The sequence below is a fragment of the Salminus brasiliensis genome, chromosome 12 (assembly GCF_030463535.1).
Source record: "Salminus brasiliensis chromosome 12, fSalBra1.hap2, whole genome shotgun sequence".
NCBI lineage: Eukaryota > Metazoa > Chordata > Actinopteri > Characiformes > Bryconidae > Salminus > Salminus brasiliensis.
Genome location: NC_132889.1, coordinates 25,296,736 through 25,438,016, shown reverse-complemented (window position 1 = coordinate 25,438,016; position 141,281 = coordinate 25,296,736). Strand labels below are relative to the sequence as shown.

The window sequence follows — 141,281 nt, the reverse complement described above, 5'->3', positions numbered from 1 at the left end:
ACAGGTCTAGATCTATTGATGAATCTACTGCTGATGTATCTTAACTGCTACAGATTTTTCTCAGATACATACAGGTAAAACACTGAAGCATTACTTTATTATTAAATAGGCCTGTTAAATTTGATCTGACGATTTGCTTTCATCATTAGCAGAAGACAATGGCCTACATTCTGACTAGACCTAGAACTAGAATGGAGAACAAGAATGACTATATTCTCACAAACATGTAATGCTTCATAAGTGAATATTAAAACACAAAAACAAGCATTATTATGATCAGGAGTATCAACGTCAAGTACTTTCTGACACAGAAGTATAAAGTTCCAACCATAAAAGTGCTGGAGGGGTGTTTGAACTGTGTGTTTGGACTTGAACAAGGCCTGTTTGGGTGAGTGTGTATCTATGTGTGTGTTCTCAGGTTAAAGGGCTCTGGACCTCTGGCACCTGTAAGGTTCAGGTGGATTACCAGGATTACTCTAGAGCTGTCATGTCAGTTAGAGTTTCAGCAGAATGTCCACTAAGCCCTTTATCTCCCCTGTATGAGAGAGAGAGAGAGAGAGAGAGAGAGAGAGAGAAAGAAAGAGTGAGAGTAAGTATGTAAGTGGGGATGTCCCCTAACCTGGTGTTTGCATTGTGTATTTTTAAATGAATTATTTATGCTTATTGTTTGCAGAAAAAAAAGCTGAGAAATTCACAGAAATTCACAGATGTGTTTACACTTGTACAACTTCAGGTTCAGGTCTATTTTTGTTCACCATGGTACAAACAAGGTACAGTAAATGCACCATCAAAGGTGCAACATGATCCTTAGGGTCCAATTGTGTACTTTAAAGGTACACTGTCGTACCCTTCCCAAGAGAAACATGCATGTTTGTACCTTTTTATAACTGAACTGTTTTTAGAATAGAAAAATAAAATATATAGCATAGAGTCACACTGAGTGTATACATGTAATTCAACGTATCTATCTATTTATATCTATATATATTAAAACCCTACAATTTCAGTTATGGTTATGTGCCCTAATTAAAGACACTAAAGATGTACCCTTAAGGGAACCCTCCAGTGATGGTTTGCTACCTTTTACTCAGGGTGTATAAATAGAAGAAAAGATATTTATGCAGTAATACACGGGAGTGAGTGTCAATATCCATGGTATAGCATGACCTTAAGTGCATTATTCCTGATGTCTGTTAAATTTTCAGTCAATGAAGATACCACACCTGATTAACAAGGAAGCCTAAGACAAAAATCTTGTAAGCAAGCGCTGCTGCATTTAAAGGTAAATGCTGAGAGCTATACAGTTCTCTGTTCTCCATCATATGGGTTATTTTTGGTTGTTGTTAATGTTTGCTCAACAAGATCTCATAACATTTGTACATACAATATAAATGAAGAAATACATATTTTACGACAGACACGAAGCTCCTGACCACTGGTGGTGCTGTTATGCCAACTACACACAACCCAGCTTGCTATGTATTCGGCAGAACAGCATTTTGCTTTTCTCCATGATGGAGCTTCTTGAAAAGGAAATAACGGATTAAAAATCCTGCAAAAACGGAGAGAATTCCATATTCTACTGTGGTTAGGGTTAGGCTTAGTGTCAGGGTTTGGTCATGTTTAGGTTGGGATGTAGGTTATGCATTTTTACTGGTTGCTTTGTAATATTCTCTGTTGAAATCGAATGATTTCTGTGTGTCTGTGTCATGTCTGTTTGGCTGGTTTGACTAGCTAAACAATGCTTTTCCTGAGATGGAAGGTGAAGAACAGACAACTGCATTGTAACCTGCATTACTTCTCTGCTTCCAGCTCAAGAGCTTTTTGGTAACTGGTTTCAGGTGATCTAAGCTGGTCCTTAATGGTCAAGATGGTTAGAAACATGCCCTATGCTGGTAGGCAAGCTGGATGAGCAGTTTAGCTCTTGACCAGCAGAGCATATGTTTACATTTGAGGTTGATGGTTTAGTTGGTTGATCAAGCTTGATCAAGGTGGTTGACCAGTTTGAACTTACTAATACTACTCAACTACACTTGGAAAGTGTGCTGGTTTGTGTGTGTGTCTTTGTTAGAGACTTCCAGTCTAATGATGTCAATTTATTTTGCTGTTGATTATCAGATACAGCAATTGACAGTAAAATGCCCATATGACAAAACATAACACCAGGATTAATTTTTCTAGTTCAGAAAGTTCTTTTAGGCTTGGAGTCCCACGGCTCAGTCGCACTGTGCCGACTGAAGCTTGACCACATGACTTCAGTAGTCTATCGCCACTTATGCTGTGTTTGAGTGCTCATCGGAGAGTTATATATACCAGCTGCTTGACTAGTAAATACAATTTCACTCCATTCGGGTGCTTGTTGTAAGATCTGCCCATTAAGCATGAAGATCCGTAGGATACCCCAAAACAACAACATGTAGTCATCCATAAACAGTGCGAAACAAACTAATATAAGTCAGCTAAAGACAGTGAATTTAAAAACATACGGATAAGTAAACCGTAAACTCGTATATCGTCTAGAGTTTCCCTCTTGTAAATACGACTTCACTGGCTGTTGGTATAAGGGGTACTTCCCAGTTTCCGACTCCATTTAAATACAGTACTATCAAATGCTTCTCAGCCATCATATCATAAGTTCATAATTAACTGCAGCATAATATGTTCTAATCTGAATTAAAGTTAAAGAGAAAATGGTGCTTTTTCCACAAAATGTCTTCTTTTTTGTTGCTTTTGTTATTTCTCGTCACTGAAACAAACAGAAAAATCAAATATAAAAGCAGGTAACCACATAATTAACTATGCCATTAATTATGGAATTTCATTCATCCATCCAACTATGTAATTTCACAACAACAGCAGTTCCTCTGCACTTCTAAGGGTTACAATTCAAAGAGTTCTCTTGAACTCACAGGTTGGTGTGAGTTCTAATCATTGGAGAAAAAAGCCTCAACTTTTCAGTAACTTTGCTGTTGTCAGAGATGACATTAACGAAAAGCAGCAGTTGTGGTCAAGTAGTCCGTTCCAAGTGGGGCAGCAGCTCGCTCTGAGGGAAGAGACACTTTATCTGAGTACCAGAATTTCTCAACATCCTTATGAATTCCATTTGTTCTGTTATTCAGCACTGGGCACTAGTTGTCCTTCTGAAATATTATTTCGCAACTGCAGTTCAAAGGCCAAATATTGCACGTAACACTCAAGAGTTCAGAGTTTATCTTTCCGAGCTTTGCCTAACAACTCTCTGGATGCTGTCATGAGTTCATTCCCACATCCTGTGAGCTAATTAGGCGACATGTTTAGAAATGTGTCTGTGTGAAAAATACCACGTATAGCGAGCAAAGGATACAGACAGCAGAGTGGCAATATAAGTATGTAGTTAGTTATATAACAAAATGATGTGATATCTTCTACGTAGGATTGAAACTTTTCGTGGATCACTTTTGACAGTGTCTTCTTGTTTCAGTGAGTTGTGAGTGAGGAATAATGAATGTAAAATCAGAGCCAGTTTTTAAGCAACACTGTGTAGAAATTTTAACCTTTAACGTACCGTCAAAATTGGGAGAATGACGTCTCTGCCGTTGGTGCTCAAGGCCTGTAACGCTGCTACTGCCCTATGTAACTTACTGCAAAACAATGCATATAAGTCATATTTTTATAAAATCCTGTAATAATATTAATGTACATTGTCAGTCAACATGGTTCTTTTACGGTTCTGTATCTGTAAATGTAAGGGGGCGCCCAAAGCGTGATTTGCATTTAGGACAGTGGTGTAAAACTGTATAACACACCACAACTGTAGGTGGAGCCTAGTAGCAAATACTACCAGCGCTTTCACAATGCTGCTTTAAGGGAGCTTGGCCACTATTCATCACATTACACAAATACAGAAAAACGCTAGGGGGTGAATCAGAGATAATAAATATTACAGTGTTTTTTGTATGTGCACATTATTTCATTTTTTAATTTGTGATTTCCTCATTTTCTGCTATTTGTTTTCTGCTAGTTTCATGCTGGCAGATGGGATCATAAGCTGATATCACCTGTGGTCACATTTAATGTTTATTATGTCATTATGCCAGATGTTATATCCCTGTTTTGTAGGGATGTCCTGAGCTGATCCAGTGGATTGGGATCAAGGCTGATACAGGCATATTTTAATAAATCGGATATCGGCTAGTTAAAATTAGAAGAAACAGTCAATTTAATAAAAGTCTCGACTAAACTAAATCAATCAGTCCAGAATGTCTCATTATAAAAAGTGCTACTAAAAATAAAGTGATTTTACTTCAGTATTAATCAGCAGCACGTCTTAGCTAAACTGTGCAACTGTAGTACTTATGCAAACAGAAAGATCAGTAAATGCTCAGCATTAAGAGATTCAGATCAAAATAACTGGAGGGGTACATCCCTACTGTTTTGCGATATGCCCTGACTTTCCGAGTTGGGGGAATGCTGATGTTGAGAGGTACTGTAAAACGATTGTGCTTCAGCAGCTACATAGTAATATTACATGCTAACAGCTCTTTTTAAATGTTTTATTCTCATCCACACATGACAAACTGGAATATGAGTAGGCCAAGATGCTACTGTATGTTCATGGTTTCCAGGTCACACATCACTGGAGAAGCCCTAATGCTCCCATCAACAAAGCATTGTTTTCATAAAATAAATCTGTGGGGGTCCATGGCATTTATTTCCATACAGGAAGGAGCACCTGGCTGCAAAACATTTGAGAACCCCCCTTTGATATGCAATGCATCTAACTGAATATAAATGTCATTCTTAATGTGCTTCCTGTGGTCTTCATTTTGCTGCAGTAACGCAAAATTAACTTTGATGACATAGAAACTAAAGTAAACAATGAAGATTTTTTTCTATGCTGTTAGGAACTTCTGAGGAGGCCTGGAAGGCAGCATTAAGCCAACTTCATGCTAGACGCTAGACATGGCCTTGACCTTTGCTGTAAATTCTGCTCACTTGTGTGCATGTGTGGCTGCATCCAATTAGTTCACTGAAACTTTTTTTTCCCTGTCTGTTTATTTTGATTCTGCCTGATCTGTAGGTCTTGGCCTTAGTAAATACACTGGCAGAGCTTATCCACATAGGTACACCATTAAAGCAATGGTTCTGTCATGTCCTCTTTTATAGCTAAGCTTCTGTCTAGAGCCATAGTTTGTTTTGAGTGTTGTAGATTAGATATGTAAAACATATATCAACACACAGTATTAAACCTTTTTATACCATTGTGTGTAAAAAAAACAATAATGATAATTTTGCCCAAAAGCTTTATTTTGGACTCTCTAATGACCATATAAGCATCTGAATAACTCTGAAGAGATAACTAGGTGGAATTTCTTCTTAACTAGAGACTCTCTGGTTATCTTTAATGATAACTGCTACTTCTAAAGGCTAATCTCAAGTAGTTTGTTCCTCATGAGCATCTTCTTTGATTTGATTGGCACATCAAAGTAGCACAGAGACGGGAGGAACAGTAGTCAAAGCCACCTGAGGGGAGCGAGACCCCCATGCTGTAGAGTGTTTCAGAGGCCGGAAGACCATATGTGCAGATCAGGTTTGCCTGTTATGCCTCACAATGTGTTAAGACACATACACACACACACACATACACACACACACAGGCTTAAAAAAGAAACAGTCTGTGAGTTTTCAGGGGATTTAAGAGCAGTTCTGTTGACACATCAAAGAGAGCCATGGTCCTGAATATCTTCCTCCCTGGGATGTCTGTTACTGTATCCTGTTTGCTTTTGTCTTCCCTTTTTATCCCTCATCAAAATATGCTTTCTGTATTGCTTTCTAGTTTACATATGGTGTCTTTTAGCCTTTTGCTAAAAAAAAGTATAACACCACTCAGACAATAAAGATGGTATTGCTAGACATATATAGTTTCAACATATGGCATATCATTTAGCTTCCTTACTGTAAATACAAGGATAGTATTGTAGATATTGTGTTCTCCCTGATTTTATTATTGCCAATTCACAACACCCTATGAGACAATGCCACCCCAACACTGGAAGGGAGCACATGCGATGTTTGTCCAAGACACATGAAGTGCATCTCTACAATCTGCCACCAACGCAAAGTCATTATACAGCTCAATATGCTTGGAGGGGAATGCTAACTGTCAATTCTGTAAAGTTAGCTAACAGATGGCTCACCCTGGCTAGGATTGTACAGAGTGATAGGGGAGACGGAGGGCCAACTGACCCAACAAGAGAGAGTGAGGCAAGTTATGCTCTCTTGGACTTGAACTCACAATCACCCAACAATAATGCAAATAGAGCAGGAGAAAAAAATGGAGATCAAAAATGATTAAAAGACAGAGAACATTGGACTTTGAACAACCATGTAAGGTTTTTGCACACCCCAATGGTATTGCTAACAGTCCACCAACCCCAATAAGCAGTCATTTGCAGATGTTTGTTCTGTGGTCAGAAACTGATGAAGGGCTAAAGCATGCTAACTGCACACCTGCAAGCTGTACCAACAAGGTAAGCGTCCTAACACAGTGAGCAGTGAGTGTACACAGTGTGTAACCCCCCCCCCCCCAAGCAAGTCTATTGCGCCTGATACACTCCTATTAACCCAAACACACTATTTATTCAGAGCAGTGTCACAGCATTGTAAAATGTTCAGCTAACTTTCAGTGTTATCTCATCAGCTGACAAGTGATTGGATTTTCTATTGTTTTGAGGGCAAGAAAAAGGAACGAGAGCAGATCGGTAATGGAACAAAACAAGTCCATGACCTCATTAGCTGGCGCTTCGCAGAAGTGGCACAGAAAGATCCACAGGAAGAGCAGATTCCAGATTTAAAGCCCTGACACGAACAACAGGGTCATTAGCTAAGCAGAAAAGCAGATCAGCATTCTGCTCTGTGCTTTAAGACATCCTCCAAGCTCTTTCGCATGGGCTAAGAATGTTTTCAGTGTCTATAAATTCCTATAAAGGCCTGCCCAAGTCTTCTTTATCTCGCCCTGCGCGGGCCAAGCCCGGCTGGATTTCGGGGCATTATCCTTTAGCGAGAGCTTTAGCCTTTCATTCTGCCCCTGTGTCGCCACTGGCACATGCTTTGAAGCCGAAAGCTACTTAATGAGTTGAGCTTATCAGCAGTGCAGGAGGAAGCTTGTGGACAGCATCTCTGACCTCTGCTCTGGTTCTCTGTCCTCGCGGATGTTCCTCGGTCGCACAAAGACGCTAAGATAAAGCAAATAGTGATGTTCTGCTGAGCAGACAACTTTATTTTCACACTGTCGGTCTAAGTGCATAAACACTTGGTGTATCTTTGTGTATCTACTTAATTCATCAGCCAACTCCTCCAACAGGAACAAATGTATGTAATAGTAAAGTATCTTTTTTGTTTTTTCATTTTCATCTTACACTAAAGTCTCCCTAAAACCTTTCAACAGATGGTTATTTATTTACTGCTTTTGTAAAGTGACGTAAATGTGAAGAACAGTCATGAAAATTCTAGAATAAACCCGTAAATTCTCATAGAACCTTTACATAATAAAGATCATCTCATTATTAATATGCACTCTACAATCTCTCTGTTCTTGCTTTTCTCTCATTAATATAACTGACATATTTGACAGCCTTGTTTCCACTGTAAATGTTTGTTGTGTCACAGCAGTCTTGTTGAGTAAACCAAACACCTTTCCCATTGGTTCTAAGCACCATCTATAGCCCCACATACTTTTAGCTTCATTATCCAGCCATCCACTCATTTTCATCCAACCATCTAGATATTGCTGTGGCATCTCTAAGGATCTAACATTCTCCAGATGACTTTTGATGAGGTGGAAGGCAGCTCCAGATTAAAGGTCCTCAACAAGTATTAATTGATATCATAAGGAAAGCAGCATGGGCTATGTTATTTGAATTTGTACTCGAGGCAGCTCTTCAAGGCATGCACTCCAGAAGACCTCTGAATGTGTCCTGAGGTACCTGGCACCAAGACATTATCAGCAGATCCTTCAAGTTCTGTAAGTTGTGAGATGGGGCCTCCATGGATCGCATGGATCAGTAAGCCTTGGGCTCTATTGACCCTGTCAACAGTTCACCAGATTAACTTCCTTGGATCACTTTTGGTAGATCCAAACATTGCATGTTAGAAAAAAACCCACAAGAGCTGCTGTATTGGAAATGTTCTGACCTAGTCATCAAGCCATCCTAATGGTGGCTCAGATCTTTACACCTGACCATTTTTCTTGATTCCAACACATCAACTTTATTTGCTGCCTAATCTCTTGACAGGGAGCACTGTGTCAGGCTCTCATTGCCACACACTCCCCCGAGGCAATCTCAGGACTCACACAGTTTCAAATAAGGACTTCCTCCTCTTTTTCAAGATTCAGACCGGAAACCGTCAGGTTGCTCCAACCCTCTTGATTCCCTGTTGGTTTTGTGTTGGCTTTAACCTGTCTGAAGCGTTGCTTTGTGTTTGGTTTCCACTTTCTGCCCTGTCCTGTTTTTACACTCAAGTTCAGCTTGTGGCTTCTTTTGTTCTCCTTATCCCCACTGCTCAGTTGCCTTGGTTTTGCCTACCTGTTTACTTCTTGCCTCCCTGTCCTGTCCCAAGTTCCTAGCACCCTGCCCCAAGTTCCTAGCTCTGTATTCCTCCCAGTTCCGTTTTGTTATTTTTGCCCAGTCCTGCCTAAGTTGTCACGTTAAGTTTGTTTTACAGTTCTGTCCACTAGATTGTTGCTCCCCTGTGCTATCCTTTATATGTTTGTTTATATTCCATGTTTTGTGATTATAATAAAATCTTGCATCGTTCCATCTCTGCAAGTGTTTCCGGTTTACTGCCACGCCTAGCTGGCATGACACACTGCAACGAGATAGCAATGTTATTTAGTTCTCCTGCCAGTGGTTTTAATGTTATGGTTGATCAGAGTATGTCCTTTAAATATTCTTTAACTTCAAAATGGTTCAATTTAACACTAAATAGCTTCTACTACTGCTGCAATACATGGAAATATTGTTGATATGTATATATATATTATTTGTATCCTTTTAGATTCATTCATTAAATAAAATAAATCTTTATTTTAAATCATCTATTAGTGTGCATCAATGTAAGCAGTACCTCACAGAATGTATAACCTTCTGTCTATGTCTAAAATCACACACTGAGGGAGCTCTTTTTCACCAGTCAGTACTTGGTCCGCTTCATGCCTCTCTTCACTCACAACAATAGCAGTGAAACAATCCAGATGTGATCCATCTATGGACGCCGACAGCTTTGATTTCACAAGGGCGGCTGAAAACCTCTGCAGCTTCTCCAAGCCGGTGTTTTTGTACCCTTTAAGGTTGTGTATGTAAACACATTATTTAATTCAGGCATGCACATAGAATGCACATGTCTGGGCAGCTTGATCCTATTTGTTTAACATCTTCTTTTACCAAATAAGGAAAAAAAGCCAGAAATAGTATCAGACAATCAGACTAAGTCTGACCAATGTTTTTTTTTTTTTTTTTTTGAGAGATGAAAAGCATGACTCATTCTGACTATAGGAGTAGTCAAATGCTGAAGTATGATGATGTAAATAAATATATATATTCTTATATATATATATAATATATATATATATATATATATATATATATATATATATATATATATATATATTCTATATAATGACTCTTGTGGTCATTATACATTCCATGTTTTGTTTTTTTACAGCACAGAATTAGTAGTTCAAGAAGTCGATTCTTTCTGTGCCAATAATATATGCTTTCATGAAATACATGAGCGTGTGCTTTGCTGTGAAAGGAGTCAGTTATAAAGGCCAATTTCAAAGCTTATGGAGAACACTGAGAAAAGCACCCGAGTGCAGGAAACATAAAAATGTGCTGTTGAAAAGGCTTTGTTGCAAAAAGACTTCAGCAAAAAGTCTAATTTTCAAGTATCAAAGTCAAGGAGCTCAGTGCAGATCTGCGAATACATGATCATAGGTTTACACAAGTCAAACAATGTCCTGTGGAGCCTTTTCTAAACAACTGAACATTCCAAGATCATCTGGTCAAATAATTGTACATAAGTACAAGTTATTGAGAAGTGTAGCCACTGCCAAGGGCTGAAAGAAGACCCAAACTGTCACCCTCAACCTAGAAGAAATAGGTACAGATGGCCCCAGGAACCCAGAAATAATCCAGGAACGACCAAGGCACAGCCTGTCACTGCCTACAGTCAAGTGAGTTTTATATTGGCATGGACTGAGAGGCTACTGTCCAAGAAAATCTAGTCCTTTGAGCTTAATTAATGGTTGCAGATGACCATAAGGATAAGGAAAAAAAGAGTGACGTCTTATAGTCAGATGGGACAAAGATTGTTGGAGAAGTAAGGATGAGGCATTCAAGAACACTGTGCAAACCGTTAATGTCACCAGTGGTCTGTGGAGTTGGCATTTCTGCTCTTTTATTACAAAAGCTAAAATGGGCTGTGTGTCAAATGTCAAAGGAAACAATCACAGTGCATCAAGTGGTATCTAAGGTAAGACATAAATGGACCATAAACACTTGCCCACCAGCAGTAGCAATTCTTTAGTTTTAGGATGCTTGACAGTTTTAAGTTTTTGTTTTTTTTTGTCTTTTTGTCGTTTTGTCATCCTTACCGGCACAAGTTGAGCCTGTCGTCCTATTGTGCACATAACGAAGAGTGCTACCGTTGACCTGGTTGAGTTTATATAATTCTTGCATTTACATAAATGACCACCGATCATCTTGATGTACACAGCTGTTCACACTGAATATCTGTGTGATATCTTTCTGTTCTGTCAGCTAACAAATCAATCATATGATATCTGTATGGACTGAGGGGATTCCAAAACTAAAAAAAAGACCATGCAATTAAGATGTTTACACACCAAGTTAAAAGTGAATAAAACTGCTAAGAAATTATAAAGAACTGTAAGGAATTCTCAACTAAGCATTTCTAATGCCTGACATTGTAACAGGTTTCTGACATTTCTCAGGTTCCTAATGTGTGTTCCTAATTCATTCAACACACCTGTTTGTTGTTATTATTAGGTCTTCATTTGAATGTGTCTTCTCAAATCCTGTGTCTGACAAAAAAAGAGCTTAATTGTCACCAAACATAATCCAAACTAACAGGGAATATAATTATAGTAAACTATATTTTTTTCCCATCACAGATACCTGAGCTATTTTGCCCTGAAACAGGGGCGTCCATGTTGAAAAGCTAAACTGGATAAGGAAAGCCAGCAATGCAGCATGAACTTAACTCCAGAATGACAGCTGTAGTAGACAGCTAATACCTAACAATAGCCAGCTAATACCTAACCTGCCTCCAATAACTGTATCTGAAGCAATTTAACATTAAGTTGTGATCCTATTCTCTAGTATTAGCATTCATTTTGTTGTTGTGTGTCAGCAAAAGGTGGAAGCATGAATTAGGTAGGCCTACTCACTTTTTTCACAGGCCCAACCAATAAGGTATTACTGCATATAATCCTACTAGCATAACTGGGGGTAGAACTGCATTGACATTTCTCAAGAAAACATAATAGCAAATAATAACTTGGTACAAAACATTGACTTTCATTAAAATTTTGGAGATACAAATTTTTACTTGACAGTGGCAATATATATTTCAGATTCTCTTATGAACACAAACAATACACACTTTCCATTGTTCCCTTGGTTTATAGGGGCCCTAGGTCCTTTCTCATAATGCTAAAACCACCTGTTGACAAACCATTCGTATAGACTCTACTGAGAACCAGATCCTTGGTAGCCTACTGACAGAAATGCTAGACTGAAATGTCTGGCAAACATCTTTTATTTTGTCATTCAGCTGAGATTTGCAGTTTCTCATAGGACAACAAATTGCACACGCTTCCTGCATGTTCCTTAGGACATATGCTGAATGGCTAACCTGGTCATGAGAAGAGAATCGAGGGACCGCAGGGAACAATGAGCTTTCAGTTCGGCCTTGGCTATGACTCACCACCGGCTGTCATTACGGCGCAACAATATTATTTCAAAATAATCAACCTTTCAGGATAATCAAAATCTGGCATCAGATGGGAATTACAACAAGAGTCACATGGCAAACTCTGACTCCGACAATTATGTTTGATTGCATTAATTACTCGAATTCCAGCAAATTCCTCTGTGAAAATCAAGCAGAATTATGTTAGCCCCAGTTGATGAATTGCTCTGGAATCACAAGGTTGTTTTACAAATAGGTCCGGTGCTCGCTGCCCAGTAAATGCGCACGGACAAGAGCGCACTCGGACAAGAGCTGTTTTCAGAATGGTTCACTCATATACTTGTTCACTATTCACTACATAGAACTAACTAGGGATAACATTGAAAGGCCAATAGACTTTTTAGACACATACAGTACATACAATACAGTGGTGGCTCAGCGGTTAGAGCGCCGGGATATCGATAACAGGGTTGTGGGTTCGATTCCCGGGCTCGGCAAGTTGCCACTGTTGGGTCCTTGAGCAAGGCCCTTTACCCTCTCTGCTCCCCGGGCGCTGGAGTGTGTGTGTACTCACTGCCCCTAACACGTGTGTGTGTGAGTGTGTGTTCACTACCAGATGGGTTAAATGCAGAGGACACATTTCGCTGTACAGTGTACAGTGACAAATATGTGCACCTTTACCTTTTTACAGAACACACTGCCTTATAAAGGCTGAGGGGATTGCAAAATGTTTACACACCAGTTAAAAATATGAGAAGAAAACTAGTTAGGAATTGTAAGGATTTAAAGGACCTCTAATGTATTTCTAATGGCTGATATTTTGACAGATCACAGATACCTGAGCTAGTTCGCATTGAAAACTGGGATATGGAAAGACAGCAATGCAGAATGAACTTAACTCCTGAATTTGCTGGGATTTGACTACCAGACGATTGTCAGCTAGTACCTAACAGTAGTTATCTGAGGTAAAACATCGAGGTAAAATAGACCACTTATGCCACTGCCTTTTTTCAAACTGCCGATGATGCAGCATTGATAGGTATCCATCACGCTCTGAGCAAAGCATAGCTCTCAAGCTCAGATTCAACAACCATCAGTCACCTGTGCTGAACAACACCACACTAGGAGTAATATGAAAAAGAAGTGCCATCAGCCCACCCCTGAGAGAGCAAGGCCAATTGTGCTCTCTTAGACTATGGCTGCTGATGGCAAGCAGCATGACCCGGGATTCGAACCAGCAATCCTCAAATCATACTGGCAGTGCCTTGGACAAATCAGTTCTAAAGCCAAATTAGCAAAACCAATTTGTTTGATTCTAAGAGATGAAGAGAGGTTGGAAACTAGACATGTTAAAATAAATCACTACTGTTTAAGATACATGAAACCACACAAACATGTGTGAAATTACAAGGAAGAAAACATAGGATGTAGGAGTTGTCATGGTTTTATATAGAATTTTTGATCTGTAGTGTAATCTGTAGTGTCTTAATTGGTATAGAAAAAACCTTAATTGGTATAGAAGATTTATATTATTTGGAGGTTCTTTAAATTGTAAAAAGATTCTCACACATCCCTTTTACAAAAATAGTTCTTGAAAAAACTATCCATTACTTAGGGAGTCAAATGTAAACCCTTTTTGAGAACCTTTAGATTTAAGACATGCGCTTCCAAATTGACCTTCTCAATCTCTGATGTCCTAATTTTTCCCCACTCTACTTCAGTACTTAGGGATTTGCCTCCTGGCATGAAGCACCTTGACCTTGACTAAAGGTCAAGGCTATTGTACCCTTTTCATGGATGTGGCAATGGATATAAAAGCCTTATGGTTTCAGTGCCTCTGGCCATACATACCTGTTCCAGTCCAAACGTGATAAAGAAAAGTAAGCTTAAATACATACTCTAACAAAAGCATGCTAACCTTTTGTTTCATTAGACTGGATTGCATGAAGTACTGTGCGAGATGTGTACAGCTGTTGATTGATGTTTAACGTGTGTCTAAAGTCACTTAAAAATAAGCAACAACAACAAATCTCTCTGTTTATTGACATAAATCACTAGGCGAGCTGTCAGTCCCTGAAAGCTGGATAAAGGCAGAGCGTGATAAGAGGCATCCTCAAATTACAGAGCACAGTCTAGCCTAAATGGAGTTCAACCAGAGGCCGAGGGAAATAAGGTCATTCTTTAAAGCAACCTAGTCCAAACTCCAACCTGTGTCCCTAACGACGAATGTCAAGAGGAATAAAAGCTAATTATTGCTTGCATTCACTGCCCCAAGGCAGGAGGGCTTTTACTGAGTTAACTCATGTTTTGTTGCTTAGTTCTGTAATACATTTGGCATACCATACAGTTCAAGACTTGAAAACATTTAAGATACCCAACAGTGACTTTATGATTCATACAGATAGACAGATAGAGGGAAAAATGAAAAACAATCTGAGGTAGGACAACAAAATCAGTGGCCATATAATTACACTACACTCTTGAAAATACAAGTTCCTAACTGGTTCTTGGCCTAGACATCATGTTTAAGGAACTGGTACTGGAACTGGTCTTGGAATGTCATTATCTAGTTGGAACTACCATAAGAAATTAAAGTAATGGGAAAGTAAACTAAATTTACTGAATGTGTTTGATTTGAATATGTGCTTCTAGGAAAATATTGGAAAGGTTTGCTGGGCAACCTTCAAAAGAACTTTATTTGGCACCTTTATTTTAAAAATATGTATGTCATCTAGGAAACTGGCCACCCTATAGGTCAACAGAAAATCTGTCAACCTAGTAACGAGTAGCACTGTAATTTTACTTTTCTCCTTCTTTAGCATTCACAGTCGCTTTCAAAGTCAGCGATGCATCTAGTACTTCCAGAAAGCCCAGAGTGATGCTTTTGTAATTGTGTAATTGGTCCCACCCAATGAAAAGCAGAACATGCTTGTTTAATCCTTTATCAGTCCCAACCAATGCGAGGAAACCAAGGAAAATAACTGGACAGTTATTGGACAATTTTCTTTTTTGCAACCAAATCTTTAGGCCTTTTCGGAATGCTTAGAAGGATGCAAATGTCCTAATTAAAGGTCGATATATCTGACAGCAAACAACTCATTTCTATGTAAAGATGTAGTGGAGTGAAGGAGAATGCAGTCATACACCTGATGTGTGCATTGTTCTCTGCTCTTTGTTTTCATAGCCGGTCTGGACGCACATGCACATTTTATTTTGCCCTCCCCAAGAGACAAGACGGTGAGAGACATCCGATCGTTGAAAGGCATAAAAAGGGATGAGGATGATGCTCTATTACTGCTGGATTGGTGGGCAGCATTCACTTACTTTTGCTGTTTCACAGAAATAGGTCGGTATTGTTTTGCCAATATTTATGATGGATAATCACAATAATAGCATTAGCAGCAGCAATTGTAGCAGCAGTTTGATGTTCTTCAGAATCGTAAACGGCACCTTTAAAGGGTTTTCCTACAACCATAAGATGGAGCCAAGAACCTTTAATGAACCTTCATGGTAACAAATCTACAAACAAGTACAAGCAGCGCAGTCAGTCTAAATGCAATAGCTTACATGCACTTAATTCTTCATTCCAAACGAGCAGTTTGAGGTGAAGACAGTCTTGTTTGCCCAAATACCTTTAAAACACAACTATTCATCATAAGTAAATGCACAGCCTCATGTCAACAGCCCTTCTATGCACTTGATCCCATAATATCTCATGTGGTTTAGTGAATAGCTTCAGTCTAACACAACTATCCAATAGCTTAACAAAGAACATCTTTTTTTGCCCTCATGTATGTCAACACGACATTATCACGTACAGCTGAACAGCTTCCTTATGTCCTTATGTTTTCTTCACACATCTGCACGCAAACCTTTCACCCTAATGCAGATGTGCTGCAAAAAATACACACACGTGCACGGCACCAGCAGCCACACCCGTAAGCATATGACTCCCTTGGTGGGTTTGGTAGGATAGCTGTGAAGAGGTGAGTGCACTGCTGTTACACAGCGATGCTTGGCAGTGTGGGCGGGCTTTTGCCTCAGGACAGCAGCTGTCTACCCCCCCCCCCCCTCAGAATGTGCCACCACTGATGCTTCTAGGCTTCTTCTGAAAGCTTTAAAGTGGCTTTGGATGACACAGGTGTCAGAGCTAATCTCCAAAGTACGCAAATATGTGAGCACTAATGTCTTCATTTGAAAGGCTGATCTGGGTCCAATGTCAGACTTGCAGCTTCTCAAACTGCGTGTGCGGAAAAAGACCATGTCATTAAAGGCCTGTTTTCTTGAGTTGTACCTTTCCCCCGAACTCCACCTACAAGGTGGGTTCTATGTACCAAAAACACAAATTCTTTTTTTTCATTTGAACATTTTCCAAACTTTGTTTCCCTTATAACAATGGAGCTCAATTCTAGTCCTGGAGCACCACTGGTTTGGATGTTCTAGTTTTTTCCCTGCTGTAAAACACCAGTGCACTTCTTAAAGGCCTTTGAAGTCTTAAGACTTCATTAGTTGCATCAGGTGTGTTGTGAGCAGAAGTAAGTCTAAAAATAGGTGGGGTATTGCTACTCCAAGACAGAGGTTGAGAACCATTGTTTCTAATACTGTGCCTTGAAGACTGATATATGGCTGATAAGCATATAAGTGATTGGCAAAGCCCTTCACGAGTGAATTGAGGCATGCGCTGTTAAAAAGGCAGTCCAGGCTGAAATGTAAGCATCCCTTCAGCAAACGTGATGAATTGAAATCTAGCTTCTGTTGCAGCTTAGTGTCCATACATGGCACAGCGCTACCATAGAAGAACAACTTTTGGTTTCAGAAAGAAATATGTTGTAGAACAGATGGGTGTGTGCAAAGGACCTTTAAACTGGTAAAGAATCTTTACAACAGTGACTTTTTTAATCTTTAAGAGGCTGTATGTTCATACTGACAGAGTGAAATTTCTGATGGAAAATTCACTTTTTAAAAGTGGTGAGGCAGATTTTTCACGGGTTTCACAGGCCTGAAAGGGCCTTTTCACATTTCCATATATTTCGCCAGCTGATTATAAGCAGGTTTGTGCAATAGGGAGGCCATTTAGAGTGGGTAACTTTTACTATTCACTACAGAGTGTTTGCTATACACTGACTGGAGAACTGCCACAGAATGGCTAATGGCTGAATTATTTCAACACTACAACAGCTTTACGCACTATATATCACATACTATATACTATTTCTGCAATAAACACTGATTTCAAAGGCAGAGCACCTTTACCTTAACCAACATTCACCACTGCCGGCCATAGTTTGGACGTTCACGGTGCTTTTTTTCACTTTCCATGTTCCCCTTGAAAAGCCTTGTAGAGGGAAGAGTTTGGCAGGGAGCAGATGTTTACTCACTGGAGCCGGTGGCTTTGGAGGAAGACTGCGTGGCATGTCCCCTGCTGGTATGTGTGCATGGCTGTAAGTAGCTGTAGTAGCTGTTAGCAGGGTAATTCTTTCAAGACCTTCAAGTGTTGTGTGACCTCAAACAGTCCTGCACACATTCCTGAATTTCTAGCAAGCTAGCAGTGATAAAGGTAAAGTAAAATATGTTCCAAAGTGAGCTATAGCGTTGAAGATAAACACTCCAGTAATCCTAAAGTGCAAATTCTTTAATTTGCTGCCAGTTTTGCCGGTTACTGCATGGCTAATAACATTGTGTGATACCATTAGCTCACGCTGGTGTACATCTTAACTATTACTTCTCTAGTTTTACTGTAGCTGAGCTGTGAGAAATACTGACATTCACTAATGTGACCATGAAAGGTGTGATACTTGCAGAAGCTAGCTGGAGATTTGTAATTGAATCAAACAAAGTAAATTGGATTAACTATTCCTTTAACAAGTGTCAGAAACTTTATGCTTTTTGATTAGGGATCTCCATGTAACTTATTGACTTAAGTTATAATAAAGAAATAAGGAAGAAGAACTTTAATACAGTGAACCTAAACACAGTTCGAAACAGACAGTGTTCTGGTACAGGTTTTCTTTCGGCCTTTGTGTTTGCTTTGAAAGCACAAAAGTGGTATTGAATAAGTGTCTGGGGTCGTGCACAGGTTGTAATGAGGCTGGAGCCAACCTTCACAGCGTTCCTAACAGGTCTGTATCCCAAACCTGCGTTTAGTGTCTCAGAGGTGTCGAGATAGCCATCATTTTCTGCCATCAGATCCCTGTAGAAACAACCTTTCTAGTTTGGGCTTGCAGTATGCCCCTCCCAACCATGCCCTAACATTTTCATTTAGGCCTGGTGTGAGGTATCATTACAGCCCCAAGTGCAGCTTTAAAGACACAACAAGCCATTGCTTCTCAGTATCGGGCCCTAAAAGCCTTATAATCCCTGCAGGCAATTGTTCCAGGCAAAGCATAACTGTGGAGACCTGGAGACCTGTAGAAATGTGTCTATGAGGCAACAGCTGACATCCCTAGGTGGAATACAGGATAAAAGTTAATTTATAAGCTTTGGATGCAATGGCTATAAAGCTCAGGGTCTAACATTCACCAACGCACACCAGCAAACCCTAAACGCTGGGTTGGTATGCCATGTCTGTGCATCAATGTTTCTGGATGGTGTAGAATATTCGCTCCATTCGCACTGGGTGTTGAGTTTTTTCAAACTATTGGATGTTGGGAAACAGTCCACACATTCATAGATTCACTCATTGGTTCATTAACTTTAGAATCGGACTGCTTGTAAACTTGCATCCAGAAGCAGCTGGTTTTAAGTTGCATATATATATATACCGTTCTGCTGCTCATTGGGCAATCTATGGCCCTTATCTTGCTTGGCACAGTACAAGTCACAGTAATATCAGAATATTATGACCACCCTGGTTTAGAATAAACTTGGCCTGGGATGTTATAGATGACACGTGACAAGGTTTGTTGCACGTATAAACAAGCGAGCACACAAGTCAGTTGTAGTAAAATTATCATCACAGGCAAAGGACATGATTTGACTGATGTCCAAAAGTGCTTGATAATAGGGTCCCGGGCGAAGGTTGACAGCATCTCGGAAACAGCTAACTTCACTTTAGAGCTGGTGTAGTGAAGGAGTACGAAAAATGAACTTCTCGTGACATTATCTCCTTTCCAGTGGGAGTAGAGGCTGTTACTGCAGTGATGAAGGGGCCAATTCTTTAATAATACCTTTGATTTCAGAAAAAAAAAAAATTGCAGGTGTATTTTGGACATGTAGTGTTTTTTAACAATTTGTTACAGCGTCTGTGGCTTTGTGCCATGCTTTAACCATGGTAAAACCACTTGAGGCATGGCCTCGGATAGGTTATAGTTGTATGTCTAGAAAGCTACATCATAACTATTTTTTTTATTTTGTGTAAGCACATCTTCCAGTGGAAAGAGGCAATGGTGCATGGAGCTGTGAGAGCCTCTGTCACGGGCATGTCAAGGCAGGTCACTGCCAAAGTCCAGCTCAGGTATCAATGGCAGTAGAGGTCAGGGGATTACATAGGTCACGACCTTTAGGAAAACAGCTTCATTAAGCTCTGCCGAAGAGGACACCAGGAAGGACAACCAAATAAAGACATACAATACAAATGAACATAATACAGTCACTGCAGCAGGGACGCACATGTTGTGTGTATAACAGTCCCGGACCATTTACTCCTGTCAGCGAACAGTAGCCCACATCACAGGGCTAAATGAATAATAATGCTTTGCTTGCAAAGTTGATTAGTCGGGCAGAACGTTCACATTTGTAGCAGAGGAGAATCAGTATTTTCTGTGGCCTTTGACCTCTCTGGCCTCTGCATTTTTTCCTCCACGCACGACCAAAAGAGGATGATGGAGAGGCTTTCTCCAGGAAACTCAGCAGCAGGGGTCTTTTGGAAGAGTGCAGATGTCTAGGCTTCCTTCCATATTGATTTAGAGGAGTCTGGAGAGGCTCAGAAGCTGCAGGTTAGAGGGCTGGAGGTCCGCACGTGGAGTTTTAAAGCACATGGGCACTAAAAAGCTGGGCTACTGCTGGGTCGAGCTTAGTGTCTGAGCCCAAACTAATGAAAACTAATGACTGAGTCGGGTCAGAGGGCCGAGATCAAGGCTCGGAGGATCTCCTCTCCATTTCCAGCAGCCCAGATTGATGAGGCCCCCACGATAGGAGCAGAGAGGAACCATTTTTCAGTATCACTTACTCAAGAGGGCCACTGAACCCTGAGGCCTCGGTGTGCTGCCCACCTGTCGCCCCATTACACCCTTGCGGACTGCAAAGCAACCAGCCCGAGGAGCAACAGTACTTTGTTGGAAGGGTTATCTTACAAAGATTCAGTCTTTTGTTAAGTAGTTCTGTTGTAGGTGTACCTCATGAATTGCATTTTGTCAGTGTGGACACTGTGGCATCCTAGGGGCGCTTTTCCATTGGGCAGTGAGTGTGGTACAGGTACTAATTTGAATCCAGAACCATCCGCACCATGGTATGAGGGCTCTATAGCTCAGTGAGCCTCTGTGTGGGGCAACTGACTTCTTAATCATAACCATGATACATTAATGAAGTAATGATGTGCTACACACCTCTAAAACGGTGTTGTTTTAACGCTGCATAAGACGCTTTCTGATGCCAGCAGTTCATGGCTAATGTTAGCGACAGGGCTAACTGCTAATCACATTTAACACAGCCTTTATTTCATTTTGACCTAATATCAGCTAAGGAGAATGGAGCAGAACACTAAAACAAACCAAATTTTATATTTGGTTTATAATCCATGCTGCCAAATCAGGAACCCTCTCTGCTGTGACGCTCGTCTCTATTCAAACGACACACAGAAACAAATCCCAAATTAAACAGTTACTCTTTCTCCAGTGTCTGTTTTGTTTCCAGTAATGCTGAGAAATGAACAGGAACATGTATTTATTTAAACTTAATGCCAGTATTTACAGCAAGGACATATAACCGAGGCCCGGAGTCCAGCCCAGTTTGCAGAATTTACTGCTCAAACACACCGATTGAACCTGGAAATTAACAAGTGAATCAGATGTCATTGAGAAGGAGAAGTGCTGATCTTTCCAGGAACCCTCTTTCCAGGATCCCATCCCTGATTTAAAAGTACCTCACTGTTCGGTATGCTTGGTTGCTCAACGTGTGAGGGTTAACCAAAATCAGCACAGGTACTCAGGTATTGTACGGGTCACTTGGTAGTGTAAACAAAGCCAAATTAAGGGATTGCGGCTTTGAAGGCGCACCATGCTGCACCTCTCAGTGGAAAAGCGCCATTAGCGTAGGAATCACTGCAAGAGCATCAGGAGGAATTCATGTTGAACTGGCCTATTTAGATAAGAGCTTACAGGGAAAAGGGTTTAAATAAAAGCTTATCAAAAAACAACAAGGTAAAAAGCCCATTTAGAGCATACTGCCAGCCGAACCCAATCATGGATTGATCTGGAAACTCAACCCTTATTTTATTTTTCCTCTCCATTTGATTATAGGTTGATTTTATATAAAGCAAAGCAACCTTAGAGTACAAGTTATTCATGTTTTAACAGAACATTAAAGAAAAGACAGTATGAAAAGTTTTAGTATTCAGCGCGTCAACCCTCAACCCTGCCGTTCCTGCAGCTTCCATTCTTTTCAGGAAACTCGCTTTTAGTTAGAGTTTTTTTCCACATCTCCAATGGCTGGTCACTTCACGTGACTAGTATGTGGATGCTGGTAAGATTTTAACCACATGCATTTACACTGGGTTGTCATGTGTCTCTGATAAGTCATACTGAAATCTGATTGCTGTGTGGGACAGAATATGCAAATCTGTAATCTCTGTAATCTCAGCAATTACTACTGGTGTTTTGGTTGTACTGGGAGGATTTTCAGTTGTCAGGTGTGTCTTGGAGAGACGGATGTGTTCACACTGCAATAACGTGGCTGAAATGCATCTCAGACCATCTCCTGAAGAGGTTTGAGAGATAAGATTTGTATCTGGTTTAAATGCGTCTTGGGTGTGTTTACACTTACTACATCTTTATGTGGCTTGGCCTTACCCAGATATAATCCTGATACTCAAGACACATGGAGTGACCAGGTGTAAAGGGGTCCAAGTGATCCCAAAAAATATATATATACTGAATGATGCTGAGGTCTGGACTCAGCAATGGTTAGCCCACTGTTTCGCGTACACCCAGCTCCATCAGTTTTATTAGCAAATCTTCTTCTTTTTTTTGTCCATTTACTTTTTTTGGGGACCTCTTCTTGATCAGCTCCATGTCTGTTCAGACTGACAGTTTTGAATTGCCTTTTCACAGTGGAAGGATGGACAGAAACATCTGTGGGTTTTTTTTCTAATCTAAAGCGAGAGTCAGGCTATATTTTCTCTCAAAGATGAAAGCATTAAAGGCCGTTTATGCTGATGTGTCCCATTTCTAATGTTCCTTTCATTTTTAACTCTGTTCTTGGAGTCTTTCATTTTTATTTTCTTATATCTAACTTAACAGTGGTTTTGACTGAATTAAATAAATAAATGAAGGTTGGTTTCTTACCTTTGCACAATACTGCATGAATGATTTTTGTTTTTATGTCACTGTTCACCTTCTTCCTCCACCATGTAATAATTAAGGTTGTGCATCAGCGTGTGGGTGCACATGCAAGTGTGTGCATGTTAGATTTGTATGCTTGTATTATTGTACAAGTTATGTTTAATTGTCTGATCAAATGTGTGAGTCAGAATCACTCCATATGGTTCTGTCCTTCACACAGGAATCTGTCAGCACATTTTCTTCCTCACCTCCCCTCGACTGTCCACACCTCAAGTATTTTTAGGCAGCAAACCGATCGCATGTACCAAAGCCGTTTTTCAGACATTTTCCATAAAAGCCATCTATTTGTTTATTCCAAGGCTACACTGTTCTAAAATGCCCACATTAACACATAGTTCTAAAAGGGCAAGCCATGCCAGCCAATAGCACCCATCATAAAATATTTATATTCATTTACTTCTATACCAGTATAGTCTTCTGTTTCAAGTAAGCTGATTACAAGAACCAGTTTTACCCTTAAATATTTTGAATATAATTAAAATAAATTTTTAAACTCCTACTACTATTGGTACTATGGTCCGTAGCGTTGTTTAATGTAATGTAATATATTTGTTGTATTATAATATATTTATTCTTATAAATTATATTTAAATATATGATATATTTATAAATTATAAAACTTTTTTTTATTATTTTATGGTACATTTCTCACTTTAGTATTTAATTATTAAATATACCTCGTTACATGTACAAACATTGTTTCTTTTTTTTTTAAGCAAGGTGCTATTTTAAGTAAATTGTTTACCAGCATCTTACCAGCTTAACCGTAACCCGAGTTGTAACAGTAAACAGCATCATATTGCAAGAAGGCGTAAAACTTACTCGGTGAAACAGCGCCATCTGTTGGATACCTGCATTCAATACACCAGATCAGTAATTAAATGGTTAATATGTAAACAGTCATTCTGAGACTTTGTTTACATGTTAACCTAAATTGAATTGTATATAACAATGGTGAAGGGAACATGTCCACAGACCGCTTGAAGAGTTAAATGCCAGTAAAAAAGACATGTTTGGCCAGGTTTGGCCTAGAACATATGTTTTTAATTCATTCATGGCAGAGAGGTAAAAAAAAAAAGCTTGTTTTTTTTTCAGATATACCACTAATTATCATTACATATTTAGACCAATACATATATTCAGAACAAGCGAGTTGATTCGTCTGAATCCACTCGTCTGAAACCACTGTGAAGTTCTCAAATTAACCGTTTACACCGATCTCAATAACATCTCAATTATCATTATTATTATTATTGTTGTTGTTGTTGTTGTTGTTTGAATTTGTATTATTATTATTATTTCGTTTTTACAAGACATTTTTGTAATATTTGAGGTACACACTAACTAAACTAAAAAAGCAAGGCACTGTAGTTTGTTTTTATTATTTGTAAAAAAAAAAAAATATATATATACAAAAATAATTATGATTTATTTGAAAGGTGAATAAACTACAGATCTCAGATTTTTTTAATTCATTTTTTATTCATTTTGTCTAATGAATGGGTCCTTAATGAGTGTGACCACTGGGTGGCAGCGTTGTGTAAGTTTCGGCCTCACTTCGTAATTTTTCTAACATTTACACTTAGTCTGGGGTTGTTTAAAAGGCAGAAATAATTTATGCAAGTCTAAATTAGTAGTTCAAAGAGTGAAGCAGCATACCATGACACATTCACACACTCACAAAACATCCTACCTTCCGACATAAAGATGGCTCTGACAAAGATAAACTGATTCGTTGAAGCTCGCAGCGTCTTTCAGGACGTGCCTGTAAAAAAAAACACACACACACACAAAACACTACATTTCCCATAGTGCACCGGGCGCGCGGCTGCTCTTCGGCGCTGCGCTGTCACTTCGCCCAGCATCTCCTCCCGAGGAGCAGCCCAGAGGAGGAAAGAGAGCGAAAGGAAAGGCGCTGAAAAATGTGTTTGGGTTCCTCCGCGTTTTCTCTTTTGCGATGAAGGAGAAGCTGTGGGACTGGGCGGACGCCGTCATATGGGCCTTCATTCTCACAGACATGCGGGGTCTGTTTCGCCGGTGGTGTTAACGCAGGAAAATACTCAGAATATACCGATACTAAACACAGAAGATGAAGAAGCAATTCAATCGGATGCGACAGCTCGCCAACCAAACCGTTGGCAGGTAAGAGACCAGCTGAGTCGCTTTCTATTTTGTACAGGAATCGCTTCAAGTTTGAATGGGAAAGCGTGTATGTGTGTGTGTGTGTGTGAGAGAGAGAGAGAGAGAGAGAGAGAATTGGTGTGATTCCAGCGGGGTTGGGGAGAGGAGAGAAGGGGGGCGGGGGTGGACTGCTGTTAGTGATGGCGCAATGCATCCTGGAGTAGAATAGAAAATCATAGCATTGAATAAAAACGTGTATAAAGAAAATAAAACAGGCGCGTGTAGCTTTTAACAACCATGGCTAGGTCTACAACAGCCTAGCCGCGCTTCAGTGCACTGCAGCAGCGCAGCTCCCCCGGTGATTCAGTCCCTTCGGAGCTCCAGGTTCGGGCTGGGTGTTGTATGGCCGCGTACTAAAGGTGCTAACGCTGCAGGGTACTGCGCTGAGGGGAGGTCTGGTTTGCTATAACCGCGCAGAATTCAGCCGCATCGTCTCATGTGCTCGGGTGTCATTATCCTCCATCTGATGCAGACGGATGCAGTGGAGGCGACGTGAGGGGAAAAATGGAACAGGCGCAATGTTTTCATCACGCAGTCATTCTGAGGGGGGGCTGGAGGAGGAGCTGGGTGCAGTAGGTCCAGCAGCAGTATCTGTAGGCCATCAGGCATTGCGTTTGCAGGATGACGTTTCAATGAAGGTGAAGGGAAGGCTCCCATTAAGAGGATGCTGTAACTGCAGGGTCAGCTGTAAATGCCCATAAATGCACATACGGTGGTTGCATAGCTGCATATAGCATTGCAATGTTTTAAAAGGCCTGTCTTCTACATTTGTCTTGTTTCCTTCCTCTGAGATTCACTTATGACCAAAAAGTCATAGTCAGTTTTTACACAACCCCTTTATATTCCCTATAAAGAAGCAAGCAGTCTGTATTTGTACCTGGCTTTACAGATATATGTACAGTGAATACCTCTGTTCTGATTTGCTGCCCTCTTTGTGAGCCTTATTTGAACAGAAGTCCAGTCTGAAACACTCTGTTTAACTTTGAGGCGAATTTTTCTGGGTTAATGCATGCCGAAATGTGACTTAATGTTATGTAGAGTGTTACAAATGCAGTATAAATGATTAAATATTAATAAATACTATATTATTATGTTCATATAAAATATATTTTGGCTCAGTAGTTCAGTGTCACCTGCACATTTCTCTCCTATAGTTCAATAAATGCATTATAACATATCAGTTTGAAAAATCAGTCAGATCTGTCCAGATTATGCATATTATTTATATAAACTCTCAAAATTATTCCTATATCTGGGAATCCTACAAAAATGTAATTTCCATGATATAGCCACGTGATATTTAAACACATTGGTGAACCTTGAGATTGAAATTTTAGGATTGACCTCAGTTGCTTTCATTAAAATTATTATTTGTTGGGTCACATGACTGTCTTGGTTACTGAAGCACCTATAAAACATATCCTGAACATGTGATGCCAACAAACAAGAGTGAATTTCTAATAACAGTAATAACAGTGTAGTAACAAGGGGCCGATATTGTGATAACATGTCAAAAACATATTGTTTAGGCATAGTACAGTTCTTCTAGTGATGCTGTAAGATGACAGTTTGAGGTGTGTGATATGCTGCGGTTGTTGTCATGGCTCAGAGAGAGTGCCGTATGTGACCTTTAACATGCTTGATTAGTGTGTGTCCCATGCCTCCCTCACCCTGGCCCTTGTGGAAGGGAAACAGCTTGCTGTGCAGGAGGGGGGTGCATGGGCCAGGTGTGTTTTGCCCTAGGTGCTGGCATACTGGGGGATGATGACATGCAGTATTGTGGGTCATCGTTTCAAACACCCTGCACTCGTGTAGCGGGTGGTCTAATAGCAGAACGCCCCCCTCCCCCACCCCCCCCCCCCCACCCCCCCTCCTCCTGGCATCGGTGAGTTTGTGGAAACATGGCAACCCTGGTTCCTTTGACCCAGCGCCAGCTTTCTTCCAGGCATTACCCTGTATGTGTGTGTGCGTGTGTGTGTGTGTTTGTGTTTTGAGCTTGTATACCCACATTAGTATTCTCCCCCTCTCTCGGCCGTGTCCAGGGAGCAGTAGCAGTGGCCTGCTGAGGCATTCTGTCCACAGCACCACAGTAATGAGCAACAACATGTTCCCTAAACAGCGCACTGGCCATACTCATTAATAAAAAGGCCAAGGCCATGGAGGCGACACTAGCCTGCGATTAGTTTGGGAATTAGGGGCAGCACCATCCTTTTACTGCATGTTACCAGTATAGTTATGTCTATTAATAACAGCTCAAAATAGCTAGAGGTGTATCAATACACTCAGCATGCAGTATGATACTTGGGTCACAATTTAGTTCTCATGATATATTGAAGAATGTTTGAAGGATGAAGGACTGTATTAAACAGCATACCCATGAGACTAAAACCATCTGTGTCAGATTGATTAGGAAGGCTGAACTGGCAATTAATTAGCGATCATTTTTCTCAATTTCCTCATTTCCAATTCCCACCCACTATCCAGGACTATCCAGGTTGAAAACCAGCATGTGCTTCCTCTGAATTACATAAAGCCAGCCAGCCGCATCTTTTCAAATTTCTGCTAATGCAATATCATTGAACAGCTCAACACACTTTAAGGAGAACACTAACTGCCAGTTCTGTTATAGCAGTTAGTTCTTATATGGCTGCTATAGCTAGCTGTGATGGGGGAGAGGGAGAGCCTAGAGAGTGGGGTCAGTTAGGCTCTCTCGGACTCCCGGCAGCTGATGAATGTGGCATGACCTTGGATCGAACCTGCAATCAGGCGATATCAGGGCCAGCATTTAGATGGCTGTGCCACTCCGGAGTTTGGGTTTGGAGTGTTAAAAATCTTGCATACAGCAGGCAGGAGTCAGGAGTCAGGAGACTGGATGTTTAGCATTGGGGTTTTTCACATGCAGAAAATCATACATGGGCACAGCTTAGTTGATCACAGTCAGTCCAGTCTGATCCAGCCCGACCCAGTCCAGTCTGACCCAGTTCAGTCTAATCCAATCCAGTCTGGTTAGGGATATTTCAGGAAGGCCTTATATACATTGGGAATTGTGGGAGGGGAAAGGATGATGAAGAAGAGAAGTTTAAGGAGGGGTAGGAGGGGGATGAAGGTGAGGCTACTTGGAGTATCAACAGTATCTTAGGCCGAAACCATAAGAAAATAATGTTAGAAAGGGGTATATTTTCTCTCTGGAGGGAGGGTGATGTCATTGTATGTCTCAACCCACAAATACAGTATTACATTTTTATAGACTAATCACATTTTAGATTACATTGCTGAGTCATTTGTTATTTGAAAAAAGAGTAATTTGTGTAAATGATGCTTGTTAACAAACAAAATAACCAGCTAATGTTTAGCTTTTGTCTGACACTAATGTGTCTAAATTAAAATTTAGTGTCTAAACGTGGTGGAATCTTTGAATTTTTAGCCTATTCAAACTAGCTGAGGTTATAATTGGGTAAATAGCAAAGCGCTTTTGTAAGTCGCCCTGGATAAGAGCGTCTGCTAAATGTCATTCATTTTTATGCCCCAGGTGCTATGAAAGTCAAGCATCTACTTTGGAACTACATCACATTTGGCGATTGTCGGGTCCAAGCAAAATGCCCCATTATAGAGCCAGTAAAGCACAGGTTACACTCAGTGTTTTAGACTGCCCTCTGACAGATCTCGAAAGGAAATTACCTAAATTTGCTTAGTTTTTAAACTGTAATCATTTTACAGTAGTGATGGTATTTTAGACTCACAATGCACCAGAGCTGTCACGCTCTGTCATGATGTTTTGTTACACACCTAAGAGCGCAGTCACACGAGCTCTGTTCTCTGTGCTCGTGACCTTGAGGGTTTCCTTTAGCACTGTAGCGACATGATGGATTAGACATGACTCTCGTGCCACTGCTGGCTTGTGTTTCACTTAGCAGTTCCATCTTGTTTTATTTTGGCCCATTTGATTCCATTAAGAAATGGACCACTTCTGACTGATGAAATGTTAGCGGACACATTTGCTCATAATGAACGACACTTTAATCGTATTCTGGTCATTAGCCCAGTGTAGATTCCTGAGAATGCAGGTCAATTGGATTAAGCAACAGACCCACAACTGTGAAAGGAATTACAGAGTTAAAAATATCATATAGCTAATAATAAATACAACTGAACAGCCATCATTTAGCTTTATGCAGATACCATCATGCTAATTGGTGGCTGCTGGTTTCTGTTTCTTGTTAACCGCGTCAGCACAGTTGCAGCATACCGACAGATGCAAAAGGAGCTGTTCAGTCAAAAAAGCTACTGTTTCTCATTTAAAAAAAGTAAAAAAACGAATACCCAATTAGCAGTATGTTAGTGACATCAGGCTATGTAATGTCTAGCTTTTTTTTGCTACATTACTGCGACTAAAAAAGGATCGTTTAGACAAGAGAAGCTAATGCTAATAAAAATCAATAGTGATGCCCCAATCCATGTTTTACTGAATCGGGTATTGGCTATTTTGTTCTCAATCCAGTTAGTTGTCGGCTACTGTTAGCTATATTAGTTTAAGGCTACTGTTAGCTATATTATGTAGAGGCTACTGTTAGCTATATTATGTAGAGGCTACTGTTAGCTATATTAGTTTAAGGCTACTGTTAGCTATTTTAGTTAGAGGCAGCTGTTAGCTATATTAGCTGGAGGCTACTGTTAGCTATATTATGTAGAGGCTACTGTTAGCTATATTAGTTTAAGGCTACTGTTAGCTATTTTATGTAGAGGCTACTGTTAGCTATATTAGTTAGAGGCAGCTGTTAGCTATATTAGTTTAAGGCTACTGTTAGCTATTTTAGTTAGAGGCAGCTGTTAGCTATATTAGCTGGAGGCTACTGTTAGCTATATTAGTTGAAGGCTTCTATTAGCTGTATTAGTTGAAGGCTACTTTTAGCTATACTAATTGAAGGCTTCTGTTAGCTATATTAGTTGAAGGCTACTGTTAGCTATATAAGCTGGAGGCTACTGTTAGCTATATTAGTTAGAGGCTACTGTTAACTATATTAGCTGGAGGCTACTGTTAGCTATATAAGCAGGAGGCTACGGTTAGCTATATTAGTTAGAGACTACTTTTAGCTGTATTAGTTAGAGGCTACTGTTAGCTATATAAGCTGGAGGCTACTGTTAGCTATATTAGTTGAAGGCTACTGTTAGCTATATAAGCTGGAGGCTACTGTTAGCTATATTAGTTAGAGGCTACTGTTAACTATATTAGCTGGAGGCTACGGTTAGCTATATAAGCTGGAGGCTACGGTTAGCTATATTAGTTAGAGGCTACTGTTAGCTATATTAGTTGAAGGCTACTTTTAGCTATATAAGCTGGAGGCTACGGTTAGCTATATTAGTTAGAGGCTACTGTTAGCTATATTAGTTGAAGGCTACTTTTATTAGTTATATATTACTCTTTAACTAGTTTATGTTACTTTGTTAGCCACTTTAACATGTTTGTAAAAGCTTTATAACTGCACGAAATTTCCACTTAAAAAGCTAATGTTGATAATAATAACAAATATGAATAGCTATCATTTTGTGTTATGTTGAAGACATTATAGTAGTTGGAGGCTATTCTGCTTTCTGTTCACTGTTAGCAACATTTTTGTAAAAGGTTTATAATTGAGGAAAAAGGAACTGTTACATAAAAAAGCTAAGTTTGATAATAATAAACAACAAAAAAATCCATTCCATTAGCATTATGTGGACGGCATCATGCTAATTTGTAGCCACTGCAGGATATAGCTAATGTTCGTGCTAAACCTACACTTTAACAAGACTCCAAGCGGTCTAACTGTTAAATGATTGTGGTAAATGATTTTAATAATGGAATTTTAATAGACAATCTAAATATCGAAGTGGGGGAGCTGTTTGCAAATATTTGTATTTACACTTTTACCAAACACATAGCACACACACACACACACACACACACACACACACACAAGCACACACATATCGTCTTTGATTCCTCATAATCTGTAATGTACTGAACATCCTCTCCCACTGTGGAGAAAATTGCTGTCTCCTGCAGAGTGTGTGTGTGTGTCTATGAGAGAGCAAGAAAGTGTGTGTCATTTGCACTGGCTCCCTGTGACCTCATTGGATCTGTATTTGGAGGCCTCTCTCCCATTCATGTGGAACTGTGCTGAACTCGTTCCCTCAGGAAAGGGTGGCAGCGTTCCCTTCGGCCGAAGCAGAAAGTGAAGAGAGCGCTTCTAGAGGATGCCGTGCGTTTCTGGTAGTACAGTGGCGAAGTCAGCAGTTCAAGCTGGGAAACATGTATTTGTGTATGTATTATGATTAATGAGCCCATTTAACAAGCATGTTCACCCATAAGGGCCTCCTCATGTGCTACAAGGAAATTCTTTCCTATGTATCCCACGTTTCAGTCGCTCGATGCTGCAGCTTAGAAAACACTAGATGAATAATGACTGGTAAAGGTTTAATTCATGTTTGTAATAAACAGGGCTGTATGTAACCTGTAGATTGTTTTACTGTGTGATTTGCTCATTGATGTGCCTTAATTATGGTATTATGCAATTTCATTTGTATTCATTAGTTTCTGACCACTGTTGACCTAAAACTGACTACAAAAAGCATGTGTGTAACTGTAACTGTGTGTAGTAAAAGTTGGGCTACAACATCTAACTGTATACCAGCAAGCTGGGCTTACAAATAAACAGAGTAACCTGTGAGTGACTTCAGATTTGTGAAGCATTATCATTGATGTAAGATGTGTCTTTGTCTTAGATTCTGTTTTCTGTTTCTTTTCTGTCTTGAGCATATTCAGTAAACATCCAAAGTGCAGGCTAGAAAAAGTAAGTGAACCCTTGAATTTAATAACCTGTAGTTCCCCCTTTGACAGCAATCACCTCCACCAAAGATTTCCTGTAGCTGCAAATAAAATTTGCTCAATGTTCAGTACGAATTTTGTAATTTTTAAATGTGTTCAGCAGTATTTCTGGGATGCCTTGCATGCACATCACTCTTCAGGTAACGCCACAGCAACAGGATTCCAAAACTTCCCAATCATCCTTTTTTTAACCATTCTTTAGTTGGTTCAGTTGTGTGCTTTAGGTTAATATGTTGTTGCATCATCCAACATCTGTTCAGCTTGAGGTCATGGACTGCTGCACTTACATTCCCCTGTAAAACATGTGTATACACCTCTGAATTCATTGTCCTCTCAGTGACCCCAAGGCACCCAAGTCCAAACATGGCATTAGGCATTTTGTCCCATCTGTCCGTTAACACCCAGGTGGTCTTGAGACAGACACAATGCTGTTTTTGGACAGCATTTGTCAGTATCCAGGTTTTATGTGCTTTTAATTAATGAGCAATACCCTCAACCCCACACTTCCAAACTCATCTTCTTAGTTAAAACCCTTTTTGTCAATTAGCTTTTAGTGAAGCCAATTAGCTTTTAGTGAAGCCATAAGTGAAAATTCACTTACTTTTTCTAGCCTGCACTGTGCATGTTGACCTAATGTACTCAATAAAAGAGGGTTGTTCCATTTTATCAGATGAGAGGACAGATGTGTCTGTCTGGAGTTTACTGTGCTTTAAAATCTTTGTTTTGTGGATTGCTTTTAGAGTTTACAGTTTAGCTAGTTTGCCAGAGAAATATTGCCAATAGAATAGGTCTCTCTGGAGCAGATGAATATTAACCTATTGGTACCATGCCTAATGCCAAGTGTGGACTAGAGGAGTATAAAGCCCTCAGCATTTGAACAGTGGAACTGTGTTCTCTAAAAATGATGGTGCTTAATCCAGTACTTTTAGGATGAGTTAGGGAGTTTGGGATGAGGTTGGATGGTGATCACAGAACATCCTGTCCTCACTAACCCTCTTGTTGCTGAAGGCAGTCAAATCCTCATAGCAATGCTCCAGAATCTAGTAGAATGCCTTCCCTTGTTACCGCTTTGACGGTTATTCCAACCAAAGCAGGATCAACTCTTTCTTTTTAATACCCTTGATTTTGAAAGAAACAAAAAAGGTGCCCCAAAACTTTGTCCGTATAGTGTACTGTATACATTTTGGCTGTTCATGTTTTGGAAAAGTCAGCTGATTAGCTAAGCTTTAATGCTCCCACAAAAACAGGGTTCCAGAAATGAGCTGAATTAATACAGTATGTAGTGATAATATAATGTATAAATATATATGTAGAGCTGGGCAATATGACGATATTTTATCATATCATGATAAATGTTGTTATTGTGATAACCATACGCTTTTCTAAGCATATCAGTGACATTCTTAGTGCTTAATAAACACTGATCAGCTACAGGTTTCATTACCAACAGTGTAATTAGACTGGTTTAACTTCATGGAGTGCAGCAAATGTTAAATATGAATCACTGTATTCAGTCTGGGAGAGTATCTGAATAGTAGTTTATAAGAATCTGTCTCTACTGATGCTTTTTAGTCTGTGATTACATGTATTGTGAAAAAAAGTCTGTGATATAGTATTTTTACCATATCGCCCAACACTATCTGTTTGTTTTATAAGGCAAGGCCTTTTAAGTAAATTACCAAGAAAATCTCTGTGTACTGCATTTCTGCCCCATCTTGGACGCAAATGCAGCAGACGCCGAGCCTCAGTAACAGTATCGTTCAGCTATATTTAATATAAGTCACGGGGACAGTATCTTTTTTCAGCCATTACGCCACCTCTCTCGCTCTGCAGTGGCCCAGTTTTTCATTAGCTGGGAAAGGCTTCTGTGAAAACCTCTCTTCTCTTGCTTCTGTCCTTCATCCTTTTCTATTTTCTCATCTTTTCTCATTTCTTCTCGATTCTTCTCTCCTCATTTCTCTTTTCCTTTTCTATCTCCTCTATTTACATCTTCTCCTCTCCTCTCCTCCTACACTGTGGGCTCTCAGGTGTGCTGTGTCAGCAACTTACAGTCTTTTTTACGTACTGGTGGGCTCCTTTTGTATGTCATTACTGCTAAGAGGCATTCAGCCCCTGCAATGGGTCCGCCCAGAGAGCACACACAGTTTAGCTCAATCGACGACACAAACGATCTGAATCACCAGCAGGCCATCACTTACCTGCACAGTGTGTCTGTGATGATCAGATTGATCAGTGAGGTTTTTCAGCATATTACACAAACTGTTTAGTTTGGAAACACTGGGTGCTGGATGCCAAGACCTAGATTTATCCTAAACCTAGGCTAAGAAACTGGCATTTTAAGTTCAGTGTAGTCTAAGGTTAGACTTATCCAGGGCACAGACTGGCCCTGAGTCTTTATTATTCAGCTTCAGGTTTCAGCTGAAAGCGCCCGGGACACAGCTCTGATGCATCAGCTAGCAGACTCCTATGCCGGCCAGCATCACACTGAAGCGATGTGGGGACAGCCAACTTACCCAGAGCGAACAAGGCCAATTGTGCTCTCTCTGGCTCCGGCTGCTGACAGCGATGATTCTTTCTTTCTGAAGGAACGCTAAATCCAGTCCGAAAAAAAAGGGTCTCTTTGGCTTTCACACTACTAAGCCCCATTGCTTTGATGGTTCACATTTGTGTGGTAAAAGTGATCCGTATCTGTATTTAGTGAAATCGAATCAGCTCTGAAATGACCTGCATGTGCACATCCAAATCAATAGGGTCATGGGAATAAATCCCAAACATCTTCATCCCTCCTAGTGCCTTCTGTGAGTCATCTGTGAGGTCCTGTAGGCATCTGTGCATGGGGACTGACTTACCAATGGCTCTTTGTTAGACCTATATATCTAGGGCTGGGCGATATGGTAAAAATACTTCAAAAATCACTTTTTTAGCACAATAATGTAATCACAGACTAAAAACATTAGCAACAGATCCTTAAAAACTATTATTCAGATACTCTCCCATACTGGATACAGTGAGTTTTATTCAACATCTGCTGCTCCTTATCTGATTAAACCAGTCTAATTACACTGTTTGTAATGAAACATGCAGCTGATCAGGGTTTAAGCACTAGCAGTATCCTTGACATGCTTAGGAAAGCATATTGTTATCACGATACGACAAAATATCATCATATTGCCCAGCTCTATTTATATCACAAATGAGGTAGTGCTCTATGTATGAAGTAGGGAGCCATTTGAGCCTAATTTAAGTAGCTAAAGTCATTGAAGATATGGTATCAGCTGTTCATTATTAGAGCAATTAGAACAATAAATATTGGAATTTATTGCAAAATCCATGTACGTGCACAAGCACAGTGTTGATGCTGTGCACTTCCATGGGTCCTTTGAAATCAAACTACACTGGTGAACCGTAGGGAATGATTGGCTCTTCAGGTTGTAAAGCTTCGCAACGTTGCATGAATATTAGTTTTGTGCATTTGTGCATTATACCACAGGGTTTTTTTGTTTGTTTTTTTATTTGAACAATTTGAACACCACAGGGGAAAAGAACAGCTCAGTCATTTAAAATGGGTTATCCAGTAATGACCTCAGATTATGACCTCAGTAATGAACTCAGTGTATTTTAGCTTGTATGAAAGGAAGCACTGTGGCATGCTTGTATAGCCAAGATCCAGCATTACAGAGTGAGGTGAAGAACATCCAGGCCTTTAGTTACAGAACCTTCTAGCGTGTCCTCTAGGAATACCTCCCATTCCCCTCCCATCCGCTACACTGCGCACACACACACACACTCAGTCTCTCTCTCTTTCTCTCTCTCTCTCTCTCTCTCTCTCTCTCTCTCACACACACACACAAACACACCCTTGCAGAGCCTTGGCCTTTTAAAATAATACTCGTTGTTGTGTGGTAATGTTTTTTTTCTTTAAGCAATTAGGGCTGGCCCTCCGAGGCTGAGTCTGGCCGTGAGAGTGGAGGCATTTGGAGGCTGCAAGAGGTCTCCTCCATCCTCCTCCTCCTGGGTTTGGCTCAGAGCAGACATAGAAAAGAGCTGGAGCATGGGAGTTAGGAAATGCACTTATGCGTCATGATCATCATTTTTGACCTGAAGGTGGAAAAACGATTTTAAAATGTTTTATTTTTGTAATTGATTATAATCAGTCCTTTTTATCAGCAAAGCAAAGGTGGGTGTGGCTTAAAGCAGAAGCAATAGAGAACAGTAGTTTGAATCTGGTTGGCCTTTCATGTTCCTTACCCTTACCTAGTTATCAGTGGGAACTGGAAATAACTGAGGTATATACACCGATCAGCCATAATAGTAGCACCACCTGCCTAATATTGAGTAGGTCCCCCTCGGGCTGCCACAAGACCTCTGAAGGCATCCTGTGGTATCTGGCACTTGACAATTGAAGATTCTTTAAGTCCTGTAAGTTGTGAGGTGGTGCCTCCATCGATCGCATCAGTGAGCCTTATGTGCCCATGACCCTATCACTGGTTCACCAACTGTCCTTTTTTGGACCACTTTTGGTAGACACTGACCATTGCATACTAGAATGACCGCATAAGACCTGCCTGGTGTTTTGGATATGTTATGACCCAGCTGTCTAGACACAATTTGGTCCTTGTCAAAGTGGCTCAAATTCTTATGCTTGCCTATTTCTACTTCAAGAGCTGGATGCTACCTTAACGTTGCCAGGCAAATGTAATAATACAACATCGTTCAGGGCTTTTGTAATGCTCCTTGTATTGTCTCTCAAGATGAAATCTTCTAAAATCAGCTGTTGTAAAATCAGCCATGTTAAAAACGCTGAGTATGAGCTGCTATAGCCCATAAATTTCCTTGCAGAACTGCACTGTTTAGCTCAGTGTCGTTAGTGGTGTTTGCTAGCTCTGCTGATAAACACTATACTGGGCTGAGTGATGCACTCTCAACTGGTGTATTTGGTTAGTTGCGTTAAAATTCTCTACTCTGTTTCCTCCATATTCTAATAATATTAGAGTTTGAGACAGATACTGTAAAAAAACACAGCACACAGAGCGGGGATTTCAACACTTTCTTTAACTACTCCAAGGCTCATTACACACTAAGGCGTATTACTCAGTAATTACAGGGACTTTTGTGCAAACTGGAGGGACTGTTCTTTAGTAATAGAAGTTTGTAAGAACACTTTTGGCCTGGCTGTGGGCCATAGACATTTTAAGTATTGCCATCTAGCGACTGAGTGAGGAACCAGCAGTCAGGACCAGCAAAATTGTTGAACAATTCCCAAACGTATATTTGGGCTAAAAATTGCCGCTGGAGTGGATTGCAGTGGAAATGGCACAGCGATCCTTCATAACATCTCGCATAACAGCCAAGAGTCTGCAGAAGTGGTTGACACTCACCCCCCTGGGACTGTTAGGATGGGAGGGGAAAGCGCAGGGAGGTGAGGATGAGCTGTGTGTGGGGGTGTGTTGAGTACACAGAGATATTGTGAACATGTGTCCCTTGGTGCTGATAACTGTCTGAACAATGCTGCACTGATAGATGCTTATGGTGATAGATGCTTTCCAAGTTTTTAATTCTTTGTCTGGCATGTCACTGACCACACTGACCACCACTAACCACATTATAAGGACTTCAAACACTATTATTACTGTGTTATCCGAGAATAAAAAATGTACCGTGAGGTCACAACCTTCACTCTCTTAGTATTTAACAGGTCCTGTTCATCTTAATCTTAGATTGTCATGATTTTAGAAAGTATCCAGTGTTAAGGTTTATTCAGAATATGAGCTGTCAAGTATATTGAATAAAAAAAAAAGTTATTTTTAAAGGGCTCATATCCTACATTTATTTTATGAACCAAAAACATTTTTCATCCCTCAGAATAAATCCTTTTGTAACTTCCGTAACCCCAGCAGACGTAAGACCCCAGCATAAGTCCTCCGGTCATATCCGCAGCATACTGTTGCTCTGCTTGTTTAAGCTCCAAATGTTTTAAGGAAGTACATTTCTATTATGTCTGTTTCTTGTTACCTCACTATAACCTGTTAAACCCTAGGTTAATGGTTCAGTTATTATCCCTAGAGTGAAAACTGTTGTGCAGCTGTATAGTTTACCGGATTATGTGGAGTCCCACAGGGTTCTATTTTAGCGCATAATAAACTGTTGTAAATTATGACAGTAATCAAGCGTGGGCTTGCATACAGATTTTAAAGGATTTAAGGGGTTAACCTGTCTGCAATTTAAGACATGGTGAAAAAAAAAGCATGGCTGCACCCATGAAGCTGTAGTTATTTAGCAGCTTCTTATAAGAATTGTTCTTTCCACCTTCAGTGGTACAGAAGTTACAGGCAGTAGAATGTCACTGCAGCACTATTTCAGTGCTATTTCAGGGTATTCCCTATTTCCTATTGTGAATGGACAGAGTAATAGGCAACAGACAGAACAGATAATAGGCTATTTTTGATGCTTAATTTTCAAATATGGACTATATAGTCTTTTACATCCTATATCAAGCTTTCTTGTTTAAAAATAAGGTGAAGACAGTTAGATTCTTCATGATGTTGACAAGTGGGACCTATTTACAGTCTTTTCAGTAGAGGGTAGGGCTGTGTAATGGCAAAACCTGGCGATACGATCCGTATTATGATAGAGGGGTTATGATTCAATATAGTTCTGAAAACATAATGTCATGATACTTTGATATATGAATATTTTCCTACATCCCTTAGAGTAAACATTAAAACAAGCTTTTTGTTTTACTTAATAGCTGGAGAGTGTTATTTTGGCCATTGGTAATTATCACAGTCAGTGGTAATTTTGAGTTTATTCTGTTCAGCTTAATATAACACATTTTTACACCCCCAGTGTGTATGTTTGCTGTTTGCTCTCATACAGCAGGTCGATCACTTAACAGTGGGGAATCCTGAGCCGTGCTGCTCTTCTCTCCAGCATGCTCAGCCTCAGTCACACATGCTCTCTGTCAAGGACAGCTGTGCGGAGATCTGAATCAGGATGTCCTTGAGAACCAGTTAGGCTGAATCAATCAGCAGGCCAGTGCAGTGCACGTCTGCACACACACACATACACACACCTACTGCTGGATGGTGCTGTTAAGCTGACTCGTCCCTTTTCCCATCACACATCTGGAGCACCGAACGGACAAAAGCTCCACATCGCTCTCGGCAGAGTTAACTGCTGCACTCGATGGCCTCAAGATCACTACAGACACTCAATAGTTCTGGTTGTTCCTGACCACAGAATGATGTAATGATTGACCAGGCTCCAGACTTTGTCCATTTAGGTTTCCTAAGTCGTGCTGCTGCAGGTACGGTATCAATCAAGAAGAGGTAAAAGGGGCTGAAAATATATGGAAGAGTGAGAATAGCCTTGAGTGGCTAATGGAGGAGGGTGAGGGCTGCATGAGTCACTTTCACCTGAACCCCTTTATCACGTCTCTTACTAAATCTGCCTTCTTTCACCTCCTCAGTATTTCCTGTCTTCGCTCTTTCCAGAGTATTGAAGGTGATAAAACACTACTGCAAGTCTTCTTTCCTTCCAAGCCTGCTCTTAGCCTTCTATCTCCATTTTTTAAACTTTCAAATTCAACTGACAAATCAGAGGACCCTATGCAGGTTCCTTATAGGGGAGGTGAAATGCTAGTCGTCATAACAGATAAGAATTTGAAATGAGGCTGGATTACATTTCGATATCAAGCACTGTGCATCGTATTTGCTCAGAATTGCTCTCTGGAATCAAAGAGGTCTTTATGGTCCATGACTTGGATTCATGCAAGACCAAGGTATTTTTGCTTTGGCCTTAGTACAGAAGAAAATAAGTCCTTCAGACAAAACTAAAGGTGTAGTATAGAAATCATTCAGATTCAGTAAGATTTTCAGTTTAACCAGTGCACTATATGGACAAAAGTATTGGGACACATGCTCATTCATAGTTTCTTCCTGAATTAGGGTATTTAAAAAGTAGTTTGTCAACTTTCCAGGAAAGGGTTTCTTAGAGGTTGAAGCATTGCTGTGAGGACTTGATTGCATTCAGCGACAAGAGCTTTAGTAAAGGTTAGGCTGCTGGATGATCACCACCATTCAATCCAAAAGTATATGGAGCACCATCGTTCCAGAGAACACAGTTGCACTGCTCCACAGCTCAATGCTGGGGGGCTTCATACCCCTCTTGCCCATGACTGGCATCTGTGTCAGCAACGGGTGCACCTTAAAGTAACTGCATGCGTTTCTTAGAAGTGGTGTCTACAAACATTTTGACATATAGTGTATACTGGTATTTTTGGGCAAGGGAAAAGGCGCTGCATATGTAAAATATGATAATTACAGTTACTTTGATCTATCAAATAATTAATAGTATTTACAGCATGACAGTGTATTGTAAATGCCTGCCATCATCATCTGACTAATGACTGCTTCCTGTGAACAGGGAAAAAAAAAAAATGCCCCCTCTCATTTGGTAGACGTTGGTTTTCACTTTCTTTTCCCTACAAATCAGTATTCAGAAAGCATTGCTGAATAGAAGTGCGTCACCATCAGGTAGAACCTGACCCTGGACCAGCAACCTTTCCAAGATGATTTGTGAATGCCACTCCTAGTCTGTTTCTACAATTCAATTATTTTTGCCTCACTGTCATGAATTACATTGTCTAAACCTTTATCTCAGGCTGTCATGGGCAGAGGAATGTCTGATTTGGTTGCCTAGTAACCATGCTCCCCGTTTTTAAAAGTAATACTCTGCTCTTCTGCTGCCTGCCGCCTACAGTTATTGATAATTACAGCCTGTTATTTCCAAAAGGTGGAAAGAGGAGTTAGGAAATATGCGAATTTGGGCTAAACCACAATATCTGATACATAATACCTCTATAATATATTCACACATATATATATATATATATATGCCCACATTCTGTATATATTGTGTTTATTGTACATTCTGCACTTGTTGCTTATTGCACTTCTGGTTAGATGCTAAACTACATTTCGTTGCCTTGTGGTTGTACATGAAGGACCTGAATACATTTCAGAAACTGGTCTTACTTGTCATTCTAGCAAATTAGTTCTCCCCGATTTTGTAGGGGGATCGAGTGAGTGACAGTTGTGACGGATGCTGTGGGCTTTAGGGAGAGCTCTGGTGTCAGGTACACCTCCGCCTGGATGATTGCTTGCAGAGTGTACACCAAAAATAAACTCCTTTTAGAAGGTGTGTAACAGTATACTCAGCTCATGAGCTGATTTAATTAACTGAGTTCACAAGTCAGTATTCTCCTGATATTTTGAACACAAATGGAATGCAATGGTCCTGGTAGGTGTTAAGTTGAGGGTGGGACTGTGATGATGGGTGTTGAATGTGCTGCAATGTGTTAAGTTGAAGCTGGGAGTGTGATGAAGGGTGTTGAATGTGCTGGTAGGCTTTAAGTTGAGTGTAGGAGTGTAATGAAGGGTGTTGAATGTGCTGGTGGGTGTTAAGTTGAAGGTAGGAGTGTGATGAAGGGTGTTGAATGTGATGGTGGGTGTTAAGTTGAAGGTGGGAGTGTGATGAAGGGTGTTGAATGTGCTGGTGGGTGTTAAGTTGAAGGTGGGAGTGTGATGAAGGGTGTTGAATGTGCTGGTGGGTGTTAAGTTGAAGGTAGGAGTGTGATGAAGGGTGTTGAATGTGATGGTGGGTGTTAAGTTAAAGGTAGGAGTGTGATGAAGGGTGTTGAATGTGCTGGTATGTGTTAAGTTGAGGGTGGGAGTGTGATGAAGGGTGTTGAATGTGTTGGTGGGTGTTAAGTTGAAGGTGGGAGTGTGATGAAGGGTGTTGAATGTGCTGGTGGGTGTTACGTTGAAGGTAGGAGTGTGATGAAGGATGTTGAATGTGCTGGTATGTGTTAAGTTGAGGGTGGGAGTGTGATAAAGGGTGTTGAATGTGCTGGTGGGTGTTAAGTTGAAGGTGGGAGTGTGATGAAGGGTGTTGAATGTGCTGGTATGTGTTAAGTTGAGGGTGGGAGTGTGATAAAGGGTGTTGAATGTGTTGGTGGGTGTTAAGTTGAAGGTAGGAGTGTGATGAAGGGTGTTGAATGTGTTGGTAGGTGTTCAGTTGAAGGTGGGAGTGTGATGAAGGGTGTTGAATGTGCTGGTATGTGTTAAGTTGAGGGTGGGAGTGTGATAAAGGGTGTTGAATGTGCTGGTGGGTGTTAAGTTGAAGGTGGGAGTGTGATGAAGGGTGTTGAATGTGCTGGTGGGTGTTAAGTTGAGGATGGGAGTGTGATGAAGGGTGTTGAATGTGCTGGTATGTGTTAAGTTGAAGGTAGGAGTGTGATGAAGGGTGTTGAATGTGTTGGTATGTGTTAAGTTGAAGGTAGGAGTGTGATGAAGGGTGTTGAATGTGTTGGTGGGTGTTAAGTTGAAGGTAGGAGTGTGATGAAGGGTGTTGAATGTGTTGGTAGGTGTTCAGTTGAAGGTGGGAGTGTGATGAAGGGTGTTGAATGTGCTGGTATGTGTTAAGTTGAAGGTGGGAGTGTGATGAAGGGTGTTGAATGTGCTGGTAGGTGTTCAGTTGAAGGTGGGAGTGTGATGAAGGGTGTTGAATGTGCTGGTATGTGTTAAGTTGAAGGTGGGAGTGTGATGAAGGGTGTTGAATGTGCTGGTGGGTGTTGAGTTAAGACTATGAGTGCAATGAAAGGCTGTGAATGTGCTGGTGTGTGAAATTGAAACTGGACATGTGATGAGGGGCTTTGAATGTACTGGTAGGTGTTCGGTTGATGAATGGTATTGAGTGTTAGGTGTGTGTCAGTAAAACTATTTTAAATAATTTCACTGTGAAACTAATATGAGGGGGAGGAATTAAGGTGGGGGCTCATTTAAGGGCTGGGGAATTTAGTAATGGAAGTAGGCAGTAATTCATCAGTATGGTGTTTTTGGTGTGGAGCTCTCAACATGTTTGGCGGTCAGTTTCACAGTTTGGCAGCCTAAAAGAAGAGCACATGCCAGCTTTGTTAGGGATGGTGCAAATAGAGTTGGCTGACTTAGATAGCTTGTAGACAACTAATAGAACATGTCTTTAGTGCACTAGGAGGTTGAACCGTATCACGTTTATGGACTAGTAAAAGTAGGAAACCTCGCCTTTCACAGCTAATTTGTTTGCTAAAGTCTGCACCAGAGTTTGGGCATTTGGGACTTTGTGTCTTTTTCATTTAGCTGGTTTTACACTGCACCGGCTAGAGTGCACAAATTATACTTGTGGGTGTTCATTGATTTGTACATGTGTAGTTACTGGGACCCAGGCTGTTACACCCCACTTGTTACAACCCACCTTAATCTCACATGGGTCCAATCTAGGCCTCATGTGCAGTGTATAACCCAGATGAGGCCCATGTTTAACCCATGGTCCTATCACTGACCCTGTTTGCACCCTTGTATCACATGTTTAATATGACTAATTAGCTCTCAAGATCAGCTCAGTTAGAGAAATAATGGCTGGATAAAAATAATAAACTTGAATATAATTCAAATGTTATTTCTTGAAATAGCTACTACATCCAGCAATCTGTCGAGATTGCTGGATGATTGCTGCATCTCTACACACATGCACACACACAGTTGACATCTAGCGAGCTGGGTTCAGTCACACAGGTATCTGCAACAGCTTGCGAAGTTGAAAAGGCTTTGAACAAAAAAGCAAGCATGTTGGAAAAGGCAAGAGGTCAAACCAGAGTGACCATCGGTGTAGCTTTCCAACAGTGGCAAAACCTGAGAGAGATGAAAGGCCTGAAGGTGGCCACCGAAGTTGCTAGTTCTGCGTTGGATGGGTGGTTTGTTTAGTGCATGGGAGAATTAGTTCTTTTCCTGTAGCCAATGTAGCTAGCTGCTTATGTCAGTATGTTATGTATTAGTCAAATGCTAATATTAGCTAAGCTGTGTGTGTTAGCTAGCTAACTGTGTTTATGTTGTATGTACTCTGTGTGTGTACATGTTCAACATTCTAGCTTAGAGCATGTGGTGTTTGATCTAATTTATCTATTAGCCTGAATTGTGGGCAGTGGTGGCTCAGCGGTTAGAGTTCCCGGCTATTGATGACAGGGCTGTGGGTTCGATACCTGGGCTCGGGCAAGCTTCTACTGTTGGGCCCTTGAGCAAGGCCCTTCACCCTCTTTGCTCCCTGAGCATGGCAGCGATTACTGGTGTGTATCACTGTGTGCTCACTTTTGGATGGGTTAAAGGCTGAAGACAAATTCGATCTGTGTCTAACACTATTGGTGAATATGCTTGTGTTTTCTGTATTGTTTCTGAACTGGACATATGAGGTGATGTAGCTTGCCAGCTTATTAGTGTTTATTAGTGTAGCATGATTTTTTTGGTGTTTTTGAGTTTTGGGGGTGGGGATTTATGTTGCATGTGTCACTGTCAGACTCCATTTTTGCTAGGAAATGAATCAAATCCGACATTCAGAACCTCTAATTGACATAATCCTGCCCATTGTTATAAAATCTACATTTGTAGATCTACATCCTGTAAATACATCTGTTCCCCACTGCATGTGTTTATGTACAGTCCCTTTAAAAACATACTACGGCATGTGTAGTCATGTGGATCCACCCTGTCCAGTCTGCAACATGTAAGCAACATGGAGGAGAATGTTTTTGACATAATATCTGGCACCTGTTCTTGACATTGTGCCAGTTTCATGATGAACTGACCAATAAAAATGCTCCAAAAAGGGTGGCCACGATAGACGAGGATCGCTGGTTTAAATTCTGAGTCATGCTGCTTGCCATCAGCAGCTAGAGTGTTTTATTTGATATTGATTTCTTTATGATTAATTGTTTTGTCTATTTATATGTAACTAGTCAGTTGATGCTGGACCAAAATATGTTTTCGGGATAGACGCAGCGCTATTAGTGTGTGTGCCCCTTGCAGTTATTCTTATACTTAACAGAGTGGTGACCTAGTTTACTGGACAACTAAGTGGGTTTTACTGTTTTAGAGGCCTTGTCTCATTCTCCCCGTCCTTCCTTCAGCACTGACATGATGGAGAACAGCTTCCCTGAATTCTTCGCCGGGCTTCATGTCTGATTGTTTGAAATATGTCCTCTGTGGAGAAATTTATTTTAAAAGCAGGTCTTGCATGAAAATGCCTCCCAGTTCCACACCAACGCTCCAGGCCTGCCTCTCCACCTCTCTCTCTATCTCTCTTGCTCTCTTGCACTCTTTCACTCTCTTTTTGCCTCTCTCTCTCTCCACCCTCTATGTCTGCCTTACCCCCTCCATGTCTATCTCTCTTTCTCACTTTCTCTCTGCCCCCTCTCTTTCTCACTCTCTTACTCTCTGTCTCTCGCTCTCTCTTTCTCACAGTGTGATCAGGATGTAGCAGCTCTGTCTGTGTGTATATGTGTTTGAGCACTAGTGTGTGTGTGGGTGTATTGGCACAGTGGGATGGGCCTGCATGAGCACAGTCTCTCCAGGTCAGATCAGCTCTGCTGGGGTCTGCTGTGTGGAGGAGGAGGAGCGGTTTGACCAGCCTGTTTGCTCCGCTCCACTCGACTCTCCAGCTTCTGTTTTAGTCATATTTTATTATGCACACGGCCATTATGCACATGTTCACAACTGCACTCTGCTTAGAGGTCAGACAACAGGCTGAACACGTCCAGGATCAAAGTGAGAAATATAGGCGAATATTACAGACAGCAAGATGCTGGCTTGGATATCAGGAGGGGGAAAAAAGTGCAAACCCAATCCAAATTCATGACAAATATTCAGCACATATATTTCAGGACTGTGATGTTTCCCACATTTCACAATGTGATAGGTGGCTCATGACCACTGGTGTGCAGAAATAGCCCAAAAAATCAGATGGGAATTCAGTGGAGGGCAGAAGTCATTACATTTAGCTAAGGACAGCACTAAAAATCTATTTTTTGTTGTGATTTATTTATTATTTGTGGTGACAGAATGGATTATGCGGGTAGCAGGAGCGTGCAGAGATTGGTGGCAGACAGTGGTTGATTTTGTATTGATAAAAGCTCGACTGCTAGGTAGCTGGGTTTTCTTCAGATCCCACTGTTCTGACTTCATAAAAAGTCAACTTTTCTTTTACTGAGATTTGGTCTGAGTAAAACATTTGGTGGTGTCATTTTTATACTATGACAGTTTTCCTAAAATTTGAGGGTCTTGCTTAGAGTAATGCAATATATTGAACTGTAACTAGGATTGGGTACCAAAGTCGGTACATTTAAGGGTACAGACCAAATTACATTGGTACTACAGAGTACCGATTCATGTGTGAATCTATCTGTGCCAAATTTCGGTTCAAGCGTAACACACAGTCAGGGCACTGGCCCAAACGGGTGCTCTCTGGCATGGAGGAAGTGTAACTCAACCATTCAGCTGAACAACAAATTCCAAAACATACATGTGCACATCTGCTCTGGGTTCGGCATGCCGCTAACTGCAGTATGTAACATTGGAGAAGCGAGCAGGAAAACGCTTGTGGGAAGAATGCGAAACTCAAGTCATATTTGTACAAGTATTTTTAAACAGGAAATAAATAGTAGTCCTGTATCCAGTGTGTCTTTTTTCACTTGTTGGTACAACGTGAATCTGGCAGTTTCATGAAGAACGGACCAATACTTCTCCTGTAAAGTTGCCACAAAGTTTTTGCGTGACAACAACAAAATATTGGATTTATGTTGGTGATGCATCAATCGAAATGTGGGGTGATGCTGGCGTTTGATATAAATGATGTACATACATGCTCATGGCAATACTAATACATAAACCAGCATTTAAATTGGAAATTGGAAGTGTATATAATAAGTATATAATAGCTCTTTAGAAATCATGTCTGCTGATGTTAAGGATTCTGATATGATCGTTCATCCCTGACTGCCGTTCGTAGATCATTTTATTCTACTATACAGAGCATTGTTACAAGACTGCCTTAGTCAAGTTCATAATGATGAAACTTTAGTACATATTAGCATGATCTCATTTACATAATGCTAAGTGGCCTCCTGCTAGCTAACAGTGTTGACAATTTTGGATGTACTCTTTTGTAAGTGCTTTTGGAAGCATCCTTACCTAAGCATTTTCCGTAAATCTGTACTCATGACCTAATTAGCCAGAGTTATTTCTGCATAACTAGCTTATCAAATCAAATCAAATTTGATTTGTCACATACATAGTAATTCACAGTATAACTTGCAGTGAAATGCTTTTTTGACAGTCTGCAGACATCAAAGCTATTCAATAAAGATCTAAATTTAAACTTAAATTTAAACTTAAACTAACTTAACTTAATGAAATAAAGTGCAAAAGTGCAAATTAAAATAAATGAAATAAAAGTTACATTTAAGTTAAATTTAAATTAAAAAATAAAAATATAGAAATAAAAGAAGCAAGAAAATATACAGATGGAATAGTGCGTGTCTGTATATATATATATATATATATATATATATATATATATATATATATACATACATTTGTACATATTTATCTGTATGTGAGTATATGTGTGAGTTAAAAAGAAATATTTGCTTAATGCCTCACACCATGTAACCACCTAATGAATAAGTAGATGCGGCTTCGACATCTGACTGCTAATGTGTTGTTGATGTATATAAAGCAATAATGTGTTTTGTGGCAGCGCAGCCCAATGGTGTGTCAGCTGAGAGGCTACAGCAAATTCTACAGCAGAACTGGCCTGTGTGTGTTTCATCAGTGCGGATGTGTAATGTCATCACTGCCGCGCAATAACCTTGTATATGGTGACTGAGCCAATAAAAATGCTCTTCAAAATGACTTGAAATAAAGTTTTTTACATAAATTTCTATTGAAAGCTTAAAAGGTTTTTTTCCTCTCCCATAAAATTCCCATTTTGGAGATACAGGGTTTAGCATGATAGCGACTATATGCAATGTGTACTGTAAAATGTTATCGGCCGCAGTTCATGCTCACCAGGTGCTGCACGTGTATGAGAGATAGAGAGCGAGAGCGAGAGCGAGAGAGAGACGTGACAGATGGTTTTTTGAGACCGGGTGATTTTTCCTGGCTTCTCGGAATTCCGCCCGCAGGCCTGCTAACACAGCTCTCGATATTTACCTGTAATGAAGTTCATATTCAGCATCCGCATACACACCTCACAAAAGCCTTCGCACTTGTATATCATACACTCCTCACACATCCTCTCCCCCCTGCTTACACTATTATATCCTGTCTGCCAGCCATGTTGCCGGCTGTGTTCTGCTCCTCCAGCCCTTGCATTGATAGGCAGATTAGAAGCCATGGCGTCAACCCTGAGAGGAAATCCCTCCCTTCTGAAACAAACAGGCCTGGGGATGCAGACCCCGGTGGGCCTCGTTAAAGATCTGCACTGATAGCAGTCCCAGTCGCTTTGATCCCCGTCATGGGAAATGCGTGGAATTGCAAGGCTCTACCCCGGTGCGTGTGTGTCCACTGCTCGGGATGAGACAAGCTCGCCCTCCGTGGTAGCATCTGCTCCTGTCATCTTGCTCACATTCTCGGGGCCTTATCGCACCGCAGCCACGGGGTGACTAGCTACCTGTCCATCTCCAATGGCCTTTTGCAGTGAGGCCTTGCGGCACAGCTGATGTGAGCACGAGCGCCAGGCCGACCGCTAGCTGCTCGCTGGACTGTGCCAGCTGCCTTGTGCTGCCGGCGGCTGTGTGTGCACATGTGGAGCGGCAGGCTGCCAGCTGCTCAAGATACAGAGCTTCATGTCGTTTTCGGGCCACAGAGAACGTGACCTGCAGAACAATGCATGCGGAATGTGTACAGTCCTGGAATTGCGCTTTTTGTATGCCTGTAGCCTTGCTTAAAACAACAATACAGCCTCCCTTACATTCGCATGGGAACGTTTGAGCATCTTTGACCAAATGAGTTGGTAGTAGTAAACACAGACTCTGTAGCTAAATCCTAATGCACGGTAAATCTATATTTCATAAAGTAGAACAATCAGACTCAGTACTCAGTACAGGAATGTACTAGAGACATTCCTGGGTCTTATATACACAGCTTGTTGAAGGTCTATCCACAAATGATCTATGATGTTTAGGTCAGGGGACTGTGAGAGCCATTCAGAAAGCCTATGATGAATATTTAAGGAAATTATGGGTCATGATCCTGTTGTACATGTCATCCTATTTCGAGCAGCCATTCTTCCCTCCGTGCAATATTACTGGCGACAACACAAACCCGAATCATGACAGATCCACGACCTCGCAGTCGGCAGGTCGACCAGACCCTTGGCCAAAGAGTTTTATTTTAACTACATCGGTCCACAGCACTTGTTCCCAAAACTCATCTAGCTCCTATAGATGCTCTGTAGCTTACTGCAAACGTTTGAGTTTAGTAAGGTTAGAGTTAGAATCAGAGAATTCATAAAGCTTGCACATTAGATTTTTCGGACATTTCCTAATTAGAATGAATGACATGCCTCAAGCCTCAGGTCACACTTTTATTTTCACAAATTTGTTTGTGTGAATTCTCATGTATTTCAATGAGATTTGCCGCAACAGGTGAATTTGATGTACAAATAAATATCGCAGGAACAATTATTACAGGAAATATTATACAGCTGTTTTTGTGGGGATTACAAAATGCAACACAAATGAGAGTCTGTGTAGTACACAGTCAGTAGTTAGATGGGATTAGATTAGGAAATAATTGAATTGTGAAACGTTGACAGTTGCAGCCCAAGTACTGTTCCATTCAAAAGTTCCCTGAATGCGTTATGCACCATGCTGTTGTTCCAATTGCAAAACTCGTGCAGAGCTTCCTCCCATTCTCAGGAGTTTGTGTTCGCAAGTCAATCTTAGTACACTAGTCCAAATTTTTCCGTACTTTGTATTGAGGATCCCCCCAGTGTGACGAAAGATTGATTTTTGATTGGTTTTCCCTGTGATTTACTCTGTAAATTTGGAAGGTTGTTGATTTTGTATATTAATAATCACTCCTCTGATTGGTCGTCTCAGTAGAGGAGGTGGGATAAAGAGTGTGGCTTTATGCAGTGAGGAGAACATCTACTGTAGTGCTGTAGAGCACAACATAGTTAGAGGAAACCATATTTAACCATTTAAGCCTGTTTACGCTAAAAGACCAAATAGGCAGTAAATTATGAGCATGAGCCAGCCAAGTGTGTCATTGCACAGAAGTGGTTAACAGAGAAACTGTGTGATTCAGTTGGAAGCTTTTGGGATGGGCCGCTTGCTCGATGTGGCATAGAATTGAGCGGAAAAATCTGCTCCGAAAATTCAGACAGCCTGTTGAAGCACATGTCTTTTGTGAAAGGCGGAAAAGAGAAAGACTTAATATGCAATAATGGGCAAAGTAAGTCGAAATGTTCAGCACAGCCCTTCAGGTGTTCAGTGATCAGAATTGGTCCTTAATCTACTGCAATACTTTTTTTCTTAATTTTCTTAGCGGCTGCCTCCCTGTCTCTCTTCATGGCTGCATGTAGAGCAGCTCTCCAAAAGGCTTGCTTTTATTAGGTCACTTCTACATGAAATGCCCCAGTTCCCATGGCTATATCCTCACGTCTTGGCCCACTATCTGGGACACTAATCACCAACATCATTAAAGCTCATTTCCTTCCTCCCAGTGTGTATAGGCATACATGAGGGTATGGGTGACTGTTTTTCTTACTGTTAGGCTGTTATAATTCTGTCATATGTTAGTGCCCCTTCATCCTGGTTCATTTGATTGGGATGGTAGCATCCAAAGACCAGATGGAGATTTTAGCTACTTGATTAATTAGGTGTTCACCATTAAAAGATACAGCATTAAAAACAACAAGGCGCTACAAAGGGTTCTTTATGCAATGCCGTAGAAAAACCACTTTTGGCTGCATAAAGAACCATTTTAGTAAATAAGATGATGTGAGTTTAAAAAACCCTTTATTTGATGCAGAGGTTTTTTACAAATTTAAAGGTCCTTCACATTTATTTCTTACACATTTTATGTACAATAAGGGTTCTTTATGGCAGTGAAAGTACTTCTTCAAGGGCACTGTTCAAAGACCACCAAAAAAATATTAAAATAAAGGTGCTATATAATGGTTCATTAAAGAACCGTTTTTCTAACACATTTCCTTATGAAAATAATGTGTGCTTCTACTATGGCATTGCATAAAGAACCCTTGCAGCACTTTGTTTTTTAAAGTGCACCCTGTAACCAAACAGGACTTAAAATGTTAGCTCTTTCTCAGCTCAACTCTTTAAGGGGCTTAGCACAGTTCATGGGCTCTGAACTAGCATCCCTAGGCCTAAAGAGTGACTCAAACAAGGCAGAAGAAATAGGGCAGGAGAACAGATGGCAAAAATATTCCTAACACTACAGGCTTGTTGGCATCAGATAGGAGTCCTGATGGCAGCTCTGCTGTAAGGATGCTAAAAGTGAACCCATTCTTCTCCCCAGCGACAAAAGTCTTATTCTGTCTTTAAATAAAGGCAGCAGAATTGCTATTATGTGGAATGGCTGGGCACTGGCGTGGCCCTACTGGGGTCACAATACCTGGAAGGGACTGTCGGGACATGGAGGAAGTGGGGAGGAGAGTAAGAGTCTGACTGGCTTGTTGTGGGCCATTCTAGAGGCTGCGGGGCAAACTGTACACTCCAACTCACTGTTATTATGCTCCACTCAGCATCAGGCAAAAGGCCCCGCTCATGCAGGAAGTGGCCTGACAACCTACGGTCCAATTGAGTCCAGCCTTGGAAATCTTTTGCTGCAAGTGGGGGGTGGGGGTGGGGGGGGTTGCTCGTAATAGAAATGAATGGCAGAGTTTTTTCATTCAGTCATTTTCCTGAAATGAGAGACATGGACGGTACTGCAGCAAACCATGTAATTAGAAAACGGCCTTCACATTATGACACAGGCCAAGGAAGTGTGTCTCTCTCTGCCTTCTAAGTCTATCCCGAGTTTCACTGTGGCCAGTGGCCCGATACTAGCCAGAAATTGGCACAGGCCCAACAGGCAGCACTGCCAGCAAGAGGACTAGGTCAGTCATATGCATCATCTGCTCTCTGCCGCCAGCTTGTTTGTTTATCTCTGGCGTGGGATTTCATCGCATCCTGACTTTCAGCATCTGTTGCACGAAGCTTGCATTAGTTCTTTTTGTTTTTTTGTTCGTTTTTTGTTTTTCTCCCATTTTTTCATCTTGAATCATAAAGCAGATAAAGGCCAAATGCCAGATGAGGGGATTTTTTTCTATCAAGAAGGAATGTTAATCTTACTAAAAAAAACTTAAGATGGCTTGATGGATAGATGGATGGACAGACAGTGAATACCAAATACATGGTAAATAAAGTTGTGTATGAATGCATGAATAAATATATGCAGTAGTAGGGGTATGCACTAGTAGTACCAGATTTTTTAAAAACTACCATCAGTAATTCTACATTTTGCCTGACTATATTTAAGCACTGACCAAGATCCAAGATATGCTCAGAAAAGCGTATTGTGACAAAATTTGTCACAGTGACAAAATTGATCACAATAACGATAAAGTACAGTCCTTAGCGGTACTGCCCATCCCTATTCAGGAGGAAATACGGTATATAAATATGGCTCCATAAATGTGAATGTTCTAAAGGCTCCATAAGATGCATTTATTTACTATTTTAAGTCTTCAATGTATAAGTAGTAGGTTTGTGACTTTAGTTGGGATAAATAATGCCCATATACTGTTTTACAAGCCTGATTACAGCCTCTTTTCTGCCATTTCCTTCAGCGAATCAATCCTGTGAGTGAGCTCTCTTTCCTGATCCACTTGCTCAGGTGTTTTTCAGCCTTTTGTAGCTCCACTATGCAAAAACAATTATCCACTACTGTTAGCCCACCATTATGAACTGCTAATTAACCCTGGCATGTGTAAAAATCTTCCATTATTTTTCATCATTTTTAGTCTTTCAAATTTGAGCAAAATATTTAGAGAATAATGACTGAATAAAAACTGAAGGTTTTACATGTAGAGTCGGAAAAGAATATATAGGGGCTATATAAGGGCTATAGGGGCAGTGGTCAGAGCGCCAGGCTATTGATAACAGGGTTGTGGGTTCGATTCCCGGGCTTGGCAAGCTGCCACTGTTGGGCCCTTGAGCAAGGCCCTTTACCCTCTCTGCTCCCCAGGCGCTGGAGTTGGCTGCCCACCGCCCAACGGGTGTGTGTACTCACTGCCCCTAGTTCACTAGTGTGTGTGTGTGTGTGTGTTTACTACCACAGATGGGTTAAACGCAGAGGACACATTTTGCTGTACATAGTACAGTGACAAATACGTGCACCTTTACCTTTAAGGGAGGCAAGACAGCTTCTTAACCTGTGTTGCTTCTTACTGTCTCCATCCCATAGCATTAGGCACGTAAGAAACTCAAACGTTTGTGGGCACCACTTCTGAAGGATGCATTTAAGTTTAACCCATTTTTGACACAGATATGAAAATGCACACACATCTTGCCTTGTTCTTGTAGAGAAGTATTGCGCATTGACCCTGCGGTATATTGTTGGAGCAGTGGAGCTGTGTTCTCTGGAATGATGGCGCTCCATTCAATATTTTTTGGGATGAGGTGGGGTGGTGACAGTAGAGAGAGTTATTCCAACAAAATTAGGATATACCCTTATTTTAATAATCTTGATTTCAGAAGAAACAATGAATGAGCAGGTGTCCCAATACTTATGTCCATATGGTGTAGTAAGTGAGTGATCCAAAAGGCCATGGCACGTCACGATCATGATTTCTTGTAGGATGTGATTCCTATTGTGGTGAGAGCAGTTTTTATAAAGTGTGCAGATCAGAACATCATTCACGAGCTTGCATGGAATCTGAGATGTTTCAGGACCAGGACTCAAAGGTCGTCTTGATGTGTGAAGTGGAATCAACCTGCCTATAGTCTGTAAGAAGGCTGGGCACTGTCCTGTCTTTGCCAACAGATCCACAGAGGATGTCTTTTAAAGCTAAGGAGAACAGGTACCTAGTAGAATTGACAGTGGCATGGCCTCTGTGCAGTGGTACTGATTCTCTCAGGTCCCACAGTCATGTGTGTGCAGAGGTTTATCAGCATTATCCTGACCTGGTCAATAGAGTCAGTTAGTCTGGAAAGTGATGTAGGTATGAAGACCTTGGAGTAGGATTGATGTTTTCAGTGGGGTGAGATGTTGCAAGGCAGTGGACAAGAGGTGAGGCAGGTGACCAAACCCCACACAAAGCTTCGCTTCTGGTTGTCATTGTGATTTTGCATGTGGGGGTAAGAAGTTCTAGGTTATGGTGGTGCAGCAGACGTCCTACTTTCTGTTTCTGATTCTAGACTTTAAGGTGCTTCTTAAGTCTTGAACAATGTTAGTTGGTAATTGGGTTTTGTAGTTGCATCAGATTAATTTTGGTTGATTTTCAAAGTGAAAATAAAGAAATAGAATTTAATATAGTATAATAAAATGAAGCAGCATTTGTGTATAAAGGGTTAATATAATAAATTTCATAGGTTATGTTGCATTTTTTGTTGCAATTTTTTGTAATCCAGCAAAGAAATGAGCAGGGAATGCCATATGTTTCTTGCATAGGATTTGTTAACTAATTTTCACATTGAAAAACATGACATGCCATTTGAACTATGGTGTCCACACATTTACTCTTTATCAAAACTTGGCCTCATGTAGACAGAGTTGCTACCATTGGCTAAACTAGAAGGCAACACAGTTTCAGCACCCTCAGAAAATTCTCATAAGCTCCTTTCAGACATGTACGGTAACCCACTGTACACTTTTCCAGCTATACCCAAAGGAGCAAATGTCTGAATTACTTGTACTGGACATTACCCGGATTTTATCCCTAGTACAAAGTCCAAGTGATCCCATGTGTAAATAGAGCAGGCCATTTTCACACTGGGTATTCATGCCGTAACTCCTGCACGTGCTACACAGGCATTGTCCCATGCCTAAACCACGAGGAACATTTTCTGTAATGAGAATGAGTCTTCTCAAATCTATGGTTGTATGTACTCTTGATATGTGAAAGGGTAACTGTTTCTCCAGACAGTGTTCCTATGTAAAAACGGCTAAACAAGCATGCATAAACAATCTCACACAAAAAAAAAAAACAGGCAACAGCCCATTCAATAGCACAAGCATTTATTTTACAGTGCAGCGCTGCCAAGTTACTGTTTAAATGATATTTGTGGAAGGACACTACAAACAAAAAAGGGCACTGAATCACTCAGGGGATTCCAAAACTATGTCAGCTTGAAAGTAGAGCTGGGCAATATGACGATATTTTATGGTATTGTGATATTTTTTCTTATGGCGATACACAATATGCTTTTCTAAGCAACAGGATATTGTTAGTGTTTAAAAAACACTGATCAACTGCAGGTTTCATCACAAGAAGTGTAAATAGACTGGTTGAATTAGACAAAGTGCAGCAGATGTTAATAATACAAATCACTGTATTCTGATGTATGTAGTCTATGATCACATGTATCGTATTTCAATTTCTTTAAATATTGTTATATAGTATTTTTACCATATCGCCCAGCCCTACTTAAAATACACTCAAAAATGTTGCTTTGAAATATGCTGTCCCCTTTTAGGCTTGACTCAGAGATTCTCAGGTCTGCTTTATCCCCAGTGTAGGCCTTCCACATTCATCAACACTATGAAGACATCCTTTGCTCTGTCAACGTTTATCTCAAATCTCCGTTCTTCTCTGCACTGACAGCTTCTCCCTAACCATAACATGTATTCGCTGTCCCAGTCCAGATGTGTTAGTGTCTATTTTCATTTGCAGACATTTGCTGCCATGGCAACTCGTTCTGCTGTGTATATGTGTGAGGCATATGGGTCATGCCGGCTGTGGAAGCAGATCTGGAGCAGAGAGCGAGCGGACGAGCAAGCGCGAGGGAGAGAGGGAAAGCGTGAGCCTGCCACACATGTCCATTCCAACACAGCCTCAGTGCGTGTGCTTTCACACTGCCGGCTCTGTGGGCTGCTGAGTTTGATTGGAATGTGCAGATGAATTCCCCAGTGCTTGAGTCGGCGCTGGAGTCGTATTTGTTTTGCTGTTTATGTGTTCACGGGTCGATACTTGGGCCCCTCCTCAACCTTCCATGCTTGTTAAACACCCTGAAAGGTTCTCAGGGCTACATGAGTTTACTTTAAAGGGGCCAATATCCTACGGGTGTTATGCTGTATGTTATCCTAAATGTTTTTGAGAGCCTGATTTATATGAATGACGTTTGGTATTGTACCTCATTTGAAAAGCAATTCAGACTGGAACACTTCTTATTACCTCAGTTTGAATGGGTGGGGCTTAACTGCACTAGACTAAGTAGGTGGGTGTATGTGAATGCATTGGAGTTTTAAGGTTAACTTGATTTTTTTCCCCTGGAAATTTACCTTGTTTTAGCTTTAAATATATCAGTCAAAATGTACAAACGCAGTAAGGTGCTAGTCTGAAAACAAATAGTAGCACACATGGAAAACTATTTAAAAATAGCCATTATAAGCAACATTATGTAGGAAAATTAACCCTGAGATATACTTTGACAAAAAGTATTAAGACACTGGTTTCTTTTGAAATCAAGGATTTTAAATAATACTTCATCCTGCTTCTGGTGGAATAACTCAGCCCAGGGAGGGTTCTTTGCTAGATTTTGGAGCACTACTGTGAGGATTTGATTGCATTCAGTGCTACGGCCCATTTATACTCCCTTCACGTACGTAAATGAAGACGTCCGTCTCAAACAATACTCATGCTTTTTTTATACTTATTCATGTATTGCTATACTCAACCACTACACAACCACAAACCGGCCATGCCACAATAAAAGTAATTCATACAAACAAAGCAGTAACACAAAATAAATCTTTTGTAGCATTGTGTCTATGGAATAGGAAAAATCGAACCATGATTTTAGGGTCCATATGAGCAAGAGAGGCAGTAGTATGTTCTGTAACTCAGTAAATATTTACAGTTAGTAAAATGAAGGAACATGTGTTTTCCAATGTACTGGGCCCTTTAAATGAAACTTTAAAAGGGCCTTTTGGGGTCAGTACTGGTCTCTTGCCATGTGAATTATTCAAAACCCTGGATGAGAAATGCTGAAAGTGATCCATGTCGTTTAGCATGACGTGTCATGAGAGAGTCAGGGAAACAGGAGGGTGGAGGTACTGTCCACTCCAATCCGAGTGCCTGAGCCTGACAGACATTATTATTGCTGAATGTCTGCCAGCAAATGAGCAAAGTTATTGTTGATCATCACCCTATCTATGTTCAGGGCAGAGCAATTTTTAGAGTTGTTTGGCCATGAAGAGGGGGAAAACATGTTCACACATACAATACATTAGTAGACTAGCTGGCTTGTGTGTAATTAATTGCTGTAAGAACATGAAGTGATTCCCCTGGTGGCCTGCTCAGTTTATTCTGGTTAAATTATTCAGGCCCACACTAGCCTACCTCGCTAATTGCGCCACTCTCTCCACATTACAGGGCAGAGAAAACAGAAGTACTTAGTGAGGACCTACTACAGGTAAGATGCTATTGAATTCTGCACTGCTTTAAACCAGCTTCCCTGTGGTGTTCGTGTTGTCCTCCATTTACTACATGTTGTTCCTATTATCGCTCTCTTTTTTTCTCTTTGAAAGTATTTTGGTCCTTATAAATATGTATGCAGGGTGTATTTTTGCATGTGCGTAGCGCTCGACTCGTTTGACAGTTTGTGTGGGTGAAGGGCCTGTGCACCTTTTCAGTTCTGTGTGTGTTTGTGTATGTGTATTTTCTGTGTGTGGGTGCATCTGTGAATAAGGTGGAGAAGCGTCTGGACCTGGTCAAGCAGGTCTCCCACAGCACACACAAGAAACTCACCGCCTGCCTGCAGGGACAGCAAGGGGCCGACGTGGACAAGAGATCAGTCAAATCACCTTCGGTTCGTTCTGTTTGTTTGTTTATGGAATATGTTGTTTTTCTTTTTTTTAAAAAAACATGCTATAAACAAGTGAGACAAACACATAAATTTATATTCCTAGGGATGTTCTGATCCAGTTTTTTGATCCAATACATGTACCTTAATTTTAAGAATTAGCTTATACTGATTAGTCAGATCTTTATGTTTCTATGCATAATACAGCTACACAATTTAGTTAAGACACAGTCATTCATCTCCCAGTTATTTTAAAACACTGCAGTAAATATGTGTGTATAGTGCTCACATTCTACTGATATCTTTTATATTTGTCTACTACTTCTAGTGTGGTGAGTGCTTAATAAGTTCATTTTCGATAATGTGGGTATATTAGCCTATTCCTCTCAGTTTTGAATGCGCTGTTCAGTGCTGGTTTGAAAACCAAAGAAATGCGAGCGCTACTCCCACTGGTAAAACTGAGTTTCTGCAGCAACTAGATAGGGCAAAACGCAGCTCAAACGCAGCCAAAGTGCTACAACATTAGATTTTTATGAGGTTTTCGTGTTCCACTGTAAAATAGTTCCACACTGCTGACCCTGCTGACTGCTTAACCATTTTGTTACCCTCTAAGAACGCTCTTCACTGCTGCGGGCTGTGAATACGTTTGTGAAATTTATGTCCAGAGGACGACATAGAGTAGTCTGCTAGAACACAGTGGTAAAAACAAAGTATCAAAACTGGTTTGAGCATAAAATAGACAATGCCTCAATTGACCCCTGTGCGAAATGACTGTACCAGGACAAGAGAGGATATCAAAAAGAAATTTGACGTTCTGATCTACCACCGTGTTTCCATAAGTTAAAAAAATGGCTGCTGGACATTGTAAAAAAGTTTAGACATTTTAATCTCGTTTATATTGAGATATTAGCAAGATATCTAATAATCGGGGTTACACATGTCATCACAGTCCTGCATTGCCTTATTCTATGTCCCTTGTACAGAAAAAGTTGCCCTTGACCACTCTGGCCCAGTGTATGGTTGAAGGAGCTGCAGTACTAGGAGACGATTCTCTGCTTGGGTAAGTTATCCGAATCTTTTTAGTTCATAGATAGAATTTGGATCTATAGATCGCATTTATTAAGTATTTCAGTAGCTTTAATGTATAAATAGTAATCATGAAACTTTTGTTGGGGTTGATTTTAGATGGACATTAAAAACCTTGCTATGTTGGTTCAGAAGTCTTTCTTTTATGGTGGGCTTGTGAAACTAAATTATTGGCTCTGTTTTATTGGACTGCGGTGGCTCACAGGAGCCATGTAGTTTAGCATGGCACACCATAGAATAGCTTTGTTTGTAGCACTGTAACGGAGAACATTAGAATTATTTTTGGTAATTGTGTCTGACCGGATACTGTTGCTCTCCTCTCTGTGTCCTCTTGGCGCTTTTTGTGTGTTTAGCTAGCTGAACAGATTATAGTCAGCTTGCCTAGCTTCCAGTTTGGAAGTGATGCTGGAAAGAAAAAAATGGTAAAAGGTGGTCAGCTAAGGATTTAGCTTAGCACAGATACCTGCTCGCTTCCCTGGCTTTGTCTCATGCTGCTTTAGAGCCCACTTTCTTGTGACACAGGAAAAGCCACAATCAGAAGTCCTGGTTCCTGTAGCAGCCCATATTCCCATAATTAGCAAAGTCTGGAGAAGTTTGTGCTGCTTTCCAGTATCAACAAAACTTCAATTTCATCAACAATTCATTTGGCCACGTCACAGTTTTTGTCGCAGTAGCCATTTTGCTAGTGTGGTGGTGTGTAAAATTGGAGAGTAAATAAAACAAGTCAGCACTATTCCATGATAGTCTTGGGTTTTGAGAATTGACCCGCTCTGGTTATGTTTGATTATGCTGGATTTTCTTTTTAATCAAAGTCAAAGTAACATCAGTGTTAGAGGTTCACAATGTGTCACTATCATGTACTAAACTCTATTTATTTAATTATGACACATGAGTTTTCCATCCCAGGGCATCTTTAAGCTTTAACTGTATTCACAGTTTAGCAAATAAACACATGGGTGCTTTCCACAGCAAAATGCTGAAGCTGTGTGGCGACACGGAAGAGAAGCTGGCGCAGGAGCTGATTCTGTTCGAGTTCCAGATTGAGAGAGATGTGGTGGAACCTCTTTACGTCCTGGCTGAAGTAAACCTTGCTCCACATTAATCCATTACTGACACTCTGCCCAATTGTGGTTTATTAACCCTCTTAATACATGCTGTACATATTGTGTTTTACATTAAATATTCCTTATTTAATAGTTTAGGTTCCACATCTCCGTAATTCATGATTCTATATGTTTATGCCATTTTAGGTGGACATACCCAACATACAGAAACAAAGGAAGCATCTAGCCAAGCTTGTACTGGACATGGATTCAGCAAGGACAAGGTACTCCACACCACTGTGAGAGCTAAGCTTTTTTTCCCACCAAAAGACAGGTTCATGCCCTCTTCTCACTGTGTCCTTTCTTTCCCTGTCTGTAGGTGGCAGCAGTCATCCAAGTCCTCCAGTCACCCCAGCAACCTGCAGCCGGGCGGGGCTAAAGCAGATGCCCTTAGAGAGGAGATGGAAGAAACAGCCAATCGCATGGAAATCTGCAGGGTATGTCTTGCTCTCTTTCTCTCTGTAATCTCTCTCCACATCATTAGTCATCACTTTCTGATGTAACTGACATTTTCCAACTGTTATCATTTTCCTACGTCTTTGTATAAAACAAACCACCTTTATGTAAAAACAATAAAACATGACAGATGTTTAAATCATACCTGCTGTTAAATGCATTTAGCAGAATTTTCTTCACTTTGTTCTTGACAAAAGTTCTAACAAAAAGTCAGATTCATGATGTGCTTTTAAACCCCAGAATTGTCCACAGCTGTGATGTTATAATGATGGATCCAGTTGTCTTTATAAATTGAACAAATCCCAATTAAGCATTGGTAAAGCATTGGCATTTTCACACCTATAATTGGTTTGCTTTAGTGGAATCAATTAACAAGTTCAGAAATCTGGATTGTTTACCTCTTGGTTTGGTTTGTTTTCACACAGGAAAAAATTCAAGCACATAACACAACAACAAACGACAAAAGAAGGTTCTCTCTGTTTACTGGTCAGACCTGTATATATAAAGAATGTAATATATATATATATATATATATATATATATATATATATATTATAGTCAACGCACCCGTTTGTTATTCGCCCTAGCTACCCATTAACCCACCCATTTTTGGCTCGCCCCAGCACTAGCAATTCTCTAGACTTAACTCATGTCTTCTCTGATACATGCAAAACCACCTCTTTTCGATCTTCTGCTAAAGCAGTATTGCTGGGCAGCCGACACACTCAGAGAAAAGCAGCAGGTTCCCAGCTCTGCCACCCCAACTTACAGATGCCTGTGCCGGCCAACATCGCTTTAAGAGTGGTGACGGGAGAGAGCGCTATCTACTTACCCCAGAGAGAGCACAGACAGTTGTGCTCTCTCAGACTCTGGTCGCTGGGACTGGACCGAGACCACCTCTTCTTAAAAGTCTCGGTGTGGTTGTTTTAGATCACATCTGAGTGTGATTACTGTACTCACACCATCCCAAACAAATCACAACAAGGGTGACAACAAACCAGAATCAGACTACAAAGTGCAAGTGTGAAAACGCCCTTAATGCCAGTTTGGTAGTATCTGATTTACTACTGATGATGGCCGTTCAGCGCTACAACATTGTCTCTTTTCCTTATTTAGGACCAGTTATCAGCAGACATGTACAACTTTGTGGCCAAAGAAATAGACTATGCAAACTACTTTCAGACAGTAAGTATTTGATTTGTTATTATTCATGAATGTTATTTAGATTAAATATTGTAATATACAGCATATATATATATATATATATATATATATATATATATATGTAAATTTATAGAAATGTAATAAGCAATAAACTAAAACTGTTGTAAATGTTATTTATTGTTTTGCATTTTAAAGAATTAGCAGTAGTTTTAGTTCATACTTTTTTTATATGTTCTTCTTCTTGTTATTATCACTAATATAAACTGTCATATTATTAAAAATCAATTATCTTACCTACTGAGTTCTTATTTTTGTGTGCATACTCAGACTGACTCCATAAATCCTAAGGAGACATTTATTAAAATCATGCTCTTTTGCTTCGTTCTGTAGCTCATAGAGGTTCAGGCGGAGTATCACAGGAAGTCTCTGGAGATTCTGCAGAGCGTGCTGCCACAGATCAAAGCGCACCAGGGTGAGTCCCTCCATCTGGCCTTTAATGCCAGCTTACACAAGTTTGATCAAGTTGCTGACTTTCATTCTCCATGCAGAGCAGAAGAAATGTCAGTGAACATGCTTGTGTGCGTGCGTTTATTATTATTTTGAAGGGACGTAGGCGTTTGTTCGACATGTGTTGTTTGTGTGCGTGTTTCAGAGGCCTGGATAGAGAAGCCGTCCTATGGCAAGCCGTTAGAAGAGCACTTGACCCTCAGTGGCAGAGAGATAGCCTTCCCTATCGAGGCCTGTGTCACCATGCTGCTGGAGTGCGGCATGCAGGAGGAGGTAAGAACTGCCTGCAGAAGGCCACTACTTAAGCCACAGAAGTTGCTGGTTGTTACTTTTCGGTTGCTCCACTGCTCAAGATTAATTTTGTAACTACATATTTAATTACATTCAGGTATTTCTTTCCATTTAATTCACACATGTACTTATTTGAGTCTGTGGTTTTGACCTCTAAAAATACTTTTATTAAAGTTTCACACTTTTATAATTGTTGGCAATAACTGTGAAATGGTTTACTGACCTACACTACTGGCCAAAGGTTTGTCAGCAACATCAACTGGAATTTCTATGTCAAAATACTATTTTTTAGGAGTGAATGGACAGCAACCTGCTTTTTACCATAGAACAAATGGGCTCAACTGAATACCTCAGCAATATTGGACATCCAATATATTCCTAATTTGTTTTTCTCCTGAACTATCCTTAGTTCATTACATCTCTGATTATATCTACCTGAACCCCCCCACCCAGATGCTTCTGGAGACCTGATTAACTGAAGTGTGTTAAATTTGTCATTTGTAAAGTGCATTACATCAGTGTAAGCGACTATCTTCAACAAAGAACATAAAAGATATTCTCATGTAATAGATTATAGTAAGGTTAATATTCAAGCTGGAATAATTATACTTAAGAAGGTTTCAGTAATTTAACTGATCACTGAGGTGTGATTTTAATCCACTATGAATCTACAGTGTTTAGACTTTTAACAGGTTTTCTAAGTAATAAATGAATTATTGTCTGTGCCTACAAAGCTTATTACTTTGTGTAATTTGCTGCCTCAGTATTACAATCAGTGATAGAATCAACCTCACAGTAATGCAATCTGGTAATAAACACTGGCCGTGTGCTGTGTGGTTCTTGCTCTTGAGCTTATTGCCAGTCATCAAATGCTAACAAGTATAGCTGGGCTGTGGCGTTTTTTTCTGGACTGTTTGTTGTTATTAGGGCAAATTACACAGATACTTATCCCGATATGAATAGGCCAGTTAAATCCTTTATAAGCTACATTACAGAATCTGCTCTGGTTAAACGAATGGTTGAGCTCCTGAGAGCTTGAATAGCTCTCAGGAGCACATCAGTGCAGTTCAGAGGGATATTTTAGAAAACCTTAGAAAGTCATATAGACTGTTTGATATGATAAAGTGAAAGCTGCACAGGGATTTGTGGTAGATTAAAAGATAATACTTTTACCATGTCTTCTCTCCAACGTCTACTCCCTTGAAAACAAATATGACTACATCAGCTAACTACCAAACCGGAGCTAAACACACTGGCACTGGCGTTTTTTCCAGTAGAAGCCAACCACAGGGAAATGAGTGGATGCTAGGCTAACTGATAACCCATCTACAGTCTCTTCAGCTAGCGGACCACACACTGGGCCAAAAGGACATCACCACTAACAACACAACACAAACAAATATTTGTGTTACGAAAAATTATTACAGTGTGTTTATCGTTTCTTTTTCCACGAGTCCTACGTAAAAGGAAATTCAGCGTTTCAGAGTGGAAATAGGGAGGTTGTAAATTCTTGTAAAACCGCATCTGGGCATTTTTTTTACCCGTACCATAGTGACGTACATATTATTTATTCATCAAATATACTTAGTATAGTATATCTTAATATACTTGTATATTTTTGGGCACCTTTTAATTTTACGAGCACTTGTTTTCAGACTAGCATTTTTTTTGCAGACCCAGGAGCGCTTGCTCTCAGAGTTAGGTATGTTTGGTCAAGCCCAGGAGAGGCCCAGAAATCAGTGAACTAGGGTTCAGTTTGAATGCTATGACTCCAGAAAGGGCTGTTCTGCACTGCTTGAGTGTTGGTATTCAAGGAAAATAAGGAAAAGCAATGAACCTACATCCTACATCCTTGAACGTAATTCTTCTGTGTGAAAGCAAACCTTGCAATGAGCCCCAACACCCCCCTCCAAACAAACCCAGAATTGGTCCTTGGGGCAAGTTTGTGTTTTCAAGACAAGTGCAATAATGCAGTCAATCTCTGAGTGTAGGCTCACTCAGAAAAAACACAGTGCATCCAACAAGAGTGGAAGCCTTGTACAGCATTTAAACAGAAACATAAAATATACTAGCACAAAAAGAATAATTTCTAAACGCTTTCCTGGATTATAAAAAATAACCTCCTGGATCCTTTGCACACGCCTTAACCCTTAGGACGATATATTAAGATAAAGTTATCCAGTTTTGATTCTGCTGGCAGAATGCACTCGAGTAGGCCTGGGGTGAGGCTATGTCAGTTTGCCATCAACCAGCTATACACAACATGCTTATTTGTAAAACAACAAATAACATACAACATAACAATAAACATACGTCTGGCTTGTAGAATATGGTTAATAAGCCTCTACAGTCTTTTGCCTGTTGAGGTACAAATTTATCAGTTTGTCACTCTGCCCTGTTTTTAAGTCACTCTCCCAGTGTCACACCCTTTCCTCTGAGCAGTGGCTTTGAGGCCAAAAAAAAAATCACACTGGAATGACTCCATGGTGGATTTCGCAGCGAAAACGATGGCAGCATTCTCAGTACTGAATTAATCAGACGTTTCCATTTTCAGGCGCTTACTGCTTGCTGGGAGCTTTGCGTGTGAGCTATTGTTGCTATGACAGCAGAAGAAGTGAGCCTTTCTCACTTGGGGTTAACTGTGCTCACAGGGTTTGTTCCGAGTGGCCCCCTCAGCCTCCAAACTGAAGAAGCTGAAGGCGTCGCTGGACTGCGGGGTGGTGGACGTGCAGGAGTACTCTGCTGACCCGCATGCCATAGCAGGTGAGCTGGAGACCTCTGTGATCTCACCCCTGACCTGACATAACACAGTCCTGGACGATGCTGGGAATGTTTGTTGCTGTTTCTATCAGCTCTGCTATTCCAGAACAGAGTTTGACCCCGAATGCATTTCCATTTAACTCAGCCTTAGGTTCCCTTTGCTCTAATCCCATCATGCTTTGCCCTTTGGTGTGACTCACTACTGACCAGTGAGGCAGAAGCAAGCCAGCAGCACTAGCAAATATCGCTGGCATCTTGCATGGCTCAGAGGCACCCATCTTTCTCTCTTTCTCGTTCTCTGTCTCTGTTCCCTCCCTCTAACTGTATTCAAAGCTATGCAAACCACACCTCCCTTCAGGCCCTATCAGACATGCTCCTGTCTGATAGTATCTGTCCTCCTCCTTCTGTGTTTCTTTCTCTTTTTGCTTGCTCCTTTTTCTTATTTTCTTCTTTCTTTCTTTCTTTCTTTCTCTTACTTGTCCGTCTTTCTTTCTTTCTCCCTGTTTTAGGAGCTCTGAAGTCTTACCTCCGTGAACTCCCTGAACCTCTGATGACCTCTGAGCTCTATGAGGAGTGGATTCAGGCTTCAAAGTAAGTAGGTGCAACTCATGTCAGTGATGTGGACCTTGACCTAGGGCATCCCAAGATGCCAGAAAGTTACTCTAACCATCACCCCCTCATCTAAGAGGAGATGCAGCAAGGATATGCTTATTGCATATCCTCGCTGCATCTCCATTTTTGCTGTTTTTAATTTTAATTAGACTTAATATGAATGTACCTCTTCTTCTTCTTCTGTTTTTCCATTGTGCCAGAATTTCATGATGAATGGATCAATAGAAATGCTCTAAAATTGGGAAGTTTTTTCTTTCTCTTGTAAAATTGACATTTTGGAGATTTTTTTTTTTTTTTTTGCATGACAGCGACAATATTTATACTATTATAATATATTATAATAAGCTATTATATTATAAACCTAAATAAATGCTTATTGTGCTTTAAACATTTATTTAAGTGTATGTTTAAAGTATTTTAATAAACCTAAAATAAGGTAATTTTGTTATAAACTTATATCATGCGGTCAGTTGTGTCTCCATTTTTGCCATCTTTGCCAGTGGCATATTGAAAATAGCAACTTTACAGGAGACAGAAAAACAATCTTTCATTTCAGTGGAAGATTTAGAAATATTTTATTTCAGAACATTTTGGAGCATTTTTATTGGTCCATTCACACAGTGTAAAGAATAGCTGCTTCATGTTTAAAAGTGAAAACTGGCAAAAATTTGATGTATAGTATCATAGTGCTCACATTGATTGACATTGACTTTGCTGTTTTTATTGAGTACTTTGAGTACCATTTTTTGCGAGGTGTCAGAAGCATGAAGTGGAATTTGAGCACAATGCACTCGTAATGTCTAGTGAATCAGCTGAATGCATACCATTTTGTAGTCTAAGCAGACAGTGGAAGAAATAATATACGATATGTGATAATATTAAGTATGCTTAAGTATTGCAATATTATGTATTGCAGTACTGTAGCAATTCTCCAAAACACAATATTGCATGTATTTTTAACTAATACATGCAAAGATTACATGCAGACAGTGGTTCCTTTTGTGTTGTGTTTAAACCCCAACCAGTGTTTTAGTGTCATACTCAGGTTTTTAGATCCCACATTTCTTTTACTTAGATTTTAGACAATATATTAGTTTATTTTATATTATGACAATTTTCCTAATTTCCTAAATTTCCTTGCTTACAGTATTTCAAAATATCACAATATAGTGAATCATAACCCCTGTATTTTGATATACATTTCAGCTTCCATTGTCTGAACACCAAGGGCCGGTTTTCTGGACCATGTTTAAGCCCAGTTTCATACTGAATTTCAATGGTGTTTTGTTTGTTTGTTTGTTTGTTTGTTTTTAAATTGTAAAAAGTATTGAAAACATAGTGAACTGTACCGTGATTAAGGGATTTTCCAACATCCTCCCCATCACAGCTGACAAAATAGCATCAGGAACAGACAGCAATATCAAGCAATATCGTTGAAGAGACAATGACAAATGGCAAAAAAGCTAAATATCGATTGTAGGATAATTTCCATTTTACAGTCCTAGTCACTATATATATGTCATGAAAGCAGCATGCTCTGTCATATATAGCAGTTCTTACTGTACACAAACATTTATTTCGCATTATACCTCTCCAGTGTTCCAGATATGGACAAGAGACTCCAAGCCCTGCTGACTGCGTGTGAAAAACTTCCAGCTGACAATTTAAACAATTTCAGGTCAGTACTGTTGCTTATTTACCTGCTGCCATCATTAGTTGTGAGTCTGTGGTTCAATTAGGCAGACGAAAGCCCAATACTAGAGAAATGTGTTGAAAATGGCGTCTCTGGTTCGGTTCGATCCTCAGTGACAGTCAGTGGGCAAATTTCATCTCATCTGATTAATTGTGTGGGCCGGGTGTGCAGAGTAGCTCATTAGCTCTGCTCAGGCGGGGGGTGGGGGGGGGGGGGAATGTTCACTCCTACTTGAGCCCATGAATTCTGTCCTCACTGTGTTCAATTCAAGTGTTTATTCTCTTATTCTCACAGTGTTGAAAAATAAACTACCTCATTTACCTACTCCAATTTGCATTCAAAATTATTAGTTAGTCATACTGGTCTCTCCTACAGTAGGAAACAGTGCCTGGTGGTCACATGCATTGATATACATATTTTTTGCCAAATACTGTTTAGGGGTGGGTGTACGGCATAAATATAATATCAAATGAAATACATTTATGATTTTTTTTATGAAGAGAAATGTCATAAATTTCTCTTTTTGCCTTTCTTCTCTGAAGTACAATCTTTGTTATCTTAAGATATTCTTCATACTTGCCTTAGGCTGTAAGAAGTTAGCCTCTACAGTTATGTGTTTAAAAAGTTAAATTACTAGAAATAATAAAGAATAAAAGTGGAGATTGACCTTAAAGTGCTGTTAATGGCTACAGAAGGAAAATAATGATTTTCTGATTTCCCACCGTTATTTGATTCAGTTTTTCCTCCGTTTTTCCTCAGTTTTGCTCTTCACTGCATTAGTCTGAACTGAATAACGTTAAAATTAAAATTGTATCTTGCGTCTTTTATGATAAGCTGTAAAATGCAGTATAAAAGGCTAGGTTACAAATGATCCACATAAGAAAACCACAAAGAGTTTCTTAAGAAAATCCTAACAAAATAATGAAGACTTTCTTAAAATAATCTTTGAGAAGATTTTTAAGATTTGTGTAAGAATTGGATTTGAGAACATTCTTATGAACTTCTTAGTTATTTTCCGTAAGGTTTTTTCTTTATTTACACTACGTGGACAAAAGTATTGAAACACCTGCTCGTTCATTCTTCCAAAATCAGGGCTTTTAAAAATAGACAGCAAGGCTTTCTAGTAAATTGTGGAGCATTTCTATGCATTTAGAGACAAAAGCATGAGTGAGCTCAATATAGCCCATAGATGTGCATATATTAGAAGGGTGTCCACATCATTTCTGCATATCGCCTATGTCAGTCTGGCCCCAGGACTGCCACGATCAATTATACTAGGAATCATGTAATCTACTATGAAGATCATAAGAATGTTAATGGGCCTTTTTACCAACTGTGCAGTTTTATCAATGATTGTGACATTCAGCAATATTTTCTTATTTGTGATTTGTTTGAGGACAATTTGATCCTTTATTATTAGAGCATAGCTGTGAACCATTCTGCGGTTTAAAACTTAAATTATGCATAGACTTTTTGTTAAGTTGTTTTTTGTAAGGACAAGTTTAATACAATTTTTAGGAAGAGATTTGTGAATGATGGCAAATGTTCTTAATGTTTTTAGAATGGTAAAGGAACCAGTAAAGAAAAAAGAGAATTCTTAGGAAGATTTTTGAAGAATAGTAACTTTTTTATATAGTAAATAGTCATTTTTTAAAGGCACTTCTGTGAATACTGCCACTGATCTGTGCAATTCTATGGCAATCTGTCCAAAGAAATCTATGAAAAGGACAAAATATCTGCAAATTATCTGGTTGTATTTTCATGTTTCAGTGTCCTACTGGCCTTGATTTGGTAATGACTGATGATTTAACCTTGACAAGGTTGTCATATACAGGCTGCTTTTGGAGGTTAATTGTAGGTCTGAAAAGGCCAAATATGTTTTGTTTTACCTGCTTTGGCCCGGAGAGCTGAATCCACTGAAATATTGATATGACTCAGACAGAAATAGCAAATGTAAGAGGAGGCTGCAGGCCAGGCATTCTGTGTAAATACTGTATATTAAAACACTAGCTTTTTCATTTTTCACCCTGCTTCTGTGTTCCACAGATACTTAATTAAATTCCTAGCCAAGCTCACCGAGTACCAGGACGCCAACAAAATGACTCCTGGTAACATTGCAATAGTACTGGGACCCAATCTGCTGTGGTCGCATTCTGAAGCGTGAGTGTGTCCCTGTTTCCTTCATACCGATCATAAATACCTACTTCAGAGATTTCCCTGCTCTCTCTTTTTATTGTATTGGGGGGGGAAATAACATATTAAATTGGAAGCAATAACTTTATGTGCCCTGCTGGGGGGATGTGTAAAAACTGGTGTCTTTTTATTAGAGGTGAAATATGTGGATTAAACGGGTCATTGCTGTGCTTAGGAACATGACAGAAATGATGACCACAGTGTCCCTGCAAATTGTCGGAATCATTGAGCCAATCATCCAGCACGCTGACTGGTTCTTCCCAGGAGGTGAGAAAAAACACACAGTCTCTCTATCTCTCCCTATCTTTCTCTCTTTCTTTCTCTCTCTCTCTCTCTCTCTCACCCACACACAGGTCTACCCCCCCCCCCCCTGAGAGATCTGAACTGGTTTTCCTCCACTATTTTTAGATATTGAGTTCAACCTGACGGGCAGCTACGGCAGCCCCATGCACACCAACCACAACTCCAACTACAGCTCCATGCCCTCTCCAGACATGGACCAATCAGATCGCAAACAGCCGCATGACCAGAGCCGCCGCCCCCTCAGCGTCGCCACCGACAACATGATGCTGGAGTTCTACAAAAAGGACGGGTAGGGTTTTTATTATTTATTTTTCTCCTGCGCAAGCTGTTCCTCTCCTTCGCTCCCTCTGTGCAACTCCCACACACTCGCTCTTTCCTCTCCAACATTAAAGAGCCCACATTCTGTATTTTCCTTGTGCTTTACCCCCCCCCTGAAATCCGCTTATGGTGGTTGGTGGTTTTATGCACCAAAAAATATATTTTGGTTTTACATGATCGTTTTCCAGCCTTGCTGTATGTCTGAACCAGACTTTTCCGCTACTGTGCCTTTAAGGCTGATGTCCACTCAGTTGCCAGTTTAGTAGGTACACCTTCTATATATGTACATTAGGGTATTAGGAAAATATTACAGCAACACTGCTGTCCCCGATACCTGTGATGAACCAATGCAATATATTCCTCCAGTCACGCAAAAACCTTGTACACTGTATGTCCAAATGTTTGTGGACACACTTTCTAATGAGTGCATTCAGCTACTTTGTGTTGCACCCATTTCTGGCACAGATGTGCTAATGCACACACACACAGCTTGTCTAGTCCCTGTAGAGAAGCATTGCAAATAGAATGGGAATCTCTGGAGGAGATAAGCGTGAACCTATTGGCGTAGGTTAGAGAGCAACAAAGCCTCCCAGAATTGAGCTGTGGAGCAGTGGAACTGTGTTCTCTGGAATGATGGTGCTTCATTCAATACTTTTGGAATGAGCTGGGGAGTTGAGGGATGAGGTAGAGTGGTGATCATCCAACATTTTGACCTCACTAACGCTCTTGTTGCTGCTGAACGCAATCCAATCCTCACAGCAGTGCCCCAAAATAGTAGACAGCGGAGACAGTTACTCCAACAAAAGTCTTTTTTAAGACCCTTGATTTTGGAAGAAACAATGCATAAACTGGTGTCCCATTTTTTGTACATCTAGTGTATCTTGTTTTTTTTTGGTTTTTTTGTAACTTTTAGAATTAGCATCTGGCAGCTTTGTGACATGATTTCATGATGAATGGACCAATAGAAATGCTCCAGAATAGCATAGAATAAAACCTTTTTACATTGACTTCCATTGAAAGTAAAGAAATAGATACCAGGTACCAAGGGACCAGATATGATGTTTTTGCATGGCAGCAATGATAAACTAACATGGCTTACTGCATTAGTATCAGTGCTGTGTTAAGAATGGTCCACTAAACAGATCAGCCTAATATCTGGCTAGTGGAGGTTTCATGGCAGGCAGCTGACAACAGATGGGCAGCAACAGATGGGCTAATTGTAGTTGTAGACCTTCAAAGTGCAACTTTATGGTTGGTATCTGATAAAATGGCCGATAAGCGCACAAGGTGATATGCTTAATAAACACATTCATAAAGCAGGACTCCAGTGTGGAGAAGAAACTCTTGAGTCCAGGCTGAGCAGTTTTTCGATGATGTGGGTCCATTAAGTCTTCTTGCATCTCTGTGCCTGTCGAAACCAGCAGCGTCCCCACATAACATCATGCTACATAGCTCATTACAGGCCGAGCTCTGTGGCACTTCTCCTAGAGATTAGAGGTGGCGGAAAGAGATTGAGTGTAAAAGCTAATGCCTTCCATAATGACTTGCTTATCACACAGCCTTCCGGCGTTATCTGTTCCGATTTGGAGATTATGTAACGGCCAAACTCCCTCGACTTGCGCTCGTTTAAGCTGAGCTCGTCCCAGGCTGCTGGACCTGCATGGTCTCTATGGCAACCTGCTTGGTGTGTGATGGAAGGCGAGACCTGGGTTATCATTCTGTGAGGGGGCTGGAGCTCTGCTGCTGAAAGCCGGGAGACACGCAGCAGATGTGGCCAGCTCAGCCTCCTGCCACCTGCAATGCGTCGGCAGGTGGAAAACTACCGTGTGTGGAGGCGGCGGTTGGAACGCTCTCACAGACCCAACCGCCATGACAGTCAACACCCATAGATTTTTACATGTGCGCTCACGTTACCAGCCTTATTGCCTTGATTTGTTTAGTTCGGATCTGAATCCTGGAGGTACCAATTTTATCACATATTGATAATGTGCCCCTCAGTCATTTCTGAAAGTCTTGAAGCATGTTTGTGGAAACCCTATCAACAAGGCATCTGGGTGCAGCTAATCCGAGTAAAATGGGCGGGGAGAGGGAGGAACTTAAGTATGTGACTTTGATTGGCGCTCAGATGATGTTTCATGATGTGTGGATTGTGTAAAAAGGAAAAAAAATATATAAGCTCAGCTTTTCTTGGCTGGTTTACATCACAGTGATGGCCTACAGCAGCCTAGCCTAGCTTAGCATAGGTTTTAACACTAATAGGAATATTTTGTAATCATTCCTAAGTCTCACTGGATAGTGTTGCTGTCCTTTCAGTGTTCAGTCAACACGGTGTGTCTTTAGCTTGGTGAAGGGATTGTACTAGGGTCTCGCTTTTTATCTCACTCGTTTTTTTGACTTTCTCCCCTGAGCTCTTGCAGGTCTTCCCCACCAGTCATGCGGATTTCCGCAGTGGTGCTCGCTCAGGTCGATCCCTCTTTAAACAGTGCTTCACCAGTTTGCCATTAGTTAGCGCTAGAGTTAGGCTCTATCCTCATTTAACAGCTCAGTTTCACTTATGTGAGTTTTTCCCTTGACTGATGTCATAACAGTGTTTACATCAGTTTTATTATTCATCAATGCCAAAGTAAATTGAAGGTTTCCATTCAAAGCCTTCTTTAACATGTGAACACAGTGCACATATTCAAACACTACTTATTTTTTACTCGGATTAAGACAGTCATAATTCATTAAATTTAATTTTTCTTACATTTTCTTCAGGCTGAATTTACACCTTGCATATCTTGCATTTCATTTCCACATTCATACTTTTGTGCTTCTTTCTAAAGTGTTTAGTACCGTGATGCCATAGTTACATCTGACAGTTGCCAAATTTTAGAGTAAGCTGTTTTGGTTAGTTAAAAGAGAGACATCACTCTGTTTGTGTTTGCCTCTGTCCACAGAACTTGGGCTGGGGGGGGGGGGGTAATTAGAGTTAATGAGGCTTAATAGCCTCCCAGCAGGGGCACATGCCAGCTGCTCATTTGGGCCTATTTTCTCTCACCTCCAGATGCCTGCTTCTGTGTCACTAACTGTGTCAAAATATGTCTGTCTCCACTACCTCCTCTTCAGTTACCCACCCTCTACTTAACCCTTAGAAATGTATATGAATGATATAGTTCTTACTCCCAGAAAAAAAGTAACCTTGCATATGCATGAGGTGGTACTGATGTCAGGCTCCTGCAGATGCCCTTGTACAAGGATGATCGGGCTATAAATATCCATAGAATGAGAAGAGGTGGTACAGTACCCGCCCGGCAGCAATCCCTGTCCATCAGTTTTGTCTTTTGACCACAATTCTGACAAGAATTTCCTCTAGACTGGGATTTTTGCCACTGCTGGTAGACCTGTATGACTGTATGCTTTCGATACATCTGCAAATTCAGCTACTTCCTTCACACTATGGCCTTTGGCACACCCAAATGCAATCACTTCTCATTGCCAATCATTAACATCCACTTTTTCAACCAGTTTTCCACACATCGAATTAGACATCCACAGCACTGTACCACCCCTTCTCAATCTATGAATCCTGTTGCACACCCCGCATGTATTTAAAACCCGGTCATCCTCTTGCAACGCCATCTGCAGGAGCCTGAAGCTACTACCATCTTAAACACGCAAGGAGACAAATGCCATATCCGGAGATCTTATCTGTTCCTTTAACGTCCCATTCTCACCCCACCATTCATTCATCCATTCTCTCCAGCAGTCCTCCTCTGCCTGCATCGTGGCTCTCTAACCTACTCTGCCAGCCCAGTTGGACTATGAATGCACTGTGACTCAAGCCCTTTTAATCTGACATCTAACCTTCATTCCTCTGTCCTTACCAATGCAGCATTAGGAAAATACAAAGGTACTGTTAGACTCCTCTCCTCCAATCTCTCATATAATAAACACAACTTCTGTCATTATATGAAAATGCATGAAGCATTTCAAAGCAATTGTTTGGAGGAAAATCAAACATATGTTTTTTTTCTTGCCCCAAATGTGGTTGATCAGACTGGGTGTGTTTGCTGTGCAAAGTTTGCCTCTTTAGTTTTGCAATGGTGCAATCCTCACAGCAGTGTGAAGACAGCCACCACCTCTTTTCAAACTGCTGCCAGTGCGGCATCGCCGGGCAGCCGACATGCTCAGAGAAAAGATCCGGGGTACTCCAGCTCAGCCGCACCAGCTAACTGCTGCTCATACCCTTTTAAGACTGATAAACTACACTGTTAACTACACCCAAATGCCAAGTGTCAGCTATTGCAGTATAGAGCTCCCTAAATTTGGACTGTGGAGCAGTGAAACTGATGGAGCCCATTCAGTAACTTCAATATGAGTTGGAGTGGCGGAAGTGAATCAGAACTAATTATTTAACATCAGTACTTGACCTCATTAAGGTTCTTCTAGCTGATTGCAGTCAAATTCTTTTTGGGAATTTCCAACATCTAAAGTGGAAGAATAGTACTGCAGCAAAGTTCGGTGGGATTAAACCCACAACCATGTAAATAGTAGCCCAGTGCTCTAACCGCCAAACCACTGAAATAGTGGCCTTGTAATGCGGGTTCACCCAAGTTCACCAGGTTTATTGATAATATTGTGTTGTAGAGTACCTGAAACCACATAAACAAGCATATTTGAGATTAATTACTCACTGTGGTCTGAGTCAAGTTTGCATGTTGCTAAGTGCTGCAAGTTTTCATTTCTAGTTATTTACAGTAGCCTTGTTATTCCAGCTCTTTGGACAATAAACAAATATCTTCTAATTGACTATATTTGGGGTTCGTTAATTCGAATTTCTTCCAAATTGCTCATTTAATATCTTTCACCTGTTGGACGTTGTGAGTGGCTGACTGTGTTTGCTCTCTGTGTGGGTGTAGTATGGGGGTAAGGGTGATGGACACATCCTGGGTAAAGGGAAAAGGTGCATCTACTCTGGCTCGGAAAGCCTCGTCCACCCCACCAAGCGCACAGCCGCCCGGTTCGCCTGCAGACACACTCCTCTCTGAGCAAGGCGGGGAGCTAGCCATCTCCCCCATCCCTACCCCTCCTCCAGCAGACCGGGCCGGGTAAGCGGGTTCCTCTTTATTATCTTAATCATCCTCACTCTAATCTCCACCATCATCACTGCAACTCTTTAAGCTAGGTGTGTATACTCTGACACACACAGGGATGTCCAGCTCTGGTTCCATGTATTTTCTCTTGCTCATTTCCCCTGTACCGTTTTTGTACTTCGTATTTGTCATACTTACGTAACAGGAGTATCCACTTACCGAAGGAAATGCATGGTAAGTTTACAGAAAGAATAAACATCAGCACCTGCAAATGTGGACAGTCATATTGACGTATTGATGCCTCAGCGGTTTTATCTGTATTTAGCTGGGTAATGGATTATGCTATTGTCGGGGTAAGCTAAGCTAGTGTTTTTACTAGCTAACTTTTTATTCTGGTTTGCTGAAATGACTTAATCTTGATATACGCAGACACGATGAAACATTAGCTAAATATATACTTCAATCAGCCATAATATTAGTACCACTTGGACTTGTGTAGTAAAAACATTGATTATTATCATCTACAGTGGCATCTGTCACGGGCTGAGATATATTAGGCAGCAAGTGAACTGTCAGTTCCTGAAAGTGATGTGTTGAAAGCAGGAAAAATGGGCAAGCATACGAATCTGAGACACTTTGACAAGAACCAAATTGTGATGTCTAGCCAAATTGGGGGCCAGTACAGACAAAAATTGGTCCAAGAAAAGACAACTAGTGAACCAGCAATAGGGTCATGGTAGCTAAGACTCATTGATGTGATCTGTGAAGGCCCCACCTCACAACTTACAGGACTTAAAGGATGTACTGCTAATGTCTTAATTCCAGATACCACAGGATGTCTTCAAAGGTCTTGTGGAGCCTATGGTTCGAATGGTCAGATCTGTTGTGGCAGCACAAGGGCCTACTCAGTATCAGGCGGGTGGTGTTAATGTTATGGCTGATCAGTTCTTGTGCATTTATTTCTAAGGATAGGTTTTACCTGTGGTGGTAGCCTCTTGAAATGGAGTTGTGATGAAGAGTTGAAAGGCATTTTAAACCTGGCACCGAAAGTCTTTCAGACTGTTGAGTCAAACAGACAGTTTAAGGTGGTAGAAAGTTCAATCGCCTCTTTTGCAAGTCGAGTGCCCTTCATGATGGAGATTCCTCCAAGGCTAAATGTAGAGGAGAAGTCTTGAGTGTCTTTGTTGCTGTCAGGAATTGGAACGCTTACCTGAAGGGCCTGACTCCAGCAATGTTTGGGAGCTTCCCTGCTCAAACGTGCCTGATTCATGTACTTGAGCAGGGAAATGCTCATAGAACCGTTGCGGACCTGAATGGGACACTCCTGTTCAAACATCTAAATATTTGCAACACTTAAATGTTCTGTTTTCTGATATACCTACTCATCTAAATCCAGTCTCTCTCAATGCTTCTACATTTTTACAGTCACTGTATTGATGTGGTGAACACTTTGCAGATTGGTAGGAGTGTTAGTTGACATTAGGTGTGCCATGTGGAAGTGTATGAATAGAACCCATGCTGTGGCTTAACCGTCATTTCATTTCATGAGCTACGATCGGACCGATGACTTGTTCTATATAACCCACTCGCTTCTTCATCTGTGCTGTCCCATTGGTCGTCACCATCATCCTGTGGCTAAACTGCCTTGCACTCTGGATTTGTGATGGCTGTAGGTCTGGCTGACTCGCTCCTTCCCTCTCCGTGACTCTTTCAGGCTATGAAAGGGTTTTGTGTCTGTGTTCAACTGCTCTGGGTTTAGGAGCTGGACCAGGCCAATGTGCTAGCGCTAGCATTTCAGTGCTAGCTCCTTCTTCCGCTAGAGAGAGAGAGAGAGAGAATATGGGGACTTAAAAAGCATTGCTTTCTGAATTATTCACCAAACGCAAACTCCCTGTGATGTTCAGAGCCGAGCTTGGCTGTTTAAATGGGAAAAAAAAGGTTCTGGACTTGGTGCAGTGCGCAGACACAAGGTCATTCTCAGCTCATCAGAGAGTGCTTTTTTCTTTTTCTTTTTTAATGCAGTATTTTCTGTGCTGTTTTTATTCTTTAGTGGAATCTGAATGCTAATGCTCAGCCCTGCCCCCCCTTTTTTTATTTTATTTTTTTTTTATTCTTTGCTTTGGCTTCTTATCAGGCTTCCTGTGCGCTACGCTTCTTTATCATCGTCCCGCAACTGAACTGACTTGAATTACATCACAGCTTGACAAACACATTAACAGAAACACTGCCACAGTTCTTTTTTCTTTCATTTTTTTGCAAGCTTAATAACTGAATGTAAGTAGAACTGTCCTGTACTAGTTAGCGAGCACAATAACCGAAGCTGGAGCTGACGAATCCACTTTTTGTCTAGTGCTGTCATCCGTGTCCGTTGTGCAGTTACTAGAGCTCTCTCTCTTTCTCTCTCTGTGTCTGCTCTTTTATTGTTTCCCAACATCTGCAGCTCGGACGAGGTGTCGCCCCACCGGCCGGACCCCTCTCATGCCTATGCGCCCCACGGGGAGGAGCGGCCGCCCCCTCCTTACCCTTCCTCCTCTTCCACTTCCTGCACCCCTCACGGCCCTCAACACTTCTACCCCAAGCCCCCTCCCTGTGCACGCCCCGTAGCCCCAGGCCCAGAATCCCAGCCCCCCGACTCCCCTCCCTTACGTTGGTCCGGCTTTGGCCCCCCTGCTCATCCCCTGCCCTTGCCCCAGCCTCAGCTGCCTCCACCCTCCTCCTCTTCCTCTTCCTCCTCCTCCTCTCTCGACATCAACTCCAACCCCAAGCCCAGCTGCCTGCACTTCCCCAAACACGGCCCCGTGTGCGACCCGCCGCATGCCGTCCCGCCCGATGCAAACGCCTCCCCACTCTACGTTAAAACGCCCCTGGTGCTGACCCGCCACGAGGTTGCACTCGGAAACCCCCCTAGCCTCCCCTCCTCCGGCCCCCCTCCGTGGGCCGCCTGCCCATGTGCCCGCGAGCGAGGACCCCCCAGGCTGACTAGGTAAATACCCACATGCCTGTGCCCGTCCAGAGCTAAGGTCCAAACACTAAGCCTGAGAATCACTGGGTTGGATAAACAAATCCAGCGAAAGTGGGTAGATATACAGTGGCTAATACTTACCTCTACAGAACTTTGTACCTACTCTTGGCATGGTACCACTAGAGCAGTGGTCTGCACATGGTCCTTTAGTCGTCTTTAGAACAAAGTATAACAAATATTTGCTTCATATTGAAGCTTCTTAATGTAGGCACCCTAGATCAGTGGTTCCCAAACAAAAATGATGTGTCCTGGTACTAAAGGACCCTTTGCAATACCCATTTTAGTGCTTACCCATCATTCATATATTCTGCAGAAAGGGTAGTACAGCCCTTTCTGAGTTGAGGGTAGTGTGGAATCAGAAAATCACTATATGTAGGGCAGGGGGTCTGTTATGCTTAAGAGCTTTAAGGCTGAAGCTTTAGAAAAGCTAGCAAAGTTGCCTAGTTAATTGTAGTATTGTAGTAAAATTTTATTTTATATATTAAATATTTATATTTCATAGACAATATAAATTAAGACTAAACAGCTTTTTACCTCCTAAATGAGGATGAGTTAGATGTTATGCCCCTCAGTGTTAAAATATCATGTGGACCACTGCACTAGAGGATTCCAGTTAGTGCCCAAGGCTGTAGTACAACCAGTAGCTTTTGTCTCCAGATCTGTACTGAATACTTGAAGAAGTACCCTTTACATCTGGAGCACCTACCCTGCCTCAGCTACACACTGGAATGGCCAGCAGGGCTGCCGGAGTTTCCACGCTGGCTCTATTCTTTTTAACTTCTCATTTTCTTCACCCTCTTTTATTTCTATTATTATGCTCGTAGTGCTCTCTTCAATGCCATACTTCAGATTCTGTAACATTCTCGTTGTCCAGGGAAGCCTCTCACGAGGGTTGCCTAGCAACTGAGGATGTTACTGGCTTTTAGAGAAAGTGGATCCTGCCATAGATTAGAAATAAATACATGGATAACCCTGCATATGGTTATATAGCTGCATATGAATGTATTTATTGGCACATCGCGAGTTGCATTCGCCTGTCATGGCTGCCTTTCTGGCTGTGTGCAGTTAGAAAGATATTGATGCATGGTAAAAAAAAAAAGGTGAAATGAAAGTCCTCTGGAGCTCAAGGTCAATATGTATTTATATATATTCCCCCAGAATTGCATTTGGGCAGTGTGCTGAAGCAATAAAGATGGTATATATTGCTCACGTCAAGTAAAAAAACCTATTCACTTCCTAATGCCCTCCCTTCCTCGTTACAGTACAATGCAAAAGTCCTATGCACCTCAGCAAACGGTTCATCTGGACCATAGTGTCTCTGTGCTACATTTGACTTTAGAATAAATTCAAGCCGCGAGTAATGCAGTAGACGTCTGACATGGTCTGAGCTAGAAGTACTCACATTTTGGTTGCTGATTTCTCCTTGATGTCCTTAATGAAAGATTCTTTATCCAAACCAGGTATTTGCTGATGAATTCCTAGAAATCGCTATTGACATACATGCAATCACTTATTGGATTGATATTATTAGTGTCTGAGCAAGTAAATATATACTGTCAAAATAAATAGGTATTTAAATATACAGTTACCGGGCTAGTAAATGGAAAAGTAATTGCACTCTTTGGAATTACCTGATTTTCTGCATTGATTACTCAAAAATGTGGTTTTGTACTGTGCATGTCTTTTGTTAGGCATATCAGGTAAAAATCAACAGTGCAGGCTTGAAAAAAGTGAGCCCTTGAATTTAATAACCTGCAGAACCCCCTTTTTGCATCAATGGCCTTTGTCAACTAATTCCTGTGGCTGCAAAGAAGATTTACACAACATTGAGGAGGGATATTGGACCATTTCTCCCTGCAGATGTTTATCAATATTTCTGGGACAATTTACTCTCCAAGTCATGCCCAGCAGCTCAGTAGGGTTAAGGACTCTGACTTGACCAATCCAAAACTTTTCTCAACCGTTCCTTAAGCTTTACTTGTGTGCTTTTGGTCTTTAACTTGTTACATGAAAATAAATGACCCAAGGCCTAAGGTCATAAACTGCTGCCTTTACATTCTCCTGTAAAACATTTAATTACACCTTTAAATTCATTGTTCCCTCAGTACTTGCAAGGCATCCAGGCCCTGAGGCAGCAAAACATCCCCAAACCACAATGCTCCCTCCACCATGCCTCAGAGTTTGATGAGGATTTGGTGTTGGTATGCAGTTCTCTTGGAGTTATCCACCTTCGTCTTGACTGTCCATACTACATTTTCCCAGAAGCATTGTGGAACATCTAGGTGGCCTTGGGCAAATGGGACAGCAGTGGCTTCATTTGTGATTTCTTTGTATGAACACCATATTCATGTTCAGTGTTTTTTTCTAGATGAGAATATCCCCACTGTGGGACTAATAAAGGATTATCTTATCTTATCTGACGGTGGGCACATGAAGGTTTTTGCAGTTTTTAGAGTCTTTTAAAGTAGGTTTTTTGCTGTTTCCCTATATTTACCTTTTTATCACCTCTTTTGAGATTGCCAGTTGTGGTCTTGGCATGATTTTAACATGATGCCCACCCTTGGGGAGAGAAGCAGCAGTCCTGACTTTTTTCCATTTGTAGACTGTTTATCCTTGGAATCATGTACATCCAGGCAGCATTTTTCAGCTTCATCCATCTCTATAACACGTCTTTTGTGGTCTGCTGAAAGTTGATTGCATCGAGACATGGGTCACACTATCTGATATTTCTTGAACATATATGTCAGTAATCAGGCTTTGTGTGTATCTATTCAATGGGCAAAGCATATGTGAGTCCCAGAATTTAGGTCTCATTTCTCAGTATGCACTTTTTGCCTTTTAGCTATTTGAGAAGTCGTTAACACAAACATTACTTACTTTTTCTAGCCTGCAATGATTTCTAGCCTGGATGATTTCTTACTGTGCTCAAAACGAGACATGAATAGAACAACTGTTTGTGTTATTAGTTATATAGTGTATGACATTAATTGTAACTTAGATAACGATCAGACCACATTTTATGAGTCATCAGTGCCGAAATTCAGGTCTAAAGAAAGCTTTTTCACTGTACTGTGTGTATTTATGTGTATGTGTAAACCAAACATGTAATAGAGGAAGGAAAGGCATTCATAACTACACTAGGATTGCTACAAAATTTCACAATTACAAAGCAGATTAAAATGTACATCAAAAAGGATTAGTTGGCATCTTGTGAGATAATGCGTGTTTTACCCTTTTGCGGTTGAAGGCAGAACATGATGGACATGTATATGTATGTGCTTTATTGGTACTTAGTGTTTTGTGTATCAGTTAAATTTTTTAATTGTTTCATTAAGTCATTGGTTGGCCTTGTGGTGTTTAAAACTGATTACTTGATTAATACTTGATTAATTGCTAGATTAATCCTAATATAATTGATAGGGACATCCCTAGATAACACTGGTTCTGGTGCGACCGTCCCTCAGGTTGATGTAGAGGTTGTGGCAATGTCAGAAGGATGCAGTATGCTAGCGTTTTCTCCTGCGGTCGGCAATGTAAGATCCCCCAATAAGAGTTATTAGAAGCAAGGCAGCATGAGCCATTATCCTGATTGTATTCTCTGTGTCTGAGAACAAGCTTGCCTGATAGTCTCCCTCCCCCCCATCTCCTTCCATGAGTCCTCATTCAGATGTTCTCCATGTAGAGCTCAAAGAATTCCAGAGATTAAGCCGTTCTCACAGCTATAGCTGTAGCAAACTGGGCACTAACGTAGACCTGTCAGTGTGAAGAAGAGCCTCCACATACCCAGTTGTATTATAGATAAAGATAGTTTTGTCAGTGTGTGTATGTGTGGTACAGTTGTGGGTGGGTTGGTGGGCGGCTGGTCTGCACAAGGACACTCTATTCCCCTCCTGCTGACGCACGTGAGAAAGACATTCAGTGTAAATCCACCCTCTTATGTCTTGAAGGTCTAGTCTTTTTTTGATGTTGCCTTTAAGGACAATGGCAAATGAGTTGTGACGTCAAAATGCAAGTGTTTTAAACAATGTGCACAATGTATAAATTTTTCATAATTTTACATAATTGGCAGTCATCAACCTATCCACATATCCATTTGACCATATTTTTTTTGCAAGGAGGCGGAATAAGCTTTGTGCAAGCAGCATGAGTAGTCCTTGTGCACTCTTCCTCATTACGGCATGGTGGGTGTAGGTCGTTGGCAGGCCGTCACGTTTCTGTCTCTCCTCAGCACTCTGAAGAGCAAGGAGCTCTCGCCTGTGATCGGCCATAAGGCTGTGCAGGTGACAGGACCAACAGTGCCCCCTGTAGGCGGCCAGCAGAGCAACAGCCAGTCGCCCCACTCGGCTGAGCACAGCCCACACACCCTGCGCAAAGGTGTGTGCCATGATTTATTCTTTCCAAAAACATTTAAGCTTAAAATATTCAATTTTATATTCAGCAGTTCTTTGTTTATCCCGAATGCAGTCGATTCTCCAAGACTTGTTTGTATCTGAAATTTGCTTCTTAGGTTTACAGTGGAAGATGCTATGCACTTCCATGCACTGGACTTAGACTGTCACCAGTTTCATCCCCATTAATACATGCGCATTAAAACAAAAATAAACTTTTCAGCATAGCTTTAAATCTCTTTACCATGCACAAAGGCAAACCCTAATGTGTAGATGGTGTACTATATCAGTGCACAGAATATATTCCCTAATCAAATAACCCAGTAACAATAATAGGCTTCAGTAACAGCAGTTTGTTTGCTAGCTTAACAGCGTAAACCTTATTATTTTAAGACTGTATGATTTATAGGGGGTTGAACAATAGCAAGATCTGCCAAACCACAGCAAGAACAAAATTAGTCTGCAAATGCTTGACCAGAAATTTATAAATGTTTTTTTTTTTTTCTGTCATTTCGTGCAGGGCCAAAGATAAGTTATTAGAGCAAGGTGCCATAACTTAGATCTTTTGATTGGAGTTTTGGTTCTGGGTTAAATATAGATGTAGCCTTTCTCCTGTGTGCTGAAAACATGCTCAGGCTATATTGACACATATTTAAGTGCAATATAGGACATATATATAGGGAAGCCCAACAATGCAATTATTGATGGCCGGGGTGTGAAGTCAGATGATGGTGTATGTCACAGTCTCTCAAGCCCAGAAAAAAAAACAAGTCTTGACTTGGCTGATCAGCTACATTTATGATAAGGGGGGAAATGACATTAAATTCTTTTAAAAACTATTCCTTTAATCTGATCAATACAATTTAACTAAATCTGTACCCATTAATAAAAAGAAAGCGATGTGTGGCCCTGAGAAGAACCGTCTGTGAATCTGACCCTTATTTTTTCTTCTTTCTCTCTCTTTCTTGGCAGCCTCGAAGAAGCTAGCCCCCGTGCCGCCCAAGGTTCCGTACGGCCAGTCAGGGGGGATGTCAGACCAGTCCACAGGTCAGCCGTCGCCGGTCAGCCTGTCCCCCACTCCCCCGAGTACCCCTTCCCCATACGGTCTGGGCTGCCCCCCGGGGCACGCGCCCGCCTCTTCCCCAGGGCAGGCCCCACTTGGGGCGCCCCATTCCCTGTCCTCTCCCCCGTCTCTGACCGGTACGCTCACCAAGTCGCGGCCCACCCCCAAGCCCCGGCAGAGACCCAGCCTGCCCCCTCCGCAGCCGCCCACTATCCCCCCCACCGCCCCCCAGCCCATGGAGCAGGGCCTGCTGGACGGATTGTCCCCCGGGGAGAGCATGTCCACAGGTAAACATGTCTCCGTGGCAACAGCACGAACGGGAGGACAGCATCCCTCTCTCAAACTGTCTGTCTCACCGTCCTACGCAGGCGACGGACTATGAGGAGCCTGGTCCCCTGTGAAATCTAAAGCAATTTCCGTTCTACATATTTTGTTCATTGCTCCTGAGTATGAGGTGCCTTTAGATTCAATTGCCTTTCAGCTCAGTGTTTAGCATTTAGAGGAAACAGTAGCATAAAGCATTTGAACAAAGGAACATGAAGGGAATGTACTTAGGCTTCGAGGACCTGCAGTATAACCCGTAATGTTCAGTCGGGATAATCTCTCCACTATTGTCAGACTCTGTTTGCTAAGTAATGCTTGTGGTCTGTGTTATCATTCTAGTGGGCAGCTGTGTGGGCACTGACTATATGTTATCTCATGTGAGCCTCTGAGGTGTGTCTGTCGGTCATTCTCCTGATCACTCTGATTGATGTATGACTTTTTTGTCCCCTGCCATCGTCGTGCACCTTTGCAGCTGTGTGAGGCCAGGCACTGAGTGTGGGCTAAGTGTGAGGGGGACGTTTAGGGTAAGCCAGAAACCTACTGCACTGCTGCGCCCCACGCCGTAGCCTCATCTCACACCGTCGGGCCCGGTGCTGTGGCTGAGCCTGGGGGCCTCCCGCAGCCTGTTCCCTCTGTACATTACGCCAGCTCTCTCATACTCACACTCTAAACCAGGGGTGTCCAGCTCCAGTCCTTGAGGTCCTTAGTCCAGCCTGGTTTGGGGGGTTTCTCTTTATTAAGCACACCTCATTCAACAGCAGTTTTTGTTACCAGTAGGGATGGGATGGAAATTTTCCCTTTTGTTATTTGCAACAGAATTATTGCATTATTCAGTGTTATTGATAAAATCTACTGAGCATGTTAAAGTCATATTTTTACCACAGGTATAATAGTGATTGGATTTTTTACCACGCATACTGCATTTCTTCTAAAGTTTAAATACACATCAAATTCACCTACAGTAGAACTCAACCAAACATACATAGCGTCAGCTGAAAGGAAGCATCCACCGTTTAGCATGACTTCATTTGCAGAATGCTATTTTACCAGAACTGATGGTGATAACATTTTTGAGTAAAATTATATAAATATGAAATGCAAAAATTGAGCTAAATTTATAGAGTATCGTCACTGTCACACAAAAACATTTATATCTATTTTTGCCAGTTTTTACTTTTGGACATAATGTAAATCTATAATTTCATAATAAATGGACCAATAGAAATGCTCCAAAATTACTTACACTGACTAAAACACTGACTTTTACATCCACTGAAATTAAGAGTTTTTTTTCCTTTTCCTACAAAGTTAGTGTTTCAGGGAAATAAGTTTTTTATGTGACAGTGAGGATATGTATCAAATTTACATGCATACACCTTATGTGCTTAGCAGACTTCAGCTGTGGCTGTTTATTTCCACCGTGACTTATTGAAAAGGCAGTAAATACATACACATGGTTTTTGGAATTTCTGCAAGTTGAAAAGGACTGATTTTCATTGGGGTTTTTGCCAACATGAAACCCCTGGAAACTATTCCATTCCAACATCCCAGGTTTTATAGGTGTGAGCTGTGAAATGACCAAATTGTGCTGGACTCTGGCCTTTCAGAACCAGAATGGTACCTCTGCTGTTCTCTCTCTCTCTCTCTCTCTCTCTCTCTCTCTCTCTCCTTGTGGAGCTGTCTGCCGCTGCCTCATTTTGTCCGTGTTTATTCTGTGCATGGTGTTGGGATTGGCCTGTGCATGGCTTAACGGACCTTCCAGAGGGCCCCACACACATTGCCAACGTCGTCGCTTTCCGAAGTCCATCGCAACGATCCTGTCCCTCCCTTTTGACCCCACTCCCAATCCCCCCCTCAGACTTCTCCCCTAACAGCCATGTGGCAGCTCCTCACTGCGTGGGTGGGCCCAGGTAAACCCCGCCCTCTCTCTGAGCCGGGCCCTTATCAGGGCGATTCTTAAGTCCACTCTCCTTTCCACTCGCTGTGACTCCGCTGTGCGTGTCCATCTCATTCTTACACAGGGGAGGTCATTACAATCAGAACCCAGACCATACGGCGGCTCCTCAGAGAGCTGCACTCTAATCAAGCTAAGAGACTCGCACTGTCCCCTCTGCCTCGCTTTACACCCATCCCATTGTCTCTGTGTCAAAAGTATTTGGTCACTGTGGTGAATATCAATTGAACTGAGATGATTCTGTAACGTTTTTGGTTGAAAACCTGGTGAATTCATCTGTTACAATCAATTGCAAGCAGAAAACATACCTGGGCAGCAGAAGACGACTCTAGAGCGACTCTAGAGCAACCAGTGAGTCCAAAGGCTCAGTGTGACAGCATCCCTGTGTAGAATGTTAGGGAACAAGCCCTCTTTTCAGCCTTCTCCTTCAGCGAGTCGCATTATATTGCACCATCCCGTGTTGGCTTTTCCTCCAAACATGGGCCTCGAACTGAACCTGCTCTTCCTTCTTCTCTCCTTGTCTTTCTTCACCCATCCTCAACCTCATCACCATATCCTTCCCCTACCTGTCCATCCGTGTCTGTCGTGCTTGTTACCCATTAACCATTTCATGCTTTCACCTCCACCGCCATCGCCGTCATTATGTTAGCAGATCTCTTCAGTTTGGAAATCCCCTCCATCAATGTCAATCTGGACAGCCTGCTGGACGAGTTCAGGGTGGGTGCGCCCTGCCGGAGCTCCATGGCCGTGGCTGACCACTCTCCAGAGGGGGAGCCCTTGACCGAGGAGGAGTCCCAGAGCACCACGCTATAACCCCTGAGCCCAGCCAGCAGCAGCAGCCCAGCCTCAGCCCTGCCCTGCCCTGCCAAGCCTTGCCAGGCCTTGCCAAGCCCTGCTCACCTTCTGCTGAGGCCCTGCCAACTGCCAGGCCTCCACCAGCTACCCCTCCTCTCCCTGCTTCCCCACCCCTCCATTGGAACTGGATCCCGCTCCAAACCCTACCAACACACACATACGCACGCCTGCTCCAACCTCCTCACTGATAAGTAGATATGATACGTGATACCATCTACACAACTCACAACTTGTGCCATAGCAGAAACCAAGGACGGAGGACTATTGGAATGTTGCAGATTGAGTTTATTGTGTATTGTGGACGTTGTGCCACGCTTGTTTTCTCTCTGGTCGATTCTGCTTTTTTTCTTTCTGCCTTACAATTGGAGCCTGACGTTAAAATCGCAATACAGTGGGACACAGGAGGGTGTTTGCTGACTCTAAAGGAACCTCATATTCTTATTCTCATGCTGGAAAGCATGAGATCAAAGCGCCCCCCATGGCGAGAGAGGGTAGCACTTGCTCGTAATCTTTTACAGGGTCCAAGGAGGTAGAATGGTGTCATTTTTGCTGTAGATGAACTGAAGACCTAAAGCATGCAAACTTTATTTGTCTAGTTTTACAATGCTGAGGCCTCATTTGGCTCTTTTACTCTCTCTCCCTCTCTCTAGCTCTGTCTCTCTGTCTCTCTCTCTCTGACGTGCACGCAGTCCTATACACACACGCCACTGCTTTGGCATAGACAGTACCACCACAGAATTTCTGATTCTGAGATATTTAGACTGAAATGTGCACTCATCCAGTCTAGCACATTGTGAATATGTTCTCGGAAGGTTGGTAACACACTAACGACACGCTGAGACGAGAGCTCACGGTAGATATTGTTTTGTCTCACTCTAATTCTAAAACATAAATGGAAAACAGTGGTCAGTGGTACCCTTTACTGCCCTCGTCTCCATTACCAGCTGCAAAAATCACCAGTTCCACTGGTCAAGAGAGGTCAAACCATTAACACACACACACACACACACACACACACACACACACACACACATATATATATATATATATATATATATATATATATATATATATATATATATATATATATATATAGTGCCTCCCAGTTTAGACTTCATTTATTACGACTTCGAGATTAGTGACAGGTTCTGTGTAAATACGAGGACTGTACATAAAGATCTGTAGATACGTGTTAATGAGAGGACAGATGTAAAGGCAAATATGAATTCTATATTCATATGTGTGACATGCCATATTTATCTTGTATAGAGATAACGTTCTATGACAATTGAGTATTATTTTGTCCCTGAATACTTGTTGCCAGATTCACAGAGAGAGTGAGTGAGCTTTTGCACTTTTGTAAGCCATGAACACTAACTGTAATAAGATGAATGAGAAATATCTAAAAAAAAAAAAGTCTCAGCAGAGTTTAACCCTACAGAAATCTGAACCTTTTATTTCCTTTCAGGTCTCGTACAGCCTTAATAGAAAAAGATAACATTGAAATACTGCACAAATACATTATCATTTGTCATAAGAACAAATACATAACGTATAAAATATCAAGGGCCGTGAATGACCAAATTTGTACACTAGTTCTGCAAACTGGAGATGGGATTGGATTGCAGTTGACCTGTTTTCGGATGCAGGGTACTGCCACCCAAAAGGTCATTAACCAATATTATCAGCCTCTAAGGTACCAGGATTCATCTCAGGCCCCGTCTACATGTGTCTGGCTATTTTAAAAACAGAAAAGGAAAAAAACACATTTTTTCTGCATTTCTGGCTTCCTGTCCACCCTGGACAGGGTTTTTAATAGCTCTTCAGGTTGTAGATTTTTGGAAGTTTTCGTGTGGACAGGCAAAGCACAGCTTTTTAAAAACGCAGACATCAAAATGTTAACCTAGTTGTTGCCAACTAATGATTGTGTTTTTTCACAGTTTCACAATTTTAAGATTTTCATGTCCTGCCCCATCTTTGTTGTTCCAGCGTCACACTTTACTTAGGTCTGTTTAGGCTGTTACGCTGTTTCTTTGAAGGATTTGACATTAAACTTTGTGAGGTGTCATACCCCCTGCTGGACTGGCTTATTCAAGCATTTTAGGGCCGTGTGGATGTAGGGATTTTTAGAAACAGTGCTTGAGACGGGGAGAACAAGGTACATATTTTGAAATATATCCGGACACATGTGGACAGGGCCTTCACTCTCACTGCCTTCACTCTTTGGATTAGGTCTGTTCAATATAGACAAAATACTACTACTTTGATTATATTGCTACATATTGCAAGTGTCACATACATTGTGATACACTGATGAATCAGCATTTACTGCAATATATTGGCTAATATATATAGTGATTAAAGATTGGCCTAAAGTCCCAAGCGATATGACCTTCTATGTGTTGGTCCTATCATCGGAAGACCACTTGTTTGTGAGCTGGCCCTCCCACTTCCCCCATCATTTAGCACAGTATTAGCCAGTTTGGGTTTCTGTTAGCTGACATAACAGAATTAGCCGTTAGAATTAGCTGTCTAATGAAGTGATGCGTTAGCAGCAGTTGGAAGAGCATGGCAGTTGGAGGAAGCGGGTGCAAACACCGACCCTCCCAGCACTGGTAGCCTCATGCAATGGGGAATCTTAGCTAGAGGGTGGTAATTCGCCCTGTGGTAATTCTAAACTCATCCAGAACTTGTACTGGTCAAGATGCTAACACCACTCCATGAAACATTGTGACTGGATGCATGACGTAATTGCATACTGCATTCTCTTGCAATACCAATTTCACAGTAACCACTGGAACCACTTTTTATAATATAACAAATTCTATATTGTGCAGCCCTACTCTGGGTGAACGCTGGGAAGTTACAGCCAAAAGAAGACTGGGTTGAGTGGGTTAGATGTACCATCTGCTTGGTCAGTAAGACTCTGCTGCACAAACTGACAGCCTCCGCAGTTTGTTGCGTCCGAACGAAAGCAGGCAAGCTGTGAATGGTGTATGAGAAAGTGCAATTACACTTGTTCTGTTATTAACCTCACTGGGAAGTGGCCGTAAGCGTGCTACTTCATTCCCATCTATAAGAGTCTGACTCTGAAAGATTCCCAAACGTCATGGCTTTTATTCTTCTCTGTTTTTCTTTCTTTGACTGAGCGTTAGTGTACTTCAGGGACAAGAGGACCTCTTTGCTGAAATGTATGGTATGCCTCAGTGTGCATTCTCAATTACTTCTATTATGATGATTATTGGTGACTGAGTACTCTTTTTAATAGTTGTAGTGATTATACAATGATAATTGCAAGTGCCCTCACAATAGATATTTATGTCCTGAAGCTAATGGCGAGTTTTGTGTGTGTGTGTGTGTGTGTGTGTGTGTGTGTGTGTGTGTGCGTGTGTACTTGAGGTTATTTTCGTCCGTGCTGGTTTCTTCAGTGTTCTACGAAGAGGCAGGTGTGCATCTGAAAAATTAAAGAGTGGTGACTGAATGTGATTGAACCTTTACTCCTGACCCTGCGCTGAGGTAAAGGCTTTGTCAATACCTTCTAGCAGCTGCAATAGACGCATGGTTTGTTTACTTTCTTTCTGAGACCCTTTTGCGGTTCATTCGTCCCCGTTGCCAGTCACTTTGAATGCTTGTGCAAATACCGATGGACCAAGGGAGGGGATTTACATGTGAATGTCTGTCGGTCAGTTCTAAGTTTATCATCACACAGTCAGTGGCATGCCATTTCTGAGGCCAGAAATTATCTTGTGTTTGTATACAGCTGCTGTAATTGCTGTGTACTGCTGTACCAGGCCAAGTCAATGAAGGACCATGGGGAATGTGGGCCTATATACATAGATAGATAGTTTCTTTCTAATTACACAGTTTGTTTGGCAGGAGTTCTAACTGTGTTCTTATATCTGACAACAGTAAGGATTGTTTAGCAACAGTTGCCAACCGGTTGCTAAATAACAACGGATGCTTTACTCTAAACTGCTGCTGACTGTTGGCTATACTTTAACAAACACAAAATCAGACTTTAAACAGGTGAAAATGCAGGCTCACCGTCACCCCTTCAAGCAAACTACTACTTGTAGTTCACAACTGCACAAATTCGAAACAATGTTCAGGTCGTATTTATCAATGCCAAGAAACCCACCCGTTCATGACTCCTCATAGCACTAGCAATGCTCCCGACACTAGGACGGTAAGGAGGGTCTCCTCCAATACATGCAAAGCCAGCCTCCGCCTCATTACAAACTTCTGCTGATGAGGCATCACCGCGCAGCCGTCGCGCTCTGAGGAAAGCATCAGGTCCCCAGCTCTGCCACACCAGCTAACAGACGTCTGTGCTGGACAGAATCGCATTTAGAGAAGTGGCGTGGCTGAGGATTTGACTCGCAACTCCCAGGCCAAAGTGGAAGTCCGTTAGACGGCTGAGCCACTCAAAAATCCTATTCCTTACCCATTGAAAAAGTTCTTTACATTTACTTCTTATCTCTTTACCAAATATGTTTTTTTATGGAATCAGAGGTGGTTCACCGGTTGGTATTCTAAACAATTCTAAACAATGTTCAGGTCGTATTTATTAAGCAATAGAACATTTAAGGCTGTGTGTCGCCACAATAACACACTCCCTCTAATGTTCTGTGGCTTACATTTTTACCAGTGCGGACCATACAATCTGATTTCACATAGTAGAACAATGGTTACACGGTTAGAGCAAATATCTGTAGACAGTGTTGGGTCTGTGGGCCCTTGTTGGGTACCATGACTCTACAACTTTCAGCATAGCATCAAAAGCATCAGTTACAAACATACCATCAGAAACAGTGACTTTCTTTCGCTAGTTTAATGACAAGCTTTGACATCTGACATTTGCTATACTCATGTCTCACAAGTCCTTAGAGAGATGTTCAGCGTGCAGCTCAGTTCAATGATGTATTCTAATAAACGACATCAGAAATGAGACAATGATGAATAAACAAGACAGGATTTGCATATACAATCAAACATCACCTGCTGGTAAGGAGCCCAGAAAGCTGTCTGTTGACTTTGCCATTTCCCCACCTTTTTTGTTTGTTTGTTTTTCTCAAGATCAGAGAGTGAATGTGACAATGCAATGCATGCACTTAGTCTCTTCTGATAATCCATGATTCTTGTCACTTTTTTTTAAAGACTGCTCAGTGTTATGGGTAAACTGGGGAGGGGGGCAGAAATGTTAGGTATGTGAAGAACTGGTTAAGAAAAAAAACTGTAATGGGTTTATATATGAGTGCACAATATCCATTGATGTACAGCCGCTGCCCTGCATTCATAACTTATGTACAAACTTGCCTGTAAGTCACTCCCCTCCCTTCCCCACCCCTCCCCTCAGCTTAGCATATCAGTGGAACAACACAGTCTGTACTGTGAAGCCTACCGCAATCCTGATCAGAATGTCAGAAATAGATATATATATATTAAACTCTACATTTTTAATACTTCTGGTCCGAGTGGTTTCTTCTGCGTTTGAGTGAGCAGTTGCACTTCGGTCGAAATACATACAAGAACCCCTTAGAACGAGCCCATAACAGGAAATGAAAATACATTCATTATGTCCTTGTTTTCAAATTCAAAAGAATAGTAAAGTACACTATATGGACAAACATATTGGGACACCTGCTTATTTATTGTTTCTTCAAATTCTTAAATTAAATTATTAATGTTTTATTGGAGTAACTGTCTCTACTGTCCAGGGAAGGCCCTCTACTCGATTTTGGAGCATTGCTGCGAGAATTTGACCCCACCTCATCCCCAACTCCCCAAGTAATCCTAGTATTGGATGGAGCACCACTTGGAGCAACCTAAGGTCATTAGTTTATTAGAAGGGGTGTATTATACCACCATGTATGTAGTAGTATATGTGTAGCAGTATGTAATATGTTATATGTTTAGAGGTAGTTATTTTATATGTTTAGAGGTAGATATTTTAAAACCAGTATAGCCCAACGTGCCACAGTTGAGTGTTCTCCCAACTGATGTGGAATAATCTTACCACACTCTTGACCACACTTCACATCCAGAAACTCAAACACAGCAATGCCATTAGCTTCGACTGGCTGCTGATGGTCTCAGCATGAACCACTCTTCATCTCTAATCACTGCATTATATTAAACCCGCAACTGGACCACAGGAAGTCACATTAGGTTCAAAATACGAAAGCAATCCCTGTATAGATTTGTAAATGGAAGCTTTAGAAATGGTTATGCTGACACATTCTCACACACTTAAAATTGTTTGTATCATTTATTCTAATGTTAGTGTTTTAACAAATAAAATATTTTCTCAGGTGTCTGCATATTTGCACTGTAGTACAGTATATATAGTGTGTATATAGCATATGTTATATTACAATACCATTATGTAGAAAGATGACCTCTAAAAAGAATGAATGTGATTCAATCTAGTCTAAAACAGTGCATACACAACCCTGGGCAATATCATGTTTTAGCTAGACGTGTCTTTATGTGGGATAGTAGACTGTTGGAGTAGTTAGAGCATGATAGCAAACTATTGGGCTGTTGCTGTCACATCACCAAAATGGCAATTTTACAGAAGGCAAAAACCTTAGATTTCAATGGACGTCAATGTAAAGAAATTATTTATTCATTCATTCATTCATTCAAGTTTTTATATTGATCCATTCATCATGACATTGTGACACAACACAAAATAACAACTGCCAGATTTAGACTCATGTCATAAAGTCAAAAACAGCAAAAATGGAGGAACAAGGTGCTGCAGTCCAATGAAAAACATGTATCTCCCTTTTTGGCCATCCTTTGAACCCTGTAGCTGCCCTGTACCTGTGTAAATGATTCTGGATGAACAGACATTGATTTTCCATTGACTTCCATTAAAAGTTAAAAAGACTTTTTTTCTCCTCCAGTAAAGTTGCTGTTTTGTGGATGCATGTTTTTCATTGGACAGCGGCAATGGGTTTTTGAGTGAAAGTGACAAGACGCTCGTTTTAAGTGAAGTGCTGTAATAAATAAAGCCCTTATTTTAATTAGTTTCAGTATTTGGTCGATACACAGGACATCCTTGTCAACACTGGTGTCAGAAAAAACAAAGTGGTATCCTGTCATCTTTACTAATATACTACTATATACACAGTAGAGTAATCCAAAGCAAAGCCTACATCTCAAATCCCTTCCATTAAAAGACAAAGAACTTCTGGATTCTGGATGAACAATGAATGTAAAATTAATGTATCCATTCTCAGTGTCTAAAGGTGTCTCAACTGTTTCGCCCAGCTGTGGTCAGTAGGTGAAACGGGAGGAGAGGGGAGTGTAGGGACCTGAACCTGTGGGACGAGAAGTGCTTGAAGAGCAAGGGTGTGCCCAACCGAGGAGCTGCACACAGGTATTCAAGCAGCATAAAGCAACACCTACAGCTCTCTTCTCCTGATTCACTCACGCAGAAATCGAGTTACTTTCTCAGAATCTTCACGTCTGAAGTGCTGTAACTCCATCCCACAAACATCTCCCCTTTCAGGGCATCAAGCTGCCTGCCAAGCTCGTCTTCTCTGTGCCGGCCCGGCTTGTTCAAACGATCCTTCCTTCACATGAATAATTTGGTGAGAGAGGTCCTCCCAGGCAGAACTTGGCTCAAGCTCTTGAATCAGCCTCAAGTCCACTTGTTTGGGTTTTTATGTGGTTGCGAGGGCCCAGAGAAGCTGTAGTGAAATGTAGAAAGTGTCACGGGGCCTGTGAACTACGAAAACTGTCAAGCCTCAATACACTACTCTCAATACACTAAATAAATGTGCTATTTCTTACAAATGAAGGCATGTTAAATGCCAACATCTAATATTTCTCATTATAGCAGTGTGGTTAGATTATTATGAGATTATAAGGTTGATCGTTTTGAGTGACATTGTCTGCAAGTAACAAATACTTACACTAGACAAAGCTGGGTAACTAAATTTCATAAGGCAATGCTTGTTCTTTCCTGACAATTTCAGATGATTTTGCATAACAAATTACTTCAGCACATTTGCGAAGAAAGGAATGAGAGTTTGGGATTTTCTGTTGTTACAAGAGCTCAGAGAGGCTGAAGTGAAATGTAGAAAGTGTGAAAGGGTCTGTGAATTGCCATGGCTATCAAAAAATATGTTTTAAATAAAATAAATTAATGAATAAAAATGTTAAATGTCAAAAGTATGTAAAAATGGAAGAAAGACAATGTGACTTAGTATGTTAACTAAAGTTTCACACATGCCATTCTCTTCAAATCCAAAAATCTGCTAAATTGCAAAAACAGGCAGTTTTGCATTGCTCGTTTTTTTTTTTTTACATTCAGCCTACAGCAGTTTAACAGTAGCCCAGTATAGTCAATCTTATTAGGAGTGTTTCAGCTCAAACTGCTTTTGAATGGGCCAATCAGAACACAGCTCATTTCCATACAGTATTTCAATTTGAAAGGTACAATAGCGAAAACGGCTGAAATCTGTACCTTGATCATTTTATTTTAGACCAAGAGTAGACTGAAATCAGAAGAATAGAGTTCCCTCTGCTGAAAGGACAAGATCTTTGAGGAGGTTTTGGAGGTCCTTTAATTTGAAACTGTGGAGAAAACCTCTTAAGGCACTTTAAGGAACCTTCAAGAAACAGCTTTTAGAAGAAGATTCCTTATGGTACCTTAAGAAGGTCCTCCACAGTTTCAAACTGAAGAACCTCCAAAGGTTCCTCAAGAATCTTGACCTGTTAACAAACCTTTGAGAAAAGGTTATTAGAAGAAGATTCCTTAAGGCAACTTAAGAGGTTCCTTAACAGTTTCAACATCAATAACTTCCCTTAAGTTCCTTGAGGATCTTGCCCTTTTAATGAACAGAAAAGGTAAGAACATTCCTTAAGGCACCATAAGAGGGTCCTCCACAGTTCCAAAAGAAAGAACCTCCAGAGGTTCCTCAAGGATCTTGCCCCTTTTACAGTTATATGCTAATGGAGGCTGGGTGTAGTTGGAAGGTAAATGCAGCTCTAAAGGTTACTGACTATTTAAGAAGCTTTGTTGAGGTGCAACTCTTGGACTTCTTTACGTTGTTTTGGAAAAAATACTTTCATTTTAGTCAGAATTCCATGGTGAATGCAATTTAAGTAAGCCTATGGCTTGTGGCTACTCAAGCCACCTCTTGAAACAGGGTACAGAATCTCAGATCAGTTTAATAATAAAGGAATAAAAGGAAAAGCCTTTCTTTCCTTTACATTTCTTTGCAGCATACAGTTAGGCAGTCCTGTGTGTCAACCGTAACCATGAGTTACCGTGAGTCTTTTGACAAGTCATGAAACTTCAACAGACTGAGGTCCATGAAGCGCTTTACGCCTCTACGCCAACAGAACCCAGGGCAGTGTTGCAGCCACCAATGCCAGCAGAGTGAAAGCTATCAGGAGGATGAGCAGGCAGTGTGAGGTGGTGCACACGGTCCAGGCACGACCACCGGTGTTTTCGTGGATCACTGCGGTCGTCCCAACGTCAATAACATCCTCTTCAGCCATAGGGCGCCCCATATCACTTATGATGAAAACCTGCAAGGAGTCTTTAGGACAGACCAGTCTCTGACGACCCAGCCTGGACAAAAGCCATCGTATACACGGATTTATCCAGCGGAAACGCTCGCGGTTGCCACTGGCCGGACGCGTGACGGCCGTCGACGGCACTTCCAAAATCTTCTGCTCCTTCTCTCCGACGCGACCAACGAGTCCCTGGAGTTTGGTGATGAAGGTGACGTGTCTGCAAACCGGGCAGACGATGCTGTCTCTCGTGACCGCGCCTTCCCGGTTCACACTGACCAGCGTCCTGACCAGGCAGTCGTGGCAGAACGCGTGTCCGCAGCTCAGGGTCCTCGCGCTGTCCAGCAGACTCTCGTAGCAAACCGGACACTCGCTGTCCTGCGCTTCCTCCTCGTCCATCACTGCTCGAAGTGGTCCTGACTGGTGAGGTCAGAGCGGGGTCCTGTTCCGCTCTACACACACATTCCAGGAAAAGGACAGGAATGGAGCTGCTGGGTTGACCGCTGGGTTATTCGGTGAAGCAGGTTTGGCGTAATATGGCTGTTGAGGTTGCGTAAACCGAGGCTGCGACTGTGTGTCAGGCGCACAGAATGCAGTCTGACAGGATGAGCTGCAGAGTCAGGGGTTAAGACACACAGCCTGACTTACCAGTATCGATGACTGTGTCTTTAAAAAGTGGATGAGGAGAGCACATGGTCAGGTGAGACAGTCTGTGTGTTTAGGAGGTTGCTTGGCCTATTTTAGATTTTAGCCCTCATCAAGTTTATTGCTAAGTAAGCCAATAAACAAATGTAGGGACCTTTTATGTCTCTAGGCTATAATTTTATGTCAGAAATGCTTTATTACTAAATGTATATCTTGGATTAACGGTATTATTTATTGCACTAAAATCGTTATGATTTCCATGTGTATTCATTCATTATTGATGTATTATTTTTCCATTCTTTAATTTGTATTTAATTCTTAGTTTTTTATTATATGATTATATGCAGTATATTATACCATATTACCAATAATAATTGAATTAATTCATTAATAATCACTTTGTTTTAGTATTATTTGTTTATTATTAGCATGTTTATAACTGATTTGCTACTTTGGCCTCGTCCCCAACCCAGACTTAGAAACCTATCTGCTTCAATAAAATATAAAAAGAAATTAATTTATTAAAAACACGCACATTAAAACACAACGCATTATTTACCTTTATATTTATTCAACTTTTGCACATTTTTGAACATTGTATTACTGCCCCCAACATTGCCGCCATTACCGCAACAGCCTATGTTTTCTGTGAGGAATATCGTTTGAATATCGTATGTTTTTAACGGTAACGGCTTGTTTATGACGTAACCATGGAAACAGAGCAAGGGCGCACATGTTGGTCATGAGAGAAGAGTGAGGTTTTTATATCTGGAAAAATAATTTTATCATGTACCCCTCCTGATTTTTAGGTAGATTTACTCAGTACCATTGCCATTTATACTGTTATGGCTATAACTTTTACAAGAAAATAAAAAGTTCACAAATTAATGGCCTAGAGTACTTTGTCTTTAAAAAAACGTCACGATCGCAACACGTCATTACTAACACAAAACTGGTTGTGGTAGTAAAGACACTTGGTGGTGGTAATAACCGTTTTTCAGCTTCACCATTCGTTTCATTTGAACTGTTTAGAAATTAAAGTGAAAGACACTTCTTCAAACGAATTGGTTTAAAAGCCTCAGTGTTTCAGACAGTTTGGTAGTAAGAGATCAGCAGAGAGCTCTAGAATATTAAGAACAAATAAAACTAAATCAATCATAAATAAATGTGATCCAAATGCATCGTCTAGCTTTCTTAAAACACACACACACACACACACACACACACAGCCATAGTCTGAGGCGCCCTCTTGCGTCTGAGTTAAGAAGCTGCAGTGAATGAGAGACCTAAAACGCACAGAGAGCACGTTTTGTCGGTGTTATTTTCGACAAACGTGTACAGGGAATATGATGAGAGAGAAAACTGATTTTGGAAGTTCATTGCAGCGATTGTATAGCAACACAAAAATCCTCATCCTCAACTGCTCTGTTTCTTTTATCGTACAGTACAACAAAATACCCGATAGAGGAACAGGAACAGCTTATCCTGTGGTCGTGGCAGTGCGTTATACCTAGTATCCAGTACATCCTGAATACTGGCTATCTGATGGGTAAATATAAATCATTAAATATTTATACAAAAAATATTGAATTTATTCATTATTCACACAGTAACCCCAGGGTATCATTTTGAATTGATTTTGTGCTTGCTGTTGCACAAGGCCATTTTCCAACCCAAAACTGAAGGCCATCCATCATTATAACACACATGATAAAAGTATGACAGAATACGTTCAATAACCCCTTTTTGTACATCAGGCCTCATGATTACGATCATCTTACACACATTGTAAAATCGAAAGGGTCTTTTCAAATGCGCTGCATGTTTTATTGTTTTTCTGTGTGAGAAATCATTTTTAAACGAAAAAGGAGGAGTAGGTTTTGTGATGAGACATCCCTGACGTCGATCTCGTCAGCAGTGATGTCACTGCGTAAGATCGTCATCTTACCGGAAATCGTGCCTCCTCCTTTGAAAAAAAAAAAAATCTCGAGCCGCGTTGGCGTTTCGACTGTAGCCATGGGGAGTTTGATTCAGTGGAGCGAACCGATTCATTTGACCTGTGCGGTTTAAAAAATCGAAAAGCCCAGTAAATGATTCGTTTCATTCCTGTTATATTAATTCGGACTCTTCTGTAAGAGCGGGGCTGGCATGTAACAGCACAGACATAACGGAATGATGAAACCATCGTACAACTTACAATGAGCGAATTTAAGTAAGTCCGAAGATGTTCAAATTCAAACATGTTACAGTGTTGTAATTTATGATTTTATGAGGTTAAACTGAGACCAACGAACACAAACTTAACACGAGCGTTAAGAAAAAAGTCGGATCTCTTGGAACTTGTGAATCGGTTCGAGCGTCTCGGTGTAAAGAGCCGGTTCAAAAGAACGATTCGTTCACGAGTCAGACGTCGCTGTTCGTCAGTAGCAGACGTGTGGTCGGGCGGAGAGCTCTGGATTTAGCTACAGGGAGCTGACCTCGCGGATTGGGCATGTTCAGGTAAACGATCAGATACATCCATGGATATAAATAGTCAGTTGTGATGTCCAGCTTGTGTTTGCTCTGTAAAATTAAACGCTGGCTTAGTTTTGACTCGTACACTAGCTGCGCGAGCTGCTCACCGGATCAGTCGCCGTGTGAAGCCGGCAGACTCGGCCTGGGGGGAACGTCTCCTTCACCGGCGTTTGTTTGACCTGACAACCGGTCAACGTGTAACGTTAATATTATTTCGGTGCTCAATTTTGTATTTTGACAACCTTTTGTACAGATTATGATTAGCGTTTATGTGGAAACAACGAGCTAGCTATGGGCTAAATGTCATGTAATGACGTTAGGCGTTGACGGTTAAGTTAACGTTATTCCGCTAAGATAACGTTAGCTAGCCAACGTTAGCTCGATAGGCATCCACCACAGGTTGATATAAACGCGTTGGAAGACTTGGCAGCAAAAGACACCGTTATTTAGCTAGCTAGCTAAACGGGTATGTGTTTAGGTGACCACATACGTGTAGTTAGAAATATTATAAGCCCGCGTATCGCCAATATAAATAAAAATATAGCTACACAATCTGAAATCTGCTGCCCCGAAGACTTGCTTTAGGCTGGGTTGTTGTTGTTGTTAACCATAACTAGCTACTTCTAAAACGGTTTAAGCTCCCAGCTGGAGTAAACGACCACGACCCCTACTTAAATCTGTTTTTAGATTTAAACCGCACCACAGGTCAGTGTTTATGGCTTATGTTTATTTTTTTAAAGCTATTTTTGAAATGCTATTTGTGAACACCGGCAGAGGTCTCCTCCTCAGACTGCTCAGGCTTCAGGATGCAGCCAGTGTCTGCTATGTTATGTTCCAGGAAATCATGTAATGGCCAAAGAATCTGGCCTTTCCTCAGAAAGCCCCCCTTCCTCAGTTTAGTCACTGACTGAGAAGTGCAGGAGCGGATCTAGAGGAAAGGGACTACTTTGAAACTTCCCACTTTCCTTTCTTATGAAGGCCTTTCACTCTCAGTGAATCAGAAGAGACAAGATTTGATGGGGAGAACAAAACAGTCCCTGTAATCTGAACTAGGTACTGAAACTGGCCACAGAGATGCCAGTACTGGCCCGTACTGTTCTTTTAGTATTTCGTGTGGTAGTCCTGTTTTGTGAAAAAGACCGAGGGACACACAAAAGCTTTTGAAATATTAGATTTTAAAACACGTAAGTCTTATTTGTCTAGCAGAAATGACTAATTTGAAACATGGGGCATTGATTGCTTACAGATTTTGAGGTTAAGTAAATGCATAGAGAAGGGCTGTGTTGGAGGACAGATGGTACCTCAAAGGGCTGCCGTGGGCTGTTACAATCCTGTATTGTCCTTAACTTCATTTAATGTTGTAATGTAGTGTCAGAAAGATGTGTGAAAGCCAGTGATGGAAACTACAGAATGCCACTATAATAAACTGCTACAAGCTAGTGTTATTACAAAAATCTAATATTTTTACTATATGCTAGTCTGCAGAATATCTGCAGAATATAATAAGTGCTGCCAAATCCTAACCTTACTACTTTTTTTTTTTTTTTGTAATGTTTAGGTGATGCTGGACCAGTGTTATTCATTTTCAATTCATATTCAATGTGCGTCAGCATCGACAGATATGTACATGTACATGTACAAATATAGGGTCTTGTCATCAGCTCAGTTTCCATGTTAGTACTAAACATAAGCTCCTATGTCTGTGTTAACAAAAATGCTGTAATGGTTTGTTTGGAAATAAGTGGAATTTAAAAACACTCTCCAGACCAAGTAGAAATGGTGGATAATTCAGAAAACCTCACTCAGAGAAACAAAGGTCTATGGGTATGCTCTTATTTTCTGCTCTAATGCAGTCTCACTAATGCAGATTGCATTTCATGTTCTTGCAGTTAGTGTCCTTTACAAATAGTAACAGACTGAACCCAAAGTCTGGAAAGTTTGAAAGGCAGCCGCAAGGAAAGGGAATGTTCCTGTTGGACATTTTAGTGGTTTCTATTTCTGGATTAATTGCTTTGCCTGTCTAGTGTGTTTTGGAAACGAAGACTGTGCCATGCTGTGTGTTCAGCTGCACTGTGTTTATGGTGACAGTTACTCTGTAACGTTTTAGCAGCATATATATGCCTTCCTGACAGGCTAAAGTAATCATTCAAATTAGGCTGATAAATTGTTCTCATTTACTCATCTATCTGTCAAGCCTCTCATAATGTGTGTCTTTTTAAAGGTGTGTCACAGGATTGCTTTAGGTGTTTGTCTCTTAAGTAAGCAGTCTGTTTTAGCTGGAGATACATTCAAACCTGGTTGTAAAGGCAAAAGATACATGTGTGCAACATCCAAGGCCTTAATAGACCCATGTGCTAGCTAAAACTGTAGTCATAGCTCAAGATCCAGACCCTCCATCAAAGACTGAGGCTTTTTATTATTATTTATTTCTTTTTTGTACAACACTCACATATGTGAGTTAGTAAGGCCTAGTGAAGCTAGCAAATTTTAAACCAACAGTGCTTCTAACAGATCAGAGGTCATTTTGGACAGCATTGCAGAATAGCACAGTGTGAAAGCGTCAATATATTTGTGTAGTGTGGTGGGTCAAAAACACTGCTTTTTTTTGGGGGGGGGGCATATCAAGGATATTGTTGGTGCTTAAAGAACACTGATCACTTGCATATTTTGTTACCAACAATGTTATTAAATGAAGTGTCAATGTTGAATAAAAATCACTGTATACTTAGTATAGGAGAGTATCTAATTAGTAGGTTTTAAGAATCTGTGGCTAAGCAGCGGACTCAGTGGACCAGAGACTCATTTCATCTTTGTGCATGTTTCAAAACCTTCATTCAGGCGTGATAAAGATGAAGAATGTTAATGAGGAGGCCGTTTACAGCCAGTGGAATATTTCATGAACCCAGAGCCAATAACAAGCACAGTGAAATATTCATCGCTGTTGCTTTGTTTTGTAGTTAGCTGTACGACTCTAAAGTGTAGAGATGCAGATATTGGTATTTTATGTTTATGTTTCAGAAACTTTTGAATTACTTGTAATTGATTTGATTATTTTAAAAAAAGAACTTGCTCTTGAATTTTAAATTGAGACCAGGCCAGATGAGGACATTAGCCCTGTGCTGGCTGCCTTAAATCAGTAGAATAGGTTAATTAGGGACGGAGACTCTAATGTTTGGCAGCAAACAGTATTTGACTCCTTTTTTTATCCCCAGCAGAATCCTGACATGGACACAGAGATGATGCCAAAATTCACCTCAAAAGATGAGGAAATCGAATACTGGAAGAATTTGTCCCTCAAGTACAAGAAAAGGTAGGTTTTTTTAATGACTACTGTAAATAATTAATCTGGTTTACTGGGTCGATAATGGCTTAAATCTACTTTCACCCCTTTTAATTTGGTGTGCTTTACTGTTCTCTGTAGGGATTAGTGTTTGTGATGACTGTGCTGTTGACAGTCCCTGACAATATATGGCTTTAAAAAATATCTGGCTTAAAAAACTGGTCTAAAATCATTCCACTTGACCGAGTGGTAAGTGACCTTCTGTGGCCTGTATATCTTTAACATACAGGAGGAAAAAGTATTACTGTACATGGCAACTTTTGTATTGATAAAAACAAACAAAACAGACACATGCTGTCCTTTTGACCATTGCTGACTCTAGCAACATGAGCCATTGAAAACTGTTGCCTGAGGATGTTCTATATGGTGTTATTCAGCGTCAGTGTACTCCTATTTGCATAGTGTTTCGCGCATGAAAAGTCTCACTCGGTGTTGCATAAAGGTGAGTCTGTATGACCGCACACAATATTTAGATTTATGTAATTCTAGAAGTGTCATGACCTCCCATTGTGCTTGTGTCCGGTGCCTCATTCTCCTGTTCTGGTGAAATATATCATGACCCTAGAGGGTAGTATTTTGAAGGACGTAAACCTGGATGTGATGCTTTTGGTCCTGTTTGCTGTTCTGGCAGAAAAGCAAGGTTTTATCTTTCTGGTCTTATGTTACCTGTGGTAGCTCTGTGTTTCACTCTTGCTATCTTTTTCTTTCGTTTTTCCCCTTTTACTCAAGCTAAGCATTGGCTTGGTAGATCCTGAATGTACAATGAATAGCCTAAGCTCTAGCAGTGTGCTAGATCTCTTATCAAAGCTTAGACGTATATTGTTGCGTAATCAAGGACCATGCAGATCATCTGCTTTGATAGGATCTTTCGCTGTAGTGTATAATGTTTCTTGGACCTCAAAATAACCGTAATTTTTATTGTGCAGCTGAATTTCTATTATGTATATTTACCTTTGGATTGTTTTAAACATTGGTTCATCCTAGGGAGCAATATTTTTTTCAGAGCATGATACTGTAATTGAGAGATGATTTTGTAATTGTGATACAATATGCTTTTTGAAGCATATCAAGGATATTGTCTGTGCTTAAAGGACACAATCATCCACATGTTTCATTACAAACAGTGTAATTAATCTGGTTTAACTGGAAGAAGTGCAGCACATTTTGAATAAGTCACTGTACTCTTTATGGGAGAGTATTTAAATAGTAGTTTTTAAAGAATCTGCTGCTACTGATGTTTTATCTGCAATCGTGTATTGCGAAAAGGATCATGAAAATCACAATATAATATTTCTACCATATAGTCCAGCCCCAGTTGGGCCTTAGCCATAGTAGGATTTTTTTGGATCACTTTCACCTCAAAGTTACTTTTTCTTGAGCCGTAAGCCCATAAGAAACTCTGACCTAGAAGAGAGTGCCTGGTGCCCTGTTGCTGTTGGCACTAGTATTGGGTCAGACAGACTGTCTGTTCGCTCAGCTGCTGCTGGCTTCTGTTCAGCTTCAAAATCACGTAAAACATCTGAACATGTGCTGAAACCCTCAAAGGTCTGTTGCCTCCTGAGCATTGGTGGAGCACAGGAAGTGTTAAAAAAAAACCCCAGGAATGTCCTGCTGAGGAAGGAGGAAAACATCAACCAACTGGGAAAAATAACACCCTGATCACAAATGTGGCAAACATACAGCGTCCCCACAGTATTGCAGCAAATGACTGGCTGTAAATTAAGATTGCGTTTAGTTACCAGATGCAGGTCAGCCACGATTGAATTATGTTGGGTTTTTCTTGTTTTTCTTACCACTTCCCCAGCAGCTGTGCACTGTGACAAGACACATATTTGTGTCTTTCACTCTTACCCTTTTAGTGTAGTGTATGTTACTGTAAGTGGTGGATAGTATAGTTGAGGTTGGTGAGGAACCAAAGTTACAACAGGAAAGCAAGTGTGAGGTTTTAGCATTGTGCCGTTTCCTGTTGACTTCAGTTTGTGCTGAGGAGGGTAATTATGTGAGTCTGCTGTGACAGGAATGTGCAGACACAAGGCATCTCCTGATCATGTTCACAAGCTAAAGCCAGGAAAGAAAAAAATCCCTTCTTTCATATTTGGCTGCTTGGCACTGAAAACACCTAAAACATCTCCTTTGTAGACCATCTGTGAGTCATACAGTCAGATTACTTGGGTAATTTCCTGCCACTTACAAAGCCACCCCCCGTATTGTCCACATTCTGTGACCTCTCACATCCAACCTCTTCAGAGGTCACAGAGAACAGCAGGTCTGTGAACCAACTGGACACAGCGTCGGCACATTTGGCTAATTCTGTCCTTTTACGTAACTACACTTCTTCTGACCCAGCATGTTGACCTGACATAAGTGCTGTGTACTCCATCAGAGCAAATAACAGCAATAGCTAAATACAGTGTTGCCTTGTTTGGGTTACTGTGGGATTGGGTATTACCCGTGACTAATCAGCACTCCCTCCTTTCCTCTGAAATGGGTCTGGCTCTGACTGCGAGTAATTTGTAATTCATTATTCACAGTAAGAACAGCTGTCAGAACCGAAAATTACCATGTGCCCCTCCTTTTGTGTCGGTCTGCGTTCGAGTTTGCATGCAGTAGTCAAAGTGCTAAATACATGAAGTCCCAGATGGCCTGGGCCCCGGTGGTGCCTCCAGGGTATTGAGCGTGTCTGCCTTGGATCTGTGTGTCTCTACAGTTACAATGACGCTCAGGAGGAGCTGCAGGAGTTCCAAGAGGGCAGTCGTGAGCTAGAAGCCGAGCTGGAGGCCCAGCTGGGCCAGGCAGAGCACCGCATCCGAGACCTGCAGGCCGAGAATCAGCGACTGAAGTGTGAAGTGGACAATTTGAAGGTATTCTGCTTGTGCTCCTTGCCTTCATATCCATGGGTCCTATTAAAGTACGATATCTGATTTTTCAGAATCCTTTATCTTTTATTTCATCCTAAAAAGAAATAGGTTAAATAGTTTCTGAGCTCATAACATTTGCAGAAAGAATAGGCCAATGGTATATTCTGGCTGCAAGTCCAGTACACAGTCTAAAAAGAGGTAATCCTTTAGTGCACTGTAATTGGATGTCAGGATCAGGTAGGAGAAAATAGAAAACCCCTGTGGCTTGGCTAAAAAAACAACTTTCACACGAAGCAACTTGATTATGGCTGATAGTAAAACCTATCTTGGAAGTGGAGTTCTTTTTATCTGACCCTTCTTTGTAGTAACTCATTAGAGGGTTCACAGATTAATTGCTTGACCGTGTTGTTACTGATCTTGCCATGGTCATCTGAAATATGGCAACAAAACAGTAAAGTGATTTAGGGTACCAAAAGAACAAAAAAAGCAAGACAACAAAGCAGGTTAACTGGCTGAGAACACTTGACGGGGATGCCAGATCCCTATTAACCTCTCTTTACTGTACATACTCTTGCGCTTACTGGTGGCTGCCAACAGTCTGAATCTTGCTCTTGTTTGTGCTGGGCTTTTCAGGAGAAACTGGAGCAGCAGTACGCACAGAGCTATAAGCAAATCTCTGTGCTGGAGGACGACTTGGGCCAGACACGTTGCATCAAGGAACAGCTACACAAATATGTCCGGGAGTTGGAGCAGGCCAATGACGACCTGGAGAGAGCCAAGAGGTACACATACCCAGCACCTGACAGGCTGTTTTAGGCCCTGTAGGGGTTTCACTAGGGAATCTTATCCAACACATTGACGGTTGACTCCTTCCAATGCATGCCTAAATGTGCACTCTATGCCTGGCTTGACTTGTGCAGGGCGACTATCACGTCTCTGGAGGACTTCGAGCAGCGACTGAATCAGGCCATCGAGAGGAATGCTTTCCTGGAGAGCGAGCTGGATGAGAAGGAATCTTTGCTGGTGTCAGTGCAGCGGCTGAAGGATGAGGCCAGAGGTAAAATGCAGTCTTCTGCTCTCCTGTCTACAGTGCTGCCAAATGCTGCTGGGTCTGTATTAAGGATATGCTTAACTCTGTTCTGTAGACTTGAGGCAAGAGCTGGCTGTGCGAGAAAGGACTACTGATGTCACCAGAATGTCTGCACCAAGCTCGCCAACGTTGGACATAGACAAAATGGACACAGCTGTTCAGGCCTCCCTGTCCCTTCCAGCTACACCAGTGGGAAAGACCATAGAACATCCTTTTATGAGTCAGAAAGGTATACAGATTTGAAGTTCCCATTTTCCATTTAATAAACTTGAGAATCACTTTTTGAACATGCTTCTAATTCATTATCCACCATTTTTGTTTGTTTGTGTCTTAGTGTTGACCAATGGTTGTGGAAACTCTCCGCTCACCCCATCAGCCAGGATCTCTGCTCTTAATATTGTTGGTGATCTGCTACGGAAAGTTGGGGTAATTATTATTTTTTCCCTAATTATTTCTTCAAGCTGCAGCGTGCACATTGTTTGAATTCCACTGTGTGCCTTCTCTTTACAAAGAGCTATACAAGGAAGCCAGGTGTCCTCACAGTGGGCAGGAGTTAATCGCATGTGTGCATTTCTGCACTTTCACAGGCTCTGGAGTCCAAGCTGGCAGCCTGTAGGAACTTTGCCAAGGATCAGGCAGCGAGGAAAAACTACAGCACAGGAAATGGCAACCTGATCAACAGCAACGCCACCAAGTTCTCCCATTCACTCCACACGACATACTTCGACAAAGCGTGAGTTTTTCACCACTTACCTTATTAGCCCAGCACTGTGGGATTGTTCTTCCTATATATATATATATATATATATATATATATATATATATATATATTTATATAATTATATATAATTTTTTTTTTTTTTTTTTTTTTTTTTTGGATATCTCAGATCAGTTTATTCACCAGTAACAGATTACTGAATGGAGAAATGGAACCATGTCTATTTTCTATTTTTCCGTGGTACAGACAAGCAGCACTGTCCTAATATATTGATTGTGTGATGTGCTGTGCAGGACTGTGAATGGACTGGACCCCGGTGCTCTGACAGCGATGGCGTCCCCACGAGCCGTGTCTCCTCCTGGCATGCTACCCCTCAGCGTGTGAGAGATCCATCTGCCACATCCACATGAACCGCCGGACACTATGGAAACAAATGGAAAGGACATTTGAAAAACCCTGCCGCTCTGTGTGCATGACTGTGTGTGTGCAAGAGGCCGAGACGGGCTGGGCAGCAGAAACGATGTGCCTCACATATGTGTGTTTGTGTGTCTGACAGGTGCATGTCCGACACGGTAGCACATTTGTGTTGGTTGAGCCCAGGTGTGTAGAGGTCTCAGTATTTCTCACTTTTGCCCTATTTTGTTCTTGTTCCTTAAAACCAGCTAAATGACAAAGGGCCCAGATGGACGGCTGCTTTTTTCCCCCCTTTTGTTTATTTTCTTTTTTTTCTTTTTTGGTTCTTCCTAATATTTTGCACAATAAAAAAATATTAACTTAGAAAATGTTTAAAAAAGGGATTTTGTTTTACAACAGAAATATACTTGATGTGTGTACACACATGAAAAGCAGGCGTGGAAAGGATCAGAGATACATACAGTATATGGTTTCTTTTCGTAGCCTGGATTGACTGAATTATATGTGGTTTGGAACTAGGTTGCAGAGTACCATTATCATTGGAGTGCTCTATGCAGAGGACAGTGGGTGGCTGACCAGGAATGTCAATAGTGTAGGGTCTTCCAAAATAGCATGGAACGATCACCTGCTCTCAATAGTGACCCTATTAACCACTAACAGGCTTTTATCTCTGTCTTGGAGCTGCGTCACCAGTCTGGTTGGATGGTTACTTGCATATCTTTCATTGTATTAGCTTTGGACAGTTACAACAAACAGATACAGTACGCTACAAAACACCACTATTTACAGTAGTAAGCGGTTTACCATTCGTCCATCTAGCATTCGTACAATGGTTATTGTGTAGGGGGGGCGGGGGGTTGAAAGATACTGTTTTGTTTCCATGCTATGTTCCAATTGTAAATTGTTTTCGATGCAATGTGACCGTTGTCACTTGAAGTATATCGGTTGATGAACTGTTAGTGGCGGTGTGAACCTCATCTCTGTCCCATGTGCTTTTCGATTTTGCTGGTGGGTTCGACATTCATCGTTGGTTGGCGTTATTTACAAGGTGAAGATCAGCCTGTATATTCCTCACAGTGCTCCTTTTGATGAGTCAGTTCAGCTCATCTACACTCCTAAAACTAAAGGTACTACAAGTGGTTCTTGGAGCAATGCCATAGAAGAACCACTTTTGGTCCCATTCTCAATTCTATTGTAAGCATTATTCTTTATGAAACCAAAACTGGTTCTTCTGTGGTTTCAGTCAAAGAACTGTTTGTAGCACCTTTATTTTGAAGAGTGTATATCAGCACTTTGAAACCACCACACTTGCGGAGCACTTGTTAGCTTTATATTCTTGCCCCCTTAGCGTTTGATTCTGCACAGTGTATTAAGTTATTGAGCACTCTGTTGACTGTTTTGTTTGTCCACATGTATATAGGTTTGTATGCTTTCTCAGTTTTTGCCCAGGAAATTTGTACATACAAACATCGGGCCTTACAGCTCATTTAATTTATTTCAGATACTTTATGGCATGTCTTGAGATGAGGATTGAATTTTACAAATTGTAAATGGTTTAAAAATCATATCATAATTATAAAATGGTTGTCCACTATGTGCAAATAAAGTATAAAACCAACGCAGCCTGAATGTGTTGTCTATTTTGAAAATACATAATTTTGTAATTGAGATGGTGTCTATAAGAGATACAGTGGAAAACCATTGGATTAGTGTCTGTATTGGCATCAGAACAATCTCTAATATGAATATTGAATCTGTAAATGTGCATTAGGTCTGAGTTTTAATCAGCACGAGTCCTTGGAATAAGTGCTGAGTCAGTATCGTCGGCATGGGCCCAGCTTTGTCTTTGTTTCTGCACGCACATTTTTGGATATTTCAGGACCGAAGCGAGAAATGAAACATAATACACTGTTGGCTTTGCACTAAAGTTCTGTATCCAACCTTTACATTTGTGCAAAATAAAGGAGCTACAAAGGAGTAGTGCCACAGAAGGTGCCACACAGGTGGGGTGGCGATCAACTAACATCCTGATCTCACTAAAGCTGTTACTCGTCAAAATCTGGTGGAAAGCCTTGCCTGGACAGTAGAGATGGGTACTCCCAACAAAATCTGGATAGACTCGTTTTAATAATTAGCAGGTTGTGGTACAGTCTTATGCAGAAGTTTGGACACCCAGCTCAAACTACTCATTGTTTCATTGCAGTTTTTAGCTTAATTTAACACAATCCAAAAACAGAAATAAACAAAAGTTATGTACAAAAGTAATGGTACATTAATATATGAATTAATATAAGTTCATATGTTGGGGGGGGGGCAGAAATTTTATGTTTGGAAAATAAATTGCAAATAAGACAAATAGGACAAGATAAACATATTTACCACACAGATAGAATTTGGCTTTTGCCTTTAACCCATCCATACAGTGAACACATGCAGAGCAAGAGAAGGGCCTTGCTCAAGAGCCCAACTGTGGCAGCTTGCCAAGCCCATGTATCGAACCCACAACCCGGTCATCAACATACCAGAGCTCTAACTGCTAAGCCACCACTGCCACCTATGAAGTCACCAAGGAAATAAAATGTGTGGTTATACCATTATTCCCAAGGCAAGCCTTTAGTTGTCGCTTTGATTGGCTAGTATATTGTAAAATTAATTTGGGTATATATTTATATAATTTTAATATATTTATTACTTTATTATATCCCCATTCTTTAGACGGACAGTGTATATAATATTTCAGTTTGAAGAGGTCGAGTGGTGTCAGCCCTGTTACCTGTCCTTTGCAGTAAACTCTGCTCCCCCCCAGCAACCATCTGCAGGGTTTCCACAGACAAGCAGAACTACGAGGAACATTCCTGCATATTAACAGTAAAAGTGCACGCTCTCTTTTTTTAACCACGGCCCTGCTGCCCCCTTGTGGTGCAGTGGAGAAATGACCGCGCTCACCTGGACCTCCTTCTCTTTCGGATGTGTGTACAGGAACTGCTTTTGAGGCGGGCAGATGCTCGCCACCCATGTATGACCACGTCCTTTGAGCGACCCTCAGTGCGACAGTATCCACGTAACATTTTACGGTGTTTTATTAATTAATTAATTAATTTATTTATTCGATACGTATCCATATCAAATACTATACAGTATGTATGGCCCTGCATGTACCTTAGCCTGTAGAGTTACTGTGCTCATATTTCGTTTTATTATTTAATATTAATACAACAGTGCTTTATTAACACTATTATCAGTAGAGGAAGTATGTACTGTTTACATAATACATAAGTAGAAAGATTTAGCAAACGAGAACTAGAATTGTAGAAATTAGCGTCAACCTTTTATTAACGCCAAGTTAAATCTTACCAAGTTTGGCCCCAACTTCCTCCCGTAGGTCTCTCTCTCTCTCTCTCTCTCTCTCTCTCTCTCTCTCCACAGCCTAGTGACGTATTAGCGGTTTTCTTTAGCGATGTAAACACAGCATCGCTACTGTTGAGCTCAGAGGGTAGATTAGTATTTTATTCATGCTGAAATATGGATTAAATCGCATAACTACCTCTCAAAACGTTCTCTACACTACATTAAAAATATTTTAAGAAAAAAGCGGATTCCTCTAGACAGTTTATTAGACATTTATTTGTTCGGTCGCCCAAATAAATCAGAGACGTGCTATCTAGCATCATTAAAGCGAAAACATTTTTAAATCAACTGACAGCACTGATTTAAATATCTTACCACTGTAACATTTCTTACCACTAGAGGTCGCTAATGACTAAATGAAGCACATGAACGCGCACGCGTCTCACCCCCCCACTCTTTCATACATGGTTGGTTTCCCGGACAGGGATTAAGTCTAGTCCTGGACTACAGAGCAGTTTGACTGGAGATTTTCAATTGAAAGGAAAACATAGTCCAGGACTAGGAGTTAGTGAACTGTGATTTTAAGGCATACATCAGTTTTAAAATGTTAATTGATTATAGTGTAAATAAAATCTGGGGTCTTTACTACATTAAGTTACATTTTTAAATTAAAAATGCATTTAGCATTTTGCTTATGTTTTGTACTTTTCATTTATTTAGATCAAAATATTGCATTTTAGTTTGCTGCGCACAAACCTTTGGCTTTTTTTTTTTTACAGAAGAATAAAGAAAGCAATAAATAAAACATAACATCATATGACAGTAGATAAATAACAGTACAAATAAAAGTGAATATAAATAATAAAATGTTACATGACATGTTTTAATGAATGTTTTTAAATGTCTATTTTTATTATGTTTAATACTATGTTAAACCTAAGTTAATATGAGTTGATTAATATTTGATTAAAACGTCATTATTTTGTACCCATTACAGCACAGAGAGATGATTGGCTGAGTATTGTGGAATACCCGCCTTCAGCAGCTGGAGTTGTAACAGTTTGTAACAGTTTGCCAGAATGTTGCTATGCAGTTTCTATGTTATTCTTTTTTGTCGCTAGTCTGTTTCTAGGTAGTTGCTATGACATCCCTGATCATTGCTATGGTGTTGGTAAGTAGTTACTATGGTATCCCAGTTGGTTGCTAGGGTGTTTCTTATGTAGTCACTATGGTATTCCCGGTGATTGCCAAGGTGTTTCTAGACAGTTGCTGTAGTATTCCAGGTGGTTGCTATGGTATCCCCTGGGGGTTGCAATGTTATCCCATGTTGCTACCCAAAGGTTACCCAAGTTAGCTTTTAGCCAGCATGTATACCCTCTCCCTATACCTTTCTCCAGCTTTTACTTTGTTGCATGCTGAGACAAGACAACCATATTTACCATTTGTGTTGGACACAGATGGAATTTGCCTTTAACCCCTTTGTGCAGTGAACACACACGTACACACCAGTGAAACACACACAGTGTACAGTGAGCACACATGGCTGGAGCAGTGGGCAGCCATTACTGGCACCTGGGGAGCAGAGAGGTTAAATGTTAGGAATTTTAGACACTTTTAAAGGAATTTTGAGGGATAGCATTATGTCTGTTGAGTGAGTGACATCAGGAGTCATACACTGTAAACTGTAATCAGACATGCCTTAATCAGTTCAACTAATGGAATAAGATATTCACAACAAATATGAATGTGGATATATTTATTTGAATACAAAGTAAAATTTGCATAAATATGTATAAATATGTAATCAATTTGTAGAAGCAGTGTCTCCAAAATCTACCAAGGCTTTATGTGTGTTTTTAAATCAAAATAACTAAATAGAATATCTCTAGAACAAAATCTTAAGCAGCTAGGTTATTGCACAAGGCTACCCTACTGTATCACAGTACTCTAAAATAATGGTGCTCAGAATTCACCAGAGTAAACATATAGTCATCAGGCATGACTTACAGCAATATCACAACTGGCATTGGGTGGTTAGGCTAACTAATATCCAGTATTCCTAGTATTCCTTTAAGTAAAGAGCAATATTTCATGACACGATATTGTAAAAACACAGTCATTCATTACAGTGAACAATATTGATTCCTTTCTCTGTGTTGTTTGGTAAAGCTTTCAACTTCAAAAACTTCATAAAATGAAACCCTGGTCCACTGCATTTTTAATACACTGTCAACATTGTCCATGTGCAAATGAAACTCCCACCACTGATCTGACTGTCTAGGAAAGAGAGCTTCCGGCCACAGGGGAGCACTAGAGGGCTAGAAAAAAGACAATAAACAGGGGAAGTTGAGGAAAGGTGTGAGGGCTTAATGTGTGCTGATAAACTGCAGTATTATGCAGAAATAAAGTCTTAACCAGGGCTTTCCAGCTCTTTTTTCAACAGGCAAGGCACCAAACTGCAGCTGTAGATTGCACTAGCTCTGTGTAAGGTAAACCATAAGCTAGTTAAGTTTTACACATTACAGAATGAAAAGCAATTACATTTATATACGTTTAATATTGTTCAAATATATATCAAGTTATGTAACAAAACCCAGAAATGTAGCAAATGTTGGCTTCATTTGGTCAAAAATGTAATAAAACCTATTATTATTAGTTGTACATGGTATTAACCATTTTCACCAATAATGTATATTAACACCATACCTTACATTATTGTTTTTATTACATTTTAAATTAGTAAGGTGTTGTTACATTTTGTTACATCTGTGATTATCGCAAAATGGGGAAATTATTACTATTAATTATTATTACTACTTATATTAATAATAAGTGCTGCAGGCATAATTTACACACTTTAAAATGCTGTCCCCATCATGAATGTAGTCCGATCATATATGACTGTATGTACAATGTGATACGTGCAAAAAGTATACTAGTGCCCATATTTTTAGCATGTTTACATGTTTTTAATAAAAATGATATATATTTGAATTCTGAGACATTAGGCTTCTTAGAACTGAACTGTTGGACTGTTTAATAACTGTATTACTTTGCTTTAGAATAAACATTCGCAGAAACAAATCTTTGGCCATTGACAAAAGGCATGGCGCTCAACCAAATAGCAAGAGTTCTGTTGAGGTTGTAGCTAAATGCTAGCTAAAACACTCTTCTGTGTGACTGGAGGTGTGTGCAGTGGGGGAGTGATACCTGAGGTTTTTTATGGTAATATTAGGGCAAATATTAAATAGTATTCAACATGTGGGATAAGTTCTTTATAATATTATAATATTAATAATATTATTATTTGTGCCTTGTATATTGCCTTTATTTGAGCAGGTAGTTAGCTAGCAATGACATCGTACCTTTTCCCAGCTCTTTTCAAAACAAAGATGGTCACCCCACACAAACTAACTTTAGTGCTCAGCTTAGTTGCTACTAAACGCTTCTTCTTAAGCCTAAGAAGGTGTAGTTTGCATGCCATTCAGATTTATTGTGTAAAGTTTAACTTAGTAAACACGTACATAAGAAGCATAACTAGCCTGTGTTTGAAATTATGTAAATCTGGTACAGCTGCCCCTACACTCTGGTCCTCATCTATGTGTATTTTTCAGACATCAGTGACAGTGTCTGTGTCTTGGGTTGTTGTCTTCTTTAAAGGCACTTGGCAGCTTCCACCATCAACAGTGAGGTTGATACTGGGCCGTAGGCTGTCAGTCTCTTCAGATGAGAAAGGCTTCTTCTTCTCCATGGAGCTCTGTCTATCCAACCAGTAGAAAGACACCATGATGAAGAGAGCAGCAGTGGAGACAGACACACTGCATGCGAAGAACACATAGCTGTAATGGCCAGTGCAGTCCACCAGTACTCCTGCAAGACAGCACCAACAATGTAATTTAGCATGAGATAAACCCCCCAGAGCTCAAATATTAATCTAATACTGGTCAGGGAGATCTGCCGTGAGATCAGTGCCAGACCACCGAGATAAGACCTTCCCAGAGGACTGACATTTGAGTTGCCATGGTAGTGGTAACCTGAGAGGATCACGCTGTGTCCCACTGTACAGTCATGACTGAGCCAAGCTCCAGTCATCCTGATGAACTGCATAGCACATGATTCTCACTCCCTTACTGACTCTCTACTGTCTCTCTCTCTCACACACACACACAGATACAGACACAGTAGGTGAGCTTCACCTGCCAGAGGTGGACCCAGCAGGAGTGTGACACTCTCCATGACGCTGATGAGGCCCAGGGCAGATGGGAAGCGGCTCATCTCCACCGTCTCCATTAACACAGTGAAGAGTAGTGAGCCCACGATGCTCATGGAGATGCCGAAAGTCAGGACATAGGCCAGCAGTATGTGGAAGCTTGTGCCCGCACCGCATATGCAGTTGCTCAGCCCGTTGAGCAGGAGAGCACCTGCAAACAGGTACACGAAGCGGCGGCTGCCCCTGAAGCGTGGCAGTCCGAAGACCAGCGCTGCTGCCGGCCTGACCGAGATGTTAACCAAGCCGAGGATAGACATTAGCAGGGCAGCGCGATCCTGCTCCATTCCGTGAGCAGTGGCATAGGGCACCAAGTAGACCAGCGGCACCACAAAGCCCAGCATCATCCACGATACACCCAGGGCATAGGCACGGAAGCGAGGGTGGGTGCGCATCAGGCCCAAAGCGACGTGCCTGCGCAGAAAGGGCATGACTCCAGAGATGCCACTCTGCAGACGGCCCTTTAACCCTTCTCGCTGAAGGTACGGGCCGTTGGCTTGGGAAGGCGACTGAACTGGTATTGCCTTTGCCTTTGGTGTTGCCGCTAGTGGCCTCATCACAGCCCCACAGACACAGCAGTTCAATAGGACCCCGCCCAGCACCAGGAAGCTACCTCGCCAGCCAAAGCGGCCTAGCAGAAAGTTGGCCAGCAAGGGCAGAGTGCTTAGGCCCAGCGCTGTCCCTGTGGAGGAAAGGGCATTTGCGAATGCGCGGCGGCGTACAAAGTATTGGCCTACCATGGTGACAGACGGTTGGAAGCACAAGCAAAATCCCAGGCCTGTTGAGAGGGAAAGAAAGCTCATAATTAATTTCATAATGAAAGCACTCGTGTACAATAAGCCTTAGAGATATGTGATTAAATATTTATGACCATTATGCATATCTATTTCTCAATCTGATCATAGAAGCAAGGGCTCAAACTTTGAATAACCACTGCTTTGGTGCAATAGGGCCTCTTTTTCACTGCAGGGCCACATAGTTACTAAGGCTGCGCTGCCACTGCCGGTGCAGACCCAGTAGACCAGTATTGGTTTCTTTTTCCAATTGCTGTGTTTCATCTCATAAGAATTATGTGACTGTTTCGTTCTTTAGTCTTGCACTACTACAACTAAACTACAAGGCTAATGTAGCTAGCTAACCGCTATCTAACTATACTGAAGCCATAATTTAAATGAAATCAAATTCATCTGTTAGTATTGTGTAATCTGCATGCATAAACAACACTTGTCTCAAATCTGCCAACTAATGTTAAAATCCTCCTAAACAAGTCTGTTTGAACTTAATGAGGGTTGACATAAGTGTGTGATGGCTTCAGCAAGCAGTTAGCACTATGCTAACAGATAGCTATAGCCGTGTCATCCACATTAGCCTCATGGACCAAGATACAGCCTTCGCCATTTTCTGTACTGACTCCAGATCTTGCAGCGAAGGTGATGCAAATGTCGTGCAGATCAGCAAATCCCTACGTCATTAAGCCCTCCCACTGAGCAGTTCTGTGGCCCCAAGTATGTTTAGTTAATCGTACGTAGGGCTATTCCATGCCAAACCATGTTTGTGTGGAAAAGCCACCAAAACGATTACCCTCTGTGATTGAAACCATTCTGCCTTGCAGTGGTTCTACCTAGGTTGTGGCCACTTCATTGTTTTAGATGGGGGGAAGAAGTCTAGCCATTCACTCACAACAGAGCAAACCAGCATGTCAGTTCGGCAGGGCTACAATTTTCCTTCCAGTCCTAGTAGGTGAAGTTACATTCAGACAGAGCTATGTTAAAAAATCCTAGTGTCTCACCCAGGAATGCCACTTCCCAGATACTTTGTAACATCCGCCCCTAAATTTAGGTGTAAGGCAAATAAAATTGAAGCTAAATTTCAAATGCAAAAAGGGAGTCAATCAAATACATGTTCAGATGAGGCTGATTGAATTATGAATTGTAAAACCCAGCATGTGGTGGAAGCTGCCTAGCAGGTCTGGGAGGATTCAGTAGGGACTAAATGACTGGATCTGGCAATTGCATCTGAGGTAGAACATGAGAGCATAATGGAGGAGCTATAACTAATTCTGCATCTCTGTGCTTCTCAAATACTTCTGGATTGGTGTTTAGTTTATGAGTTTGACTCTGTGGCGGCTGAACAGAATGAGGAGGTGTGATTTCTGCAGCCTGTTAAACAATATGTGATGAGCGATGAGCAGAACGGTTATTAGATGTTGAAGAATCTGAATGTTGTCACATATCATATTTTTGAACTTTTTTCTGTGTCTCCTTTTCTTGTTTATGAATGACTTTCATAGTTTTCAATAATTGAGTCAGAGCATTCTTCTTCTCAGTAACCATTGCCTTTGGCCCAATAACTAGCTCTTGTGAAACTGCCTTCCTTCCATCCTGTCACACTGCAGACACCCAGCATATTCAACTTCAAAATCTTTAAAAAAGAGTAGGTCTGCAAACAGTTTGTTGGGATTTTCTAGGCATATCCATCAGGATTAACAGATTTGGCTCGAAGGATCATATAAAATATTACTTATTTGATGATTGATGTTTCACTTAAACACCAGGGTATGCAGTCAAACACTGTCAGGACGAAGGAAGAATTCAATCAACTGTTTTTAATGCCATGATGTCAACATTTATCCCTTCCAGTTAAGTGTGTGTGGTTAAATATATACAGGCGCTCTCAGCTTCACAAAGAAGGAACAATATCACCATCCATGTCCCAGCCAAACAAACACAGAAGAAATCCCTTTTTCCCTTTTTTTTGAAAATCCATTTTCACTCCAGCCCTAGTGGGCGGAGCTACATTCTGGCAGAGTAACATTTAAAGCCCTAGTGGCTCACCCAGGAATAGCACTAACCTGGTACTTTGTAACATAATGTTAAACTAAATTACTGATATTGTACCATTATTCTGGTGTTTATACCTTCAGATTGAAACCGATGGTATTAAAAAAGAGTCTACTGTAACTGTCTCTACTGTCCAGGGAAGACTTTTTCTGCTAGGTTTTGGAGGATTACTGTGAGGATTTGATTGCATTCAGCGACAAAAGGGATATTTAGGTCAGGATGCTGGATGATCACCACTCCACCTCAACCCAAAAGTATTGGATGGAGCACCATCATTTCATAAAACACAGTTCCACTGCTCCACAGCGCAATGTTGGGAGGCTTTATACTCCTCTAGTCCACATCTAGTTTCATGCATGGTGCCAATGGTTTTATGTTTATCTGCTCCAGAGTGTCCTATTCTATGGGTAGTACTTCTCTACAGGGGCTAAACAAGCTGTGTATGTGGATTTGCACATCTCTGTGCAACTTAAAGTTGCTACTTAAAAGTATTCATTTATTATAAGGGGGTCCACAAACAATTGGATATATTGTGTATACCTACATCATATATTGTGACATGGTTTGTTTTAGCTACTTCGTGCTTCAAATAAGTCATGGTTGAAATGCTTAATCAAATATGGAGTTTATATATTTAACAAATACAATTTCCCCTTTTTGGTTACAAGATTTAAACACTTTTATTAATAAAGTACATGTAAACAGTCACTTTCTGTGGGTCAATCATAAAAGTGAGCCCACTGGACCCAGTCTTACCCGCACCACTGATTGAAATTATGACAAATGAAAAAGGTCTTGAGTATGATGAGTATCTATATTGAATAGTATGCTAAGAGTATGCTAAGACTTTGGACTGTATCACCTAGCACTGGTGTATGATAAACCATAAAGACCTGTGATGATTCCAGCGCCGATGTATAGGTCCACCATGGTCTGAGCAAAAGAGCTGGCCACCATTCCTAGTCCACTCAGGATCCCACCCACCATTATCGTTGCACGGCAACCATAGCACTCTACAAGGGCACTGCAAACAGGGCCTAGCAAGACAAACATTGTTATTGTAGTAATAACACTGATAATAAAATTGACATAGACAATGCAAAGCAAACCCAAATGCCCAAGCACTGACAGATAACAATAGGCGTATTTTAATGATAGATGACAATGGAAGCATTTGAATTACAGATGATCCCTTTTAGCATTGGCACACATATGGAGATTTGCTGGGGAAAAGCAATGAATGATCATCGCCACTGGAAATTTAAACGCTTAATGAAAGACAATTGATGAAAATCCTCTGTCATGATCACAAAAGGTTGCACGCACCTTCTTCTCAGGTCTGTACAGACTGGCCAGATTAAAATAAAAAAAAAGAAAAATCCTGATCCGTCAAATCAAAGCTGAGTATGGACAATCAGATTAATGAACAGCTCTTTTAAAATTACAAAAGATCTTTGATGTGGGGAAAAAAATGAGTCCCAATTATTTTTTTAATGTTTTTGGAAAGATTACCGTATGTCATACCAGAGAACTTTATTCACTGTGATCTTTCTTCTTTCTCACAAAGACTGTACTGCAGCTGCACAATTTCACATTTGTTAAACCTTGAACCTGCTCATATTATCATAGTGGCACATGTTTACTTTTATTTGATATATATAGCCTTTAAAACCCTTCATAACCTTGATTTAAAGCAGCATTATGCAAGAATTTTTTACACCAATTTGACTCGAGTCATGCAGCGTTACATGGTTCTCATGAGTGCTGTACTGCCCACGTCACTGGAGTTGCATAGTGCAGTTTCTGGCATGCTGAGCCCAGAGTAGCATTGACAGAGACACAATTCTCCATAATACAGGCAGGAGCGCTGCCAAATTATTTTGGGCCCCATATATCATATATATATAATATATAACACTGAGCATAACAACTTTGCCAAAATACTGAATTAATAATTTTATTCAAAGCCCCTGTCAACCCCTGTGGTACCCCTGATTACAGGTTACAGGTTGAGCATCAACATGACAGTGAGGTTGTTATTTTATAAGGTATAAATGCTGCATGATGTTGCTCTAAAATTGCATTAATAATTTAGCATACCATGCCATTCTGTCCAAATCGCGCAGCCCTAATCCTCTCAAGATAGTCATGATCACTTTGTCAAGCAAACACTACCCATGTTCAAAACAAGGTGCTGTACAGAAAAGGGTTTTGAGGATCACCTTTGTTTTTTTTCTCTGGTCTTTCCAGGAGAGACAGTGCTGAGAAGAAGTGGAAAGACACACATTCTCGCAATAGAACAATGGATTTAAAGGCAGTACGACCACCTCCTGCCTGGCGCATTGTTGTCAGAATAAACCCAATGCTCTTCCAAAGCGCAAAAAGGAGATCGGATAGCATATACACCTTTCCACTCAAGTGATGAGCCCGGTGAGTAATCTCTCCATGAAGAACCTTATCTAACTATTTTGTTCTTCCCACTGTGCAGTGAAGTACAACAAACATTATGGGAACATGGATAAGGGTGTGGAGAAAGAGAAGCTGTGTCTCAGTGATTTACCATGAAGAAAGTTTAGAGCCCAGTTTCCCATGTTTAGCATGATGCTTGCTTCACCTTTGTGTCAAGGTACCTTTGGAAAAGCCAGCCCTGCTGTAATCAGAGCCACTCATTATGCAACTCAAGGCAACTCAAATCTCTTAAGTGAGAGTCTGAATCTAAGTTGAGTTACAAATCCCTGGCTTAAATCCCAAGTCTGAATAGAATCTTGAATCCTTGGGATGCAAGTCTGAGTTGAGTCATGCTTCTATGGAATGTGAGTTGGTGTCTAATCTAGAGTCTCTGTAATGTGAAGTGAGTCTGAATCAGGACTTGACTCTCCTGGGTGTGAAAGTCTTTTCTGCAAATTCATGTCCAGTCATGAGTCTCTGGGATGCAAGGTTAGGTGGTCTGTCCACTGTGTGAGATGTGAGTCCACGTCAAGTGTTGTGTCTTTTCACGTCAATTCAAAATTATCCGGAATACGCTCAAAAGTCTCGAAAGTACTAAATCTCTGATCTGATTTCACCAAGATTTTGGTAATTTTGGTATAAGTGTCCATAAGTACAATTAATCTATTTCATTAGATTTTTTTTGTTAGTCTATAAGTAGAGATGTCCCAGTCATGTTAATTTGTCCCCCGAGTATGAGCTAAAACCGATCCGATCTTTGTAGGATGTGCTGCTAATTAATACTGCAGTATTAATAAATATATATCTTATAATCCAGTCTGACTCACCCCCCGTTGAGTAGTGGTACACACTATGGAATGATATCTTTATATGCTTTATGATTTGGATTTCCACAGCCTGTGTGTCCTGGGGGGAGGGGCGGTGTCTCTGTATTTTATTTTTATTTTCATTTTTACATATATTTTTATATATTTATGTATATTTTATTTATTTAAGTACTGCTGTCTGGGTAAAACTGGGTCCTTGGGTACCACAATTTCGTTCCACCCCATGTACCACATGTGATGCGAATGACAATAAAGTCTCCTTGAATCCTTGAATCCTTGAATCCTTGAAAAGTTGGGATTTTGGAAAATCCCAACTTTACTAGACACCCCCCTCCCCCCAGGACCAATACAACATCTACATTTATAAAGATTCCAATCGAGTACTAAATGACTACTTTCAGATATGCAGTCTTCTTTACATCCCAGAGCCCCTCCTACCTCCTGCGTGTAGCACCGCTGTCATGATGGCCGGCACCCAGGATGTTTCAGTGTTGCTAGCCTGGAACTCAGTCTGCAAGTCTGTGTAGAAGATGCCGATGCAGGAGGGGAAGGCCAGCGTTAGTGCTAGGACCAGTACAGTGGCTGCCAGCACCACCCAGCCCCATCGTCCATCTGAAGCCAGCTGTGCACTGTGCCTCTCTACTGCTCCTCCAGCAGGATACACCTCCTCAGACAGATTGGACCGCTCCTCTTCCTGGTCATCCTGCTCCTCAGGTACACAGCTGCCTTTCTGAGCCAGTCCTGGCCAGGTCTCCGAACATTGGCTAGCATTAGGACTGGCTCTCGCCTGGTGACCACTTGACCTGTTGCTCAGAGTAGCCCTCTGGCTCTGAGGAGCCTCTACACCCTCGGTCATTCTGCCAGCTGGATGGGCTTCTGGTCCAGCTTCTGTCTGCATGGATGAAAGCAAAAGGTGAAATGGTAAATGGACATTTAAGAAGGCCAGGTTGCATTCAGCCATTCACCAAGCTTGTTACACTTTAAAGGCCTATGCTAATTAAGAGGGTAAGCGTGGACAACCTACCTCTCTACTCTTAATCATCCGTGTTTTTGTTTTTTCAGGGGACCAAGATGTTCTGCTGTTATCAGAACGCTCTTGCAGTGTTGGGCAGAACTCAAACTGAAGAAGTGAGCTTAGGCTGCTAGAGTATGAACTATGGGACAACAAGCTATCTGAATGACATGCTAGAAACCTCTCCTTAGTGTGGCCAGTGCATGCCTGTTCTACATGGTGTAAAGTCACATACAGGCCACAGGATCTTTTTCCATCCACTCATTTCTTTGCATAACTTTTTCAGAGACTTTAAGGCTCTTCAACTGTTCCTGGAAGGATGCAATAACATGTGATAAGAACTTATTGTGCCCATCTTTAAGCTGTTGGAGCCTTTCACGGTCATCAGAGCTGAACAACAGGATGTTAATAAGACACTACTGATGTAACCATATTAATGGATGCCTTGCAATTTAAATGTATATTTAGTCATAAGTATTAATTTATGCTATGCTTCAAGGACCAGTCACAGAAATACAGTATGTCTTTGATTTTAATATATATTAGTGAATGAGAAGTCGTGCATCTGATCCTTTTACTTTATTTGCTTTGATCAAGTCTGGATTAGTTTAGGGGAGGGAAGATAGTCAAGGGTGCTTTCATTCCCGCTTTGCTTTTAACCTTCTCTCTCTCTCTCTTTGTTTCTCTCTGTTAATGTGAAAGTTGATGCAAGGATACAAAATTAGGACATCTGTTCCTTTATATGTTTCTTTCAATGTTCCTTTATATGTGCTGCAACAATTTTTCAAGTATATTCTAAAATCTTTTAAATTAAAATATTTTAAATTCTTTTTTAATTATTATTCTTTTCATTTTATATATATATATATATATATATATATATATATATATATATATATATATATATATATATATATATATATCATAAAAAAATTATCTCAGGTAATTTATCTTAAAAACAAAACTATATATATATATATATATATATATATATATATATATATATATATATATATATAGTTTTGTTTTTAAGATAAATTACCTGAGATAATTTTTTTATGATCTTCAGAAATATTAAAATATTAATAAGTAATCTATTTCATTATTAATACTTGTTATACTGAATAAGGTACATTTACCTTGTTTGGTAAGGTCCATGTAGCGTGTTTACATTTTGAATCACTTTACATGGACATCTGATGTACGTACATACAATATACACAGTCATATCATATCATTATGACCACCCAGTTTGTTAATGTGACCCAGTTTTCCTCATCATTGCAATCCCCCCATGTGCAGTGTACAACAGAGATAGGGCCCATGTTTAACCCCTTCTGGTCCTTGAGTTAATCCCATCATTGATCCTGATGGGACCGTGGAGGGCATCCATATGTGTGGCCAACATAGAACTCATGGACAAAACTTTCTGGTTCCCAATTGGGCTAACCATACAGGCCCCACATGGGCGTGTCATGTGGGACACTACCTGCTGTGCCACCGTGTCAGTCCTCAATTTAAAACATTCAGAGTGACTTAACGGTCTAATCCGCGAGTTTAAATCCAGAGCAGTGCCCCTTTGCCATCAGTGGCCAGAGTCTGAGAGAGCACAATTGGCCATGCTACATCCGGGTAGATAGATGGCACTCTCTCCCCTCATAAATCTTAAGCAGTGTTGACCTGCACAAGCGTCTGTTAGCTGATGTGATAGAGCTGGGGACCCGAAGCTTTCCTCCGAGCGTGTCGGCTGTCCAGCAAAGTTCGAAAAGAGGGTACTTACCCTTCTAGTGTCAGGAGCACTGCTTCTGCTAGGGGGGAGTTATGAACGGGTGGATTAATTGGCAGTACCAAATTGGGAAGAAAAAGGGAAAAAGTTTAACAATTTTTTTTTTTTAAATTGTACACACCACATTTTATACATGTTTGAACAGCATATGGATGTATTACTAATAAAGACTAATTGATTACTATGTCTTATAAATTATGAAGCTATACTTCAGATTGGTGGAAAACCTTTTGTAACCTTTGATGGTTTCATACAGGACCTTTTAAAAAATGGGCTCCATCGCGAGTTAAATAACCCTCTTTTCTTATCTAGAACCATTTTGCCTAGGGTGTGTTGAACTGATACACCGCTAACACATACAGTACTGGCTGCTTTTCCTATGAATATTGTATATCAGCTTCTATAGTAACTATCTGAACCTTAGAGACCTTAGACACGCTTTTTCGTCAGGGACTCACTCCAGCCTGCCCCACTCTCAGCCTGTCTTTAGCGTCCTCAGCTGCCCCTGTGCATTATTTAAAAGCCCCCAAAGGATGGTAGCTACATCCAGCGCTCTCCTACATCTTGGGGTCATTTTAGGTCTCCGGCTGCTGATTCAACACTCAGAAGCTACACAGTTCTTGGTTTTCACCATTCAGGTTAAATCAAGCCCTTGATTCCTTTGGTATAACTTTGCCTGCCTCGAGCAGGAGAACACCGAGAACAAAAGCCCAGCACGGACCTTCTGTTCTAGCGCTGCTAATCTGCTTCAGGCTGGATTACAGTCCCAAAGTCTCTCGCTGACCGCATGTTTCCCCAGTCGACCAGATGTGAGGACCGCGGTTTCTGCCTCGCGTTTTCTCTCACTTTGTCTTTTTGCGCACTGGTCTCCATGGGAACAGCAGAAAGCAGCACCTGTTCGCACAACAGCCAATGCAACCACGACAATAACACTACTAATAAATAAAAGCTCCGTTTGAACCTTTTACCACATGCACCGGCATGCTGAAGATCGTTCAGAGCTCGCTGTCAGCAAGCGAGAGCACACGGGTCAGTCTTCAGTGGCCGCAGTTCAGGTACAATCACTCCTCCTACCTCCCGCTGAAAACTCCCTCATAACCGCGGCTCGTGCGCTCTTTCTCCCCCTCTCTCCTTTCTTTCTTCCTCCTCACCTTAGCATGAAGACGGCATCTGCACTCGACATGAAGTGGCTTGTCTCCTCCCCGCTGGCCACTCTGCTCTGGTCAGCTCTCTCCTCCGAGCTGGAGGAAGTACAGCCAGGAGTGACCACACAGGCAGGATCAGAGGGGGAGAGCCAACCCGTGACCGCTGGGTGACGGGAACACGGCTACGTAACACTAATGGGAGTCCTTTCTTACTTACTTACTGAGCACAGACTGGACCTATATACTACAGAGTGTACAGTACAGTACAGTACAGTACAGTGAGCTGCACCTGGGTGCTATGTTTATATACAGTACATAAACAGAGGCTATTTAAGTGTGTAAACTGAAACAGCATTAGTGTAATATACAACTTGTCCCTGTGTATACAAATAAAAATAAAATACAAAATAGTACAATATCAGATAATATGACAAAAGTATTGGGACACAAGTGTATTAAAAAAATTGGTGTGGCGCAACAGATAACACCACTACCTGCCACTGAGCTACCACACCATGTGGGAGGCTGGGGTTCGATTCCCGGTCTGGGTGACTATGCTGCGCTACACCAATAAGGGTCCTTGGGCAAGACTCCTAACACTACACTGACCCACCTCTGTAATACGAGTTACCTTGTAAGTCGCTCTGGATAAGAGCGTCTGCTAAATGCCATAAATGTAAATGTAAATGTAAATGTAAAAAAGCGTTGAACCTGCTTTTGTGAGAGTAACTGTCTCTACTGTCCAGGCAAGGCTTTCTACTAAATTTCAGAGCATTGCTTTGAGGGTTATATTGCATTCAGGGACAAGCGCTTTACTGAGGTCGGGGTGTTAAGCGATCACTACCCCACTCTATCCCCAACTCCCCAACTTCCAACATCCCAAGTGTTGGATGAAGCACCGTCATTCCAGAGAACACAGTTCCACTGCTCCACAGCTCAATGCTGGGGGGCTTTATTCCCACCTGATTTACAGTTAATGATAGACTGCGTATTGGATGGAAACTGGTAAACTGGTAAAAAAAAAAAATTAACAAAATGTCAGGCAGCCCTGGTTAAATTACACATTTGATTGATTTTCTAAGTAAAAGTTACACAAGTTACACAAGTTAACACTTATCGACAGAGAGCACACGTCTGCACTTACACATCTTGCGTATGTTAACAATGTTACATTCAGCAAACATGCAAATTGTGCTCAAACACAATAAATACATATATAAGTTATTTAAGTTTTGTTGAAAGGATTTGTTCACTTACTTCCAACGAAATATGTCATTTGAACATATAATATAAACAATGTGAAAATTTGAGATATTGTGCATGTATCATGTTCATAATTTAGACTTTATAGTGTGTATTTACTGTAGGCGGTGTATTTTACATGTCATTTAATTTTGTCTTCATGAACCAGAGTGAAGTAGGTGTGGTATTATGGTAATATCTTTATTTATGTGCATGACTTAAGAAGTCCTCAAAGCTTAAGAAGTCTAAGGCAGGCTTTGTTTTGGTTATACTGTGATTACAGATGTCTATGCTGTTTATATTAAAACTATTAAGAAAAAGGTAAGGTCTGTAATCTACATTTCTTTTCTATATTAATAATTTTGACTTCATTTTCCAGCTTCTCTTTATCCCTTTTAAAAGACCCTTTTTGTTAATGTGCCTTTAACACTGGTATATGTGAATAATCTCTGTTCTGATTGGCTGTCCTGCATTGTGCCATTTTCAAAAAGCAGTCCTGGCAATAATATACCAGGCACTGTCAGTTTGGGCAGCTTAGTGACACCCACTTTAAGTGGTGGGTGTAGAAAAGCCAGTATTGTGGCCTACCTGTACTATGGCAGACTGGAAGCATGGCTCTCACAGGAATTAGAAAATCTGACAAAAAGACGTCATGGATCACACCACAAATATCATGATCAGACCATAAACAAATGGGACAGTGAGTATATACTCATGGTAGTAGCCAAGGGGAAATTCAAGACCAGAACAGTTTGTGATGGCAGAGCCTAAAAATAGCCAAGAGACAGTCAGAGAGCCTTGTTGTACCCAACGTTCTCAGAATACGCATAGGACCAGACTTCATAACCAAGGAATGGGGAGACATAATAATATGGATCGTTTTATTACTACTGCACACTTCCTGCTACATTCACATTTAACCCCTTAAACCATAAGGGCCCCTCCTCACGCCTGTAACTACTACAACATAATGTTTCATAGTAGTTAACAAAAGTTTTTAGGAGCTATACAATAAAGAGTGAATGATAACAAGATATGCAGAGTAAGGGTGTGTTTCAATGGGCTAAAAAGAGCACAGTTATGCACAGTGCAACACACAAACAGAACCTAGATAGACAAAATGATATATGCTCAATGTATGCATGGCACATGATCATTTTATAATTGAATAAATAGGCTATAAGTATCCTAAAAGTGATGGCTGGATGGTTGAGTGCTGGCTTTCTGATCACAACCAACCCTGCACTCCTATCCTATCCTTTCCAAGCTGAGATATGCGAAGACTGTGCTGTGCACGTATCATGACAATAAAGGTTCTTAAATAAGTTATTAAAGTCAGTAAACAATCCACCATACTGAAATGAGTTCCCATTTGTCAGGAACTATTCTTTTTTTTTTTTAAGTTAATGTTCATTTTCCTTTAATCCTTTTACTGCCATGATAACATAATGAATGGTTGTTTTTTGTTTTGTTTTGTTTTGTTTTTTTTAATTTAGAGAACTGGTCATCTTTCCACTCTCTGTCTCTATGTCCCATGCTGTAACACACACGGCTTTTCCCTCAGTCCCTTCTCGCATCCACCACCAGAGGGCATCGTTTCTACTCAGCACAGACTCGAGGTGCTGGTACTCGTTAATTGATAAATGTGCTAAATAAATTAATGTCAAAAAATATTTCATGTAAATAATTTAATCATATTCATGGTACAGCAGTTTATATAATCTAGTATCTATCTATACAATTATAGGACATATTTGTGCACTCCACCAGCTACCACTGCGAATATCCTCAGCTCAATACGCCGTGGAGGTCTTGCACCACTATAAACGTGCTACTGTAAATGTAACCTTTTTATAGTGTACGTTTTTTTTTTTTTTTACTTTAAATATTTTTATAAGTCAGTTGTTTGTGATCATGTGTGTGACTGTGATACGGTATGTCGACATATTTCCTGAATAGCCTGAAAAGCTCCCTGCGTTATACTGTAGCCTACCCTGTATATGTACAACGACAGTAACTACATTTCACACATAAGACAAATAGTTAACTGTAGTTTATTGTATCCTAAATTATAAATTGACATATGTAAAAGCTTTCCCTATGTGGAGTGTATCGTGTTTTTTTTTTATATATATAGTTGTAAAGCAGCAGGTTCCCGTCGGTCCGCTAGGTGTCAGTAACGCTGTGCGGGCTTTGTGAACTCTACAGAAAAGCAGGCACTTCCGCTTCTGCTCTCTGCCCTCGCGATTCTCTCTTTGCAGCGGCTCGAAATTTGGCAGGTAAGTAGAACCTGGATATTTGTAATTTACTTGGTTGGATCATTAAAATGCATTGATACTATTCCGAGGTTTATTCTGTGGTGATCAGGGCTGTAATATCATACTCTAATATGGAGCGTAACTGTGACCTTGTTGGGAGCCGCAATGGCGAGACCTTCACTTGCTCTCTGTATAGCAGCGACTTACCAGTGTGACTTACAGCAGTTCCCTTTAAAATGACAGTAAACAAATGTATTTGTCCACAAGTAACCAGATACTCCTAAATAGTCGGTCCAGCTGACTAAATGTCACCCGCTTTGCCCAGCTTATGTAATCTCACACATGTGCCTATAAGACAGGGCTGAACGACTCAGCAAACTGCTCAGTAGCCGAATTTGGGCATTCCTGGCCCAAGGTCAGCATGCCCAGTACCAAACATTGTAGAGGAATACAAATAATCCAACATTAGGCACCTGACCTTACTTATGCTGAAGGCTGAATGCAATCCAGTTCTCACAGAAATGTTCCCACATCCAGTGTAAATTGCTTTTTGTGTGTGTGTGGTCAATACAAACTCCTTATTAATACTGTTCATAATGCAGGAAGCCTTGATTGAGCAGACATTTGTACAATTTCCCAGACTCACATAAGGCCTAAACATATTTTTGGGAAAACCACATTTTTAAATAGCTATGTAACCCAAGCTACAAGGCCTTGTACCAGTCATTGTGGGGAAAAAAACTATGAATGGTGAAATAGCATTTTTGCATATGACTGGCATCAATGCACTTTTCTAGTTTATGTCACAGAATTAATATTTTTAAGTTGCCAAGCTGCATTCTACCATGAACATGACTGCTCAAAGACACTGGTCATCATTTCACATCTTTTTCAAGAAGGGGTTGCAGCCCTTGCTTATTTCTGGATGTTGATGTTTTGACAGGAACAGAGCGATGGCTGGGCGACGAGCTGCCATAAAGGCCATTGACTGGCTGGCATTTGCAGAGAGGGTCCCTCCTAACCAGAGAGCAATGTTCAACAACTTGAAGACCCGCAGCGATGCCATCTCTGCTAAGTGAGTGCTGTCACGGTTCTATGGGACGAGAGTGACCGATATAACTAATAAGTGATAAGTCTGCATGCTGCATGGTTTAGGTTTTGTTGTTTTTTTTTGTTTGTTTATTTTTTTTCGTTAAATAAATGAAATGAACAAAGGCTTTGAATGGTTTAAATGTATGTGCATAAAGCATGTCACCTGCGTTTAAGTCCAGAGGCAACCCACCAAGCAACAAAAAAAACAAGCGTTTGTTTGGTCTGCTGTGCGTGTGTATTGTTGGTGGGAGCAATTTTTGAGTGTTCTCTTTAATTCAGACCAGTTTTTCAGTTCTTGAAGTTAACTTTAAGGAGGAGTTCTCTGAGCAGGCTGAATTTGTAATAATGAATGTATGTAAATGTGTTTTTGTCACAAGAAGGACACACATTATATTTTCCATCAAAGAAACCTGGTTTTTCCATGGTGTTATTATACAGCTATGTAGTTACATTTTTCTTTGTCATATGAAGTTGCTGAACATAAATTCTGTGCTGTTCTTTGCAGACTTGCCACACTGCCAGAGAAGCCAGCACCCATCGATTGGAGTTACTACAGGAACACAGTGGCTAAAGCAGGCCTGGTGGATGAGTTTGAGAAGAAGGTATGCTAGGGGACAGTGTGCACTGTGTCGGTTCTCAGATACGCAAACATGCATCTATACAGAAGTATAAAGCAGCCTTTATGCTGTTTACAGGTTTAATGTTTCTGTCCTGATTTACCCAAATTTTTCATACAACAGTTTGCTGCTTTGACTGTTCCTGAGCCAGTGGACACCCAGACTGCTAAAATCAGTGCACAAGAGCAAGAGGCTGTAAGTGATGCTTTTCGGGGTTGGCGGGGTTGATTGTATACATAGTAGTGGGGTGCCATTGTTTTATCAAAAATTGCATGGTCTCAAGTTCAGGAAAGGCAACCTTACATATTATTGTAATAAATCTTTTGGCACCATGCATAATGCCAGGTGTGGGCTGGAGAAGTATAAAGCCCCCCCTGCATTGAGGAACTGCTGGAAATACTGTTGTCCATGTTGTGTAATTCAAGGCAGTGTAACATGAGCTGCTTAAATGAGTAGTTTTTTTTATTATTTATTTATTTATTTTGCACACTGTTGGAGTGTGTAATTGTGTTCTACTGTTCATAACAGTTGTTGTGTTTCTGTTCCCTGTTCATATTGTCATGTTATAGCACAAAAACGCTGCAGCTTACATTGAGGCATCCAAAGCTCGCATTGCTAAGTATGAGAAACAGGTAAGTGTAAGAAGTCAGTGGTTGATGACAGTTTTTACTATTGATCATTCTGTTTATTGTTGGTTATAGGACTATGTCTTAACTATGTTCAGTATAGTATGTAGATGATGAGCTTTGTTAAAACCCCAAACTGGAAGATCAATCTTTGCTCTGCTCTTAGGGGGTGTTTTTTTGTTTGTTTGTTTGTTTTGTTTTTTTACATAATTTTTAGCTGATTCCTTCATAATGTTGGTAGTTAAGGCTGAGAGAACTGACCTAGAAATGTTTAAGGACTCCTATTGGTGAATACCATAACAACCATGTTTATCTAACATATATCTATGAAAATGCTCATCTGAACTGTGTGTGTTAGTAAAGTGCTTATCTTTTGGCAGTATATTAATGGGATGGTTTTTCTGTTAATATCATGGGATTTACTGTTCGGCATAATCTGAAAAGGTCTGTATCCTCCTTGGTCTTTGACAGCTCGAGGATTTCAAGAACATGATTCCGTTTGACCAGATGACCATCGAAGAATTCAATACTGCTTTCCCTGAGACAAGGCTGGACAAGGAAAAGCATCCATATTGGCCACACAAGCCTATTTCTGATCTGTAATTTATAAGCTGTGTCTATAAATCAATACACCGTTGAGTAGGGGATTGTTATGTAATCTATTCTGTGTAACACTTACAATGAAAAAAGGATTTCGTGAAAAAGTGGCTCAGAACTGTTGTATGTACGACTGAAATGGAAATAAATGGTCTAAGTTCAGATTTGCTTCAGGTTTTTTTTTTTCTCCCCAAAAGTGAGGTGTACTTGAGAACTAGAGAATGGAGTGGATGTTGTGGGTGGTGTGGCGCAACAGATAATGCCACTGCTTGCCAGAGAGGGAGACTGGGGTACGATTCCTGGCTCAGGAATGCTATGCTGCACTACACCAATAAGAGTCCTTGGGCAAGACTCCTAACATGACATTGGCTCACCTCTGTAATACGAGTAACCTAACCAGCTAAATGCCATAAAGCAAAAAGTATAACAGATATCAGGTATATCAATGTAAAAAAAAAAAAAGAAATGTGGAGAGAGCGAGAGAAGGGCAGTGTAGTGGGTTAGAAAGCTAAGGACAGGAGGAGGTCGATTTACAGAAGCAGGCGGCAATGGTATAGGACGACAGAGCAGTGGAAGAGGTGAGGGACGAAGAAAAGGTAAGGTAAACACGGGAGATGAAGGGGATAGAGCTGGAGGTTGAAGTGGAAGCTGTGGTGAACTTTCTGAACACGTATGAAGTGGAGAAAAGAGGGAGCAGCTGCACATAGTAAGTACAATGAACTACAATATAAAGAAGCAGATTAAGTCTTTTGGCCCCTAAAATTGGTCAAAATAGTCATGATTTTTTATATTCAATGTCACATAATGGTAAATAGCTTAAGTTTATACCCAATCTCACTTTCTGTAAAATATGTTCATTCAAAAGTGCTCTGTGTTTACAATTTGAGTTAATTAATTTTACAGCAGTCAATCGCCGGTACTTGATTTGGGCGCCGGGCTGGTTTGTACTGCGCATGCGTAGTACAGTAGTCACTTGGCCTTGGCCGATTCTCAATCTGCGTCCTTGTCTGCACTTGTGTTCTCGTGGACTTGTGAAACGTCATCAGTTGCAGCCCAAGTACTGTTCCTTTCAAAAGTTCACATCCAAATGCCCGGATGTGTCCTTCTTCCGCCCGTGTTATCGAGGGTGCTTTAGAAGGTGACTTGTGTGGACTTGGCACAGCCAAAAATCCCAGAATGCATTACGCACCACATCGTCCTCCCGTTTGCCCTCGCGAGAACTACCAGGTACACTTGTCTGACCCCCCCATCCCCCCCCCCCTCCGTATTTTACCGTGCTGCTCGATGTGTATTAAGTCTTCTTAAAACGCGGCATTGAACATTGACCCCTGATTAAAATAATAGGTTTTATTGATTGTTTTCTGAGTGAATGTACATTAGCACACCCTCTTTAGAAAACACAGCTCTGTACACTTATGTTTGAATACGCAATTGCTGTTTATTTAACGTGTTGGCAAAAACAAAGCATAAAAGGTGGCATGTGCAGATGTTATGCTAATGTTTATGAGAATTCTTCAAAGACTGACAGTAGACCCGAATCTTTACAAGATACCAAACCTCCAAGAGTCCATTTTAAAGGTGTGTTTTGTTAGTCAGAAAAGAAGAAAATGCTACACAGTATACACAAGACTATAGGAGAACTAAATGCAGCTCTGATTTCACTGGGATTGGTTCTCAGCCATTATTCTTAGACCACTCTGGAGCTCAGTGGCATCAGGACTGGCAGCTGAAGATGATGATGATCATGAATAAGCAGTGGACACCCAAGTTCAGTCATAAGAAAGATGCTGAAAAAACCTTCCATAATGTCCTTACAGACTTTTAGCCTTTACTGTCTGGTATTCATGCATCTGCTATATTTTTTCTAGAGCTACCTTGTTCTCAGACCAGCACTTTGGGTTCATCCCTGAAAGCTCCAGTGAAGTGATCGTGATCAACTTCAGAAAGACGCCAGGATCCAGGACTGGGAGCTAAAACTAATCAAAATGAAAAAGAAGTGGAAACAGACGTTCACAAAGAAGAAAAGTCAACCAGATAAAATCTTGTATTCTGTAATCTCAGAAAAATGACTTCTTATTTTTAATTACATCATCAGGTGGGACAGATAAACTAATAACATCATGTTTCACCCTCTCCTCCCACCACCCTCACCTATCATTTAACACTCAGCTCATGACATGAAAATGCGCTATGATTTCTAGTTGAGATGTGGCAATGGTCAAAAGCATATCTGAAGCAAGAGCCCTTCGAGCTTCAAGTATGGCTCAGCTTGACCTGCCATCCTTCAAGGTCACGGAAGACAAGCATCCTTTTTCTGTCCTGGCCCCGAAGTGGTGGAACGAACTTCCCCTGGTTGTCTCAACGGCTGAGTCCTCGCTGTCTTTAAACGCAGACTAAAGACCCACCTCTTCTAAGAGGACTTGAGGGAAGTGTAGTGCAGACTATTGTGGTCTCCATACTGACTTTCAGTCAGTAGCGTCTGTAGCTTAAAGGTATATTTTGGATCCTAGTCTGTACAAACTAGCTAAGAGTATTTTCTGAGGGAATAGTGAAGCACTTTTGTAAGTCACTCTGGAAAAGAGTGTCTGCTAAATGCTTTAAATGTAAACCCTTGACTGAATACCCTACTGCAGAGGTTCACAACGCCCCTAAATGCTTATGTTTACAAGAACATTAGGATTATGTTTCCTTCACATTAAAAAAGCATTAAAACCTGCATTAAAAAGTTTTCTCTTAATTTTTTTTTTTTACATTGAAACATTCCTAAAGCATATCACAAAAGCAGAGGGATTGATTTATACTGGGTGTACCTTTTCTGATTTGGCAAATCTGTGTTGTCATGTATTGGTGTGATTTAGAAATGTAGAAATTAGGAATGCTGAATACAGAGCTTGTTCTTATCCAGCAGAGGGAGCCAGTAGACCAGTCTATGTTCAATGGACTTTTATTGCATTCCTCAGTTCCTCAGTCTGTGGCGTAATTCTGCAAACTATTTTTGTCTGTTATATTTTTATAGTAGCCCAAAGATGTTTAGTTGCATTGAACTGTTCAGAGATAGGAGGTGTGCATGGGCAAACTGATACAAATCCAGTAATCAACATCACAGGACGTGATGTGTTGCACTGTGCACACTAAGAGGCCACTGTGTAGATGCAGACAGAGACTAGATCCTTTTCTTCATACACAGTATGTGTCAGCCATGCTCCAGCATCCTTCAATAGACATTTTATTACCAGAAAAGGTTCTCACCATACATTTGGATGAATTAAAACTTTTTGAATTGTTCACAACAGAGCTATGACACTGAAATGTGTGAAAACCCCAACACCACACTCGTATCAACACATCACACATTAGCATGTTACTATCATTGTTGGTAGGTGCATAAACAGCAGTAAAACTACCAAGTGCACAAATGTGTGTGGTTGTGTATGTGTTACTAACATTGTAAGTCCAAAAATATCCGAACACCCTTTCTAATGAATGAATTCAGCTACTTTAAGGTGCACCCTTTACTGACACAGATGTTCAAGTGTATAATCCCCATAGAAAAGCAATGGTACTTACTGAAGCATTCATACATGAGTGTCAGGTCACAGTGCCCAATGCCAAACGCTGGCTAAAGGGAAAGCCCCTTCCAATGGGCAGTGGAGCCATGGAACTGTATTTTCCGAAGTGCTCTATCCGATTTCAGATGTTGAATGTGTACTTGAGTACATGGATATTATGGATATTAGGATATTATATATTGCTGCTGTCCAATGAAAACCATGTATCTCATCTACATCTAATTTTGGGTGATTAGACCAATAGAAAATCTCTAAACTTCTTAACTTCCATTCAGTCGTGGCATGGACGGAAGGTGTTTATCGCAGAGGTTAACTGGTGCACTGTGGTGCATCGATTGCTCTGTACCCCTCACTGGAGTTCCTCATGTTCCTCTCTGGCACCAATGACACATGGCGCACCACTGTTATGCCGTTGGGAGGCACTCAATGTGGGAGAAGTTAATTCTTGGTACATCTTCACTACAGCGGTTCTAGACCATCCCAGGAAGTTGGCAGTTTTCGAGGTGCTACCACCTTTCTCTTTGTACACCATAATGCTCTTTTGGACATCACTCTGCTACAACTGACTGGCATGCTCGATTATTTATACATGCAGCAGCCCAGCAAACATGGTTACGTTGTGACAACATTGTGACAATCTATTGCTTTGGTGCCCACAGTGTTGTCACAACTTTCAAATGCATGTTCTGAAGGATGTGTTATACTGTCAGAAAATGAATAATGGAATATGATCTGAATTTTGGAAAGAAGTAGTGTTACCTAATGATGAGACTGTGGCGCAAACTGTGCAACCTTTGGTCAACACTGTAGCAATGTTGTAAGAAAGTAGATAAGATATGACATTGTCGTGTGTTTGTTGGAAAACAAACACACTGCACGTGGCATCTGTGACGCTCCAGGCTGAGTTCATTCCAAACCAAGGGTGGTCATAATATTCTGATATGACTGAGACAGTGTCTGGGAGGGGATTTTGAAACAACTAATCTGATAAGGCTCATAATGACACTAGTTGTATGAAAAGCCATTATTCATTGTACAACTTGTATTTCAATGCATCTCTAAATCCGTTAATTTCCTCCTGTTGTTTGCTAAGACCCCTGTCTTCCCTTTAAGAAGTTACATGTATGGATGCAAAAACAAAGCTTATCTTTTATCTTTGAGAGCAAATGCACACAACAGCAGCACTGGTGTCATTCTGACTGGTGTAATTCTGTAGCAACTCGCTTCCCTTTTTATTTCTTATCACACTGTCAGCCTCAGAATAGAAGGTTTCTCCTCGGTACAGGAGGTGTGGGTTTCTGCCTTATTCTGAGGTTAAATGTGTGCGACTCATCATGTTCATTTTTAGCTGAGGATGTTCAGCAGGTTACCCCCAGCCTGCAGGAACAGCTGGTGTGTTTCCTGCATGGATGAATATATTCAGCATTATTCTCATGGTTTTGTGAACATGTGAGATCCTATGATATGCAAGCTCCATCTGCTCTTCAGTGTATGTTACATGCCAAGTTGTGTTGTGAGATGAGATGCACGGCTGCCTATGGTGTCTAGCTGTCTGGTGCCTCATGCATTTTACGGGTACCAAGCGGTGAGCCACAACCTGAGAAATAAATAAGGTTGCCACTGAAAAAGTGCGCCTGCATCACCTGCCATTAGGTGTGGGTAAACAATAACAGTAGCCATTTGCAGCCTTACCTGACACATACGCTGTCACTAAGCCACAGATAATTTGGAAGTGCTGTTAATTTGACATTGCAACGCCTTCCCCACCAAAAAAAGACACATGGGTGCCAGAGGAATGTGTACAATACTGTAATATTTCAGCCAGTTAGGCCAAAATCAGCTACCGCACAGAACACCTCCCTGATAATTTGGCGACAACTGGTATAATCTGTGTCTCTCCTTTTTAAGGAGACCGTTCATCAGCTGTCCAGTCTTGAGTTGAGAGATGGGTCAGTTGAGTTTAGTGGGACAGTTACTAAAATTTTAAGAAAGTTTACAGGACGTTCATCATGCTCATCAGTGGAGCAGCACAGCTAGCTAGTTAGTATATAATATTATAATATATATATATATATATATATATATATATATATATATATATATATATATATATATTAGCTAAAGTCCATGGAAAAGTCACTGATGTAAACAGAACAGCAACACTGTCATTATGTTGACCCTATAGGCAGATGAAGGGCATTAATTTCCTGTTTCGAACACTCTGCCAAAGAGCTGCAGGACACTAAACTGAACCGATGCACAATGAATGGGAGCGGTCGACTGTAAATCCCACCCACAGAGAACACTTGGTCAACCTACTTGGTCAATGCAGCCTGTTTCTGCTTTAAATAATAATAATCATAATGGTTGATGTTGTGCAACAGATAACACCACTACCTGCCATTGAACTACCACACTATGTGGGAGACCAGGGTTTGATTCCTGGTCTGGGTGACTATGCTGCACTACACCAATAAGAGTACCTTGTAAGTCACTCTGGATAAGAGCATCAGCTACATGGCATAAATGTAAATGTTATTTAACCCCTTAAACAGCTGGTGGGCTAAAAGCGTTATTATAAACTTCTATTACCAAAGAATAGCCTCACCAGTTTGTACAGAAGTCCCTGTAGTTTCTGAATAATACACCGTAGTGTGTAATAAGCCTTGCTGCGGTACTAAGTTAAGGAATATTGTTACTTTTGGGAATGAAAAGTTCTTCTGTCCGTTTTGTGACACGTTTTAAGAATAGTTAATTTTACAAATGTAGTTTAGCCTTATCTATCAGTACACTAAAAATCAGGGCTAAGCATTACACTGAACACTCTCTCTTCCAGTTAAGATACATGTAACACTAATATCCTGTGTTAAATTCTGTCCTGCAAAACCCTTGTATAACCATTTTTTAAATATTTTACTTCTTGACATAATCTGAATCTGTTATTTATGATGTCAAACATATGGATGGTGTCAAGCTTGAAATAAAGTCTTTTCACATTGACTTCCATTGAAAGTTAAAGCTTTTCCTCCGTATATAAAGTTGTCATTTTGTGACAGTGTACTTTTGGAGTAATGCCCAGTATTAATGTTTAACACTAGTAGCTGTAGACCAGTATAAAGGATACACTGTATCGTCCAACACTTGTAGCTGGTGTAATGTCCATGTAGCATCACTAAATGTGATGTGTATTCTTCAATCCCAAGGCATATTTGTTGCATTGGAATGGAGATAAAGGTCCAACTGCACTGCCTCCCCAAGTAGCATTATCTGTAGAACTTTATGCCAACTGAAAACAGCTTTGGAAAGAGAAAATAGGGGAAAAAATCTGTCTGAGCTCATATTTGACCTAGGACACTAACTTTTGAAAGCAGTAAGAGAGTAACCTCAGCTCTCACCGGCTCTACAGCAGCTCATCAACTGAGCAGTGCACATAAGAGCTTCTCAGCTGAAGCCCTGCTTTTAAGTGCCTTTTTTCACAGTGTGTTGAATAATCCCTCATGGTAAACTGTCCTTTATTTTCACCACGTATAGTGGTGAGATGGGAGCTATAGCTCTGTCATGTGTGTACAATGTTGGATTATAATGATGCTGATGCCTGCGGCAGCCTTGGTGAGCTTCTCTACATCTAAACATTATCTCAGCTCTCAGAAATGCTAATGTGATCCTCATCACGAGCACAATCTTGCCTGTGCATCACCGCAGCTTTGCAGATCAAAAGACAGTTCAAAAGTGCTCCTTTTCTTGCAAGGATTTGTCTCCTTGTCTATCAGTGAGAAAGAATACTCTTGCAGTAATTGAGATGCAATGCACCTCATGGATACTGCTCATGTGTAGAGACCTACTGTGCATAGGTAGTCCATACTTAAACCCCCTCACTCAAAAATGGTAAATGTTGTGCATTTTTACATCCTAAATTCAGGACACTTGTTAGTCCGGTTAAATTAGACTCTGGTTCGTTTTCACACTTAGTGCGATTTGTTTGGGCAGGTATGAAAACAGTAATCACAGTCAGATTTGGACCAAAACAGCACAGTTAATTTGAGGTGAGATTGTGATCGGACCTTGGTTCAACCCAACTATCAGATGTACTTCACAAGCTCTGCAGGTGCAGTTTAACTTGGTATTTTGCCCAGATAATTACTACAGATATGAATATATACCATCTCTGCTGCTGCTCCATGTTAAACTGTCCAAAAATCTGCATTAGTCCAGAACACAGGACCATCTTCCTGTATTTACTTTCTTGCTTCCCCTCTTCAGAATGGCCAATGAACCAATCAGAGTTATTCTAAACATAGAATATGTTTACGTCACTCAATGCCACTGGATAATTCCATTAGTTCACACAGTGCCTCCCTACACACACACACACACACACACACACACACACACACATATATATATATATATATATATATATATATATATATATATATCAGCATAGACCACTAACAAAACCAGCATGTGTTTTGAACACTGGTAAGATTGTCATTACATATTTTGTTTTCTTTCCAATTTTCTCCACAATTTATCTTAGCCAAATAAACCACCCACTCACCAGGAGTGTCTCTATTACTTGCCATGCTCCTGACACAAGGATGGTGAGGACAAGCACATGTCACTCTGATACGTGTGAAATCAGCCACTGCCTCTTGATACCGATGCAGCTTCACTGGGCAGCCAGCACACTCAGAGGAAAGCATTGAGGCCACAGCTCTGACACATTAGCTAACAGACGCCTGTGACACCTGTGCCAAGGGAGTGATAAGGAGTGCCATCAACCCATCTGCTGGCTGACCAGCTAAACTGGACCAGCATTAAATGATTAGGATATAAGATATATTGAGAATTTTTTTTTTTACAGGGGATGGCAATGAGTTTGAATGTATGTAATGTAATGTATGTAATATATGTGATATTCCAATTAATTGTAATGGGGGAATGTCTTACATGACAATATGGGTTAGGCTATGTATGTCATAGGCTCCTCAGTTAATTAGCCTAGCAATAATTTCCCTGAAATCTGAGGGCTCACAATCTGAAGCCACTCAATCAAGAATTGTTGGCTAGACTTACTGTTGTTGCAATGCAAAGTGGTGCTTCACATCTGTGACACTGAGTGTATGTACTAGTCAGAAACACAATGCAGAGCCTTTTTCAGTCTTGATGCAAGTGTATGGTTTACCACCATCTTATTATTATCTTCATGATATGGGAAATGGTGATAGGGCAATCTATCTTGTTGCCAGAGCAACAACACACATGAAAATGACAGAGGAAAGCTTTTTAGGAACAAGCTCTACAGAAGACATCAGCGAGCCATGCCACGTGCTGGTAAATGAATCACTTCGAACCGTATGCTATTTTATGTAGAAGACCTGCATCACTGTCTGATGATGAATAGCGCTCACTGCAGTGGTAGCACATATTCTCCATGAGCCTATTCAAGACTTCCAAGAAGGCTGTCATTGCCTTGTCTCAAGCTGGAATCCATTGTAGTCAAACAGCAGATGGCTTGTTCCGGTTGTAGTGTTGGCCCTAGGAGCTCGGAGAGTTGATCACGAGTCTGTGGCACATGCAGCCTGATTGAGCTGTGTGCACTTTCTATTCAAAGTGTCTGTGCTCAGCTCCATGTGGAAATTAGCAGTTCCTGTCCTTGGAGAGCCAGCTTTGAACGGGTTTGCCAGCCCCGTGTCTCAAATAACACCATGTACTCACACATTACATCAAAAGGATCTTTGCTTGAACAGACAATGCACTTTTCAAAAGTCTATTTCAGTGAGGTAACACCACTCATATATATGTATACACTAATTAGCAATGCCACTAAAACCGCTGATGGATTGAACATGGAA

At 40.9% G+C, this 141,281-nt stretch overlaps 5 protein-coding genes across 16 annotated transcripts; 3 read left to right on the top strand and 2 right to left on the bottom strand.

The window, feature by feature from the left end:
• Window positions 1–24,347: 24,347 nt before the first annotated feature.
• On the top strand, window positions 24,348–92,101 carry arhgap44a (Rho GTPase activating protein 44a). Of its 10 annotated transcripts, none has more exons than XM_072694386.1 (23): window positions 24,348–24,671; window positions 57,043–57,082; window positions 57,359–57,478; window positions 58,456–58,532; window positions 59,528–59,639; window positions 59,809–59,885; window positions 59,981–60,098; window positions 61,234–61,302; window positions 61,672–61,753; window positions 61,934–62,061; window positions 64,731–64,842; window positions 65,349–65,430; window positions 67,049–67,129; window positions 69,191–69,304; window positions 69,513–69,604; window positions 69,746–69,929; window positions 73,833–73,850; window positions 74,860–75,048; window positions 77,474–78,016; window positions 82,284–82,429; window positions 83,416–83,490; window positions 84,303–84,354; window positions 86,434–86,521. In XM_072694386.1, exons 1-22 carry the CDS (start codon window positions 24,619–24,621, stop codon window positions 84,308–84,310), a joined length of 2,520 nt encoding a protein of 839 aa, XP_072550487.1. In that variant the 5' UTR covers window positions 24,348–24,618; the 3' UTR covers window positions 84,311–84,354; window positions 86,434–86,521. The 10 variants fall into 10 exon arrangements, with proteins under 10 accessions (XP_072550487.1, XP_072550482.1, XP_072550483.1 ...); XM_072694381.1 differs by having other exon boundaries at window positions 83,416–83,793; XM_072694382.1 differs by having other exon boundaries at window positions 83,416–83,793; window positions 86,437–86,511.
• A 3,528-nt stretch (window positions 92,102–95,629) lies between these two features.
• On the bottom strand, window positions 95,630–96,572 carry LOC140574337 (RING finger protein 222). The gene has a single exon (XM_072694129.1). It carries the CDS (start codon window positions 96,570–96,572, stop codon window positions 95,988–95,990), a length of 585 nt encoding a protein of 194 aa, XP_072550230.1. The 3' UTR covers window positions 95,630–95,987.
• A 2,437-nt stretch (window positions 96,573–99,009) lies between these two features.
• On the top strand, window positions 99,010–109,370 carry ndel1b (nudE neurodevelopment protein 1-like 1b). 3 transcript variants are annotated; one of them, XM_072694128.1, is made up of 9 exons: window positions 99,010–99,030; window positions 102,548–102,642; window positions 105,380–105,533; window positions 106,164–106,312; window positions 106,451–106,587; window positions 106,676–106,849; window positions 106,955–107,046; window positions 107,208–107,353; window positions 107,632–109,370. In XM_072694128.1, exons 2-9 carry the CDS (start codon window positions 102,557–102,559, stop codon window positions 107,720–107,722), a joined length of 1,029 nt encoding a protein of 342 aa, XP_072550229.1. In that variant the 5' UTR covers window positions 99,010–99,030; window positions 102,548–102,556; the 3' UTR covers window positions 107,723–109,370. The 3 variants fall into 3 exon arrangements, with proteins under 3 accessions (XP_072550229.1, XP_072550228.1, XP_072550227.1); XM_072694127.1 differs by lacking the exon at window positions 99,010–99,030 and adding an exon at window positions 99,227–99,317; XM_072694126.1 differs by lacking the exon at window positions 99,010–99,030 and having other exon boundaries at window positions 102,545–102,642.
• Window positions 109,371–112,841: 3,471 nt separating this feature from the next.
• Window positions 112,842–125,529, bottom strand: slc16a5b (solute carrier family 16 member 5b). Its single transcript, XM_072693767.1, has 5 exons — window positions 125,432–125,529; window positions 121,921–122,374; window positions 119,101–119,244; window positions 115,297–116,145; window positions 112,842–114,970 (listed from the first exon to the last, which is right to left on the bottom strand). Exons 2-5 carry the CDS (start codon window positions 122,336–122,338, stop codon window positions 114,711–114,713), a joined length of 1,671 nt encoding a protein of 556 aa, XP_072549868.1. The 5' UTR covers window positions 122,339–122,374; window positions 125,432–125,529; the 3' UTR covers window positions 112,842–114,710.
• Window positions 125,530–128,858: 3,329 nt separating this feature from the next.
• Window positions 128,859–132,019, top strand: atp5pd (ATP synthase peripheral stalk subunit d). Its single transcript, XM_072693550.1, has 6 exons — window positions 128,859–128,946; window positions 129,869–130,000; window positions 130,523–130,619; window positions 130,758–130,829; window positions 131,204–131,266; window positions 131,732–132,019. Exons 2-6 carry the CDS (start codon window positions 129,879–129,881, stop codon window positions 131,861–131,863), a joined length of 486 nt encoding a protein of 161 aa, XP_072549651.1. The 5' UTR covers window positions 128,859–128,946; window positions 129,869–129,878; the 3' UTR covers window positions 131,864–132,019.
• Window positions 132,020–141,281: the final 9,262 nt, after the last annotated feature.

What these genes read in the sequence shown, in the direction of transcription:
- arhgap44a (XM_072694378.1), top strand. Translation starts at nt 24,619, where the DNA reads ATGAAGAAGCAATTCAATCGGATGCGACAGCTCGCCAACCAAACCGTT. An exon ending in GATCAGTCAAATCACCTTCG is followed by an intron (nt 57,479 to 58,455) that starts GTTCGTTCTGTT and finishes TCCCTTGTACAG; the next exon opens with AAAAAGTTGCCCTTGACCAC. An exon ending in CTCTTTACGTCCTGGCTGAA is followed by an intron (nt 59,640 to 59,808) that starts GTAAACCTTGCT and finishes ATGCCATTTTAG; the next exon opens with GTGGACATACCCAACATACA.
- LOC140574337 (XM_072694129.1), bottom strand. Translation starts at nt 96,572, where the DNA reads ATGGACGAGGAGGAAGCGCAGGACAGCGAGTGTCCGGTTTGCTACGAG.
- ndel1b (XM_072694128.1), top strand. Translation starts at nt 102,557, where the DNA reads ATGGACACAGAGATGATGCCAAAATTCACCTCAAAAGATGAGGAAATC. An exon ending in ATCTGCTACGGAAAGTTGGG is followed by an intron (nt 107,047 to 107,207) that starts GTAATTATTATT and finishes GCACTTTCACAG; the next exon opens with GCTCTGGAGTCCAAGCTGGC. An exon ending in ACGACATACTTCGACAAAGC is followed by an intron (nt 107,354 to 107,631) that starts GTGAGTTTTTCA and finishes TGTGCTGTGCAG; the next exon opens with GACTGTGAATGGACTGGACC.
- slc16a5b (XM_072693767.1), bottom strand. Translation starts at nt 122,338, where the DNA reads ATGACCGAGGGTGTAGAGGCTCCTCAGAGCCAGAGGGCTACTCTGAGC. An exon ending in AGCGGTGCTACACGCAGGAG is followed by an intron (nt 119,245 to 121,920) that starts GTAGGAGGGGCT and finishes TTGTCTTGCTAG; the next exon opens with GCCCTGTTTGCAGTGCCCTT. An exon ending in CGGCGCTGGAATCATCACAG is followed by an intron (nt 116,146 to 119,100) that starts GTCTTTATGGTT and finishes CCCTCTCAACAG; the next exon opens with GCCTGGGATTTTGCTTGTGC.
- atp5pd (XM_072693550.1), top strand. Translation starts at nt 129,879, where the DNA reads ATGGCTGGGCGACGAGCTGCCATAAAGGCCATTGACTGGCTGGCATTT. An exon ending in TGGATGAGTTTGAGAAGAAG is followed by an intron (nt 130,620 to 130,757) that starts GTATGCTAGGGG and finishes TTCATACAACAG; the next exon opens with TTTGCTGCTTTGACTGTTCC. An exon ending in GTGCACAAGAGCAAGAGGCT is followed by an intron (nt 130,830 to 131,203) that starts GTAAGTGATGCT and finishes GTCATGTTATAG; the next exon opens with CACAAAAACGCTGCAGCTTA.